The sequence below is a fragment of the Sminthopsis crassicaudata genome, chromosome 3 (assembly GCF_048593235.1).
Source record: "Sminthopsis crassicaudata isolate SCR6 chromosome 3, ASM4859323v1, whole genome shotgun sequence".
NCBI classification, from domain to species: Eukaryota; Metazoa; Chordata; class Mammalia; order Dasyuromorphia; family Dasyuridae; genus Sminthopsis; species Sminthopsis crassicaudata.
This window is the reverse complement of record NC_133619.1, coordinates 453,518,797-453,662,975: the sequence shown is the minus strand read 5'-3', so window position 1 is coordinate 453,662,975 and position 144,179 is coordinate 453,518,797. Positions and strand designations below refer to the sequence as shown.

Sequence of the window (144,179 nt, the reverse complement as noted above, 5' to 3'; positions counted from 1 at the left end):
ATAAAGATAAAACATTATATAAATTGAGGATTATCTCAGAGAAAAAAACTCTAAAATTAAGGATGGGAAAAGATTTTTGTACAAAATGGAAATTTAGTTGAGACTGAAAGGGAGCTAGAAAAACCTAGAGATAGAGATGAGGAGGGAAAACATTATATATATGAAGAACAACTAGAGAAAATGCTCAGTTAAGAGAGATAGTCACATATGTAAGACTTGTCTTCTCAGTGAAGAGGGAAAGGAGTGAGAGAGGAAGAAAATTCATAACTCAAAATTTTTTAAACTGAATGTTAATTTTTTTACATGTAACTGAAAAATAAAATATTTTAAAGATCAGTGTCATTAGAACAGAACGTATGGATGGATGTAAAGTTTAAGAATATTGTAAAAATAGCAGCGGTCAGGTTATGTAAGACTAAAAATTCAAGGGTTTGATTTTGAAGGTAATGGGAGCCACTAGAGCTTTTGAATGGAGGGAGGGGTGATAAGAAAAGGCCTGCATTTTAAGATCTTGACAGCTGGAGTACATATTGGAATAGGCAGAGATTTAAGGCAGAAAAATCAACAAGCAAGCTATCATGATAATCAGGCATGGTTATGAAGGTCTAAAAACAGATTTTTTTTTCCCAGAGGAGAGAAGGCGGTGAACACAAGAAATGTTACAAAGGTAGAAATGGTAGGACTTGGCTAATGATTGGATATGGGATGGAGAGATGAGAGAGAGTCAAGAATGACATCTATTTTTCAAACCTGGGACTCAGTCAACAGGATTTTATGATTTTTTTTCAGCTTCATTCAGCAATATATGAGTAGATATCAAAGCAGTGAATAGTGAGGGTAATTCAAGGCTGGGCAAATTCTTCAATAAGGATAGAAGGTTTGAGGGTACAGTCAAATTGAGGAATGGAAGCAAGTGCAGGCAGGGCAGGGTTGATAGTCTGGGAAGAAATGAGGGGTAGAGAAATTGGTGCTCATGTGAGGATGAACAGGCTTTCAAGCTGCTAGGCAGAGGAAAAGATGGAATGAAACAGATGATTAGATAAAGGTATTTAGACTTCATGAATATTTTTGGGGAATTATTGTGGCGATGGCAAGATCAAGGGTATGGCCATCTCTGGGTAGCTGAATAGGTCATGAGCAATGAATAAATTGAGGAACTGTGAAGTAAATGTGATAACTTGGATAAGTCAAAAGATTGATAATTTCATCAGCCTGTGTGATTCTTCCAATGAACTTGGTGAATATCAAGACCGAAAAAATAACCATGTGGCCAACCATTTGATGATATTCCATTAATTTAGGTATTTTAGGCAACAAGCAAACAAGCAATCCTTTCTCAGAATCCAACCTGAAGGTGTTCATTGTGGTAGGCCTCCTAAGAATTTGTGATTGGCTGCCATGGCTTTGATGAACCCAGGGTGGCCTCCAAGAACCATTAGAATGACACATGGATGTACTGCAGTGAGAAAAATCTATATGACCCTCAATTATTTTAGTAAGTTTGTGACATAACAAGAATTGGGAAGTGATTTTCTAATATACTTTGGATGTTGTGGCCTGAATCATTAAATACTTTGGGGACCCACAATTTTGTAGACATAGAAAAAATTGGAGAAAATAAATTGGGAATGAATTGTTTTATGGAGAAAGAGTCAGGGAATTAAGGTTTTGAGATTATTCAAAATAAATTGAAGGGAGAATCATTGAGGACACACAGCCCTTCAAGAGCCTCAGCATGTGTTTAAGGTGTTGAGTGAGTCATTTCAGTTGTGTCCAATTCTTTGTGACCCCATTGGAGTTTTCTCATTTTCTTCTCCAGCTCATTTTACAGATGAGGAAATTGAGCCAAATAGAGTTAAGTGATTTTACCTGGTTCAAATATCGAGTAAGTATCTCAGGTTAGATTTCCCAATTCTAAGCCCACTGCTCTATCCACTGTGCCACCTAGCTGTCCAAGGTGAAAAGTTCTTAATGAAGGCACTCTGTGCCCAGAAATTAAACATTAAAACATTACCTAATAATAATATTTTAATTATTGTGATGACCTTTTAGAGTATCTTTTAAAATGTGCTGTAGTTTATTTTTATAACTTAAGAATTAGTAATGAGACCCAAGTGCAGCTATTCATTTTTTCCCAGTAAAACTTGAAGATAGCTTACCAGATACTTTTGTGAGAAGTATCAGTTTTATGGATTAGTAAAGTGAGGACTAGCCTTACCCTATATCAATTTCCTTTTGCTGTTGCATTTTATGAGCTTTTAATTAGGATATCGATCAGTCAATACTAATTAAATTATCAATTCATTCAGAGCACCTCAAAGTGACTTGTTCTCTTCTTTTTAAAAAATAATATAAATGCATTGTTTATGTTTATCAGAATAATCATATGGTTTAGAGATCATAGGGAATATTTGTTATCCCTATTTCTTTATGAAATCAATGTGCTAAGACTATATTAGGATTGAGATGTGTGGTTTTTTAAATAGATAATATGCAACTATTTTAGGAATTGACTTTAAAATATATGAATATATTTGCCATTGTTGATAAATACTTATTCTCTATAATAAATTTTCCTAAGTTAAAATATAAAATACTTAAATTATCTAGTATTTTTTCTCAGATTTCCTCCCAACTTTTATTGGGATCTGGAAATGCATGGTCCAAAAAGATCTATGCCAGAAAAAAAAAATTATTGTTGGTGATTTTCTCCAGTCCCCTATCTTGTATTTATAAAGCAGAGATTTTCCAAGAGCATAAAATGCTTTATAATCATTGGATCATCATCTGTGAGGAAATTTGCAGCATGATACTCTAGATGCAAAAATAAGTATAGGAAGCCTAAATAAGAAGCCTCCTTAGGAAGAGAATCAAGGTTTCCTAAACCTTAAATCATGACTGATCAGTGGGTTTATGTGATTATGTGAGGCTGGGATAAAAAGAGAAAGAATGAACATTGAAAATCAGAAAGTGAAAGCTTAAAAGGGGGATGCTTTGGCATTTCCCAGATTTGGCTGTGGGGAGTGGAATTACAATCTCTGGGGAAAAAAATCAGTGCAGTTGAGAAGCTAAGATGTGAAGAAGAGGTAGGAACTCACCTGAACTCTCCCCAATTCACCTCAAAACAATTTTTAAATAATGCCTCAAATTAATTTCTAGAATGGTAGAACCAACAAAAAGTTGGAGTGAAACAATTTTTCAGCCTACAAACAACTTAGTAGAAAGACAGGGAAGTTCTGTTACACACAGGTGGTGATTGGTCCCAGAGTACTGGCCTTGGCTTTAGGGCCAGCAGGAAGTGCTGGGGGTGGCTGCAGCAGCAGAAGTAGCAGCTGTGGGAGTTCTCAGCTCACACACAGTAAGAAGCTTAGACTAGTGGCTCAACCCCCTATTACATACTATATGTGTAGAAGGCCAGAACTCTGGAGAAGAATACTTGAAACAAGGTTAACTCAGTGGAATTGATGAGATAGTGGTTCCCTAGTTCACATATATACTTAGTACTTAGTATGGTGATGTAATGGTTTTCTAGTTCACACATATTCAGTATGCTGTAATGATGTAATTGTAATAGGATATTTAAGGGCTGAGAAAGACTGGAAAAGCGACATTCCATTTTTGACCATCCTCCTGGTGGCTCTCCTGCCTCCTTCACTCCTCCATTAAGATCAAGACTAGGCCAGAAATAAAGACTTAGACTCTATTCCTGACCATTCTCTTGGTGTTTATCCTGCTGAGACCAAGGCCTGTCCAAAGGACCTCCAGAAAGCTATCCCAACATTATATATATGAAGTCCTGGGTCCCAGCAAAGAGGAGCACTTAGCACTTGCAGTCACAGGAAAGCAAAAACCCTGGTTACTGTTCTAGGACCAGGAGGAGTACTAGCAATTGTATCTATAAGGGAATAATATTCCTTCCTGGGTAAAAATGAAAGCACAGGCCAGGAGAGCAGAGACTACACTTCTAATCAGATCAGGCTACTTTGGAAACACTGAAAATTTATAGATCCTCAAAGCCAGCTCCGAAAACAGCAGCCCAAAAAACTTGAAGACTGGGACAGTGCCCAAGGTCAAAGATAATTTTTTTTAATTTTTGGAGTAAAACAAAGATATCTATAATATAGTACACTAAAAAGATGATTGTAAATGGAACTGTAAATCTATTATGTACAACATGTTATTCATTTTTAAATATATAACAAAATTATCATGTACATCTTTCCTTCCCCTTTTTTTTCTTATTCCTTCCCCTTATTTTCTATAAGGAAAAAATATTGCAAGCAGCTAAAAGAAAACAATTCAAATATTGCAGTCAAAGTCAGGATGACACACTGTAGCTACTTCTACACTAAAAGATCAGAGGAAATTGAATATGATATTCTGGAAGGCTAGGATCACACCCAACAATCACCTATCTAGCAAAACTATCATCCTTTAGAGAGAAAAATATTTAATGAAATAGAGCACTTTCAACTATTCTTAATGAAAAAGACCAAAGTTGAATAGAAAATAGGACTCTCAAATAAAAGACTCAAGAGAAGGAAAAATTAACAAACAAATAAACAGAAAAGATCAATCATAAAGAATTTATCAGAGTTAAAGTGTTTACATTCCTATATGAGAAGATGATATTTGTAACTCCTCAGAAATTTATCATTCTTAGGGCAATTAGAAGTTGTATAGCATAGATGTAAGTTGATTATGATAGGATGATTAAAAAAATAAAACTTAAGATGTGAAAAAGATATATAATGGGAAAAAGGGAGAGAGGAAGAATGGGGAAAATTATCTTACATAAAAGAGACATGAAAAAAAGAGCTTTTACAAAGGAGGGGGAAATGATGTAGGGTGTCAGTCAATGCTTGAAACTTATTGTTATTGGAATTGGGTCAAAGGAGAGAATAATATACATACTCAATTGGGTGGGAAAGGAAATGAATAAGAGAAAAGGGGACTGACAGAAGGGAGGAATGATTAAGGGAGACAGTGGTCAGAACCAAAAAAAGACTTTTTCAGAGAAACAAGGGAAAAAGAGAGAAACAGAGAGAGACACACAGAGAGACAAAAGACAGAGACAGAGACAGAGAGGGATAAATGGAGAAAAAACTAAGATGGAGGGAAATACATAGTAATCATAACTGAATGTAAATGAGATGAAAATGGAAGTGGATAGCAGAATAAATTAAAAACTAGAATCCAACAATATGTTGTTTATAAGAAATATACTTGAAACATACACAAAGTTAAAAATTAAGGAGTTGAAGCAAAGTTGATTATGATTCAGTTGAAGTTAAAAAAAAAAAGCAGGAATAACAACCATAATCTCAAGAAAAGGAAAAGCGAAAATAAAAGAGATAAGCAAGGAAATTACATTTTGACAAACATGTCAATATTTAGACAATAAAATAATGTCAATACTAAATATATATGCCCCAGATTGCATAGTATCCAAATTCCTAAAGAAAAAGTTAAATGACTTACAGAAGAAAGTACATAGCAAAATTATATGAATAGGGGACCTCGACTTTCCCTTCTTAGAACTAGATAAGTTTTACCATAAAATAAACAAGAAATAAATTAAGGAGATGAATAGAGTTTTAGCAAAGATAGATAGGAGAGACTTCTGTAGGAAATTAATGGAAATATAAAGGAATACACCTTTTCCTTTGCTATATATGGCACCCTCACATGTTTATTAAGGCATAAAAAACTTACAATGTAATGCAGAAAAGCAGAAATATTAAATGTTTCCCTTTCAGATCATGATGCCATAAAAATTACATTCAATAAATTATGGTATATGAATGTTATGGAATATTATTGTTCTGTATGAAATGATCACCAGGATGATTTCAGAGAGACCTGGAAAGACTTGCATAAACTGATGCTAAGTGAAATAAGGAGAACATTGTACACGGCAGCAAGACTATATGATGATCAATTTTGATGGATGCGGCTCTCTTCAATAATGGCATGATTCAAACCAGTGCCAATTGTTCAGGGATGAGGAGAGCCATCTACATCCAGAGAGAACTGTGGGAACAGTGTGGAACACAATATAGCATTCTCACTCTGTTGTTGTTTGCTTGCATTTTGCTTTCTTTCTCAGTTTTTTTTTCTTCTTCTTGATCTGATTTTTCTTGTGCAGTAAGATAACAGTATAAATATGTATACATATATTGGATTTAACATATATTTTAACATATTTCACATGTATTGGACTACCTGCCAACTAAGGGAGGGGGTGGGGAGAAGAAGGGAAAAATTTGAAACAGAAAAAAATCCTAAAGCCAGATGGATTCACAAATTAATACTATTAAATATTTTAATAGTTTATAATTTTTTCCAAAGACATGCAAAGATAGATGCAACATTCATTTTGGAAAATCTTGTGTTTCAAATTTTTCTCCCTCCTTCCTACTCATCCCCTTCCATAGACAGCAAGCAATACAATATAGAATGTGCAATACTTTTAAACATATTTCCATATTTGTCATGCTGCACACAAAAAAATCAGATCAAAATGTGAAAAAAAAAGCATGAAGAAAAAAAAGCAAACAAAAAAGGTGAAAATACTATATTTTAATCCACATTCATTCTCCACAATTATCTCTCTGGATGAGGATGGCTCCATCACAAATCTATTGGAATTTGCTTGAATCACCTCATTGCTGAAAAGAGCCAAGTCCCTCACAGTTAATCATCACATAATGTTGCTGTGTATATTTTCTTGATTCTACTCACTTCACTTCGCTTCACTCACTTCACTTAGCATCAGTTCATGTAATCCTTTCCAGGCTTTTCTGAGATCGTCCTGCTCATCATTTCTTTTAGAACAATAATATTCAATTATATTCATATACCATAATGCAGCTATCCACCAACTGATGGGTATCCACTCAATTTCCAGTTCCTTGCCACTACAAAAAGGGTTATAACAACCATTTTTGCATATGTGGATACTTTTTCTTTTTTAATGATCTCTTTGGGATATAGACTTAGATACTAAATATTTTTAAAATAATTCCAATTCTGTATATGTTATTTGAGAAAATAGACAAAGAATTCCTTTTACAACACAAATACTGCACTACCTAAACCAGGAAGAGCAAAAATGAAGAAGAAACACAAAAGACCAATTTCCCTAATGAATATTGAAACAAAAATTTTAAATAAAATATTAGCAAGGACATTACATCAATATATCACAAAGAACATACTTCTTGACCAGTTGAGATTTATACCAGGAATATAGAACTGGTCCAATATTAGGAAAACTAACAAATTAATCATATTAATAAAAGAGAAAGAAAAATTGCATGATTATCTCAATAAGTGTTATCAAGCAAATTTCTTTCTTAAAATTTATTTATTTTATTTTAATTTATGGAATAAAACAGGTATTTTCATAACAGTATGATAAAAAAAGATAATTTCACATGAAACTACAAATCTAACATGTACAACTTATTTTTAAAAAATATATAATGAAGTTATCATGCTAATTTCTTTTTTCTTTTTTTCCCTATATTTCTTCCCTCTCCCCTTCCATGAGAAAAAAGCTTTTGACAAGCTAAAAATAGTCATTCCTATTAAAAACACTAGAAAGTATGAGACTAAATAGAGTTTTCCTTAAAAGCATAATAATATCTATCTAAAGCCATCAGGAAGCATTATCTGTAATACACACAAACTAGAACTCTTCACAGTAAGATCAGGGGTGAAAACAAGGATGCAAATGCTAGGTAAAACAATAAGAGAAGAAAAAGAAATTGAAGGAATTAAAAAATGCAATGATGAAACAAAACTATCACACTTTAAAAGTTATATGATGTTATACATAGATTATCTTAGAATATCAATTGGAAAAATTAGCTGAAACACCAACTTTAGCAAGGCAGGATAGAAAAATAAACCCACAGAAATTATCAGTATTTATATATGTAAATATATATATATATATATACATATATATATATTACAAACAATGTCCAGCAGCAAAAGACAGATAAATTTCATTTTAAAAGACAGCAGATAATATAAAATACTTGTGTATCTACCTGCCAGGACAAACTCAAGAACTATGTTATTTGTCCTTCATTTTCAAAGAAGATAAAGAATATCACAGGATGATTAATTGGTTTTAAGTGAGGAAGCACTACGAAAGTTATCATCCTCACTCTTTCTTTCAAACTCATCAAAGTCCAATGACTAGAGAAAAGTTAAGATGTTAATGTCCTAGAATGCAATATATATAGTATATAGTGTGTACACAAACACACACACACACACACACACACACATATGGTGTTCAGGGAGGATTAGCACTTTTGGTGAGAGGGCTTGGCAAGTCCTTTTCCAATTTGCATATCTACTTTCGGTGTTCAACTGTCATCCAAATCTCACCTGTGGCTCCAAAAAAGTTATAGTATTTGTAGTGGCCACACCCTAATAAAACCATTTCAGCAGATGGACTAAACAAGGTTGAGGGTAACTGACAGACCTAGAAACTAAATGAACACAATTACAAAATATTTTTCATACAAATAAAGTCAGATTTAAATAACTGGAGAAATATTGTTCATGAGTAAGTCAATCCATCATATTAAAATGGCAATACTAATAAATTTACTTAATACCATACCAAATTACAAAAAAAATTATTTTAGAGCTAGAAAAAAATTAATAAAATTGATCTGGAAGGACAAAAGTTCAGGAATATTGAGGAAATTCATGAAAAAAATTTGTGAAGAAAGGTAGACTAGCCGAACCAGATCTCAAAATGTATTACAAGGCAGTAATTATCCAAAGAATCTGGTACTAAAAAATAGTGGAATGTATTAGAGCAATAGGTTAGGTACACAACACACAGTAATAAATGTTTATAGTAAAATCCAAAGATCCAAGCTTTTGGGATAAATATTCACTATTTAACAAAAAGGCTGGAAAGCAGTTTGGCAGAAATGCGATACAGGCCATCTCACATCATATATAACGATAAGAACAAAATAGGTACATAATTTAGACATAAAAATTACATAAGAAAATTATGGATGCATGGAAAAATTTTTTACTTGTCAGATCTATGGATGAGGAAAGAATGTATTACTGAGAAATTGATAAAAGATCACTATGGGATGCAATATGAGTAATTTTCATTAGATTAAATTAAATTTTTTTGTCCAAACAAAACCAATGCAGCCAAGATTAGAAAGAAATCAAGAAACTAGCAAAGGTGGGAGGGGAAGGAAGGAAAGGATTTTATAGCAAGTTTCTCAGATCAATTCTTATTTCTCAAATTTATAGAAAACTGATCAAATTTGTAGGAATATGATTCATTCCCCAACTGATAAATGGTCAAAGAATATGCAATTTTGAGACGAAGTAATCAAATCTATCTAAATCATATAAAAATGTTCTGAATCACCAAATCAGTTCCATTTGTTCAATAATAAATAGAACCAGCTACATCCAGAGAAAGAACTCTGGGAAATGAGTGTAAACCACTACATAGCATTTCTACTCCCTCTGTTTTTGTCTGCTTGCATTTTTATCTCCTTCACAGGTGAACTGTACATTATTTCAAAGTCCAATTCTTCTTGTGCAGCAAGACAACTGTATGTATATGTGTGTGTGCATATATATATATGTGTGTGTGTGTGTATATGTATTTAACATATATTTTAACATATTTAACACATATTCATCTACCTGCCTTCTAGGTGAGGGAGTGGGGGGGAAGAAAGGGAAAAATTGGAACAAAAAGTTTTGCAATTCTCAATGCTGAAAAATTACCCATGCAAATATCATGTAAATAAAAAGCTATAATAAAAAATGCTCTGAATCACAATAGATTAGGGAATTGCAAATTAAAACAACTCTGAAGTACCTACCAGTCAGATTGGCTAATATGACAGAAAAGGAATATGACAAATATTGGAGGAGATGTAGAAAAATTGGGACAGTAATACACTGTTTATGGAGTTGTGGATGGATCCAAACAAATTGGAGATCAATTTGGAACTATGCTGCGCAGACCTTTTGATTTAGCAATACAACTATTAGATCTGTACCCTAAAGAGACCACAGAAAAAGGGAAAGAAACAATATGTACAAAAATATTTATAGCAGTTCTTTCTTTTGGTGGCAAAGAATGGGAAATTGAGGAGAGGCCCATCAATTAGAGAATGGCTAAACATATTTATGGTGTATGATTGTGGTGGAAAACCATTATGATATGAGAAATGAGAGGCTTTCAAACAAACTGGGTTAAGACATATGAATTGATGCAAAGTGAAGTGACTAGAACCAGAGGATTGTACACAGTAACAGCAGCATTGTGCAATGATCAACTATGATAGGCTTAGCTCTTCTCAGCAGTACAATGATCCAAGACTATTGCAAAGGACTTAAGAAGAAAAATTTCTCCTCCAAAGAACTGATGGAGTCTGAATATAGACAAGCATATTGCTACTACTTCCCTCCCTCCCTCCCTCCCTCCCTCTCTCCCTCCCTCCTTCCCTCCCTTCCTTCCTTCCTTCCTTCCTTCCTTCCTTCCTTCCTTCCTTCCTTCCTTCCTTCCTTCCTTCCTTCCTTCCTTCCTTCCTTCCTTCCTTCCTTCCTTCCTTCCTTCCTTCTTCCCTTCCTTTCTCTCTTCCTTCTTTCCTTCCTTCTTCCTTTTTATTCTTCTTTTTTTTCCTGAGGCAATCGAAGTTAAGTGACTTGTCCAGAGTCACACAGCTAGGAAGTGTTTAAGTGTCTGAGGCCAGATTTGAATTTAGATCTTCCTGACTTCAGGGCTAGTGGTCTATCCACTGCTGCACCTAGATCCTAGATGCCCTACTTCCTCCTCCTCCTCCTTTTCCTTCTTCTTCTTCTTCTTCTTCTTCTTCTTCTTCTTCTTCTTCTTCTTCTTCTTCTTCTTCTTCTTCTTCTTCTTCTTCTTCTTCTTCTTCTTCTTCTTCTTCTTCTTCTTCTTCTTCTTCTTCTTCTTCTCCTTCTCCTTCTTCTTCTTCTTCTCCTTCTCCTTCTCCTTCTCCTTCTCCTTCTCCTTCTCCTTCTCCTTCTCCTTCTCCTTCTCCTTCTCCTTCTCCTTCTCCTTCTCCTTCTCCTTCTCCTTCTCCTTCTCCTTCTCCTTCTCCTTCTTCTTTCTTCCAAAATTGAAGAAAAAATAAAATGAAGGAAAAAAGAATTTGCCAATAGTTTATGGAAAACAAGTTCTCACAGTAAATGTACTCTTTAAAAAAGCAGTGTATTAACATTTGCTTGTTCTTCCTTTCCTGATTCTAACATTGCTCAAAGAGTTACTTTAGCTGGGAAATAGGTACTTTAAAATCCCAGTGCTAATCTCTGTATCAGACGTTGATGTGAGTATGGCCAAAAGATTAAGGGGGATTTGTCATTTATAGTTAGTCAATTAATTCTGAGTTGGAAAATTGGAACTGACTCTTGAATTGAATTTTCTCCATGTCTGTACCAAAAGATGAAATGTGTTGGATAATCTTACAGTCTGACAAAGGTACAATTACATCATGCCACAAACTAAAAGCAGGGCAGAAATTGGAAAGGGCCCCAGAACAGGAGAGTTTTGTGACTTGAAACCTTTAAAACCCCATTATTCCATGTTTAGTGTAGCCCATTTTTCTGTTCTTTCTAAAAAAAGAAATTCAAGTGCCTCACTTGGTTTCCTCAGTGACAAAAATAACAGTTAACTCACTCAACTAGTTAACTTCTGAACCCTCTTGACTGAGGATGAGTAAGGAAAGAATATATAAAGAAGCCACAGTGTATTATACTTATTAGTTTTGAGGACTGGAGGGGTGGGGCTGGCATATAGTATATCTGAAAGGTAAAAAATTTTACCCTTGGAATTTTGCTTTACAAAACTCCACAAATTAGAAAGGATTCTGAGTCATTCTAAACCTGATCATTGGAAAATTCTATCAGATATCATTCAGCAACCAATATATGGAAAGTGAAAGCAAAAACAAAAATAAAAAATAGCTGATTGCTGAACAAAATAGCACCAATTTTGTATTAAGCACATAATCCTAAACACTGACTAATATCTCTTTTTAGCCTCATTTTATAGTTGAAAAGATTGAAGTACACAGAAGTTAAATAATTTAAAATGATTTACCTAAGATTAAACAACTAAATGTTTGCAGTCTAGATTTAAACTCAACTCTTCCTGACGCAAGACCCAGCCTTCTTTCCACTGAACCACCAGCTGTCTCTAGTAATAGACAGTTAATACATACTAATAACACTGATGAAGTTACAAAAGAATAATATGTTAAATTATAAATAATATTTAGTACAAAAATTACTTTTTTCTTATCTACAATCATGATGTACTTTAATTTTTTGATTGTCACAAATTCTATATGGTGGAGTTCCTATTTCTCATTTTTTTTTTCATTCTGTTGCATGCATTCTTCCTTTTAGGTATCTCTGGTGAATTATTTTTATTTTACCCACCACAATTCGGAGTTAGACCTTTATCAGCCTGCATGTGAATTAGCATAAGGGCCCGCTCTAGGACAAGCTCTCCAATTTCTCCCTCCCTTTAATCCATCCTATAAATTCCTGTGGAAATATTCTCTTGAATTTTTCCTTGTATAACTTCCCTCCTGAAAAACCTACAGTGACTTCTTATCTGCCAAATATACTGTAAACTCCTTAATATGTTGTCTATGTTTTCCACCTGATCCTTATACCAGGCGTATCTACCATTCTTCCCCAGTAAGGCATCTGTTTAACCCCAATTCTTCCCCCTCCTTTCCTTCTGAACTGACACACCATATTTATGATTACTTTGATTCCACAGAATTCTATGGAATCAAAGTAACCATGAGCATGGTTCCCTCTTTCTCCTTCCTTGTTCCTTCCCCAGATCAAAAAGCATTCTCTCCTCTGCCTATTCCAATTTCAACTACTCTTTAAAGCCCATTTCTTCCACAAAAATTTCCCCAATCAATCTGATCTCTTCCATCTCTGATAAGTAGTCTGTACCACACAATTGACATGATGTTTTATATTTTTGTGTAATTCATATTTCCTTAAAAAAATTTTATAAATTCCCCAGGGTCACAAACTTCTCTTTTTATCCTTTATTTGCCTAGCATAGCTCTAGGCATATGACCAACATTTTATAATGATCTCTTTTTTTGCCTTGACTTATTTCAATAAGTATGTATTAAATGTTTATTATGTTCAGACTATTATACCAGATATTAGGAAGAGGATAAAAAGAGTTTGCCCTATAAAAATTTATAATTTTCTTGTAGATAGCATGGGAATAAAGGAAAAAAAGGAAGGAAGGAAGGAAGAAAAAATAAAGGAAAGGAGGGAGGGAAGGAAGGGAAGAAAGAAGGAAGGAAGGAAGGAAGGAAGGAAGGAAGGAAGGAAGGAAGGAAGGAAGGAAGGAAGGAAGGAAGGAAGGAAGGAAGGAAGGAAGGAAGGAAGGAAGGAAGGAAGGAAGGAAGGAAGGAAGGAAGGAGAAAGGAAGGAGAAAGGGAAGAAGGAAGGAGGAAGGAAAGGAGGAAGGAGAAAGGGAAGAAGGAAGAGTGGGAAGAGAGAGAGAGAGGAAGGGCAGGAGTGAGGAAGAGAGAAAAGAAGGAATGATATGGTAGACAAGATTTGTAGTGAAAAAAGCATTTCTTCTTCAACCAGGGATACGTTCTCCCAGAAACATTCAACGAGTACTGGAGAGAGGAAGAATAAACTCTCTTAAAGTTCAGTTGATAGGGAAGTTATATAAGTGGGGAACACAGGTTCTGCAGGTTTCTCTGAAGGTCTTTAGACATTCTTTGGAAGGTTTGCTATAAATGATAGATAAGTTTTCCTGATGTTCAGGTGAATTCTTTGAAGGACACAGTGTCTCTGTGGGACTAGTGGCTCAACTGGATTTCCCCTTTCTTACACTTCTATCTTAGTTCTTCTTGTAAAGCTCATGAAATATTTCATGTTTTCAAATTTAGATATTCCATGAGATGGTAGAATGGATAGAATATTGGAGCTAGAATTAGGAAGACCTAAGTATAGATATAGCTTCAAATAATTACTAGCTTATGTGACCCTGGATAAGTTATTTAGCCTGTCTACCTAACCTGTCTATAAAATGGCAATAATGATAGCATCTATCTCTCAGGATAAAATGAGAAAATATTTATAAAGAACCTTGTGTATCCTAATACATATATATATTTAACAATGGTATTTTCTATGCTTTGAGTGCATTGACAAAAAGGCAATTTAATTGACAATAGTGAGAGAAGTGAATTCAGGCAAAGGATTCAGTTTTTGAGTGCAAAATTTGTAAGATTTTCTAATGTAAAACTTGTTGTTTGTCTGGATTCAGACCATGAAATGATCTGGCTATCAAAATACATTTTTAAAAACTTTGTGGTTTTGTGTCCCATTCCCAATGTATCTTGTTAGTGAATTGGTCATAAACTCCTGAATCATTTCCTTTGTGGAATTGTTAGTGAATTGGTCATAAACTCCTGAATCATTTCCTTTGTGGCGTAAGAGCTTATACATTAGAATAGAGGATTATTTGAAAATTGCAAATTCTCATGAAATTATTGTCTTTTGGTGCTATTTCCTTTCTTAACATTTCACTTAGTTTTAAAATTAAATTTTATTTTAAAAACTTATTACTGAACATCAATACAATGAGCTAAACTTTTTCAGTAACTATTTAAATTTTAATTAATTAGTATGAATAAAGTGTCATTGCTTTTTGGCATTTTAATAATGTTTCTTCTTCCTAGTTCTTATGTATTTGATTCTTCAAGTTCTGCTTTTTATTTTTTTTTATATTGCATTGTTTCATAAAGGTCTTTGAGGTTTTTTGGATACTCTTTCTATTTGACAATTTTGATGGAATTACAGTATGGCATTACATTAATACACTGAGATATAATCAATGAATCCCTATTGTTGGATCTTAGGTTGCTTCCAGGTTTTTTCAATTACATAAAATAATTTTATGAAAATCTTTGGATAGAATGTTTTTTTTTTTAAATAACATTTTCAGGCTATATCCCCAATTACATAATTAGTGCGTCAAAAGATGCAATTGGTTTTGCAAATTTTATAGTCTAGTGACAGATTGATTTTCAAAACATTTTATCAGAAAGAGTTCACTTCTTTCTTTATAACCACCCTATATAAACCAAAGTACATGCCAATCTGGGCCCAAGTTTGAAATAAGAATTTAGGAAAGTATTTAATAGTGGTGGATAATCCAGGTTTATTGTAATGATAAATCGGAACAGATTTCATACAGCAGCCTGCTCTGTAGTAAATATAATTCAAAGCAGAGCCAAATAGCCACATACCATCCCAGATGCCAGATTTCTGTTTCTGGAGGTATAGTGGACTACATATCTAAAATCTATTAGACATGTACTCTGGCAGTTCAAAGCACCATGTCTCTAAGCCTAAACTGTCTGGTATCCACAGGAGGGAGGCCTTTATGTATCTTAGAAGCTAGCAGAAAAGTATCTGGTCTTTTCATTAAAGCCAGTTCCCACAGGATAGAATATAGCCATGTCTATGTGGTTTAGTTTGCTGCTTTACCACTTTTTCAAGGTTTTCTTAGCTGGATTTGTACATATATGTGCAAATAAATTAACATGAAGAATGGGTCTAAAGTGAGGGATACATAATCTTACTTGAAACTAGATGGGGAAACCAAGAACCAACTGATTTCTAGAGTTTGGAAGATAAGCAGAAAAGCAAAACAGAAAAGGAATGTCTGTCATGTGAAATATGGAGTCAGTGCAGGCTCAAGATCTTTCAAAACATTACACAGCTTAACAATACATTGTGGTCCACCACAACCTGCCATTACTGAGTTGGTTTTAATTCACAAGATTAATCATAGACCTTGAGCTGGAAAAGACTTCAGAAGCGATATTTGAACCTAGCTTTTCTGACTCCAATGAGGGCTCTTTGCATACCAGCAATTTATTGATGATTTGTTGGATGTGATGATATCTCAAAATTGTTTTATTTAAATCCTTTTTATTAGTGAAGCAGAATATTTTGCCATGTATCAAACTGATTATGAATGAAAATCTTTGAAAAATAAGCATGATTAATCAATAACATTTCAAATGTCCATCATTTTGCAACTAAGAAATTCTTCCTGACAATGTAGATTGTAATTATTCTTAAAAGATAGCACTGAACCTCTAGAATTAGTTGAAGAGGATAAGTTAATTTTTAACTTAAAAATTGTGGAAGAACTAATTCAGCACCTTCTCTTTGATGCTTATTTCCAATTTGTCATGTCTATAGATTGTACATAAGTGGTTGTATGTTGTTTACCCCATTAGACTGAGCAACTTGAAAGGAAGGAGTGTCTCTTTCCTTTCTTTAAATTTTAGACCAGTGTTTGGTATGTAAGAAGGTGCTTAATAAAGTCAGGTAGGTTGTATAGTGGATAGAGCACTGGATATCGAATCAGAGGACTTGAGTTTAAATCCTGCCTTAGATATTTGGAGGTTTTGTGACTCTGAGCAAATCATTTAATCCTCTGCCTCAGTTTCCTCATCTGGGAAATAAGATGGAGAAGGAAATAAACCACCATTTTAATATCTTTGAAAAAAGTGGAATCATGAAGAGTCAGATATGACTGAAAGAACTTTAACAATAAAGATGCTTAATTATCTTTTGACTGACCAAAAAAAAAAAAAAAAGATAGCACTGAATTGATTTGAAGAAAAAAAATTGGGACAACTTTCTAACAAGGAATTCTCCAAGTATATTTAGGTTTATCCTTTAAAATCACTGGCATATACTCCATCAACAAACTTTTACTCAGGTCCTTCACCAAAGTATTACTCTAATACCTTTGATCTTATTCTTTGGCCAACATAGGTTCCAGGTTAAGCCCCAGATGGTCATTATTTAGGCCCTAATTGACTCAGAGTGAATATAAATAACAATTGTTACTATTTTGGTCAGAAAGTCAGAGGATCTTCATCTCCCAAGTTGGATTTCTTTTTGTGACTTTTCAATTTGTGACTCAATTTCTACCTAGCCTTAATCACTGATTGAGCATTGTCTCAAAGTGAAACCTAATAAAGATTTTATTTTAAAAGGTTATAAAGTCTCTCACTGCATCTGGTATCATCTCTTTTCACTGTAATCTATCTTTCCACTGGACCTAGATGGTTCTGGTAGAGAAAGTAAGGCTGGTAATTTTGCACAGTCCACCCTCACTTAAATCCAAATCACTTCCATGACATGGTCCTCTTCAAGAACAAAAGACAAACAACTCCAGTACCTAAATGGAGGAATGGAAGGAAACTTTGGGTCTCAATACAAAAGTTGTGGCAAATCCTGGTCAAGTAATAATATCTTCTTTTATGGGACCTCAAGGGAACAATAAAAATTCATCTAGCAATTAACAGATATAAAGAATGTTAGTATACATTATTTATTGGTAACATTTATTAAACAACATTTTTTTTCTGCTGAAAGGTACCAGAGCACATTTGAAAACAAAATAAAACAGAATATTGCTTATTTATTCATTTATTTCTTTATTTGACAAACATTAAATGCATGAAAAGCATTAGAGAAGACACAAAGATACAGGACTAGTCTTTGTAGAACATAAAATCTCTCAGAGGAAAAGATGTTTCAAGCAGAGATAATCACATCAATTAATCAATCAACAAGCACTCATTAATCAATCATGTACCAAAAGCTACTAGATGCTAGGGATGGCTAGACTCGGAATGAAAAAAATCTAGCCAGTCAAAAATTTTACCTTCTAATTATAAATAATGTGATATATGTATATATATGTTTGTTGAATAAAAAAAAAGTATGTATACAAAGCACTAGCCAAGCCTTAGCTCTGGGTCCCTTCCACTCACCTCCCTCGTAAATACTCTCAAGGTTTCTCTTAAGGGCTTCAGAATTAATTGCATGATATGGGACATTTGCACAGGACTAGCATGGCATGTCCTTATCAGAGATGGTACTGTGCTCTTTGAGCAAAGCATATAGTGACATCACTTTGGTCCTCTTTGAGAGTGAAGGACAACAACCAACCAACTGGTGTTGGCTAGATGGGGGTGAAAGTGAATGCTGCTATAGCCAGATTCTCCTAGTCAACAGAGAGTAAATTAAAGTAGTAAGACCAAATCTTACCTGAGATATGGGGAGCATTTGGAGCAGGAATGGTTATTATCACAAAAATTCTGGGGAAAGCAATATATTATAATAGAGTTTTGGACCATGAGTTAAGTGAAGCTTTGAATCTCATTTCCAATCATTGGACGATGATTGGAATCTCTCGGGCGATTTTCTCGACTATGAAATGAATATGATACCTACAGTACATGACTGCTTCATGATGCTATTGTAAAGGTGAAGTGAAATAATGCATGTAAAGTACTTCCTAAGCCTAAAAGTATTTTAATGAGTGTCACTTTAAGTGACTTTAACATAATCTTTGTTACTGAAAGAAGAGACGCAAAGAAAGCTTTCTGGAGAAAGTGGTTTTTGACTTACATTGTAACAGTTGAGTAAAAATACAATAGGTAAAAAAAAGAGTATTGGGAATAGCACAAGTAAGGCAGAGGAAGAAAAACAAATGTATAATTAAGGCCTGAAAATAATAGTCCAGTTTGTCTTGCTATATAGAAGGAAGCAATGAGTTTAGGCTGAAAATAATTTTTTTGCTACTTTCTTTTTTGGGTTGCATACTAGGGAGAGGACTTTTACTTTACACACACACACACACACACACACACACATATATGAATGAAAGATTTTTCTGGCCATGGCATGAAGGATAGATGGGAGAATAGCCGGAATTGAAACGGGAATACTTGTTAGGAAGCTATTGCAATAAAAAATCCATGAAGGTGGAAATGAGGGTATGTAATAGGGTGAAAGCACATCAATCTTGAGACCAGGGGTTAGAAATGAGACTCAGGGGTAGCAAAGAAGGCAAATATTACACATGAAAGATGATGGAAGACACATAAGACATAATGGGAGAAAAGTTAAAAAGGACCCCAAGTTTGTGAGTATAGGAATCTAGTAGTCCACAGAGAGAAATAAAGCAGTGCGAATATAGAAATAATACAATAATATAGAACATAGGGGAGGAAAGTAATGAGTTCAACTTTGGACATATTGAGTTTGAGGTACCAATGGGATCCCAAATATGGCTTGGAGGCAGGTCTAAAACTTGAGAGGTAGGTGAAAGATATAGATGAGTGACATCTGCATGACTTCCATAAACTTCCAGTACATAGAATAAGGTGATCGTTGAAGTCAAGGAAATAAAGAATCTATAATCTAGTTGATAAAATATAAAATAGACAAATACACAAACTATTTTAAGGCATGTAAGAGGATAAAATATGTACAATGTGTAATAAACATCCACATAAGGAAGTTACTACTTCTGGTCAAAGAAGGTTTCATGGAAAAAGGTGACATTTCACCAAGGCTTCCAAAGATAGATAGAATTTTTAAAAGCAGAGAATATGGGACAGGCTGAGATCAGACTTGGACATTAGGGAGACTAATTTGAGTAGGACAGGCTGAATGGGAAATTGACTGGAAGTGGGGAAAGCTATTAAAAAGCTATTTCTGTAGACAGTAAAAAGATAATAAGGGGCTGAGCTACACTAAATCGAGTAATACAGAAAGGGAGAGAATAAGATGCCAAATCATAGGATCAAAGGTTTAAAGCTGAAAGATGCAATGTCCTTTGATTTGGTTTTCTTGGGGTCTTTGGAGGTAGCTTTTGTTTCAGTACAATAATCACCACAAGTGCAGCCAGGGGTTAAAGTCCAAAACCTTTATTGTCTCTTTCAAAGTCTTGTCCCCTTTCCTGGGGCCAGGTTAGCTTTCTTCGAGGCGTTTTGGAGTCCTGGTTTCAGTGGAGAAACTGAGGAGGAGAGCCTGCCACCAGGAGCCTGACCAAAGATGGAATGAACCTCCACTCCTTGCTGGCTGTTATATACTCCATTATCATAGGTGTGAATCTTGTAGAACTCTATTAAGTACTAAGTACACGTACTGAACTAGAGAACTATTAACCACCATGCTAAACTAGATAACCATTGTCTCATCAATTCTACTGACTTAACACCTTTTAAGAATCCTTGTTTCAGAGTTCTGGCCCATAACAGAAAGAGACATTAGATTCCATGGATTCCAACCCCTAAATTTTACAGATGGGGAAACTGAATCATAAAGAGGTGATTTATTTGCCCAGAATCATTCATTTAGCAAATTAATAACTTAGGCAGGATATTTATTGTATAGGTGAATTCAGTAGGATTTAAATAAGAGAATCAAAGATGATTTCAAGATCTCAATATAAGCAAATGGGAGAATATTGTTGGAAGATGAGAGTAAAACATACATACAAACACATTCCCCCCCAAAAAAAAAGATCAAAAGTAAACAGAACAAAATTATAAAGGTTAAGTACGATTGAAATGAAGAAATATGAGAAGATACCCCCAAACCACCCTTTCATTGAAGTGGAAACATAGGAGTTACATACACAATGCACATTTTTGGGGTTTTTTTAAATGTATCATTCAGTTGCACTGATTTTTTTCCCTTTTTAAAAAAATACTATTTGCGATGGCTCAAGACAGTTTTGAAGGACTCATGATGAACATTCTTATCTACCTCCAAAGGGAATTGATGAACTTTATTTTTCTTGTTTTTTCTTTTTGTTTTTCTCTTTGCAACATGGGAATATAGAAATGTTTTGCATGGTTTCATATGCTTAATGGGAATCATATTGCTGGCCTTATGAGTAGTTGGAGGAAGGGCTGGAGGAAGCAAAAGAAATTTAGAACTCATTTCAGAACATGCAAAAGAATATATAATTTAAAAAAAAATCTTTAAAAATACTGTTCCCTCTCTGGGAGAGCAATGGGAGGATTCTGGGGATAACAACAATGTTGTAAAGCATCAAAATATCAATAAAAACTCTTTTTTTTTTTAACAAAAAAAAGAGATTGATAAGTAAGAAGAAAGATGTGTTCAGTTTCAAATAGTGTTGAACTTGGGTCGCCTACAAGACTTCTACAAGGATATGTCAAGGAAGCAATTATGAAATACGACCTGGTGCTCAGACAAGAGTTGTTCTGTAGATGAAGATTTGGCAATCTTCATATTGTGGTATTTTTTGAAGCCATGGGAGTTGGTGTTATTACGAGTCAGAAATATTACTTCATTTTACACATGAGTAAGTTAGGCTTAGAGATGTTCTGTCTTAAGGTCCCACTACTAGCTAGAGGTGAATTTGGATTCAAAGCTCGGGTCTTCTGCTGGACTTTCCCACCAGACTCATTCTCCTTCCATTCCCTACCTGCCTCCTACCAGAGGAATAAGCTTCTTTATATGATGCTAAGCACATTTAGAAAGTGTTTGGATTGCAATTTAATAGCACCAGTAAATATCCCTCTCCCAAGGAATATTTCTGTTTCTTGACATTAAGAACTCTAATATAGAAACCAGTGAATCTGGTTTATAATAGGATTTTGCAAAGTATAAACTAACAGCATTCTACTATGTACAAATTTCATCTTCAAAGGAGATTTTTTTGAAGACTAATTAATATCATGCAAGAAAAGGATTTTGACATATTAGATAGCAACCATCTAAAAATTTAAAGAACTGCAAATCTCCATCTGGCTTTTATTATTATTCTTTTAAAAAATAATTGATAACTTGAAAACAATATGAAGCATGGAGTTCAAAAACATATCAAAAACAGTGTCAAACCACAAGCATTTATTAACTAAGTCCCAATTAGCATGAACAAATCAATTCCTTGAAGTGGTAACGTTAATCAAATTTATACTATTTCCACTGGGCTAGAATTAATTACTATAGTTTACATACTTAAAATGTGACTAGTGCAAATTCAAAAACATGGACTACTTGATATTTGAGTACTGTCTTGAAGATTAATGTTTTTCCATTATTACTGGCTAGATCAACAAAAGAGTCATTACAAATTCTGGTGGAGGAAAAAAAATTAAAATTCAGAGAATTCCTTATTCTTAAGTAGTCAAAACACTGATGAATTCTGGGCCAGGTGCTAGGTTAAGTACTGGAGATACAAAGTCAAAAAGTGAAACAGTTCACTACCTTCAAGGAATTATCAGCCTGGTTGGAGGAGACAGCATATACATACATCAGTATTTACCAAAGAGATTTCTTTAAATGGGTATGGGGAGGTGCTAAACTGGCAGTAAAGCTTTGGCAAAGAAGTTTGGTTAAGTTGAGGAAGGAGTGAATTCCGGGCACAAGAAACAACCTATATAAAAACATGTAGATGAAATATGGAATATCCCATGAGAACCAGAAAGGCTAGTTTAACTCTGTGTGAAGATGGGTATTGTGTAAAAAAAATAATAATAATAAATAAATAAACAAAAAAATAACCTAGAAAGGTAAGTTGGGATGACGTTTTATAAGGGCTTTATATGCACCAAAAAGATGAGTTTTTGAACTCTTTACCATTTGATATATGACTACTTTTTTGAAGTTTAATTATTTTACATTGGCTAGTTCAACAAAACAATCATTACAAGTATCGGTGTAGGAAAAGCAATTTGTGTAATTAAAATGTTTGCAAAACTCATACAATTAATTATGGATGCTGAATAAGACTCCCTCCTGTGATAGAATAAACATCTGAATGGCTACAATATGTAACGGCTCAATCCAGTGGTTATTACTCCTTTTGTAGATCACAATTTCTTTTCACAGCATATAAACTCTTTCTCAGAAAAAAAGAATGTTTTAAAATATTAACATTTAGGATTTCAAAGGACACTAATCATGTTGAAATGTCATTATCAATATTTTAAAAAATATTCCTAAATCCCATATTTTGTCTACAGTTCATTTTTACTATTTTTTTTTTCTTTTCTGAGGCTGGAGTTAAGTGACTTGCCCAGGGTCACACAGCTAGGAAGTGTTAAGTGTCTGAGACCAGATTTGAACTCTGGTCCTCCTGAATTCAAAGCTGGTGCTCTATCCACTGCGCCACCTAGCTGCCCACATTAAAAGTAAAAATGTTCCTTATAAATTCCTCTAGTTTCTTGGGCAGGCATCTAGCTTCTAGATAGATAGAACGATTTGAAAACAAGTCCCTGAGAATAGGCAACAAAGTAAAGGTATAGTCAATCAAAAATGCAAGAAGAAAAATGTACACAAATGGTACATGTTTATTAGATATTAAGGAGTTATTTTCTTTGCTGTAACTTACACTGGAATGATATGGCTCTGCTATTAAAAATAAAACAAAAATCTGAGATACTCATTCATGCATACTTCCAACTAAGTTCTTACCAATCACCCAACCAGTATTCTATTAAAGATCTACTATGTGTTAGGCACAGTGCTAGGTTTTTATGGCAACAAAAACAATTTCTACTCTCTAGTAACTTCTGTTTTAAAGCAGTGGTTTATTAACATATTTAGGATCATGGACCTTTTTGGCAGTGTAGTGAAGCCAATGGATCTCTTCTCAGAAAATTTTAAACTGCATAATCACATAGGATTACAAAGGAAATTGTTACATTGAAATGTCAGTCACTATCAATTTTCATTTTTAGGCACCATTACATATAAAAGCTTAGAAGATTTGAAACATGTATCTTGAGATTTTGTAAAGGAAAAATGATTTTTGATTTGAAAAAAATTATTGGGAAACCTAAATTTTAAAAATCTGATTTTTATCGATGTTTCAAAAATTCATACAACTCAGCATGCTTTGGGTATTTTTATATAAAAGCAGCTATGAGGTGCAATGGTTAGCACACTGGACTTGGGATCAGGAAAATTCAGCTTCCATGAGTTCAAATCTGGCCTTAGACATTTTTATGAGACCAGAGGAAGTAACTTAATTCTGCATGTCTCAATTCATCATTTGTAAAAAGAGCTGGAGAAGGAAATGGCAAAACACTCGAGTCTTTTTGCCAAGAAAATTCCAAATGGAGCCAACAAAGTCATATACAACAGAAACAAGTAAACAACAAATTCTTGTAGAATTTCCAGATGCCACTTGAAGAGAGTTCTATTTTCTCTGTAATCTGTAGTTCTTTAGAGGCATTTTTTGGTTTGGTTTGATTTTGTTTTGGGGAGGGGAGAGAAGACAATAGATTAATTTGTCCTTTTAACATTTCATATTATGACCCTTAAGTGATTCCTATCCATCCAGATCTAGATATCATTTAAAAAATGAAAATAGTATGGTACTAATTAAATTTAACTTAATATCTCTAAAATGAAGTAGAGGAGAAGGAAAAATCTTCAATAAGTAACCAAAATGTCTCTTCTTGATAATCAGGAGAGAATAGTACTTTTTTTTTTTTTAGACAATTGGGGTTAAATGACTTGCCCAGGAAATGTTAAGTGTTCGAGACCACATTTGAACTCATATCCTCCTGACTTTAGGACTGGTGCTCTGAGAATAGTACTCTTGTAGCAAATCAGCTGAAGGAATTTAGTAATTATTCTTCCTTGATAAAGACTGATTATGGTTCCTGTTTCTCACATTTTTGGGGAAAAGGGAGAAGTGTCAAAGACGAACAATATCTTTGCTGTAAAAATTAGCAGAGATGAAGAATTGAAAGTCGGAAATAAGTAATAACAATGACTGATGGATAGAATATCTTATTTATTTAAGTTCTGATTAAATAGGACTTGTCTTTTTCATTTCTTTTTCTTCTGAGTTCCTGTATTTTTTGGTAATTTTCCTGTCAATTGTCATGACTCTCCTAGAGAATACTAGGGTAGTGAGCTTTAAATGAAATGAAATAAAATTTTTTTAAAAATTTTAAATAATATCTTATCTTTCCAAATACATACAAAGATAGTTTTCAACATTCATCTTTGCAAAAACAATTTTTCTCTCTCCTTCTTCTTCCCACTTCCCAAGACAGCAAGCGATCTGATATAAGTTAAACAAGTGAAATTCTTCTAAACATATTTTCATATTCATCATGCTGCACAAGGAAAATTAGATCAAAGGGGAAAAACACAAGAAGGGAAAAAAACAAGCAAACAAATAACAATTGTGAAAATACTATACTTTGATCCACATTCAGTCTTCATACTTCTCTTTCTGGATGAAGATGGCTCTTTCCATCCCAACTCTATTGGAATTGCCTTGAGTCTTTGTTGTTGCTATGCATAATGTTCTCTTCATTTTGCTCACTTTACTTAGCATCAGTTCATATAACTCTTTCCAGGCTTTTCTGAAATCAGACTGACCATTTCTTATAGATCAATATTCCATTACATTCATATACCACAATTTATTCAGTCAATCCACAACTGAAGGTATTCCACTCAATTTCCAGTTGTTTGCCACTACAAAAAAAGGCTGCTAGTTCCTCTTTTATGATAGCCCTTTGAGCATAGTTCCAAGTTGCTCTTCAGAATTAGATCAGTTCAAAACTCTAATAATAATGTATTAGTATCCCAGTTTTCCCACATCCTCTCCAATATTTATCATTATCTTTCCTGTCATTTTAGCCAATCTAAGAGGTATGAAACAATTCCTCAGAGTTGTCATAATTTGTATTTCTCTAATCAATAATGATTTAGAGCATATAAATTTGAATCAATTCTCTCTATATATCAGAAATGCTGACTGTAAAAATTGTTTCCTAATTTTGTTTTCTTTCTAAAATTATCTACATTGGCTTTTAAATTTAAGACCTTTTAAATTTAATGTAATTAAAATTATACATTTTGTATTTCATAACATTCTTTAGTTCTTTTTTGGCCATAAATTCCCTCTTTTTCCACAGATCTGAGAGATAGAAGACCCCTTGTTCTCCTAATTTTTTTATGTTTAAATCATGAATAGAATAGTGGATTTTAAACCTAGCCTACTACAGTTTTCTCAGCATTGTATGATGATAGCTATATTAATCAAATATGGTTTTAGGGATTTTTTATATCTTCCCACTAATAACATCTGATATACTAATTTATTACTAGTTAATAATAAACTAAAAAAATTAAAATTAAAAGTTAAAACTAAAAGCAATCTGATTTAGATTAAACATGTACAATTCTAAACATATTTCCATATTTGTCATAATGCACAAAAAAAATCAGATCAAAAGGGAAAAAACAAAAAAAGGAGAGAAAAAAACACCAAGCAAACAAACAACAGCAGCAAAAAAGGTGAAAATACTATGCTTCATAGTTCTCTCTCTCTGGATGTGGATGGCACTTTCTATAACCTCATTGAAATTGCCTTGAATCACATCATTGTTGAAAAAAAGCTCAAAATGATTTAAAGAAATATTTTCATTCATTCTATTAGTGCTCTGGTGCAATTATTGTAAAAATATTACTAAGGTATTCTTGGTAAAAATATAAAGTTCAAAATTTAGATCATATTAAATCTATATTAATCTTCATCACTAAACATCCAATGTTCTGGATAGTCAAGCTTTCGAAACATTATAGGCAATTCCACCCACTTTTTGTATTGTTTCTTTTGGGAATCATTTTGAAAAGCCACCACGAAATTTTTTATTTTGAGACAAGGTAAATCTAAACCTTTGTTCACCATCATAGTTCCCCAGGACTGGAAAGAAAAGAAAAAAAAGAAAAGATATAAATTATATTCATGTATGTGAAGTCTGATTGTTGGCTGACAATATTAAAAACAACAGGCTTACCTGTCCACATTGACTGCAAATAATCTCACCATTTGTTTGATAGTCTGCAAATTTCTTTTGTAGTGTTTTCTTTTCTCTTACAATGTAGAGTTTCCTAAAATGTGACAATAGATAATCAATCAAATACTTTTGTATTTAATAGACTAAATTGGTATTAAGGACTTTGGACTGCCAAGCCAAATATCAGGCTATACGTAATATCCCAGATATTCTTCTTCAATCAAGAAACACAACTTCATGTTCCTTACTATGTATGATCTTTATTTTTCCAACATTTACTCAAGTTCTTCTGAATCTTTCAAAAGACCGTTTTTCTCCATTCTGCCAAAAGACACCCCTTTAATCTTAAAAGCATTGCTCAAATTTCCTAAATGTTTTCTTTGATCAGTTTTAATGCTCATTTCACCAACAGCAGTGTATAGTCACACACTGGCCTTGAATTAACTTCACTAGGAATTTACTAGCTTGCACTAGAAAATAATGGTAATAATAGTTGACATTTATATGGTACTTTTGTAGCTTTTCACTTGTTTCAATTATGTCCAATACTTTGTGATGTCTTTTGGGGTTTTCTTGGCAAAGATACTGATAGTACTTTCTTCCTTTTTTTATATCAAAGCTTTTTATTTTTCAAAATATATGTGTGGACAATTCTTCAATATTAGTCCTTGCAAAACTTTATGTTCTAATTTACACACACACACACACACACACACACACACACACACACACACACACACACACACACACCATCCCCTAGTGGGTAAGTAGTTCAATACATGTTACACATGATATAAATATATGTTAAATCCAATATATGCATACATATTTATACAATTATTGTGCCGCACAAGAAAAATCCAATCAAACCAAAGTTTGAAAAAAAAGGAGAAGCAAAAAAAAATGCAAGAGAACAACAACAGAAGGAGTGAAAATGCTAATGTGGTCCACACTCAGTTCCCATAGTTATCTCTCTGGGTATAGATGACTCTCTCCATCACTGAACAGTTGGAGGCCGTTTGAATCATCTCATTGTTGAAGAGAGCCATGTCCATCAGAAATGATCATCACATAATCTTGTTTGTTGCCATGTATAATCTGATCGTACTTTATATAATTTCATGCAAACCTCACAATTTTGTGAAGTAGATAACATAGATATTTTTCTTTTCACTTTACATTTGAGGAAATTGAGACTAGAAGATTGTGCCTTTCCTCCTGTCACACAGCAATTCATCCAAGTCTCCCTGACTCCAAGATTTTCCACCATCCTACATCAATTTCCAAGATCTTTTCACTTCTAAAATTCAATTCATAATTCTAAGACCATGTTCAATTTGTAATCTTCCACATTTGATTATGAATCTATCTGAAGCAATCATATATAACATATAATATAAATTTATAGTATCCATTCTAGTGGTCATATACCAAGGAATCTTATTAGATTCTCAATATCAAATTTTAGATGCTTTGTGCAATCTACATGTCTGTCGTTTTCAAAGCCATTTAGCTTGGTTTAGATTAAAGGGTGGACAATTATTTTTTGGGTCATGTCCAAAAAAAATCTATTTTTGCTATTTTGTTGTTAAGTGATTCCATGAAATTAGGATAGCAACTAAAGTGATTTCTAATATAATTCTAAAAAATAGGCAAAGATATCCTAAAGATATGGTGAGTTAAGAAGATACCTCAGCCTTTTTTTTGGGGGGGAGAAAGGGAGAGCACTGCACTGCTATAATGACTACATCAGTTAGGCATTCACTTATAGAGAAAAAGGGGTGTTTGATTTTTTTTTATTTTAAAGAGAAGTTCATAGAATTTACACTCTTTCTGTTGTTTGCTTGCATTTTTTGTTTTCTCTTCACAAGTTATTTTTACCTGCTTTCTAAATCTGATCTTTCTTGTGCAGGAAGATAACTATAAAAATATGTATGCATATATTGTATTTAACATATACTTTAGCATATTTAACATGTATGGCACTACCTGCCATCTAGAGGAAGGAGTGAAGGGAAGGAGGGGAAAAGCTGAAACAAGTTTTTGCAAAGGTCAATGTTGAAAAATTACCCATTAAAAACCTATAATAAAAAAAGTAAAAAAAAAAAAGAAAAAGAAAAAAAAAAAGAAATTGTTCTTTAAAAGGGAGGATGGGAGTAATAGAATAGCAAAATTTTGCAATCAACACAAGCTGAATAAATTTTCAAAATATCTACAATTAAAACTACAATATGTCTTTAAAGAAAAGCCTTAAATATTAATTGTGATAAACTTACTTAAATTCCTGTGACATATTGACATGATGCATGTTCTCAATTACTTGGATGTTTTCTCCAGAACAGGCCAGCATATTACAGTTTTTACAGAAGAAGGTTACTAATGATGGATTGTCTTTTAATTGCTTTGCAAGACTCTTCTTAGTTTTCATTTTCTTTTCCATTATACTTTGCATCTGTAACGCCAAAATCTGCACACACACAAAAATAGAATTTAAAGTTGGATTTTTTAAATCCTGGAATACTTCAAAACTTTTAGACTTTGGGTTACAAAAATGCTAATGATAATACTGACTATCTGTCTTTGCTCTGATGATTGTAAAACTTTATAACAATAATAAAACTCATTATAAAAAATATGCGTTAGAATATTCTGTACAGTAGGTGCTTCATTAATAAATACTGAAGTTGTTGAACTGAATCTGTAACCAATAACCAGGAATTCTGTGAGGCTCAAATAAGATGATGGATATAAAACACTTTGCAAACCTTAAAGTGAAATGTAAGTATCAGTCATTATTAGTCTCTAGTCCCCAACCCTCCAGACTGATTACATTCCCCTAGGCTCCTACTGTGATCCTACCTGGACCATATAACAATATAGGGATGTGTAGGTAAATATTTAACAATTGGACCCTGGGGGGAAGGGGGGAATGTATACATACACTTTTCTTAGTTTAATTTCTATTGTTAATATTTTCATATGTCTAGACCATTGACAGTATCATTTATCAAGCCCAGGTTTGTAGCAATTGCCTATTTCTGAAGTGTAAATATTCATACTGAAAATTTAACAATCAATGAGCTGGCTCCAGTTGTCTATAACTAAAAATGGTCAATCAATAGGCTTAAGCCAGCTAGACACAGTGGGAGAATTACAGGACTAGAAGTCAGGGAGTCAATAAGTATGTATTTTCTATTATTTCTATTATATGACAGGTACCATGTTTGATGTGGGTAAATACTAAGAGAAAAATGGAAAAATCCCTGACCTTAACAGGGTTATATTAGGGGAAATCCTATGTACACATACACACACCCCCCCCCCCCACTCTCTCTCTCTCTCTCTCTCTCTCTCTCTCTCTCTCTCTCCATATACACTCTAGAGACACAGAAAAAATTTTGAGGAAGAATTCCTAATTTGGTAGGAGAGATCCTCTGAATCTCCCTAAGATATTGATTTTTAATAATGATTTCTTACAAAGGTGAATCTTCCAAGACAGTGGTTCTTAATACATTCTTGTGCTATGCACTCATTTAGCAGAGTAGGAAAACCTATGGAGCCAAGAATAAGGATTCATAATAAAAGTCTCAGAATGTTTTAATATGCATAAAATATAATATATAAAATTACAAAGGAAACAAATAATATTAATTATACTTAGCAAGAATATGCTTGTAAATATAAGTTTGCACACCTCAAGTTAGAAATGCTTGTTTTTGGAGAAGGAAAATTGTACTACATATCGTAGTCCACAAATACCTCATAACATTTGTGTTCTCCAGGCATAGCCTGCCCACTGGAATTTTGAATTTGAATCTGTTCTATTGCCAGTGAAGACTTTGAGCTTTCAAGTCAGGATAATAAGGGAAGACTTTTCATAAAATCATTCAATTCAACTCATAAAAACCATTCCTAGTTATTACAAGGCACTAAAGAAACAAACAACAACAACAAAACTGATCCTACCTTTAAGATAGCTCTAAGTTTGAAGAGTTTACAGGAGAAATCCAATAGTATATAAATTGAGTAATTTTATCATAGTTTGAGGGGGGACATTAACCAGGAGTCTAGTGGAAAAATTCAACTAAGGATTTTTTTTAATGGAATTGAATCTTGATGCAAGATAAAGATTCTGAAAGATTGGAATGAAGAAGAAGTGTCTTTTAGGCTTAGGGGATAACTAATAAAAATGTAGAAAAGAAAGCGATGGAAAGTTGACCTTACAGAACAGTTATTAAATTATCCAGTTTGTTTAGGACAAAGAGTGCATGAAGGGGAATAATGCAAAACCTATTAGAAAAGTAGATGAGACCAGCAGGAGGAATACAGAGAGGCTTGGAGAGACTTACATGAACTGATGCTGAGTGAAATGAATAGAACCAGAAGATCACTGTACACTTCAATACTGTATGAGGATGTATTCTGATGGAAGTGGATATCTTCAACATAAAGAAGATCCAACTCACTTCCAGTTGATCAATGATGGACAGAAACAACTACATTCAGAGAAGGAACACTGGGAAGTGAATGTAAATTGTTAGCACTACTGTCTATCTACCCAGGTTACTTATACCTTCGGAATCTAATACTTAATGTGCAACAAGAAAATGGTATTTACACACATATATTGTACTAGGTTATATTGTAACACATGTAAAATGTATGGGATTGCCTGTCATCGGCGGGAGGGAGTGGAGGGAGGGAGGGGATAATTTGGAAAAATGAATACAAGGGATAATGTTATAAAAAATTACTCATGCATATATACTGTCAAAAAAAATTTATAAATAAAATTTAAAAAAAAAGAAAAAGAAAAGAAAAGTAGATGATATTCATATTGTGAAAAGTTTTAAAGGCTCTAAACTGAAGTTTTTATTCTAATTGAGAGACAGTAATCTGTCAATGAAGTCTTTTGACCAGGAAAGTGCAATGATCAGACTTGTGCACTACAAAGGTAATTTTGGCAATGGGGTGAGGGAATTGAGATCTGAAGCAGTCGGCATTTGATTAGAGGTAAGATAAGGGCAAGAGATATTGAGGCAGAATCAATAGGATTTGGCAACTGATTCACTCAAACAGTGTAAGACGGAAGAGTCAAGGATGACTCAGAAATTATCAACTTAGGTGAGCAGGAAAATAGTGGTGCCTTCAACTAAAGTGGGGGAGTTGGGAAGTTTGGGGAGAATGATGATAAATTCTACTGTATGCCTTGTTAACATTCCCAAATAAACATGTCTTCAGGAGAACTTATCAACATTCTTGCCAAACTTCTAAACTTTCCTAGTTCTAGAAGCTTATTAGTGAAAAAGGAAGATAAATTTAAGATATGAAATAGTATGAAAATGTAGAAAGTGAGTCTTTTTTAAGGATGGAGGCCTGAGTATATTTATAGGAAGGATCTAATAAATACAGAGAGACTGAAGATATATGAGAGAGACAGACAGACAGACAGAGATAGAGCCAAAAGAGACTGGGGTGAGGAAGGGAGAGAGAGAAAGAGTGAGCAATGAGAGTTGGATACAATGACACAAATACAGGAGTTAACCTTGGTTAATTGTTAGTACTCTTATTCTCTTTAAACTACTTGAATTACATTGAATATATTTCATGTTGACTTGTCTCTGTACATATTGAATCTTTCCAGCAGAATGTAAGCCCTTTGAGGGTTAGACTATTGAGTTTTTGTTTTTATATACAGAACACCAAATACAGTGCCTGGAACATAGTAGGCACTTAATAAATGTTTGTTGAATTGAATTGAATTCGCAAAGAATTAATTGGCCATGGGGATTTCAATTTTCTGTCACTGAATTATGTATATATTTTTTAAACTCTCATTGTGCCTCTTCCTGGTGTGTTATGCCCTGGATAGTTGTCCAACTTTGCCTCCCTAGCTATATGAAAGAATATGATTACACAGTAAAACTGAATCCATAGGTGGGAGGGGTTTTATAATATTTATAATGTGTTCTTTAAATTGTGCTTTTGCTTTTGGATTATTTCTAGTTTAATGTGTGTATATATATATATAGACATTTCTATCATCATAGACCGCGTACATATTGTTTATGACTTTTTTCAATTCAATGGACATCTGTTTTTTTTGACAAGTGCCACTTCTTTGAGAGTTTCCCTGATCCATCTACACAGGAATGCCCCTACTTATCTTTGAATGCTCATTGTACCTTGCACCTCACCTCTTTAAAGGTTTATTATCCATATTATAAAGTGCTGAGTTAAATAACATCTTATTCCCTTTGTTGGACTGTAAGTACTTTTAAGGTATTAATCACGTTTCACTCTTCCTTGTATTGCCTCACACTATCTACACACACACACACTCACACACTCACTCACACACACCACACAATGTATATCTGTCTGTGTACATGTATGCAGATATACAGGTAGATAGATATTCAATATATTTGTTAAACTAAACTGAATTACAGAGGAACTCTAAGCATGTACTGATCACACACTATTGTAACAACAATGGGACACATGGATCCTGGACCTATATTGTCAATAAGCCGGTCAACAAACATTTATTAAGAACCTACTATGTGGGGCAGCTAAGTGGCGCAGTGGATAGAGCATCAGCCCTGAATTCAGGAGGACCTGAGTTCAAATCTGGCCTCAGACACTCAATACTTCCTGACTGTGTGACCCTGGGGGCAAGTCACTTAACCCCAATTGTCTCAAAAAAAAAAAAAAAAAAAAAAAAAAAGAACCTACTATGTGTCAGGCACTGTGCTATGCTTTGAGGATACAAAGAAAGGTAAAAAACGATCCTCATTTTCTATGAGCTTACAGTCATATTTTAATAAGCAAATTTTATCTTTCAAAAAAAAAAAGTTTTTTAACTAAGTTGTTATATAAGTCCCTCTTTTCCATCATGCTATGAGTGTTTTGTCATCCTGTTGACTGGTACTTATGGAATGTTGTTAAATATCCTTCTAAATACCCAAGCTTTAAACATAATTTTCTGCATATATGGGCTACCTTGCATTCCTGACAATTATATTATGCCTGGAGGCTATGGATGACAAAGTTAAATTTTAGACGAGTGCAGAGAATCAAAAGAAAAAAATAAACTCCAAAGCACCATATGCACATCATAAGGCTACATGACACTGGCTTAATCAATCAAGTATAAATAACTTTTATACATAAGACAAAATAATATGAAGAACTGAAGTATTATGTTCACTAGGATGTTAGCTGGGCTGGTCATGCTAGAAGTGAATATCAAGACATTTACAGTTCAATGAGCTGAAGAGAGGAGGCATTCTAGCATAGCATCATGTTCATGTGGGCGCTTATGAAGTACTATGTGATGAATCACACACAGTAGGCAGAAGAAACTTTTAGGAATACTCTCAGACTATGTAAGATTTACATAAGAAGCTGAAAGAACAGCCCAGAAATATCAAAGGGTATAAAAATGAGAACAATAGGGTAATACTCAATGTGATGAAATGGTGATGATGATGATGACAATGATAATGATGACGACAATGAAGATGATGATAATAATGATAATGGTGGTGGTGGGCATTGTTACAATCAGATTTAAGTAAAGAGAAACTATAAAAATCAAGTGGAAGATTCTGGGTGGATTGCAGGGAGAAGGAGTAGAATAGCATCCCTTGTCCCTAGAAATTTGGTTTGATCTAGTAAGTTTAAAGTCAAGAACAGAATTGACTAAGTGCCTCAGAGAAACCAGATGGATGCTACTGGATCAATTCTGTATCCACTTTCTAGATTGAGGTTTGGGCCAGGGAAGGCCTGAAGAGTTTGGGTTTGACCTAGAAGTTAGTTGCTTCTCTAGAGTTAATTTGAATAACTCAAGTGTTTAGTTATGATTTTTTTTCACTTCTCATTAAGAACCCAGTTTCTTAATTGTTAATGAACTAGATTATAAAGTCCATAAAGGCAGGGGTCATCCCTTATCTAAACTTTTTCTTCTTCCCATATCTATCACAGGATCCTGCACACAGTAGAAATATAATAAATATTTATTAAATATCAGTACATATTGATTGAAATAATAATTTTCAAATGGAATTACTAGTCCTAGGTCTAACTAAGTGATGTAGTAGGTAGAATACTGGGCTTGCAATCATGAAGACTTATCTTCATGAGTTCAAATCTAGCTTCAGACATTTACTAGCTCTGTGACCCTGGACAAGTCACTTTATCCTGTTTGCCTTAGTTTCTTCATCTGTAAATTGAGCTGGAGAAGAAAATGGTAAATTCTTCCATCATCTTTGCCAAGAAAACTTCAGATGGGGTCAGAGAGTTGGGCAAGACTGAAACCACTGAGCAATAACAACACTCAGTCCATAAATATTGAATAGGCCCTCTGATCTGACTATGGGAAATTGAGAGGTTTAAAAAGCATATTGTAGGGTAGCACTGTCTTTGAAGTTAGAAGACTTCTAAAATCCCACTTTAGCTATGGAGTACCCATGGATATACCCTCTAATATATTTCTGTTTGAAATAGCAAGTAATATAAGACTTCCTGAATCCAAATTCACACACAAATATATTTTCAAATTCTGTAAAATGCAAGAAATCTCAAATGAATAGTGTTGACCATATTGTACCAATTATGGGCCTCCACTATATCAGTTACTGCTAACCCTGACCTAGGAAGGGTAGCGTAGCTCATCAGTGCAACTAATATTTGTAGTACTAGAGTGAACCAACTTCTATGTGAAATGACAGCATCTTCACATTCCAACATATTGTCATTTAAGGTAGAGGTAGTACTAAAATGAAAGACTGATGTACTTAATCCCTTAATGCCATTTGGTTTCACCAATCTATAAATGAGAGAGTTGGAATAAAATATCTCCAAGATTCCTTACATTTTTAAATCCTCACTCCAGGTCACCACCCTGGGCAAGTGCCCTAAATTCTCAGTATTCTAAGCAACTGAGACTCAAATTGAAAAGAAAATATTGATCTTTATGGTAAAAGAGAATTTCTGCATCAGGGCATTCCCAGTATTGATGGAAATAGGGCCACACTCTTGTTCTACTCCTATGACACTTAAATGAGACTGATGTTTGATTAAGCAGGTTTGGATAAAAAGAAAAGGTTATCTCCATCAGACAATCTGTACCAACTTGAAATTCACAAAATATTATTCAGGTTAGTCCCAGATTCCATTTTAAATTTTAAATAAAATGATATCCTAACACTTTGGTTAATGAGTCCCAAAATACTGATTTGCTATTATGTAAACATATATATATTTTAATGTAGATGTAGCTTTAAATTCTCTGAAGTGAATTTCCTTAAATTCTCCTGCAACAGTACATCAATCTTTCATTTTAGTACTACCTCTACCTTAAATGACAATATATTGGAATGTGAAGATGCTGTCATTTCACATAGAAGTTGGTTCACTCTAGTACTACAAATATTAGTTGCACTGATGAGCTACGCTACCCTTCTTAGGTCAGGGTTAGCAGTAACTGATATAGTGGAGGCCCATAATTGGCACAATATGGTCAACATGATTCATTTGAGATTTCTTGCATTTTACAGAATTTGAAAATATATTTGTGTGTGAATTTGGATTCAGGAAGTCTTATATTACTTGCTATTTCCAAAAGAAATATATCTTTTCTCCTCCAATCATAGAAATAGGTATCACAGCCACATATGTGTAATTTTTCCTTTTATTTTATTATTTATAACTGGTTAACTGGTTCTCCTTTACTCACTCAGGTTATTAATGGGCACAATGCTATTCACTATTGATTGGTACACAACTTTTGACCTCCTCTGTTTTCAATCTAGGCTGATTTTGACGCTATTTAAATAGCCTAGTGGCCCCCAACTTACATCACATTGCTGCAATTTGTATAAGCTCCAATTGATAGAGCAGCCTCAGCCTTCCCTAGTATCAGGGATTGTCAAGGTCCGGGCTAGCTCCTCTGAAGGGCTCAGAATAACTCCTTGTCAGGATAAGCAAAAGTCCTTGCCCCACATTGTGGGCGCCAAATTGTAAAGATCCTATGCTCTAAATTGTAATCATTCTCTGGGAGGAGATTTCTTTAGCTTTTTACTTTCTTTAGTTTTCTTTTTAAGACTTAGCACTTAGTAAGAACCTAACAAGGGATTACAAAGCCAATACCATGCCTAGTGAGAGTTCTTTTAAAAGGAAAAGGATATTGTAAAGAGAAAGATTCATGTACAGGTACAGATTAGACTAGAGATCCTTACCAATTTAGATTCCATGATGTTCTATGAAAACTATTGCAAAATAAAGATGGCCACTAGCAATACCTTCTGAGCATACTCCTCTGGCTTCATATTCTGAACCCGGTCAATAGCTTTATGCATCATCTTCTCACGATACAAATTAACACTTTCACGTTCAACAACTCCTGAGCCCCCACCTGCCACCAATACATAAGTACTTTCGTCAGCTCGAGCTCGACCTCGGGCCTATAAAACATCAAAGAAAACAATTACTTATGAAAAATCCTGGCTCTACCCACCTCCTTTTAAAATGAAATATGGGATGATAGTATTATTTGTCCCATGATTATTATGCTAAAAGCAAAATGCAATAAAAACAACAGAAGTCAAGTGGGCTACTGCATTTATTCAACAATCTGACACACTATTAAGTACTGAGTATAGAGCTGTAGGCTAGGGAAAGACCTAAAAAATTTAAAAAGGCAGTGGTTGCTTTGATATAGCTTAATTTCTAGTAGGGAACTAAGACACATGTTCAAAAAACTAGAATTTAAATTTGGGCCATCTAGAAAGTCTCCATGCATTTCATTATTTGCCTCTTTGAATTCACATTTATTTAAAAACACCATCAATACAAAATACAATGAAACTAGTCTCTTTAGAGTTACTTGCCGGATTTTCTTTTTCTTTTCTTTTTTTTTTAATTTCAAACATTTAGATTTATTTGTTGTTGTTAATGCTGCCCAGCCCATACGGATGTATGTTACTGATCCCCCTTCCTTCTTTTCATATTGAGGTTTTTTATTTTCAAAACATATGCAAGGATAATTTTTCAGCATTGAAAAACTTTGTGTTCCAATTTCCTCCCTCTTCTCTCCACTTCTTCCCCTAGATGGCAAATAATCCAATATATGTTAAACATAGTAAAAATATGTTAAATCCAATATAGGCATACATATTTATACCATTATCTTGCTGCACAAGAAAAATCAGATCAAAAAAGAAAAAAATGAGAAATAAAATTCAAGCAAGTCCCAGCAAAAAGTAAAAACGCTAACTTACAGGATTTTCTTAGCAATGATTTTGTACTTTAATTTTTTATACCTTTTTGTATTTTATATTTTTATACTCTGTTACATTACTTTATTTTATAGATTTGGTAGATATTTTTCTTATCAGGTCTTGGTTTGTTGAAAATGCTAGCATCAAACATTTTTATTTATGTGAAATTAAATTTTCAGAAAGGAAGAAGGTACATGTTGCATGCCAAAAATATTGATGATTTAGGATTACCAACAAAAAGCATAATTTAGCAGTGGCATATGTGTTTTGTCTTATCTGTAAGGGTTCTTTCATAAAATTTAAAATTTAATATATATTCAGATAAAACACTTAAACTAACAAATTGGTCTTTTTACAATGTAAGAGAAGAATAAAGAAGAGGGAAAACTGGATAAAAATCAGTAATACAAATCCTGATGACTTTAAAGTAGATGATTCTACTAATCCAGTCTAAGTTATGTTTTAATTTAGAAATCCTTCAGTGTCCTAGAAAAGAAAGCTGAGTCAATGGCCAAGAAAAGAGATAGTGTAGATATCTTAAGAATGAAATGGCCTATTTCCACCTTTGCAAAAGAACAAAATATTATTGTTTAAAGTTTTATAGTAAACAAAGACAAAAAGGATTCAAGTATCATATGCTCTAAAAACTGGACTGAAGCTTTTAATATGGTACCTATATTAAACAAAAATAAAGTTATTAGTCTATGCTTCCTCATCAGAAAAACAAAGTAAAACAATTGTTGAAACCATTATCCCAGAGGATCTCATGAGCTCCCAACTGTTCGTTCACTGATCACCCCAAAGCAGTTAGATTTCAGGTCTATTTTTCTCCTCAATTCCAGTCTCACATCACTAATTTTCTATTATATCCATCTCCAGATAGATGTCTTGTAAGCATTTCAAACTTAACATATTCCAAATAGAATCCATTCTGTCTTCTCCTGACATCTTTATTTCTGTTAAAGATATTCGGTTAAAAAATTCTCACTATCACCCAAAATGTCAATTTGGACCATCCGATCAGCTGCCTAGTCTTGTCAATGTTACTTCCATAACATATCTTACTTCTGTCTTCTCTGTACTCAACATCTTAGTTCGTCATCCATTGTTTGAACTTTAGAAAGAGCCTTCTTGTCTCTAGCTTCTCCCCTGTCCAATTTATCATCCATATTTCTGATTTCCTCAGACCATAAGCCTGACCAGTTTAGTATGGCTAGGAAAAACTGGTGTCAAGGCTAGAAAGATTTGGGTTAAATCAAGTGCTTCTTAAGACATACTATGAATGACCCTGGGCAAATCACTTAACCTTTCACTTTTCAGTACTCTCTGAATTATTCTCTCTCTCTCTCTCTCTCTCTCTCTCTCTCTCTCTCTCTCTCTCTCTCTCTCTCTCTCTCTCTCTCTATATATATATATATATATATATATATATATATATATATATATATATATATATATATATATATATATATATATATATATATATGTATGTATGTATATATGTATGTATATATATATATATATATATATATATATACACACACTTTTTGTTCTAACATTTCTCTTCCTTCCCCCCATCCCTCCCCAAGATGGCAGGTAGACCAATACATGTTAAATCTGTTAAAGTATATGTTAAATATAATATATGTTTACATATCTATAGAGTTATTTTCCTGCACAAGAAAAATCGGACTTAGAAATAAGGTAAAAATAACCTGATAAGGAAATAAAAAATGCAAGCAGACAAAAACAAAGGGAGTGGAAATGCTATGTGTGGTTCACACTCATTTCCCAGAGTTCTTTTGCTGGGTGTCGCTGGTTCTCTTCATTACTGAACAAATGGAATTGATTTGGTTCATCTCATTGTTGAAGAGAGCAACGTCCATCAGAATTGATGATCATATAGTATTGTTGTTGAAGTATATGATGATCACTCTGAGCTATTCCTTAAGATTGCAAGTTGCTGGAAAAGTGCCAACCCTTATTGGCATAGCACATTCCTCATGTGGGAGTTTATTAGGCTGATAGAGTACAGGTTTGCTCCTACTTTCCATCTCTATTGATCAAGGTAACAATTTTTGATATGCTAATTTATTGCCTACATTGGGTTAAAACACTTAACCTTTCTAGGTTTGAGGTTGCTTCATTAGTAAAATGAAAATATCTATATAAATTCTAAGGTAGCTTTCAGCTCTCATGATCTATTCTTCTATAAATATTTTGTACTGTTTGAAGACAAATAACAAAGTAAAATAGACAAAAGGAAAAATGAATAGAGTATGAAAGAAATTAATTTAAATATACCTGTAACATGGCAATTTCATTGGTGACAAGACCATAACGGATAACAATATTACACTCTTTTATATCCAAGCCTTCTTCAGCTACTGTGGTAGCAATAAGTAGATTTATTTTTCCAGTACGAAAATTATTAATTACTTCCTTTTGTTCATTCTGCAGAAAGAGTTCAAAAAGTTAATTTTATGTTGTTGAGTATACTAAATATTTTCCTCATTGGAAGCATTATCATAAATTGAAGCTTGGTATAAATCAAATGCTATTACTAGTTTTGAGCTTTGAGCAAATTAACATCTGATTTTCATTTTGATTATATGATACATTAAAAGCATTTCCAATTTTTAATCTAGAAACTGAAAGACTAATTTTAAGCTATGAAGATGAAATGGTAGATAAATTGGGGGATGGAAAAAAGTTCTTTTCAATGTGACTATTAGATAATTAGTAAAATCACTAAAAAAATTGTCAAGGAAATTTACACTGAATTAATTTCAGAATCTTGAACTTACAAAAATCCAGAATATAGTGGGAAAATATTGGTGTAATTTAAATTTCTTTTTGGTGCTGATATTTACGTTCTGGAGCTCTCAAACTTTCTTCTAGTTTCCTTTCCATACCTTCCACAGATTTCCAGTGCCTTCAAATTCCAAGGTAGGGTACTACAGTGCCCTATCCAAGCCTTTAAGGATTATACTCCACTTCTTGCCATCACTTTACATATACCAAAATTTCCCTTTTTAAGTATTCTATCCATTCAAGAAATGTTCTTTTTTTAGCTGGAAGCCATTTTAATAAAAATTTCAGGATAAATATTTAAAAAATGATGTGAGAGCATATTCTCCTGATTTTGTCTGGGAACAAAAGCTCACTTCCTTATACTTTCAAAAGAGACAATGAGGAAAGAGATGACAAGAATAGGTCATATTTATATTACACTTTTCAGTTTATGGTATTTTAATCTAAAAACATTTTTATTATAAAGTACTGATGAGATAATATAGATAAGAAAAATGAAGTGTCAGAAAGTCTCCTGACTTATTCAAACACATACTTAAAGTAACTGAGAAAGCTGGGGTTCCAACCTACTTTTATTTCAGATTGTAGGTTCTGTGCCTTGATACTTTTCTAGGAGTAGAAAAATCTATGTACATATGGTTGCTTTTTTTCTTTTTGGCTAAACACAGCTATGCTACTTTAGCTCCTTGAGGTCAGAGAGACATTTCATTTTTGTTTTTGTGTCTCCACTGCCTACACCCAGCCAGATTTCAAGACCAAAATTCAAAGAAAAAAAAAAACAAAACACAAATAACTCACATAGAAATACAATTACAGTAAAGTTTTAGTATAGTTAATATACTCAGCAGGATACCTGTGTCATAGGTTTAAATTCACTGCAATTTCCAGCCCCAATCAGATGGTGAGCTTTTACTCCAACTTCTGCAAATTTTTCAATGTCTTTAATCCATTGAGAGAGAGCAAATGCACTTTGCCGAGTCTTTGTGAAGATTATTCCTCGGGCAACAGATCCATCTGTTTTAGTAAACTCTTCTAGTATGGTATTTCGTAATTTGGTCAGTTTTTCATTTTCATGATCTGGAGTCAAGGCCAGTGTTTTCAATTTTTTCTTATTTTCTTTAAGAAGCAATGAGAAGAAAAAGATCAATGCATTGTACAAAAGTAACCAAATAATTCCTGGAATTAGGAACTGAAAATTGTCTTGAGTACACACGGATATAAGGTCCAATTAGTGTAATTTGGATGGGAAAGAAACTCCAGTCAAAATGATCCTGCTTAAAAACAGTCAGTAGCAAATCCCATGGTAGAAATTTTAGTCATACTATTAAAAAAAAAGGCTAAAATCCAAGGAGCTCCCTATATTACTTTTCTCTCTATGATTCTTTGAAGAATCCAAGATAAACATGAATATGCAAAGAATTTGTGATTTTTATCAGGATGTGGAATTCTCAGAACCTAGGATTTAGTTAATAAATTATAGAAAAGCTTTTCATGAAACAAGAAGATAGTACTATAAAGCTAGCTGAGTTTTAGAGGTAAGATTGAATACTATATAAACTACTCAAAAGTAGATTCTTCTTACCAAAGAGACAAGCATGTGTGAATCAAGCATGAATTCAAATTCAACAAACATTTATTATATATTATTATATGCAGTGTAGGGCAGCTAGGTGGCAGAGCAGATAGAGAACTGGGTATGAAATCAGGAATCTTATTGCATTCAAATCTGGCCTCAAGATACTAGCTGTGTGACCCTAGACAAGATACTTAACTCTGTTTGCTTCAGTTCCTCATCTTTAAAATGAGCTAGAGAAGTAAATAGCAAACCACGCCACTATTTTGAAAAGAAAATCCCAAAAGATGAATTGGACATGACTTAAATAGACTGAGCAACAACATATGCAATGTATTGTGCTAGGCATTAGGAATATGAAGATAAAAAATGGAGCTTACAAACATAGGGAAATATAATAATATGTGTATGTTCATAAATATTATACAAGGTAGAGTTTGATAAAGGCAAAGAAAAGATTCAAGGTAGAAAATTTAAGGAGAAATAACACTTTCAGTTTGGGTGATTAAAGAAAGGTTTTAAGGGGAAAGTGGCAGCTGATCTAAGAAAGATTTCAGTAAACAGAGCTGCAGAGTGTGCTCCAGGAATAGAGGAACAGCTTGAATGACTGCTCAGAGACAACAAAGTATAGGAAAAGATTGGAAAACAGAAAAAAAGTTTCTTGCAGTTAGAAATTGAGAATGTGTCAAAAGTGATCAGGTTTTGAACTCATGTATATCATTATATGGAGCTATACTATTGGTTAGAGGAAGATTTTTAAAGTTAATGTTAATTTTTTTAAAAAAAAATTAATTTAATGTTAATTTATAATTGGATTTGAATTGGAATTGACTTCAGAGGTCATGTATTCTAAACTACACTTGCCTCATCTTCCTTCTACAACTTCTTCAACCTAGCCTTCAATGGAAAACATCAAATGAAGAAGGAAAACACCATGATTTCCTAAAATAGCCCATTCCATTTTTGATCATTTTAATTGTTAAGAATGTTTTTCTTACAACAAATTTAATTCAACTTCTCTCCAATAAAAACAAAAATTGACTCTTACCATAAAATAACTCTAAAAGAAACATATCTGTTTCATCAAATTTCAATTGTTTCCTTTTATTGTCATCCTCCTCTTCCTCCTCTTCACTGTCATTTTCTTGGGCAGCATTCTTCTTTTCCCTTTCATCATTATAGAAACTTTTGAGATGGTGATATGCATCGATCATTCGGATTGTGTCATTGATTTGTAAGGCCTCATTGTATTTCCTCAAGTGCTCTGCACAAACACGCTCTTTGCGATTCCCTTCTTTTGCAGCTTTAAAAAGAAAGTGACATAAAAGAAATTATTTCCTAGAGCCAAATATGTTATACACATACCATTAAAAAATGCTAGCTCTTCCCCAAATATGTTCCGCTTTGTGGTCAATCCCTCTTGCAGCCACATCTGATATAACTAGTTGAAATTTTCTAGACTCTGTAGGTGCTTTGAAAGCATGTCAGGGAAGCACAAAGCACAAATGTGTATTAGTAATGTTTCCAAATCAGTACTAGGCATGGCCTATGGAAAGGGGCGGGGTCTGACATTTCTAAAGTCTGACAGAATCGGAGGCTATCATCACTCCCAAATAGACTTTCTCTGCCAATATGTGTCTCATATATATCACAATATATATGTACACAATATCGCGTAACTAGTTAGCATGCCAGAGTCACATATTGGGGGGTCGCGTAACTAGTTAGCATGCACAGAGACACAAGGAACAACGCTCTTGAGCTGCTTACTAATGAGGTTGGTGTGCCAGTAAGATACCTGGTGACCAAAGATGGCCACACAGCTGTGAGCCTTGCCTAGCGACAACCCCCTCTACCACCTTCTCCCTCTGCTTTCCCAATAGAATTCTCTACAACTAAGGCTTTTAAAAAGCAGCTCGCACATATACAAAAATGATTTTCCAACTTATATACATATACATACATATATATATGTTTATGTGGGGTATATACATGTATTTATACAGTTCACATATAGGCAATGCATATAATTGAGCTATAGGTACATTATATACATATTTGTGTCTACATGCACATATAATTCTGCTACATATGTGCATGTAAATATTTATTATACTTAGGTATATACTACATATAGTATATACCAGGGGTTTTCAAACTACGCCTGTGGGCCAGATGCGTCCTGCTGAGAACGTTTATGCAGCCTACCAGGTTATGGCAAATGGGCTGAGGGGTGGAGACAGAGTGTGAGGTTTTGTTTTTACTATAGTCCAGCCCTCCCACAGTCTGAGGGACAGTGAACTGGCCCCCTATTTAAAAAGTTTGAGGACCACTGGTATATACTATATAGAGTATATACTAATATACTATACTTAGTTATGTGGATACACACATACTTACACATATATTCACACAAATATGAATGCATATATATACACTGAAGCAACCATGGATATAGCTATCTCTATGTTTATATCTGTATCTAACCTATGTAGGCTGCCATATATATATAATATATATATAGTGTGTGTGTGTGTGTGTGTGTGTGTGTGTGTGTGTGTATATATATGTACACTAGCAGGAACTGCCTCTGAATGAATGGAATCATTAAGACACTTTCTTCCAGTGTTATTGGCCCAATTTGAGCTCTTCCTGATTCTATGATTCTGCTGCACTGCCTTTCCTCTTGTGCAAACATTGTGGACCCAGGAAACTATCACAGTGCTGTCTCACTCCTCTAGAAACTGTATTAGGAGGTGGCCTAGTAACATGGCAAAAGGTGGTTGATTTGGAGTCTGAGACCCCCTGCTGAGCCCGTCTCCACTTCTTCCACTTACTACCTGCATGTCATGGTCAAGTCACATCTCTTTAAGGCTCAATTTCATCTTTTGAAAAATGAGAGGATAGATGAATTCAGTTCTTCAGGATTAAAATGCCCCTAACACCTACTGAGCCCTAAGGGTTTAGTGTACTAGCTGATTCCAGAAACTGCTGTAGTAACAAGGTCTTGGGTTGCAATGTGCTTCTCCTGAAGCAGTTCAGCTACACTGCTTCAAGTAATACTTCAAGTAACACAAGAAACACTGGGGGAGATGTACTAGGTCTATTTGTTTTATTATCAACTTGTTATATTTATCTTGAAGTCTTTTAGGGAGAAGCATAACAAGATAGAGATGATAAAAAGGTCAAGATGGTGAAAAGCCTGACGCATCTTTCCTTTAACAAAACATTAAGACATATTTTTCTTTATTCTGACTTTGTTTTGCAGCTATAATGTGCAGATAAGTAAATCCTAGAAAATAATAAGTATTAAATATGAGTTTCTGAAACATTATTATAATAAATCAAATTAAAAGATAATGAGTAAAAACTCAAATTACCTCTTTTTTCCTGGTGAATAACCCAGTGTTCATAGGTTTGTGTCCCAAAATCAGATGTTGGGTTCATTTGACAAAAGGTATGAATGTTTGTCATTATTTCTATAAGTTTCTTTTTAAAGGGATTCTAAAAGTAAAATAATAAAACAATCATAACTTTTATATTGGTGACTTCCCTGTATTAAAATATCTATATTACCATGAACTTCAGTAGAAATATTTACCTAGGAAAAGAAAAGGCCACATTTCTGATGATCTGTAGTAGCAATAGTAGTAGTAGTAGTAGTCATAGTAGTAGTAGTAGTAGTAGCAGTAGTAATGGTAGTAGTAGTAGAAAACTACCATATATATATATATATATATATATTTATTTATATTTTTATATATTCATATTTATATTTATATTTATATATATAGTGCCAGATTTATGTTACAAAGGACCAGGCATTATACAAAGCACTTTATAATTAGTACCTCCTTTTTTTCCACACAACAACCCTGTGAGGAAGGTACACTCTACAGTTAAGGAAAATGAGCCAGATATCAATTAAGTGACTTGGTCACATAGCTAGAAAGTGTCTGAGCCCAGATTTGAACTTGAGTTTTCCTGACCCCTGATCCAGCTCTCTATATACTATATCAATTAGCTGTCCAATATATGTCTATGTAAATATATGTTCTTTTTCTTTTTGCATCCCTCTTATATTCTACTCTCTTTTTTCCCTCTTCGTCCTGGCTTCCCATTTTTCTGTCACACACAATATATACTGCCCCATTAGAATAAGCAATCCAATAGTTTCAAATAGTAACTAATAAATGACAAATAACTTTCATATTTGGAAGGAAATACTACATTTATACTTAAGGAAAAGATTGCTCTTTAAAGAAATGATTTCACTTTTATTTTTTAGCAACTTAAAGAATTAAAAATTAGTATAAAAACAATTTTTAACTTCTTAAAAATCAGGAAATGTACTCATACAAGTGAGAAACAGAAACTAGAATTCAATCCATCAGGGCTGGCAAATGAAACAACCAAAGGAGGGAAGAACAGTAGTGTTAATGAAATTACTATTTAAAATTAATGTATTTGATTGTTAAGATATTTTTAAAAATACTAAATAAAATATATAATGATTTTGAATAAATGACAAGAAAAAAGAAATTTCAAATGATGATTCTAAGTAGACCTGGAAACAACATAAAAACCCATTAGGTCAAATACATATTGGTCTAAGTTTTTAATCTTATGCATAAAATTATTGACTAACTATGGAATCATAATGGCCCAAACTCAAGTATGTATTTATGTCATCTCAGTGAAGTGAATTAATTGTAAATGTAATGGTTGAAGTTGACTGAATCTATCAGTTATTTACATCCAGCCCAAAGGAAGTAACTCAAGAAGATGCTACCTTATCAGATGAAGAATACCTCTACTGAATTAATCAATCAAGGACATTGGTTGAATCGATTCAATTGTTACTTGTGGTTTTCTACAAGAAAGTAAAATAAGTTAGAACCCAGCATTCCTCTGTCTAGAAGCCTAGAGCAAAGAGTAGTTCTAGCTAAGTCCTTGAGATCAAATTACTTAAAAGAAAAGCCTCTGACTCTGCCTGCCCCACCCCCAAGCTGTTTAGAGAGGGTCCTTATGAATTTTTTTTTTTTTTGAGGCTGGGGTTAAGTGACTTGCCCAGGGTCACAGCTAGGAAGTGTCAAGTGTCTGAGATCAGATTTGAACTCGGGTCCTCCTGAATTCAGGGCTGGTGCTCTATCCACTGCCCCACCTAGCTGCCACCAGGTCCTTATGAATTTGAAAGTTTGGAAGAATTAATCTTGGAAAGTTTTGGAAGAATTCTTATAGATATTCTCATATTTCCCTCAGAAAAGCCAATGGAACTGTTTGAATTTGGATTCTAAGACAAATTATACATGTGAGAACTCTACAAAGAACCCAGAAAAATCTATATCTTAGGATTATAAGGGGAATTTACAGAGGGCCCCATGAAGGAAAGAAAAAGACTTTTAACAAAATGATTTTTAGGAGTTGTAAAGTTATTCACTTTGCCAAATGTAAATTTGCCAAATTCTTGAAAGCTTACTTTCCTCTGGACTTTGTATATACTTAGAGCTCCAGTTTGGAGGGATGGCTTTATCCAACTAACTCTACTACTCTACTCTTTATTACCTTAGTTATTACCAGTTTCTAAAAGCCAATTAAGTCTGGCTGGCTAATTGATATTAATGGATAATCAACCAAAAACCCACATTGGTGAGAGCTCATGTACAGCTCTTCTGAGTTCTCTAGAGCCCCAAGGCAAAAATCAATTGATCTACCTCTGGGCACATATCCTGCCAGTGCAAATGAAGGACAAGCATAGTAGAGTTTGTGCTACACACACACACACACACACAGACACACACACACACATGCACACACAAACCCCACAAATGAATATAATTCCTTTATTTTTCACTGAGTAATGTTTTCTTCAAAAATCTAAAGAGGTTTGCAGATCACTGTATCCCAGGTAGTATAGTGCAAAAGAATACTGGGTCTGGAATAAAATACAAATCCTATCTAAGCACTTACTAATTATATGATACCTAGCAAATTTATCTGCTTCACTTTACTCAAGTGAAACAATAGCACCTCATTTCCAGGATTAGATCAAATGAAATAATAATTGTAAAGAACTTAGTATGTAGAAAATGCTATATAAATGTTATTTATTCTTATTATTATTGCTATTTTAGAATCTCTGGAAGACTAAAAATGCTTTAGCTTAATAATAACAATAACAAGGATAAAGTGAATGATTACCCTAAATTTAGTCTTGCCAATAGTCTTCGACAGTCTATTTAGCCAAAAATGAAAAAAAAGAAAAAATTTCCTATAGTTTTTCCCCCCAGCTATCAATGCATAATAGCAAAATGAATTTTTATTTTCTAATAGTTTTGGCTGATTATGTTTTTGGAGGGAAGGGTAAAACAACCTGTATAACTTTTAACCTGAAATAAGGACTATTTTCAATTTTAAAAACACCATCTGTACAAAGACAGTATAAAAATTTCTAAACCTACTTCTCTGTTGTCATCTGCAATCACAAACTTCTTATAAGGCTCCTTCACTTGTTCTTTTAAAAGGGCAGCATTTTCTTTAACAGTGATAATTGTAGATGCGTCAAGATTAGCACATATCTGTAAAAAGAAAAGTTTTCAATACTTAAATGATTACTCTTCATTCACATATTGGATTCAATTTGGCATAGGAGTTTTTCTCTTTAAGAGCTGGTCAACATTCCTTACTTGCCTTGCTTGCTTCCACGGGCTTCAGGCATTCTCTCCAGCTAAGCAAATGCCCCAACAGTTGCCTCAGCCTGAGTATATCCCCCTGCCCACTTCTTCCAGATATACACAGAGCTTGATGCTCTGGAATAATTCCATTCCTAAGCTGAATCTCTATGGGCAACAATAACCTAACTCAACTCACCCCTCAGTGATTAACATACTTTCCTCTTCATCCAAGTGATTGGGAAACTTAGATTGCCAATGTTCAAACCTTGCTATTCCTCTCACTTTTTAACCCCCTCAACCGGGATTTGGGGTGGTTGTAGGGGAGGGACCTGGAGCAAGCTCCAACCAGCTTGTGAAAACTAACTAAAATTTTCAGGGTGAGCATTTACACTTCAGAATCAGCAAATGCTCCAAATCAGAGTTTCATATTTTCTTTTTGTTAATTGTCTAGACTTAACTGATGGAGAAGTTGATAATATAGACTAAACTTAATAATATGCCATATACATATTGTGTTTTTTTTTCTCAGAAAGCAGGTTGTTATTTATTTACCAACACATTCCTACAATTTCACTCTCAGCTCCCACTTCATGGTCACATTGTGGGAGATGGAATACCCCTTGTGTGTTGCTGCCATTTTAAGGCATCCCAACTCAATAACGTCTCCTCCTTTAAAATTCTTTCAGTATACATTTAACATGCAATTAACCCCCATCATATTCCCCCTCCTTCTTCAATGGGTTCAATGCCTGGCTTTTTTCTCTACTCTCCAACTCCTACAGGATTTCAAGATCCATATTGATGTCTCTTCAAACACCTCCTAAGCAATCAGTTCAATTTATTCACTTTCTATGACCCAGTCTTCCATCCCACCATATACACATATCGAGATGGCCATATTCTCAATCTTGCTATCACCCACAAATGTACCACACTCATTTTCACAAATCTAAAATTTATCAAACCAGAATCTATTGTCATCCCCCTTCTTTTTACATGTAGCTTCAAAACCTGTCCTTCCTTACCAAGATATCTAGTTGGTTCATTAGATCTCTATCATGGATAGACTTTGAGGGAGAAAGACTTGAATTCAAATCTGGGGTCCAAGACCCTAACTAGGTATGTGATCCTGGGTAAGTCACTTCATATGTTCTCATCAGTTTCCTCAAATATAAAATGAGGTACCTACTTCCTCAGATTGTTGTGAGGAAGAAAAATGACATCATATTTATAAAAGTGCTCTGCAAACTTTTAAGTGCCATGATGGAATGCTAACTGGTATTATAATGCTCTCCAATCCTTTTTTTTGAGACTATCATTCCCTGTGCTAGCTATGTTCTCCTTCCTTCCCCATTTTGACACCATGATGAACCCTTTCAACTTTTCACTATACTCTTCCCTTGAGTCTCTTGTCCTCTTCTCCTACTGTAGATTTTGCTGTCAAGAATCAACCCTGGATGCCCCATCCTCTGCCTTTATTCTAATACATGTGAATGGAGATGGAGAAAATAATAATATTGTGTTCACTGCATCCACAAACTCTTTAAGCCACTAATAAAGATTTAAAAATCACTAATGTGTTATGGCTTTGGTTTGAGGTTTGTCACGTTGCTGGTTTAACACTATTAAAAATAACAACTTGGATAAGTGAACTAAAATACAGATATGAAAAACAGATTTGTGTTCCACTAACTTTACTATATTCAATTTATGATACAAAACTGAATCTATGCTTCCTTAACTTAGAGCCTTGTATGTAACAGATTACTGATCAGAGAAGGTCATCAGGTCTGATTTCCTCTCCATTATTTTTTTTTCCTTGCAAAACTGATAGGATAGTGCTATGGGTAGATTTTGCTTTATATCACAACACTGAAGATTGCCTCAAATAGAAAGCAAACCAGAGGAACATTGTGTTTTCAAACATTCATGTGAGTGGGGAATAATATCCTTCCAGTATAAAGTGGAAGCTTTCAGACTTAATAAAGTGTACCTTTGCTGATGAACGTTTCTATGCATGGCCATGAAGTAAGCTATGGTGGGGTGAAGAAGTAGGTCATGAGAAATGAGTAAGTTGAACTGAGAGCTTAGGGTGTTTGAGGAAATATCAGCATAGATCTTGAAGTCCCCTAGTAGGAGGGCGGGAGTTGGAGAGGAGAGAAAGACTATGAACTAGGAATTAATGTTATTAAGTTTACAAAAACATACACTTGAATAGCCTTTCACATTTTGTAAAGCACTTTCAAAGATCATTTGGGCTTCACAAAAACAATATAATCCAGGTAGGGCAGGCATTATTATCCCTTTTTTACAGAGGAGGAAGTGGCAGCTTAAAGAAATTAAGTGTTTTGCTTCAGTTCACACACAAGTAGCAGTGAAGTTGGGCCTCAAATCTCAAATCTTGCAAGTGGCAATTCTCAGATTTTAACTTGTCTTTTTATGACAAGTATAGTGCTTTTCCCAAGATACCTAAATGCTTTTCTGCTAAAAAAAAAAAAAAAAAAAAAAAAGACATTATTTTTGCCCCAGGTTATTATATATGGTAGTCTTCCATAGTCCATGTGATAATGTTCTCTTTCAAATACAAATGGGTGGGGCACCTAGGTGATGCAGTGGATAGAGCACCAGCCCTGAAGTTAGGAGGACATGAGTTCAAATGTGACCTCAGACACTTGATGCATCTTGGCTATGTGACCCAAGTCACTTAACTCCAACTGCCTCAGTAAAAAAATTAAATTAAATTTAAAAACCATATATAAACAGGTTAGTCAGTGCCTTGCAGGTTACCTATGCAAATTTTTCTGTGTATAAATATTAATTTCTCTTAAATATAAATCACTGAACACTTCCTCTATGTTCATTACATTAAACAGTAGTGAATATAAATTAAAATTTCAACCTAACATATCAGTAAAAATTAAAATTATAACTTATCTTTGAGCTGAACAGATGTCTTTAACAGGAAAGAACTGGAACAATGCAGCAAAGAAACTTCTTTTGCAATTTATAGCTTAAGAAAATTACTATGGTCAGTGAGAGACTAAGTGACTTACATGACTGACCACTATACCACCAGCCATTAGGTCAAAGGCAGTATTTGAAACCACGTCTTCCTAAAAACAAGGCCAGTTCTCAATCCATTATATGACACTGCTTCTTCTATGGTATATAATATTACTTTCACTTTAATTACTCACTTTCAAAGTCATTACTTACTTTTAAAATATGTTCTTCAGCTTTTGATTGCTTTTTGGCCCCTCCCACACCAGGTGAAGCTGTCAGTCCAAGTATTTGAGGTTGAGGTACCACTGGCTTATTTTCCTTCTTGAATCGACAATTCTTCATCTTTTGTTTCAGATAACGTGTCATTATGTTATTATAAACAGCTTCTTTGTGGGTATGATGGCATTCATCAATAATGATAAGGGAAAAATCTAGAAATAAAATTTAAATTGTTCAAATTATTCTTTCAAATGAACTTCTCTAAATCTATAGTGTCAAACTACAATTTTAAACCACATCAAAATGTTTTTAATTAATATACCTTGTGGGGGGATATTTTTGGTTTTTAATTAGAGAGTGGTGACATTTTATTTGTCACAGAATGGTAATATGATTTTTCAGGTAACAATTATTGTCTTATAGATTTCATAAGATTTAACGCTAGAAGGGACCTTATTGACCATCAACTCCAGATTACAGATGAAGATATGAGGTTTAGAAAAGTGGCTTAGGCTTGAAAAACATTCAAAACCATTTCTTCTTTTTCCCAAATCCAAAAAATGACCCAATTGTTTTATTTTCTCAAAATGTTAACATTATTATGAAAAATTAATATTTAACATCTTTTTTATAAAGTTCCATCTTGTTGCTTTAGTACAAATATTGCTTTCTCCCAACAACAGAGTAATTTGGATTCATAGATAAATCTAACAAAGGGACCTTCTATTGTGAATAAAGAAAAATGTAGCAGTCCATAAAAAAAAAAAAGATTGAAAAATGAATGGAAAGTATCATAAAATATCAACCAATTTCCTTATGACAAAGACCTCTAAACTTCTAACCAAAGTAATAAAACTCTCTTAACTAATAACTACCTGATAACTGGACACCATCATCATCTCCATTCTCTGAATTCAAAAGGGAATTCTCCAAGATTTGAGCTGTACTGATAATAACATCATTGGACATGACAACTTCTGGGAATGATATTTTCAGTTGGGAATCACCACTTACTCCAATGACGCGATACCAATTCTTCAAGAATGGTTTAAACTCTTTGCGGTAGTGCTGTTCAACTAATGGCACCTAAGTATACAGCCAAAGTAGGGGAAAAAAAAACAAAGTTAACCTGAACATCAATATATTAAAAAAAAAAAAAAAATCCAAGTTAACCTTAATATCAGCAATTACTGAGATACTACTTTGAAAACTCCCTTTGGAAGGATTCATCTTTAACAAATGCAAACTATTCTCCCTGAGAAGCTGAATAGGCATTTAACTAAAGGGGTCAAAAGATTCCTAAATGGGATAGAAAAACAAACCCAATGTAGAGTCTTCAGCAGACACACACTGTTGTCATGTTTGTTATGTCCTATAACTGAAAGATTATTATGGCCAAAAGGGGAAAAGAGTGATCATTTTAGTGGACAGGATATTTGATATCGAGGTCCAGATGATAACCACTGACTGGTCCAATTCAGGTGCCATCTTTTCCATGAATTTTTCTGTGACTCATCTCCTAGTTGATTTCTCCCTCAAACTACTCACAGCACTTTAACTGAAAATTTCTTTGTGTTTATTTCACATTCTTTTGTATTATAATTGTGCATTCCCTTCTTTCTTTTGGATTCTAAGACTCTTGAGAACAAAGCTCATGTAATATCTATCAATAGAGCCTATAAAAATAGTGTTTGATGAAGTGAATTTATTTGCATTGAAAGTTACAATGTACACAAGGCAAATAAAGGGTTCAGTAGATGTTTTGCTCTAACTTGAATAACAATGCTACCTCAAAATATACTTTTGAATGAAGCAAATGATTTAAAGACAATTAAAATCATGAATAATGATGAAATAGTACAGTGGAGCAAAAAATTGAATGGTGAAGAAACAGACTTTTGATAAAAATAGTTGTCTGGGGGATGTAGAGAGAGAGGTAAAAAAGCTTTAATGAACTTTCCTTTTGAGGGGAACATAGAAAGGAAGAAACAAAAAAGAACTAAATGGTAGAAACTATAGAATCTGGCAAAAGATGGGATTGTGCAATGAGATAATTAAGGGAAAGTAAAAACTGAGTGAGATTTTATAAAAGCATGGCTGGGCTTTTATAAAAAGCCAAATCCATAAATGAAGAAGATTTGGGATGAACAGCTTTGGATGATGTTGAGATAGATATACAGGCACCAAATTTGGGGTTCAATCATGTGAAGAATTCACAATGGCCATTCTCTTTGACAAAAGCTAAGTTTCTTTAGGGGAAGAGGTACTAGACAAAATGAAGAGATACACAGACACCAGGAATGGTAAATATGAAATAGAGTTGGGAGAGCATATAGTTAGCAAGAAAGGAGTTTTAACAATTAATGATGGAAAAGACAAATTCCCTTGTAGAACCCACAATTAACTAGGAGAAAGGGAACCCCCGAGAGGTTGGAGCATGCCCTTAGCTGGCAGACTAAATGCAGAGGAATTTATCATCGGAAGAGTTGGTTAGAATAAGGAGAAAGATTCCATGAGCCATGGTGGGGGATGAGAGGAGAGATACCTTGAAGTATGATAGGGAGATCAGAGGAGAGACACTATGGGACATGGGGGTAGGGAAGGGAAAGATACAGGAGCCAGAGTGTTGTGGTGGGCTATAATCCCAAGAGGGATTTAGTAAAGAGTTATAAGGGAAATTAACCTCAAGGGTCTGAGGTAATTTGGATTTCTTGACTGGTCACAGCAAGGTAAGGTTATATGGTTAAACTAATCCCTATCAGTGCCTTTCCTGCTTGCTTCAGGGTGCAATTCCATCAATATTTCATTCTTTCTCTGACAACCACACTCAAATTTTTCCAGACTTCATCAGATGACAAAGATGGAGAGTTCAGTTGTGTGTATGCTGAGTCAGCAATACTGCAATGCTATCTCTTTGGAATTACATTCCGCAGTGAGCAGTTGGAAATAGGGAGGGGAGTAGCGTTTGGGGATAGATATGTAGATTTAAAGGTGATTGTATCTGAAAGCAGATGAGATCATCAAAAGAGTTTGCAGAGAAAAGGAGAGAAGAGAGTCAAGGTTAGAACTTTATGGAAGGAACAGCTAGGTGGCTCAGTGGGTAGAGCCCTGAAGTCAGGAGAATCTGAGTTCAAATTTGGCCTCAGACACTTAACACTTCCTGGCTGTGTGACCCTGAGCAAGTCACTTAATCCCAATTGCTCAGGGGAAAAAAAAAAAAAAAAAAAAGCTTTAAGGAAAATAGTCAGGAAAGGAGATGGATAAAGAAAAGGAAATGATGAGTAAATAATAACTATCAAGGAAAAAACTGAAAAAAGTACTATGTCATTGTAAACATCATAATCACCAAGGAAGAGGAAAGCTAGATTCTTGCAAAAAGCATTTAGACAAAAGACAGATAGGATCCACTGAGGTTCACTTATGCTCTGTACTTGGTTATATTCTGTTTTATACCTTACTCAGCTTAAGACATGTTTACTAACTCTATGACTAATAAAAAGCTAAAAAGAAGCCATATTACAAAAATCAAGATTGTAATCCTAGATCTAACACAGCCCCTGGCACATAACACATAATTAATAAATGCCAGGTGCTTGACAATAGCAGGAATGATAATTTTTTAAAAAACATGATAAATGTAAAGTCTTGCATATTAATTCACCTTCCCATCCACACCCACACACAAAGTACTAAATAAGCATAGGATAAAGAAAACCTAGCTTAGTAGTTATTAATAACAACTTATAGATTTTGTTGAGTATAAAGTCCCTGTGAATGTGATAGGGCAGTCAAAGAAAGCATAGTCTTAAAATGCTTAGAGAAACCAAAGGAGTTAATACTCATCTTCTGCATCAGTTTTTAGGGTGGGGGAGGAAGGGAAAAAAAAAAAAGAAATTTACGTAACTTTTTAATATTTAAAAAAAAATAGTAAATTGTGCATAGTAGATTTGCAATTGCATATACAATCATCTTTGTTATTGTACTGCTATGGAAATGCTTGTGGCATTCTACAAATTACACATAAGATAAATTACTTGGAAAAATGTTATCATCATTAGGGTAGTTTGAAAGATGTATGATAAAAGGGTTACTGAATATGATGGAATAATGCTAAAAAATAAAATTGGGAGAGGTAAAATGTAGTAATAACCTCATACAAAAGAAGCATGAATGGAAGAACTGTTACAGAGAAGGGCAGGAGGAGAGGAGGAATGGTAGTGCTAGAACCTTATGCTTATCAGAACTAGGTTAAATAGGGAATGATATATACATCTAGAATGGTTTTAAAATCCCTGCTTAACTTAAAGAGAAATAGAAGAGAAAAGGGATAGGATAAGGGAAGGAGCCTTACAAGGACATACAGATTAATAAGTAATATGATAAAGGAATTAAGATAAAAGAAAGATTCTTAGAAAGGTGAGCAGATCAAGAAATTGAAAGGTCAGGGAGATTATATGGGAGGGATTCTTAGAAGGAGTGCAGATTAAGTAGGCAAACAAATTAGACATCTAGGGAAGCATAGAGTAAAGAGAGAGAGGAAGAGAGAGAGATAACAATAAGGAAAAAAACAAGGTGGAGGGAAATACACAATTAATAATTACAACTTTGAATGTAAATGGGACAGATTTACTCATAAAATAAGAAAAAGATAGCAGAATGAATTAAAAAATAGAATCCAATAATGTATTATTTACAAGAAACATTTTTAAATGAAAGCTATATATAGAATAAAAACAAAGGACTAGAGTAGAATTTATTATGCTTTAGCTGATTCAAAAAGAGTTGGGATAGCAATCATGATCTCAAAGTTAAAGCTAAAATAGATTTAAAGAGATAAGTAAAGAATATACATTATGATAAAAGGTACTACAGATAATGAAATAATATCAATATAAAACTTTTATGCATCAAATGCTATAGCATCCAAATTTTTAAAGATAAAGTTAAATGAATCAAGACAAATAGATAACAGAACTATAATGGTGGGAGAATTCAACCTTCTAATTCTCAGAATTAAATAAATATAACCAAAAAAAAATAAATGTAACAAAATCAAGGAGATGAATAGCATCTTATAAATAAGCTAGATATGGTAGATATCTGCAGAGAACTGAATGGGATTAGAAAGGAATATACTATTTTCTCAGTGGCATATGGCACTTTTACAAAAACTGACCATATATTATCAGGATGTTAACATTTTATAGTTAAATGCAGTAAAGCAAAAAGATTAAATACATTATTTTTAGATCATTGTACAATAAAAAAATTATATTTAATACAGGATCATGAAAACAAAGATGAAAATTAATTGGAGGATAAATAACCAATTCTTAAAGAATGAGTGAGTTAAAAAAAGTCACATAAGCAATAAATATTTTTATTTAAAAGTATAATTATAAGATTATATACCAAAACCTATGGGATGCAACAAAAATGCATCAATAAAATAGAGAAAAAGCAGACTAATGATTTGAGTATGCAACTTCAAAAAATAACCATAAAAAGAACAAATTTTAAATCCCCAATTAAACACCAAATTAAAAATTGTAAAAATTAAGAGTGAGCTTAATAAAATTGAATATAAGAGGGGCAGCTAGGTGGAAATTTGACCTCAGACACTTAATACGTCCTAGCTGTGTGACCCTGGGCAAGTCACTTGACCCCAATCGCCTCAGCAAAAATAAATAAAAAAATAAATTGAATATAAGAAAAGCATTGAATTAACAAATAAAACTAGGAGTTAGTTTTATGAAAAAAAAAAAAAACAATAACATAGATAAATAATTGGTTAATATTTCTTTAAAAAGAGAGAAAATAAGCAAATCACTAGTATCAAAAAATTAAAAGAATGAATATGCCATTAAAGGAGATAAAATCAAAGTAATTATTAGGAGTTATTTTGCCCAATTATATGATAATAAATTTAACAACTTAAACAAAATGAAAGAATACTTTAAAATATGTGCCTAGATTAACAGAAGATGAAATAGAATATCTAAATAAAATTATTTTAGAAGTTGAAAAGACCATATTTGAACTTCCCATGAAAAGAACATCAGAATCAGAAGATTTACAAGTGAATTCTACAAAACATTTAAAGATCAATTAATTTTAATCCTTAATAAATTATTTGGAATATTAGGTAAAGAAGGAATCCTATCAAATTCCTCTTATGAAATGGTGCTGATATCTAAAACAAGAAAAGCAAACACAGAGAAAGAAAATTATAGACCAATATCACTAATGAATGTGGATGTAAAAATCCTAAATAAATCACTAGCTAGGAAACTACAAAAATAAATTACAAAGATTATACATTGTGACCAAGTGAGATTTATACCAGAAATGCAGGGATAGTTTAACAGGAAAATTATTAGCATAATTGATAATATGAACAAAAAGAGTAACAAAAATCAAATTATTATCTCAATAGATACAGAAAAAAACTTTGGACCAAATTCAGCACAAATTCCTTTTTAAAAACACTTAAAAGTATAGGTATAAATGGAATTTTTCTCAAAATCATAAGTATCAATCCAAAGTCAGAGTAAGCAATATTTGTAATAGGAATAAGCCTTCCCAAAAAGATTAGGAATGAACCAAAGATGTCTATTATTAATAATATTGTTTAGTATTTTATTAGAAATGCTAGTAATAGCAATGAGAGAAAAAAAAGAAATTGGAGGAATCACAATAGGCAAGAAGATAATAAAACTATCTGTTTTTGCAGATGATATGATATACTTGAAAAATCTTGGAGATTCAACTAAAAAAGCTTGCTGAAACAATAAATAATTTTAAAAGAAAAGGAAGAGGGGCAGCTAGGTGGCACAGTAGATAGAGCACCAGCCTTAAATTCAGGAGGACCCAAGTTCGAATCTGGTCTCAGCCACTTAACACTTCCTAGCTGTGTGACCCTGGGCAAGTCACTTAACCCCAGCCTCAGGGGGAGGGGGGAAGGAAGAAATGAGGGAGGGGGATTTTATAGACATTTCTAAGATAAAGGTCTCATATCTCTGAGAACTTTGCCAAATTTTTTGAGACTATGAGTCATTTCCCAAGGATAAGAACAGTTTTTTGATGAAGAAATCAAAACTATATATATAGTACCAAATTATTATTGATTTGATACATGCATATTTAAACAATTTTGAGATGTAATTTTAACAGCTATCAGATTGGCTAAAATGATAGAAAGGGGAAATGAGGAATGTTGGAAGGGATGTGGAAAAATTGGAACCCTAATAAATACCCTGTTGGTGGAACCGTGAACTAATCCAAACATTTTGGAAAGACATATGAAATTGTGCCCAAAGAATTGTAAAACTATATACCTTTTGATCCAGCAATACTATGATTAGGTCTATTTCCCAAGATAATCAGAGAAAAAGGAAAAGAACCTATATGTTCTAAATTATTTATAGCAGCTCTCTTTGTGATGGTGAAGAACTGGAAACTGAGGGGATGCTCATCAATTGGGGAGTGGCTGAAAATGCTTTCATATATAATTGTGATGGGAAACTACTGTGCTGTAAAAATGATGAGCTGGTTGATTTTAGAAAAAATATAGCTTGACTTGCACAGAATAATGAAGAGTAAAATGAGGAGTACCAAGAAAACATTGAATACAGTATTAGCAATGTTTTTTTGAAAAATAGCTAAGTTATTCTGAGTAAGAGAAATATCAACTTAAGTCAACTACAAAGGACCTATGAAGGAAGATATTCATTTCCAGAGAAAAACTGATAAACATAACTATGAACAATATGATTTTACATTTATGCCTATCTATGTTAAATGGTAGCCTTCTTTAGTGTGGGGTGGGAAGGGAGGGAAGAAGGTAATTTGGAACTTAAAATGTGACAAAAAATTAAATTTTAAAAAAGAAAATGATGCAGTCTAATTTAAATAGAATGTAGCTTTATTTTCAATGATGTCATGTTGACAGAGTCTGCAGCTTAGCACTACCAAAATATCTCAAAGTAATAGTTTAAATTTTAGTTATCTTTTAGCTTTTTTTTAGGTCACAGACTGCACTTTTTGCCCTTCTTATGGTCATTAATCACAAAAGGAACCAAATGAGAAATAGTAGGCAGAGTAACACAAAAGTGCCACTCTTATTGGGAGAAAAACAAAAGCAAAAATAAAAATCAAACCATATATCCATATGATTCTTTATACAAAGAACTCTGTAAAAAGAAGATATGTACAAAATACACTGTGAGCTACATAATGGAAAAACATAAAAATTTGGGTTTTAGCTACATTTTGGGGGACATATGTTTACTTCAGAATTGCAAAGTATTTCTCACGTTAAAGTTTTAATTGCAGTAGCAATTATTTAAAAGGTTATATGACATTTTTATGTAAGGAAAATGTTGATGCTATATTTCACAGATATATCTTTTTAGTAATCTCATAGAATGGATAGAAAAATTATATTACTTGCAAAAATGCTTCATTTTACATTGGGAATGTAAATGAATTACATTGTGCCTTTGGGAATTAGAACAGTATTTTTAATGACCTCAAGTGGCTCCCTGACAGAAAGAACCATCTTTTTAACACCAATATTCTACCGAGAATACAATATGGTGGTATCATATGGTTGTGGATAACAGAACACCACAATTTCCAAAGAATTAATATTCTAAGACACTGGAGATACACACATAGTTGGCATGAACAAGTTGACTTTAACATATTACCAATGAGGCATAGAAGAATAAAAAATATACAAGGAATAGCTGATCAAAAGAACAAGGTGAATCAGTTCCTTAGTGAGAACAAGGCATAACATATGGTTGATCTAAGTGCTGCCCCGGTAACTGCAATCCTAAAAGACCTAGAGGAAGGAGCTCACAATACTGGAAAACTCCTTTAAGGAAAGCAAGATAGAAAGGCACTGATGAGAACTATATAGTCCCCCATACTGTGTTCTCTGTGAGATCATGGAGCCAACTGAAATACTGATGTCAATATAATATAAGCATCTCCAGTTTACAGAATGCAAAAAAGTCCAATACTGAGAATCTTTGAATTGCTGAATCTAAGATTTGGGAGGGGCCTTGGAAATTACCTAGTCCTGTGGTATCACACTCAAAATAGAAACAGATTCTGTGTACTGCATATATGACTTAGAAAACCACAAATTTACATTTTCTCTATGTTGCCATGCAATTTTATTTATTTTGTTAAACACCTCCCAATGATAATTTAATCTAGTTTGGGCCACACTCAGGAGTTTTTTGCACGCTCCAGATTTGATATCTTTGACAGTCTAGTCCTTTGAGGAAGGCAATAAATTCCAATTTATCCAATAGACATTTCTTTAATATATTTTAATGGATATCCTTTTTGCCTTCTGAATTATAAAATTATTCAATCTGTAGTTAACCAGTTCAGTTAGCCAGCACACTCTATTCCCAAGTTATTGCTTATAAATAGGACTTTTCTATAAACATTGGGCCCAAGGGTACACAGTTAATCATTTATCCAAAAAAAAAAAAAAAAAAAAAAGCATCTAATTCCAGATTTTTGTTTTCCCCATTGGGATCATCTGATAATATGTTATGATAACTTTGACTAGCACAAATTAACCTTAAGTAGTTTCAAGGAAAATACAATGTACATTCATAAGTCATAACTATTAAAATGTGAGATTTTGACATTAGGAGAAATTTTTTAGAAGAAAAGTTAGCTGTTAGTAAAATAATTATATAACTATAGTTGATAGCTGTTATAGAGATGAGGGGAGGAATGAATGATAATATCCCTTTAATTAAATTATTCTTGTGTAATTTATTGTTACAACAATTGTTGTGAGGTTGAAAAATGTTAGAATAACAAAACAAAAAAGAAAAAACAGAATTTAGATGAGACAAATACCTTATTCACAAGGACCATAACTTTTCCAGGCTCTGATGCTTTTTTCTTCTTATCTAAATGGTCCTTGGCAATGTAAACAGCTACTCTTGTTTTCCCACTTCCTGTAGGGAGGCATATAATAATATTCTTCCCTTCTAAAGCTGGTTTGGCCACTTCCATTTGATAAGATCTGAGGACCAATTCTGGCTCAGGAGATGCTCTTTTCTTCTCATCATCTTGGTCTGAAGTTAAATTGGGGAAGGGCAGAGAAGGAAGAGAAAAAGAGAAGGGTCAAATGAGGTATACCACTAAACACTGAATTAGATATGGGCCATGTTTCCCATATTCCTTTTATGTACAAATCCTTTCTTTCTCTACCATACAGATGGAGTTTCTGCTCTCAGTTTGCATTTATAAGATGGGGTAAAAAAGGAGCTTTGGGTCAAAAAATTATTTCAATGTCAATCATTCCCTTAAGAAAGTTCTAAAGATCATCTTAGTTGAACAATTATTAATATTGAATCTATGTAGGTACTAATTCTCAAAGAAAATAATAGCTTCATTGAGATCAAATTAATGATACTCCAAGTAAAATGAAAACCCATTTAAAATTTTATGAAATCTCTGGAGAAAAATGAAATTTTGGGATGTAATCAGTATTACATTACATATGCAATAAGCACTCTCTTTCTACTATCAATGATTCCAATAAAACCAAAAAGAATCCATTAGGCTAAAATAAATAAATAAATAAATAAAGTTGCTGATGGTTCCATTTCTAAATGTATTTTAACTTATTTTGATAATACTATTTGAACGGTAGGAAAATTCACACCAAACAGTGCTTAGTAATAGTCATCTACTAACCCTGCAGGAAGTTTGCCTTCTGTATGAATGAATACAAACAGATGCATTACATTTAAACTAACATTGGATCATCTGTCTGATTCATTTAATTTCAGTATCATCAAATTCTCATTCTAGCCCACCAGACTTTAAAATGCTATATTTTGAGTTCTTTTTATGCTTATTTTACAGTTAGTTAACAATTATTAATAATTCATTTAAATTATTTACTTTAAGGTGAACCCTTATCCAAGAACACCATTACTTCTTCAAAAAAGACTCTTTATAGATCACTAAAATACTAACATTTCACTTATTTTAACTACATTCATCACTTTTTAAAAATACTTTTTGCATAAGAACTAGTACATTTGTAAGAGAAGATATATTTTAAGCAGTGTTTAACTTCAAGATCAGTGTATTTACTTTTGCTAATTTGCTGTTTGAGCTAGACAGTTTGTTAAAAGGTATCAACAAGATCAGTTCTCTTTTGTTTTATTTCAATCTGCATACATTTTTGCACAGATTAAAAAAATGCTGCTTCCATCAAAATAGTTACATGTATTTTAAAATTTATTTATAAAATTGTTCCTCCTGTTGTCTTCCACTCTTCCTACCCAACTCATGCTACCCTATCTGTGGATATTAAGATTCAGAGAAAGACACAGTGACTTTAAAAGTCTTTTTTCCCAGAAGGGAGCATAGATCATATTGATATAGAATATGAATGGGGAGATTAGAACGTGGAGAGCCTTAAGTTCACACATATATATTTTATAAATTAAATTTGGTCTCTAATAAAATTATGTTACATTACTTGCCCAACTTTAATTTCTAAGGTCCTTTTCTAATTTTAACATCATATGATTCTTTTTTTATTATAGATTTTATAAGCCAGTAAAAGTCGATTTTTTTATTGCTGAAGTAGTCAGGTCTAAGTGTCACATATGATTTTATATAATTTTTTCATTTATTACAATTCCTTTGAAGACTATGAAACTTGATAGAAAAGTGCAAGTAGAAGACACAGGGATAGAAAACCCCAATAAAAAGCACTTTTTACCTAGAAATTACAAACTGGTCATCTTGATTCTTATATTTTGTTTCCTTATATGTATAAGAAAGAATCTCTCTATATAATCAAGTGGAAGAGTTTTCATCTCTCTGTGGTTAGAAGTAGAGAATTGAGATGATTTTCATTTAACCTACCAACTAGTTTCCTTTAAAAAAAAAAAACAGTTTGAATTTTGGGGGATTTTTTTTTGTGGGTATTTTTAAAATTTCATTTGATTCCCTTCAGGGAAGTGAAATCCATTAATGAAAATGGCCTTTTAAATGGACAAAGATTTTGAAAATATCCACCTACTATAACAAATATTAAATTTGAAAATGTAAAAATCATCTTTCTTTTTAGAATTATATAGTTTGTAAATGTCCAAATTAAAATAAAATATTCTTTAAATAATAATATGCGACTGGAACCACACCATGTGGCAAATTTCAGCCTCAAGTTGATTTTGACAGCTGAGTTATTCTTGAAGAAAAAAGGTCTGTCACTGCATGTGTTAGAAATCCAAAAAGCATAAAACTCCACCTAAAATAAGTAATGATGGAAAAGTACACCATTCCAGCTGGTCAAGCTGAAATGCATTATCTATAAATCTATGGGGAATAATAGCTACACATTAAGCAAATATTTAATGCTAAAAATATTAACATTTTGTGAGAAGCATTTTAATCCAATATGGATGAGTCAGAAAAAAATTGTTTTGTGTGACTATAAATCTTTGACTTACATTTTACAAAAGAGCAACTGGTTATACAGTTCTGAGATATAATACACATAGATATGAATAGGCCCTTACTAAGTCCCGCTCTGAAATCTCATCCTGAGGATGAACTAGGGTTCTCAAAGGTTTCTCAAGAAGTCAAAAGTCTGGCAGCTTCTACCATGTTAGAAAGTCTTTGAGCACAGTCCCAGCAACAAATTGAGTCTACTTTTCAAGGTCCATTCCAACTTAAATATGAAAGACCCATAACCAGTAGAGCTAACATTTGGTGATGAAATGTTCTGACCTTGAACAACCTATGAAACAAAAATATAGCTGAGTACTATATGTCTAACCTTCTGCTTTTTGTAGAAAGTGAGAAAGGATGCTTAAAATCCCATTGTATTTATATTATCTAATCTTCTTCCTTCTATGCTGATATTCTAAATGTCATATGCGAAGAATGCTGGCACATTTGGGGAAGAAGAAGGGACATGAGAATGCTCTCTCAGAGTATGACAGAATTTAGTGAAGGAACTAAATTGCACTAATCTTTATAATAGCTATGAAATAAACCAGAAGGGAAAAAAAATGGCAGTTAAATGGAAGTGTGGTTTGTGCTTTCTCTTTGGATAGGCAAATAAAGGAATTAGTAAAATTATTTTACTCTGCATTTAAATACTGTGTGTGTGTGTGTGTGTGTGTGTGTGTGTGTGTGTGTATGTATATATATATATATATATATATATATATATATATGTTTCATAGGACATTTAGTCATCTCATATTGATGAGCATATGATAAAAAAAATTATATTATTTAAGGTTTATAAAGAACTTTACAAATATCTCATTTGATCCTCACAACAATCCACAAAATAGGTGCTATTATTATCCCAAATTACAGATGAAGAAATTGAAATTTGGAAAAGTTATTTGACTTCCTTAGGGTTACAAAATTTGAACTCATGTCTTCTTGACTCCAAGGGCAGTACTCTGTCATTTATGCCACCTAGCTTACTTGTTTATGCAAAGTATTTTTTTTTAAATTCACCAACATTGGCTTCAGAAGATGAGGGTATATCAAATTTATAAGAAAGAGCTTAATAAGATGTTTTAAATGATTTCAATATATAATCTGATGCTCAGCAATTTTAATATAAACATAGGAATAATCAGATGATGTAAAATATATTGGAAAATAGAGATAAAAATAAAGAATTAAAGAAGTCTAATTCTTGTAGAAGCCTAATTCCCTGAATATCTTCTTCAAGACAGAATCAGTAGGCACTAGATATAGCAAGCATCAATCAAACTGAAAAAAAAAAAAAAAAAGATTATATTTTAAGATACAAAAGCTAATTGATATTGGGGTCATTATTGAATCAACTATGTGTATAATTAAACACCAAATTCTTTTGAAAAAAATCAAAATTAGTACAAAGATGAAAGAAAATATAAAAATTAGGGGGAAAAAGATGTGGTGTATAACCAAAACAAATCAGTCCAGATGTATTCAAACTAAATGGGATATTGGGAAAAGGATATGAACATAGAGAATGATATTGTATCTCATATTGCATTTTAAACAATGAAACTGCAAATACCATAAAAATAAAAAAGACCTAAAATTATCTTTATCACCATTAAATATTTCACTTCTCAAGAAGATATGACTACCATAGAAAATATAGGTTAATAATACAAATTCATTCATAAAATTTCATAAAGATGACAGATTATGAACATCATTACTTAATAAAATGAAGAGAAACAGCAAAGGGTAAAACCAATTTGAAGCAACAGATCCAACTAAGAAAAGTCATCCAAAGAAAGTTAAGAATGAAAATGTAATGACAATAACCAACAGAAGAAAAATGGAAAAGATCTGTAAATATTTTTATAACAAACCTTTTTTTAACCATCTAGAACAAGTGAGCCAACAAACAGAGTTTTTAACATTATAGTACTTGACATGCTTGAAGAGGAGGTAGAAATGATACAAATGGAAGAAATGATAGGGGAAAAGCCCTACAAATATAGGAAAAACACTTATATATATGTATATATAAGAGATTCCTTCTTAAGGCAATATAATTGTGATGATATTAAGAGATTACTTCCCAAGATATCTAAAAGAGGGGAAGATACTGAAAAACATAAAAAAAAAAAAATTTCAGATAATATTAATGCAAAAATGCGACTAAAAGAACAATTATTACTGTACTAAAAGTCTACTTTTTATAACTGTTTTCTAATTGATACATAATTTTTCTCAAAATATATCAAGGACTTCCTCAGTGCAGATATTATGGGGGCAGATACACATCCATACAATATTCCATTATATGCCTTATCTTTACAATTTGAAACTGAATAGATGGTGCCTAAGATATAAGATTTCACTGTACCACTTTTTGCTAATTAAAAAAGCATTTTATCCAATACAAAAAAATGGTCTTAAAATTTTTTTTCTAACAAGTTCTGTTAGCACATTAAAATTATTCAAGTGGATAGAGCACCAGCCTTGAATTCAGGAGGACCGGAGTTCGAATGTGATCTCAGACACTTAACACTTCCTAGCTGTGTGACCCTGGGCAAGTCACCTGACCCCAGCCTCAGGGGGGGGGAGAAATTATTCAAGATTTCTTGAAAGTCAGAGATAAACTTATTTAATGACTGAGTGTAGATATTAAGCTATTAAAAAAAACCAAAGAGATTTATGCCTGCCAAACATATTTGTCCCTAAAGCTACTTGCAGTCCAGTGTTCATGTTGAAAAGAGTTTCCTTCTGGACAATGAGGTCTCCAAAATTTTCTTGTTTATAGATAACATTGCTTTTTGTATCAAGCCCTGGAACACTCTAAAGACCGATAATTACTAAAAGTTTAGCCTTATCCATTACATAGAAAAAGTCAAGGGATGATGAAGTCTATTGTTTAGATGATGACATGCAATTAGGTGAACTATAGAGATAATCCATCAGTGTTAAATATTTTAGATAAATAGTAAAGTGGATGAATAATAATTAAATTCAGAATAAAAATTAGAGGAGAAAGGGATAGTTTCTTAGTAAACTGCAAAGTTCCTTTCATCATCTCAAGCTTCTCCCCTAGATTAAGACCCATTTTTAAAAAAGCAATATTTTACCAGGTTGCTGTTTGAAATGAAATTTCTAGCTCATGAAATTCTAGGATTCCTTAAAAGTTACTTAAGAATATGCATTACCCAGTAGTCAATGGAGAAGTACATGATATGTATAAGCAGGCTGCCACATGTAACAAACAAGAAACTCTGAAAATGAACAATAGTCAAGTATTTCACCAAGGAAACATATGCTTGAAAAATAAAGTAGGCTGGGAATGGGACAAATTATTTCTAAAGTTCCTTCTCATTCTAAATCTATGATTCTGTCATCTAAATAAAGACTAAAGTACAATACCTATGAATGTGTCTCTACTGAATTGGCTAAAAACTAAACCTCAATTCATATTTGAAATAAAGTTGGGGGGGGGGGAAATATCAAATGTAAGAACTTGCAGCTTGTTCTTTCCCAATTCCCACACTTAGACTGTAATCTTCTTTAGAACAGCGACTGTTTTTGCCTTTCTTTGTATCCCCAATAGCACAGTGCCTAGCACATAGTAAGTATTTAACAAATGATTATTTGACTAATTTGCATTTACAATTATATTTATGATTGGATTTAACAAGTCTTGTACATCAGAACAAAAAGATTGACAAACACTTCTTAATATCTCTTAAGTCATTTAAGAGACTATCCTGAATACTATAAATGCATAGTAAATATTTGTTGAATAAATACAGGAATGTTGTCAAGAGTCCTCACCTTAGATAAATAATGAACTTAAGAATTAAAAACCTAATGAAAGTCACTATCTGCAAAGGTATTTAATATCCTTCTCTGTGAAATCCAGTTGGAAATTAACTTGTAAAATATGAATAGCATTTAATAACAGGACTGCTTCCTAGTTAGAAAAGTTTACAGGGGCCCATGTTCTAACTGTTGCTCTTCATCCCTAAAAAACATGCATATTCTACCTCCCAGTGAGCTACTTCCTTTACCTTTGTGAATAATCTAACTGACTTAGATATTATCATACTCTAATGAGGGGAGTCCCAAAATCATAGTACAGCTTAAATAGCTTTAAATAGTTGAATTTTGCTTTAAATAGTTGAAATCTTTAAATAGTTGAAATCTGCAGAATCCAAAAATTATAGTACAGTTTAAATAGCTTTAATAGTTGAAATCTGCAGAAGTTCAGGATACCCTGTATACTTCTTGTACTTCTTTCCCAACTTAGTCCATCAGGAAACTTCCTCAGATCTACTCCTCATCTCACTATTTCACTTAATGATATTATTTTCCTTGAAATTATTTTCAATGGAAGTGATTCTCCCATCTCCCTTTATGCTTAAGACAAAAAAAAAAAAAAAATCTACATATTCCTTACTCCCAACTGGTAAAGCCAGAGCACTTTTGCCAAAATTACCCTTAAACTCTCCATTCTTGGAACATAACACTATCTAATTATACCACTTATTCTCTACCTACCCATTTATTTCTCACCCTCCACCTGAAATAATCTTTTATCTTTCTCTCTTTTAGCACTTTGATTTTTATTAGTAGGGTGATAGAGGAAGGACCAACATTATTTTCTGATGGTAGGTACTCAAAATATATGATTGAAATATCTAATTTCTAGGCAATTTCATTGGAATAGAGAGCCCCAAGATATGTAAACTGTTCTACCAAAGCAGGTCAGCACCTTCACTTCAACTTATTCTCTTAAAGAGTTGACTAAAGCACTAAAATACTAGTCAATTTACAAGGTCAGAGCCAATATGTATCAGAGGTGAGCTGTTCTTGGTTGTAAGATTAAATCTCCTTCTACAGCAGCATACTTTTTATTTAATATTTCTGATGTGAGGTAGGTAGTGAAAGTACTTTTATCCCCATTTTATAAATAGCAAAATTGCCCAAGTTATAAAAGTATGTATCAAGGCTTGGATTTGATTCCTTCCCAACTCCAAGTTTATTTTATTACCACACTGTCTTCCACAGGTGCATAGTAAATATAAAATTAAAAAATACTGAACTGAATTCTTTTTAATTGAAAATAAAGATTTTTTAAATTATTATATATAGTTTGATTTTCAAAATAACTTCTATTTTAGGAGCAGAACTTGACAAATGAAACATGATCAAAAGAGAATATGAATAGCCTTTTGAGATCTTTAAAAACAATTTCTAGGATGATTCTATAGTGTTGCCTCTTCAGTCCAATATTTCTGTGATTTCTCTGAAAAGGCCTTTAGTTTTGTATTTATGTGATTCTTTTGAGTGCTTGGCAGGGAACTCCCAAATATACACAGATTCTTTATTCTGTTTCTCCACCACTAGGCTATAGAACCAAAAAGAACTGAAATATTTCAAATCTATGTGGCCACTTTCCTAACTCTAAAATAGGAATAGTAGATACCAGTGGTCTTCACAGAAGCTTTTAAATTGTTTTTTCTAACACCAACTGACCAAATCATTTATAATTCCTATTTCTTTTCTAGCAATATTTATAAGAAATGAAGTTCTTTTTTCCTTTCTACACATTCTTTTTGAAAATGCATTCTTCTTATATTATTATCTACAAAGCCACATACATTTTAATTCTCATTAGCCAATTCTTTATTAATTCTTGGATTAAAAATATGCCCCTGGGCATTTGGGCACATGTACAAAAAGAAATACAGAATCCAAAAGCATTAAATTAAATTATAACAGATTTCATAAATAAAATAGCCATGACTCTATGGAATTTAGAATGTGCCAGACCAAAAAGACAGGTTCTGAATCTAAATTAGATTATTTAGTTCTGAAAGACTTTTGTAGGTTACACTTCAAAAGAAGGTATATGGCAAAGTTCCAAAACAACCTCACAGTGGAAAAGAATTGTTTCATTTCCATAAATACACTAAGTAGGGTATAAGCAGCAGCCCCCACTCTTCCTACTATATGTTGTCTTATTTCACACTTTTTAAGGTTTACACAACAGTTAAGCGGTACCTGAATCACTTCCCATGGTGCCTGAAACACTGCCCATGTTGCTGTTATGTCCAAGACTTTCATCTAAGCAGCTGACACTTCCTTCTGCCAAACTTGTGTCTGATTCTGCAAAGGAAAACATTTTAAAATATTTTTAAAATATTTCCAAGCGTAAATGTATTTTTAACTGCACACCTCTACAATACACAGTACATACAGTTCAGTGTGAGTGGTGAAGGTACACCCAAAGGAGATACTGAATAGGTAAGGTGAGAGTTTCTGGCCACCTACATTAAAAAAAATTCATCACAATGGACAAATAGCTGCTGGATGGGGAAACAAATATTGACTATCAACTACGAAATAGTGTCTTCTTAGTAAGTGCAACATAATGTGCATCCCCACAGGGAAATAGAGAAGATCTAATGTCATAATACGGGTACTTACTAGGGTTGGGAAACCTTTTCCATCTGTGCAATTTTGCCTCAAAGAGAAAATTTGGATTTGATATCATTGTTTTATCTTCCAAAAGATTATCTGGAACTTATTGTATTCTATACATATCATTTTGCAAGCTATTATTCAAGTCAATATATGTGACTATGAAAATACTATAATTAGATAATAAAGATCCAATTTCACATCATCAAAATGAAATTCTATTCACTTTTCAGTGATAAATTAGAGGACAAGTTGATTTCAAATACATACCAGAAGGAAGAATTAAGGTTGTAAATCAACCTTCCCTTTTATTAGCATCAAGCTAAATCTTAGTAAAAGAATGATGGCTCATATGAATAGCAGATTAAAGGATTTATTAGCATTACTTTAACTACCTTGATTTTCTCTTTTTGCTTCTCAAGAAAATTACTCTGGAAAACCCTTTCATCATCCTTCCTTATCCTCCCTTTATGTATTTCTCTCTAGGGATTATAGAACTCCACAAAAGAACAGTATCACTAATCAGTATCTCTTAATATACAAACAAATTTTCAGATTCCCTGGCTTCCTTCAAGGCTCTGTTAGGGCAAACATCTTCATCAGGTCTTTCCTAAAGACTTCTCATGGAGAGTATGGTCTAGAGACTTTGTAGGTGATATGCATTCATTTATCTGTGGATATTCTATAGTCCTTGTAGCATCCAAGCTCCTTGAGGGCAGAGACTGTTTTAGTTTTGCCTTTATAATCCTAGGATCTGAACGACTAGTACATAACAGGAACTTTATAATTGCTTGTTGAATGAATAAACAAAGTCAATCAACTTAAATGCTGGTATTCTGACAATAAAATGGAAATTATGTAATTTTCACTTCACTATGGAAATTTTTGATCACATGTGGTTTTGGGAGATTAAATAATTTTCCATTTTTATTTCCAGATAGCTATTATGATCTCTGGTTCTCTAGAAGGAAATATTAGCCAAAAATAAATTGATTGAAAATTAAATATAAAATGTATTTTTAAAAAGTTTCTAGATTAAAAAATATTCATAGGTTTTTTTCCTCCATTTCATTTTATTCCTTGTCTTTTCCCACTATATAGCATCTTCCTTTCGTTGGTACATCTGCCTATAAAATTCTCTTCCTTGACAACTCTATCCCACACTCTCCTCAGAGCTACTAACAAGACGTACCTCTGGGAATTGCAAAGTGCCATATTTAAAATCTCTCAGTGAGATGTATAGGTTTTCCGATGCAATCATAAGGGAGCCTTCAAATCTGAGTTTTGGAGCTAATCTGTGACAACTGATAAGCACAGTATTTTCACATTTGTGTATTTATGTTGCTCTAATATACTTAAACAATATGCATATTAGCAGAGAAATTTTCTACAAAATTCTTATCAGCTCTCTAACTTTCAAGAGATGTGATGTGCATATTATATTGAATAAGGCTAGGACTTGCCAAGTTTCATAAGCTAAAAAGAACTCATTCAATACTTGCAAAGGAAAGTTTAACTTAAATTAAATTTAAATGCCCACTATTATGGCTAGGTTCTGGGGGCACTTACCTAAAAAAGTGACACAGCTAATGCCCTTAAGGCACTTATAGTGATTCACTTACCTTCCTTATCTCTTTAGTTCAATTGCCACTTCTGTTTTCTGAAGGAAGTTTAAAAGTTATTTAGTCTAATCTCTTCATTTTATAGATATGGAAATACTTTGAAATGACTTGTTTTCTGAAGGAAGTTTAAAAGTTATTTAGTCTAATCTCTTCATTTTATAGATATGGAAATACTTTGAAATGACTTGTCTGAGATCATACAATCTAAGTTAGAATTTGAACTTAAAATTTGAGTTCTCTTCCCACTGTAGTATTTTGTTTCCCTTAGAAAGCCCCAACACTATACAACTCCTACCATGCACCTTCTCCACTTCTACATGTATGCTGCTGATGAATGGTACTAGAAGGCCATCATAAATTTATCTATTATCCATTCAATTTTATAGACCCTTACAATTGTAATGCAATCATTTTACCCTTTCCTAATTAAGTCCTCACTGTGATTGTTCCAAACCTTTTCTTCTTTGCTTAAGCTTTTCACACACTTTTCCTTTGTCCTTTCTCTCATACTTTGCTGAGAAAGAGATTCTTATTCCCTATTCTTCACATAAAACCCCTTGATATTGTTCCCCATTTTCTTCCAATGCTCTAGTCTCTGATAAATGACTCTTTTCTGTGTGAATCCTAGCCTCACTACTTATGCTTTTTATCCCCTCAAACAATCTTTTAAATTTGATTGATCCATTATGATTACCACCTTCCTCTAATCTTCAATTTCACCATATTCAATTCTTCTTTGACTCATAAGAACAGATCTCCTATTACATGAGACATTTCAAACTAAATGTTCTGTAGATATCTCAAATGCAGTATGTCTAAAAGAGAACTTGAAATCCTCACCATCACTACTAAACACACATCAAATCCATTTTGCTTCTGAATTTTCTCATTATTATTGGGGACACCACATTCTTTCAGTCCCTCAGTCTGCATCTGTAGTTCCATCCTCAGCTTCTTACTCTCACTCACCCTACATATCCAACCAGTTATTTCTGACTCTACAATATTTCTTTCATGTGTCCAGTCTCTCCACATAGCCACCATCCTGGCAATAGCTTCCTAAATGGTTTCCCTGCCTTAAGTTTCTCCTGACTCTAATCTATCTTCCATGTAGTCACAAAGTGATTTTCTCAAAATGCAAATCTGACAATCCAAAAGTTTCACAATGAAGCATGCTCTCTATTTCTAGAGAAAGAACTATTACTGTCTGAATGCAGACTGAAATATATTTCTCTCTCTTCCTTTCCTTTTTCTTTCTTTTCTTCCTTCCTTTTCTTTTTTTCCTTATTTGAGTCTTATTCTCCAAAATATCTATTAAGAAAACGTTTTATGTAATTAAACATTTATAAATTATATTGGATTGCTTGTAGTCTTGTAGGGGGGAGAAAGAGGGATAGAATTTGGAATTCAAAACTTTCTTTTACAAAGGTTAAGAATTGTTTTAATATGTAATTGACTAACATAAAATATAAAAATATGGGGGGAAAAACAAAATGCAAGGCTGTATTTGATAAACTCTGGTGGCTCCCTGTTGTTTTCAGAGTAAAATATAAACTTTGCTCTTTGACATTAAAAAAAATCTCTATATTCTGACCTTTCTTATCTTTTCTGTCTTATGCAATTATTCCCCATCTAGCATTGAGATATAGCTATACTACTTAACTCTTCAATACATGACACCATTTCCTATGCCTTTGCACTGACTCACCTGTTTCTAGAATGGCTTTTTTTTTTTTTCAATCACCCCTCCTCCAAAATCTTGATTTATTTTAAGACTCAGCTCAAGTGTCAACATAAACATGAAGCCTTTTGGTCCTTTCAGCTGTTAGTGCACTCACTCCATCACAGAACTCTGTAGTATTCTTTTTATATGCACTTTCTACACACACACACACACATTCAGAATGTAAACTTTCTAAGTTAGTGGCCTTGTATCCTCACCTTTTTAGCACTTATCAAGCACTTGAAATTGTTGATTGATTAATGGAGTAGTGTCCTTTATTTTTTCTCCCTTTCAAAGAAAAGTTGTCTATACTTCCTCTCCCCTAACTCCTCATCTCACTGAAACCTTGCTTTAGACCAAGTATGGGAAATCTTTTTCCTGCCAAGGGCCATTTGGATATTTATAACATCATTCATGGGCCATATAAAATTATCAACTTCCAGAACTCAGCCTCAAGGGAGGCTGTTGTACCTAACTTTCAGCTCATCATTGCCTTAGCAAATTATTTTGTGGACTTTATACGATCCACAGAGGTGGGGAATGTCCAGTTTGTATGCTCCACAGGCTGGACATTCCCCATCTCTGCTTTAGACTGAAAATTGCTTTTTCTAAGGTGACCAATGATCTTAAAAAATTAATTTTTATTTTTCAAGTAAGTAGTATTTTTAAAGTATCTTTTCCTGTCATTAACCACCTTCCTCAGTTGAACAAATCAAAAACAAAACAATTCCTTTGATATATATTACATAGTTTGGCAAAACAAGTTCTATTAGCCATTCTCCACAAACATACCTCTTTCTACATTTTAAGTTCATCACTTCTCTCAGGAAGTGAGAGGTATGCTTCAACTTTATGGACATTGTTCTAAATTGATTTCAAGAATGGCAGAACTATTTCATGACTCACCTAGCAGTGCACTAGATGCACTTGTTTTCCCACATCCCCACCAACATTTATCTATCATCTTTTGTCATCTTTGCCAGTTGTATAGTTGTGATTTGGATAACCTCTGACCTCTTAAATGCTATATGCTCTTCTTATGTTAAATCTTGTTGAAGCTTTGAAACTATTGCCTACCCTTTCCTTTTTTCAGTAATCTCCTCTCTGGGTTTTTAAAACACTATTCTTTCCTCTCTCCTTCCCAATTTCCTTTACTAGATCCCACCTCAGACACTTACTATCTCTGTGACTTTGGATGCATCATTTAATGTTTGCCTCAGTTTTCTTAACTGTAAAATGGGGATAATAATAGTGCCTACTCCTAAGGCTTGTTGTGAGGATCAAATTAGATAGTCATAAAGCATTTAGCACTGTGCTTGACAAATAGTAGGCACTACATACTTATTCCCTTCTCTTCATTATGCCTTAGGTTTTTCTCCTGGGTCCTTTTCTCCTTTTCCCCTAGATCCTCTGAGTGATGCCATTAGCTCCCAAGGAGTCAAGTATTTTCCCTGTACCTATTACACTCATACCTACCTATCTGTCCTATTCTCTCATCGCACAGAGCCACCATCATAGTTCAAGTACCGCCTTACAGCTGTCAATTCAATATTACTAATACATGGGCTGATCAGGCTACATCTCTGAGCAAAAATCCAGTGGCTCCATTTTACCTCTAGAATGAAATAGGAACTGCTCTAGTTGGCATGAAAGCCAGATAAGGCTCCAGCAGATATTTCCAGGATTATTGCACATTGTTATTCACAAACTTTACATTTCAGCCAAATTAGCCCACTTGCTATTTCCTAAATATGTCATTCTAGTTCCCCTATCCCCACTTTGAACAGACTGTCCCCCATGCCATTCACTTCATCCTCACTTCTGCTTTCCATTATTCCTAGCTCTCTTCAGCTCAATTGCTACCTCCTATTCAACGACTATCCTGAGCAGTCTAATCTGCCCTATCTACCACCTGGCATGTGTGTTCATGTTTCTCCCTATCATATGGAAATTCTTTGAGGAAGAAACCATTTTTGTTTTTGTCCTTGTGTCTCCATGGCTTAACAGAATGATAGGAACATAGTGGGTGCTTAATAAATTCTTACAGAATCAATAAGTAAGCGTTTATTAAATGTTTACTGTGCCCTAGTCACTCATTTTACTAAGAACTGGGCATACAAACACAAAAGTAAGTAGTCCCACTACCTGCCATCTAGGGGACAGGGTGGGGAGAAGGGGGGGGGGAATTTGGAACAGAAGTTTTGCAAGGGTTAGTGTTGAAAAATTACCCGTGCATATATGTTAAATAAAAAACTTTAATAAAAAAATTTTCTGGTCAAAGGGAACCTCTATATCTACTTTTAGATAATGCTTATTATAATGAACCTTTTATTTATGTGGGAAAAAAAAAGTAAGTAGTCCCAGTTCTCAAAGAGACATGTACATGTATAAATATATGAGAGGCTTGGTGGGCTTAGTGGATAGAGTGCCTGGCCTGGAGTCAAGAAGACCTGAGTTCACAGCCAGTCTCACATCCAACTATGGGTCCCTAGACAAATTACTTTACTCTGTCTACTTCAGTTTCCTCATCTGTAAAGTGCCCTGGAAAAGGAAATGGCAAAACACTTTAATGTCTTTGCTAATAAAATTTCAAATGAGGTCACAGTCAGATATGACTGAAAAACTAAACAACAAGGTGTGTGTGCAAAATCAAAATGTATGGACTCAGTAAGAGCCCAGGCCTTCAAAAGCATAAGCTGTCTGATCTACTGGAACCAGTTCACATGAAGGCTTGATGTGCCTTCTCAATAAGTATGTGATGTGGAATGAAAAGTTTTTATTCTCCACTTTCGATCAATCACAAGTATTCTGTGACTACTCTGGTTGCATACTGAGTGCTGAAGAAAAGCCTGTTAATTAGATGATAAATTGGAACTGGATTTATTTTTTTATTTTTATTTTTATTGTATCTCATCGTGGAGAAGATTGTAAGCTTTTAGGTCAGAAGAGAGAGATGATGCCAGTTATTTAATCCTACACACCACAGCTGATATGAACCCATGAGTATACGGTATGTTTCTGCTATTTCTGGTTGGTTTTTGTTTGGGTTTTTTGTTTGTTTGTATAAATAAACATTGGAAATAAATTGGATTGAACCACAACCTGATGGACTTTGAAAAGTTGGACAGGTCACAAGAGAGGTCTAGGAATTGGAGACTACATGAGCTTGCTAGTGGTTAAACCCGGTAAACCAATGTAGCACTAAAATCCAAACTACTCAACCCAGTCCAGCAGCAGACCAACCAGCCATCTGAAATACATGTCTTATAAGTAAAGAAATGATGTTATCCATCAGTTATGCTAACATTATGGAAGTGAACTTGGTGGAGGTGAATCCTTGGCAACTATCATATTTTCCCTGGGAGATGAGCTCATAGAAGGGCAATCAGGATGGTGAAGGTACTTAAGTCCATGTCATATGAAGAAAGGAAGGGGGATGTTTATCATAGTTTTGAATCCAGATAACAGAGGAGAATGTGTTCTGTTGGGGAATTCTTAAAGAGAATGGACTTAAATAAGTTAGATCTTGAAGAAAATTAGATCTTAACAGACTTAAAAATTTTTTTCAGACCATTTCTCTTTGATAGAATGCCCTTGGGGCAGCTAGGTGGTGCAGTGGATAGAGCACCAGCCTAGAATTCAGGAGGACCCAAGTTCAAATCTGGTCTCAGACACTTAACACTTCCTAGCTGTGTGGCTGGGCAAGTCACTTAATCCCAGTCCCAGGGGGGAAAGAAAAAAAAAGAAAAGAAAAGAATGATAGAATGCCCTTAAATATTTTCTCTCTTAAAAAGTCTAAAGGTACAATTGTCATTAAAATACAAATAATTTAAAATATTTAGAAGCATTTCTATAGCACTTTATAATCTTACCATAATCCTATCAGAAAAGTACTAGAGGTATTGAAGTTAGTGTCAAACACTAGATTCAAACATTGAACTCAAAGTCCAATGTGCTTTTTTATAACAACAGTTCAAAGATACTAGTTTAAACAGTTGTGGTTCCTTTATAGAATTACAAAATGGCATGGTTGAAAGGGCATCAGAAGACATTTAATCCAACCTGTACCTGGATAAGAATTCTCACGACAACATCCTCAGGTAGACATCCAGCCTTTGAAGATGTTTGGTGAGGAAGAACCCATTACCTCCTGAGACAGCTTATTCCAATTCTGGACAATTCTAAATAATTAGGAATTTTTTCAAGTCTAAATCTGCCTTCTGCCATTTCTTCCCATTGCTTTTCATTCTGCCTTCTAGGGCCAAGCAAAATAAGTCAAATACTTTCAAATATTTGAAGACATATATCATGTCCTGCCCTCTCCTCTCCAGTCTCCCTTTTTTATGCTAAAAATCCCCCAATCCTTCTTTATATGACAAAGACCTCCACCATGCTGATTACTCTCCTATGAGCTGATCAATATCCTTAAACTGTGACACCCAAAATCAAATATAAAATTTCAGATGTGGTATATACATAAAGCAGAGGTAAGATACTATAACTTCCTTATTTCTGGAAGCTATGCCTCTCTTCATCTGGACCAAGATTATCTATATGTATAAATATATGCATACATACATACATACATATATTGAAGGAGGAAATGGCAAACCACTCTATATCTATGCCAAAAAAAAAAAACTCCAAAACTGAGAAGACTCAGAGTGAGATATACCTGAAATGACCCAGTGACATATACATACATACTTTATATAGGTGTATACATACATAAGTGTATATGTGTATATATGACATATTTTTATGTGTGCACACATATATAATGTGTGTACTATCACATTCTGATGATTGATCTTGAGTTTGTAGTCAGCTAAAATAAAGAATACACATTCAAAGTTATTTTATACATTTTGTAGATCTTTTTCAACTTGCCATCTAACTATGCTTGCTCTGCCCTTTATTTATGAAATGAACTTTTAAAATTCAAATGTAAGATTTTTTGTTTGTACCTAATAAATTTTACTAGATTCAACCCAATGCTCTAGTCTGACCTCAAGATCTTTTGAATTCGTGAATCCAGTGGGTCATACCTTCCTCCATAGCATCATCTGAAAATCTAATAATGCACATGCCAACTGTGCCTTATATTGTACAAAGATTCTTATACTTGTCATCCTAAAGGATTTGAAATGCTTCAAAAACACAGCATCTAAGATGTCCATTTGATCTGAAACAGTTCCCAATAGATTTGACAGTATTATCTGTAAAGAAAGTGTTCTTTAAATTGATATTAAATTGATGTTGATATAAAAATTCAGTTTGACTAGTTTCAAAAAACTGATACCAGAACACTACTTTTAAAAAATGTCATTCATATATCTTTCATATTCTTAATATTTTTCAACTTATTCAATATTCTATATAAATATCTAATTCCTAATGAATGAAGACATATATGGAGAGAGAGAAGAAGAAAGACATAAGATAAAAAAGTTAACTGTCTTAATTGGATCACAACATAGTACTATAGAAATTATTTGTCAATATGGTTTTCAAATATCTCCCCAAATGGTTTTATTAAGAAATGGTTAATTTTGGCCAATCCAATGATTCTGTGTTTGCCATTTTTCATAGCCCCAAATTTCTTCTTACCACATGTTTATGGTTTCCAAGAGCAAATTAGTACTCCTACATGTTTGTGAGGCATTATTCATTAACAAAAGATGGAGAGGAGAAACTGCTCAGGAAGACACAGAATACACATTTAAAGTTATTTTATACATTTTATACAGTTGTTTTACTGAACAGAGAAATAACTAAATACAGTTTCTCTGCAAAAGCACTAAAATAGCATCAATTTATATTAATTTTTTTAACTGAGCAGATCATGTTGTATTAGATTTTTTTAAATCCAGATTTTTTACTTCATTGTCAAAGGAACTCATCCTATCAATACAAATCAGCAAATATTCTTTATCTTTTTAAAAAATCTTTATCAATTTTATTTATTCTTTTATCTTTGTTTATTGTCTTCAGCAAGACAGTAACATGCCTAGAATCATAGAGTCAGTAATGCTTGAAGTTGAACCCAGACTGTCTGGATTCCAAGATCAATTTTCTCTAACCACTACTCTGTGCTATCTTTCACTGCGCTGGAATAATAGAAATTAAACTTAATAAGAATTTCTATAATACTTAATTAAAATAATATGTTATATCACACATATGTGGCATGACTATAAAGTAATAAGACTTGTTCTACAAGCCATACATACAAAGCAACCTAATCAGTTTAGAATGATAAAAAAAAAAAAAAACATATTAAATGACAACTGACAAATTCAATGTGTGATTTAGTAATAGCTTAAAATACCATATTGATGTATTAAGCCAATTAGAGACCCGAAGTAAAATACAGTGTAGTATAGAAAGTTTTTAAACGCCAAAGTAGTTCACACACACACACACACACACACACACACACACACACACACACACACACACACGGCATGAATTAATTTTAGATTTATCTCAATGTGAAGTGTGCCCTCTGCTGTACAAAAATAAAATGACAAAATCCTATATGGCAGAGTTTCATGTTTATGTTATAATTATAAGGATCAGATATAATGTATTAAGCAGGAAATTATCAAATTTCAGCTTTCTGTTATGCCTGGCAATGTAGTCTACCGAAATATTCTGGATCAGAACATCATGTTATTTACAGAACTCTCCCAATTCTTCTTCCTTTACTCTTTTCCTTTCCTTAATCTCTTATCTCCACAAAACCTCTTTCTGCTAAGCACAAGTTTGCATTATATAAATAAATAAATTCAGGAATGAACCAGCTCTAAATGACTGGTATACAAGATGAACTTAAGCTCCAACTCCACTTAAGATTACAAAGCTGAACTACAGCCCTAAAATAATTTAATTTTTACCCTTCTGGGGAACTTATCTCCAACAAATTCTGTTGGCTGATTCATTCTTGAAATCCTGCTCACTATGTCAGATACATTTGTCTCTATTCTGGTGCTGTTCACTATCTAGGATGGACCCCTCACACCACAAGCATATGAGTTGTTCCTTTGTCCTTTGGCATATGAGAAATCTAGCTATTTTTAACAGTATAAAATTTCTTTCAAAAAAAAAACCCTGATTTTTCTGACAAACACGTTTAAATGTATTTTGGAGGATATGTATATGTACTTACATACACACACACACACACACACACACACACACACACACACACACACACACAGAGTTTGGTCTTTTACATTTTCCCCTTCTATTCCAGAGAACATGTGTTCCCTGACTGCAGAAGGGAGAAAAGCCTCCTCCACCCACCTCCCACATTCTCTCCTGGATCCAATTCAATTTTTTAAAAAAATTATCAAGTATGCAATTCTAGTAAAGGCTCTGTGCTAGGCCCCAAAGATGGAGAAGATTAAAGCAATGGAGATAAAAGAGAGATAAAAATAATTACAGTACAAAGTAAAGTGACAAGTGTATAGTCTTAAGTAAAGGGACTTCCAACTGAGATACTGGAGAAGATTTTATGGAGGAAACTACCTGAGCTGTCCCATCGATGGTATTTCAAAGGAAAGAAATTAATGGGTATGGGGAAGAGGAAGAACAAAAAAGGATCAGGATACAATCAACTTAAAGCAGAAAGTGACTCTGAATATCATCTAATAAATCCATTCATATTACAAACAAAAAAAAAAAGTAAAGGAGCTCTAAAGAACAGTGGACCAGTCAACTAGCATTTATTAAGAATCTACTATGTGGCAGGCACTGTGTTAAATGCTGGGGATTCGAAGAAATTCAAAAAGCTCAAAGTCTAAAGGGAAGGACAGAGAGGCAGAAGACACCAGGATGAATTGATGGAAAAGTGAGTTAAGTCATCTGGGATTCTGGGTATGTAAAGGCAGCTGGAGGCAGAGTGTGACAGGTCTTGAATACTTCCTGTTCAACAGATTTGGATTTTATTTTATCCAATGACAAGCATTCATAGCTTTTTATTTTTTAAAGCAGAGAACTGACACTGAAAATAGTGTAAGATGAGTTAGTGTTGGGAAAATGGAAACAGAAAACAAGAAACTATGTTAATTTGTAGATGCATTTGAGTCTATCTCCTGCCCCTTATTCACATTTTCAGCTACCTATTGGAAAGCTCCAAGTAGATATCCTAGATATCAACTTAAATTAAGTGTTTAGAATAGTATTAACATCCTATCTATATAAGTAATTCCTAATAATGATCTATGTACTTCTTTTGATGATATCACTATCTACAAAATCATCAGTGTTCAAGTCATCACTCCCATCCTCTTATCAGTCTAACCCTACAATATTTCTCAGCCATCTCCTCAGTTCTAGACTCTGACACAAGCCTCCAATTTCTCGTCCCTGTAATATATCCTTCAAACCACTGCAATGTCTGATCATTCTAAAGGATCCTTCAATGGCTTATCTGTCAAATACAGCCTAAGATTCTTAGTCTAGAATTCAAGGCCTACCTGATGTATCCAAACTTATTTTATACTGTTCCTTCCATGTATGCTATGTTCTACCCAAATTATACTACATTCGGTGCTAGGCACATGCTCACTATTTTCCCATGTCTATGCCTTTGTTCATACTTTTCCCTTTGCCTAGAATGCTCTGCTTGCTGAAAACCTACTCATTCTTAATTTCCTGCCTCCTTCAGGAATCCTTTCCAGATCTCCACCAACAGAAATAGCTTTTTCTTTCTCTAATGTAATACAGTACTTTAACTAATTCTGTGCTTTTATTATATTCTATTCTAAATTATGCTTGCACTTTGTATAATTATTTTATCTCTGTATGTCATATACTCTTTTTAGATCACTTGTTATCTATCTAATGCACACAGTAGGTATTTAGTAAATGGTTGTTGAATGAATGTGTACAATTCAAAAGATAACAGGGTCTGAAAGAAGGTGGAAACAATGTGAGTAAAAAGACAAGAATGGGTGTGTTAAATATTATGAGGGTAAAAACCACAGATCTTGAAATACTTGATTGAACTTCCTTTCTTTCTTTCTCCCTTCCTAGTAACTTTCCTTCCTCTCCTACTTCTTTCCCTCTGTCCACATAGGGAATCATACGCTTACTTGCAGGTGGCTCTGCCCAACTATAAATTTGGATTGCTAAAAACTATAAAATCTTGGGGTTTATGGGCTATTTGTCTTTCTGAAGCCCAAATTACTATGGCTCTCATTGAGTTGCCTGCAAAAGGTCCCAGGTCCAAGACTTGAGCTTAAAAAGGCCAATGTCTCCCACTGCATCCAGGCAGGGCCATCTTCAGTTGTCCTGATCTATATCTTGCCACTGACCCAGATGACTCCAGAGGAGGAAGTGTGTCTGGTGACATTATACAGTCTTTCCTCACTTAAAGCCAATTCACTTGAAAGTCATAGTATCACCCCTTGATTTCATGGTTTTTATCAAAGATGAAAAACAAACAACTTTTTATCCCAAGATATTATGGATTATGACAGATCAGAAGAGCTTTGGAAAAAAACTAAACAGTCATTAAGAATAAGGGTACAAGATAAGAAAGAATGAGACAGAATGTTTCCTTTGCCCAGGACCTGAGATGTGGGGAGATTAAGCTTTGGAAAGTTGGCTAAGGGAATCTGGGTTCAAATTTCACTTCAACCATGCTTTTTAGCATAGTGATATTGGGCAATAAGTCCCATAAGTTTTTTAGGCTTCAGTTTTCTTATGTATAAAATAATGGGATTTTGACTGGATTACTTCTAAGGTATCTTCCAACTCTGAATCTATGATCTTATTAAAAGTACATGCCTACATTTATTATCATCATTAGAAAATAAAATATGTGAAAAGTTATGGAACATATCTACATTAATTTGGTATTTAATTATTCAAACGATACAATCTACCTTGCACCAATTTTACCTTAAAATCTACTATTTAAAGCTTAAATTTTAAAGCTATGCTTCCATAACTGATCATTTCAAAGTTGGCCACCAAATAAAAATTTTAAATGAAACATTAACTTTTTCTTATAGGATTTGAAGAACATTAAAATTCAACTGAATTCAATTCAACTCACATTTCTTCAGAGCTACCATGTACAGTGAGTACATGTTAATAGATAACTATTATTTAAAATGAAAAAAACTGGAGGATTTGACCTCAAGGAGTTTGCAATTTTAGTAGAAGGAAAAGGCATGTACACAAATAATTATAAGTCATAATGTACTAAGTGTGTAGGAGGGTTAGAGAGCTAGTGAATAGCAGCTGCTGGAATTTAAGGTGCTATCCTTCAATGTTGCTTTTGATTTTTTTTTGGTAGTTCGTGAGATATGCTGTCCACATTTTCTGGATAAAATAGGCTAAGGGGGAGAGAAAAAGAAGGATTGGTAAACTAGGTGATGATTTATAGCTGGATGAGAAAAAAATTTGGTTTGGAAGGGATAAGGGAGATTTATCCAGAAATAAATACAGACCAGACCCAAGATTGGACTTTGATATATAAAAAATGCAAGGAAAAATGCTACAACAGATGGGGGAGGGGGAAGGTATTTCCATAAAGGTCAATTTTTAAACTCCTCCTACAGAACACGATCTACTCTTTGCAAAATATATCTACGATAACTCCCAGAACATAATGTCACCAGATAAACCTTAGGAATGGAACATATGGGGAAATATGAAAAAGAAGGTAGTGAAGTCTGAAAACAAGCAGGTTGGTGAGCTCATTAGCTGGGGTGGAATTTAAAAATCTTCACGTGAAAGAATATATAAATCAAAATAGACACACGTATTCAGATGCATGCGCACTGGGCATTCACACATACCACTCTCATAAAAAACTTAACTTTCTATCACTGCTGAATTATAATGGCTGTTACAATGGAGTTTCACTATGTGTATGTCTTTGTAAATGCAAAAGCACCCTCTGGTGGAAAATGCAGGGTATTTGTTACAGTGAGAAACTAAAGCAACCATTAACTTCCAGAGACAAAAACAGGGAATTTTTGCTTCACTTCAAAAATGTAAAAAAGATTTTTATTCTAAATCCAAATTTATATTTTTAACTGACTTGACTTTACACTTATTTTATTAAGCTACATTAACCAATCCACAGCAAAGCACAAAAAAATTTAAAACTAAGTAGTTTTTTTTGTAAGTAGTCATTTGTTTCAACAAATTTAAGCAGAATTTTTCAGTTTCTTAGATACGTAGATCTTAAATTTATTGTAGCAAATGGCTACTTAGTTTTAAATATCCTAGTATAAAGCATTTGTGTAGTATAGCCCATGGTGAGGCTAGACTTGGAGTAAAAATGACTGCAGTTCAGAACCTGCCTCTAATACAATGTCTACAAGTAACTAATTTAACCTGAGCCTCAATTTCCTCATCTGTAAAAAGGGAAAAATACTATTAGAAACATTCTCTGTAAACCTTTAAAAAATTTTTTTTCCTGCTCCCTTCAAGTGAGATAGGATACTAGGTAAGAGATTTGTTCTTAGAGTTGATAAGAACTAGATTCAACTACAAAGTCTCATGTAATTTCGGTTTCTCGTCTATAAATGGTCATGATCATATCCTCTATTTCTTTCCTTACATCTGTTGTGAAACTCAAATGAAATGACAGAGGTAAGACATAAATTCTGTAACAATAATTATTAACATAGAAAATGTAGATGGGTTATTCTTGTGTTTCCTCTGAAGGTGACCAGGAATTTAAAAAAAGTAATAGATCTTAGATTTCTTACTATAATTTCTGAGGGGGGAATTTCCTTAAAAATTACTTTGGATTTTCTCACTAGATATCTGGGGGGAAATTCCAAGATGTCCTTTACCACTGTTTTGATGTTCAGTCTCACATCTCAATTGCCTATTGGACATCTTGAACTGGATGTTTTTTAGAACATCTCCATACTACCCAATCTACAGCTGAGCTCAGTATCCTTCCCCATCAAACCTGCCCTCTTCCTAAATTTTTTATTACTATTAGTGCCACGGCTTTCCCAGTTCTTCAGACTCACAATTCTCTTGCTATCTCTGACCACTCACTACTTTTCACCTTTTATGTGCAATCTGTTGCCAAGGCCTGTCAATTTCACCTTTACATCTCTTGAATATGCCCCCTTCTTTCCTCTGACATACCCTGCTGCAGATCCTCATGCTGGGGCTGTTGTAATAGCCAGCTAACTGGTCTACCAGCTTCAAGTCTCTCCCTAATCCAGTCATTCTTCACTCAGTTGCCAAATGGATTTTTCTGAAGCACAGGTCTAACTGCATTTTTCTCTTACTCTATATACTCCAGTGACTCCCTATCACCTCCAGAATCAAATAAGAAGTCTTCCATTTGGCTTGTAAAGTTTTTTATAATCTTGTCTCTTCTGTCCTTTTTTTAGCCTTTTAACATTTTAATCCCCTGCAGATAATCTGTGATCTACTGACTGGCCTCCTTGCTTTACTCTATCTTCTGACTCTAGGCATTTTCACTGGCTATTCCCCCATAACTGCAGTATTCCCTTTCCACAGCTCTACCTCTCAGGTTCCTAGACCTCAAGTTTCAGCTTCAATTGTAACTTCTCCCAGAGGTTCCTCTGTCTCCCTGAATCCTAGTGCCTTTTCTCCCTTGATTATTTCCAATTTATCCTGTATATAATTTATTAAACAGATTTTTCATGTTTGCGATTAAACAATACTTCTTAAAAGCAGAGGCTCTCTTTTGTCTTTCTTTATATCCCTAGAATTTAGTACTATACCTGACACATTGTACAAGCTTTTAATAAAAACTTACTTACTGACTGATGTGCAAACCAATAAAGACTTTTGTACCATGTTGCCAACCTTTGTATTAACATTCCAAATAATGGTTCACATTTACTTTTAATGTGAATTGGAAATGCCGTCCTAATCCAGTACAACAATAGCACACAATGCCTTCACAAAGATAAATATATGTTCAGATTTTTAAATGGGTTCAAAAATAAATATTAGGTAGTCCTAAATCTGAAATTGCAGGTCATTTTCATAAATTTTGCCAATCCCAGTTTTGTCTTTCTGCAAGTGAATTTAGCACATGTAAATATGCCAGATTGATGATTCTAAAAACTGAGGTCTTCTGTCTACTTACAGAATGGGTGCAGCTTGAGTAACAAGTTTTTTTTTATGCTACTTTGCTTTTACTGTTCGTAAAATCTTCATAAAATACATTAGAATCTAAAATGAGGCTTATTCAGTATTGAGAAAATACCTAAGGCAATAAGCAGGCAACAATGCACAGTAGAGATTTGGGAGAGTGTGGTGTAATGGAGCTTTGCAGTAGAGATACAAGTTTGAATCCAGTTATATGATTATGATTTACCCAAGAGAAATTTACCCAGAGAAATACTTGATTTCTCTAAGCCTCAGTTTCCTTACCTTAAAATGAAGATAAAAATACTTTCATTGCCCATTTTCTATGATTTTCATTGGAAAACCTTTAAGCATTATATATCATGAAGTAGTTTTTTACTCATGACTGTCCAATTCTAAGAATTTTTATATAGGCAAAACTTCCTGTAGTGAAATTGTTACAACAAAAAACTCCATGACAAATGGTTTGCCAACTACTACCAAGGGCTTGCTTATTTTAAGTAAATTTGGCACTATAAAATTTTAGTACTATACAACAACAAAAAATATTTTCAGTTCCTTTAGAGGATTATTTTTGTGAATATGTTCAAATGTGTGTTTGTGAGCATAATCACATATGTTTTTTTCCTCCAATGAAATTAGAGTACAGCCTCTTATGTAGCCATGCTAAATCATAAGATGAATGGATCAAACATACAATAAAAGCAGGCACACTTTGCACCTGCTCTGGAAAAAGCCAGAGTTTACCTTTGCCTTGAATATATAATTGGACTCTATACAAACATTCTCAAGATGCTTCATAGTTAGAATGGCCAAAACCATTCTAGAATGGATGGTATCCTCAGATAACTCAGAAAATTAAGAAATGGTAGATGCTATTTCTGAGCCATTGGTCAAAAATCTTGGAAAAACCAAGGATAATGGGAAGGGTTAGGGCTAGAGATGGACAAATGCTGGCCTAATTTTCAGAAAAGGGAAGATGGTGAAATTTGGAAAAGAAAAAATGCTAGTGAGCATGATGTTGATTCATTGGATTGTTTTAGAATTTGTTATGCTAAAAAGCTGTTAAACTTTGATTAACTGCAGCAATCAACTTCATTTCAAAAAAACAGATAATGAACTCACCAACTCTTTGATAAAAATAGAGGACTCTAAGTGCAGAATATTATTATCAAATCATCACAATCACTGTCAGTTTTGCTTAAATGATTTTCTTTGTTATGAGGAAAAATTCTATGGGAGAGAGGTATTTTGGTAAATAATTTGTGCAAAAAAAATAAAATAAACCAATAAAAATTGTTTTTTAAAAATTTGGTTAAAATTTTTGGAGGAAGATTTTCATTCAATTGCTCAAGGTCATATAGAAAAAGAAAAAAATAAGATCAAATGAATTTTTTGAAAAGATCTTAAATTTGAGGCAGCTGGGTGGCACAGTGGATAGAGCATCAGCCCTGAAATCAGGAGGACTTGGATTCAAATGTGACGTAGGTCAAAACACTTCCTAGTTGTGTGAACTCGGGCAAGTCCTCAATTGCCTCAACAAAAGAAAAAATATATATCTTAATTTTTTTCAAAAGAAATTTTAATTCTGAGAGCTATCATTTGACTATTTTTAATCTGCTAATGGCATAATAAAGAGACTGCTGGGCCTGGAGTCAGGAAGACCAGAGTTCAATCCAGCCTCAGACACTTACTTCCTCAACTGAAAAATGCAAACAATAATACCACCTACTTCTAAAGGTTGTGATGGTTGAATGAGATTATATTTGCAACAAGTTTTTAGCATATTACCCGATAAATAATAGGTGCTATATAAATGCTTATTCCCTTATTTCCCCTATCTTTGTAAACTGTATTTGGATTATTCATCTAACTACTATATGCTTATTTATAAATCTATCAGCAAGTGCTATCTGGTCATGATTTAACATCTAGTACATGGAGGATCTTTAAAATAGGGATGTTTATGTCAAAGGATTGTTGAGAGGATCAAATGGGACAACACATATAAAGTTCTTTGCAAAACTTAAAATTCTATAAAAATTTAGATTTGTTATTCATTGTTGTGATTAAATTTGATGGTTCAAATAATCAATCCTTTAATTAAAAAAAAATCATACAAATAGTTCCCAAAACAATTCATAAAAATTATCAAAGGATCCTGAAAGGAAATTCAAGTTAATTGACAATTGGTTCTCTGAGGCCTCAGGCTCTCCCCACAAAAGTTCTAGAAATCACTTCTATAAATTCTTCTTGTCCAAAGGGCCCACAGCTGGATTGTAAATCAATACAACGAGGTCAAACCACTCCAGGTCTGCTTCTCCATTCATAACAGTCCTAGCTAGTGCTGAGGGGAAGGGGGGGTTACTATATATCTGCCCAATTCCACCAGTATCCTGGTCAGCAATACTCCACCCACTGGTCCCAGCCTGTCAATATCAAAGGTGGCCAAAACAGCTTCATAGCCCAACTCATTCTTCATTTTTATAGCAATGCTGAGAGGGCACCATTAAAATTGTAAAATGCGTCCCACTCCTATGCTGGTCCACTTAGCTGCTAAGAGCTGCCGACAGCAGCTGCCAAAGGCCCACCTGGCCATTTGAAATCTCAGAAATAAGAGAAGGGTTTATAAAGCAGACTGAATATATAGACCAGGATGAGAGGGTGGGCTTGTTCTCAAAAGCTGAGATTTGTCACCTATATTTTTGGTGGCTAGGAGTAAAAAAATGTGGAGTGGCCTTGATGTTAGAACTGGGGAGAACTGAGCTAACATTCACATATACCCGATACACACCCACATACCTCTGTGAGACCCCAGAAAACCTCCTGCCAATAATTTTCAATTTCCTTAACAATGATGTTTACTTCCTTTTACTTTATCAAAATGCCTTGGGAACAGCTTTTATCAGGGGTTATTAATGTATAATTTTATTAAAGGCAATAATGATTTACCTTTTTAAAATCTCTCTGATCCTGAATGATCCTTTGCACCAGATACAAACTGTAATAGGAATCCCACGAAATAGTATTTTCTAAGTCTGTCATGTCTAATGCTCAGATTTGGCAAAGATACTAATGTGGCTTACTATTTTCTCCAGGTCATTTTCCAGATTAAAGAATTGAGACAAAGGGGGCAGCTAGATGGTGCAGTGGATAGAGCATCAACTCTGAAATCAGCAGGATCTGAGTTCAAATTTGACCTCAGATCTTTAATACATTCTAGCTGTGTGACCCTGGGCAAGTCACTTAACCCCAGTTGTCTAGGTAGGGGGAAGAATGGAAACAAACAGGGTAAGTGACTTACCCATGACCATATAGCTAATATTTATCTGAGGCCAGATTTGAATTTTGATTCCAAGCTCAGTACTCTACTCATTCTGCAACCTAACTGCACAGGCTCTGTTATCCAATGTTAGTTATCCCTTCCCCATTAATGTCATCTGTAAATCTGATAAGAATGACAGCATACTATCTGAGCTGTCATTCAATTTATTAATAAAAATGTTGAACAGGATGGGAACAAAGTATTCCTGAATAGTTCTTCAAGTTGGCAATGATACATAAATGATTATTCTTTTAGTCTGGTCACTTGGTCAATTCTAAATTCAGTTCACTACACTATTGGTATGTAGGTATCATATAATTTATAATCAATCAACTATAATTTTATCCAATAAGAACATCTAACATTTCAATATAATTCTCTTTTAGTTATGATGATGACTTAATCTTTATTTAGCTTTTAATAGTTTTTTGAGTGAATAAATTATAAATAAATAATATAACACAAATATGCAATTATCTGCTAAGACTGTTGTGCCCAATTCCCCTACATGCATTTATTTTGTATAGAATACCATGCACATTATGATTTACTACAGTTATTTTCAAAATGTTATTTCAAATGAATCAAAATTCATTTGATTTGAATCATCAAATGAATGACATTCATAGATAATGAATTGTAAATTTTAAAACACAAATTAGTGTTACAAACAGCTTCATAATTACTAATTTTTCTTTATCAAAAATTACCAAATTAAATAGTTTAAAAAATCTTCAAATGTCCCCAAACTTTTTAAAAATAATTTAAGATAAAACAGATTAATGCTCAGAAAAAATAAAGTTTTTTTTCATTCCTTTAAAGCAGTGGACTTCAAATCAAAAAGAGAGAAAGATTGACAGCTAAAAAGTGCATAAGGACCCTTACAAGCCATAGATTGATTTAGAATATTACATATTTTAATGGTATTTTATTTTTCCAAATACATATTAAAACAGCTTTCAACATTCACTTCAGTAAAACCTTGTGTTCCAAATGTTTCACCCTCCCTGCCTTATTTTCCCTCCCAAGACAGTAAGCAATCTGACAAAGATTAAATATGTACAATCCTTTTAAACATATTTTCATATTTGTCATGTTGTAGAACACTACATATTGACACTATGCTCTATTGCATTATTTATTTTAAAAAATATTTCTCAATTACATTTTAATCTGATCCTAATCACACTAAAGTGTTATCACTGCTTTAAAGTACTACTTTATTTTATTTTTTAATGTTCAGAAAACTATGTATCTTTTTTGATTGATTCTTGATTTGCTCTATTCCTAATAAAATGGTTATTACTCATTGTACAAGATTAGACTCTTTAAAGTATTCATTTACTATGTTACCTGAAACCACAGAAGAATCTGCAAAAGATGATTCTAATTCATCACTTTCAACAATTATGCTATCATTTTCTTGTTCATATTGATCCGATAAAGAAATATGCTTTTCAATGTCGTGATCGTCATCATCCTTTGGGGATAACTTCTCGGTTCCATTTTCCTTAATCTCTGTTTTTTGAACAAAAAAATTAAAAATACAAATGATATTTTAAGTAAGTTACTTTTTGCAAACACCATATAAATTTATATCTCGGGGCAGCTAGGTGGCACAGTGGATAGAGTGCCAGCCTTGAATTCAGGAGAACCCGGAGTTCAAATCTGGTCTCAGACATTTAACACTTCCTAGCTGTGTGACCCTGGGCAAGTCACTTAACCCCAGCCTCAGGGGGGAAAAATTTTATATCTCTTTGTAATAGAAACATTTCTATTGACATTTCTAGTTAAACTAAGATAACTCACTTCACAAAGTTCCACTGTACTAGAAGTGGAAATTCTGAAAATGCTGGGAAAATGAATTCTCAAAAGAATATAGGAGAGGATTCCAAAGGCTTGCAAAAAAAAAAAAAAAAAATCAAACCCTATTCTTATTCCCCAAAAAGATGACTAAAGAAATCTTAATCATCAACCCATATGATTGAGAAATCTATATGAGCATCAAGTACATCCCAGGTAAAGATATAATATTAAGATAAAGTCATGGATATAAATATTCAAACTTTTTCACATGTTAATCTACAGCAGATCACATCTTGCTACAATTCACTGTAAAATATGGATAAAACAAGTCCCAACATTTGCTATTTACTAGAAAAGAAAATTTACTTTAATAGAACAAAATGCTGTCTTAAAATGGCTCTTCAACAAATTATCATTTACTAAGCACCTACTTACTACAATTAGTAACTAGGCACTGTGTTAGTTGCTAGAGATATCAAAAAAAATTAAAGAAGTCACTCCCCTCAGGCAGCTTAATAACTACAGGGGGAGGAAAAAATAATACAACAAATTAAAGGTAGTAAAATTCAAGTTAATTTAACTACCTTTAATTTGTTGAATTTATTTTGTATTTTTTTCTCCCCCCAGTTAGTCACCCTAACAAGAGTGACTTCCTTCATTTTTATCTGTTAGATTCCAGATAAATACAAAGTAGCTAGGGAAGGAGGGTGTGAACAAATAAGAGGGTTCAGGAAAGGCTTTTTTGGTAGGCTGTTATATTTGAGCTGAACCTTAAAGGAGGGGGATTCTGTTAAACAGAATGAGGAGGAAATATATTTTAGGCATGGGAGACAGTCAGTGAGAAGGAGATGGGAATTCCATGTGTGAGAAACAAAGACTACTTTGGCTGGACCTTATTGAGTGGGAAGGGGTATATATTTAAAGAGACCAGAAAGATAGATTGGAGCCAAGCTAAAAAGTATTTTAAAAGCCAAATAGCATAGTTTGTATTTTATCTAATAGATAACATAGAACTATTAAAACTGACTGATTATGGGAGTCATATGATTGGATCTGTGTTTAAAGAAAATCACTCTGTGGCAAGGAACTGGAAATTGGGTGGGTGCCCCATCCATTGGGGAATGACTGAATAAAGTTATAGTATATGAATAGTGTTCTATAAGAAATGATAAGCAAGATGATTTCAGAAAAGACTAGAAAGCCTGAACTGATGCTAAGTGATGTGAACAGAATCAAAAAAACATTGTGCACAGAAACAAAATTACATGATGATCAACTGTGATGGACTTTTCAACAGTGAGGTGATTCAAGCCAATTCCAATAGATTTGTGATGGGACAGAGCCATCTGCATCCAGAAAGAGAACTATGAAGCACAGTATTTTCACTTTGTTTTGTTTTGTTTGCTTTTTTGTTCTTGTGGCTTTTTGTCCCCTTGTTGATATGTCCAGAGTAGCTCTGGAGGATCTCAGTACCAGCCCAAGTCCTTGGTCTTAGAAGAGGAGTGAAGAGGCTGGACTCACATAGAAGGTCAAACATGGGGTCTGTTTATTCCAAATTCTCTCAGTCTTATCTACCCTAATGCCCTTACATAACCAAAGCAACAATGTGCATGTTCTAACTATATACTGCACAGGTGGAACCACATAAGCAACTTGCTATTGTATGTAGATGATTCTGCCACTTGGTATCACTGCTTTAATTAATATACAGGTTGTTACAGCCCCCTGACTTCTCAGGAAGGCTGAGAGCTCTTAGGGGATATGGAGAGCTGAACCTGTCAGCAGGTTCCCTCTGGGCTGAAAGGTCTTACATCTCACCCAGAGATCCCCCATTATCTGCAGCCCTCTACATTTTTTAGTCTGATTTATTTTTGCACAACATGTCAATAGACCTAGGAAAATTTGATAAAAGAGTAGATATGGGTGTGAAAGATAATGAATTTTATTTGATGTCATTAGCACAATAGCAGCTGAAAACAAGAGAATCAAAATGAGTTTGAGATGTTGCCAGGACATCCAGTTAGAAATATCAAGCCAGAGAAGTGAAGAATGGCTGATCTTCTAAGCTTTGAGTTGCAATAGTTGCAATAATTAGGTGTTTGGGTTACCTAAGGAGGGTCAAATAGTGCTAAGGTTGGAAACAGAACAGGTCAACGCTACCTTGTAATCAGTGGTGGTCTTGGGCCTCAGAATAGACCTTGAACTTTCTACCTGGATGGGATGGAAGACCCAGTCTGAAGTTTGAGGGGGGAGAAGGGGAGTGTTTAAGGGAAATATACCTAGGTAGTTTGTGAGGCAATATCTAAGTTTAGGAGAGAGACTAGCAACTCATATTTGTGAGTTATCTGAAAAGAGCAAATAAATAAAGCTGCAGTAGTTAGTTGATAAGATCATCAAGAGAAAGAATGTAAATAGGAAAATGAAGAGGGCCTAGGACTGATCAAGATATGAGAAACCAGCAATGAAGACTGAGAAGAAGCAAGTAGGCAGCTAGAAGATATGGCACAAAATTCCAAGAGAAGATATGGTAAGAGAGAACAAGAAACTATTCTCACAAATGTAGAGGTCAGGAAAGATAAGAACTTAGTGAACATTCAATCAGGCAAATAAGAGATCATGGCTCTTTAGAGGAATTTGTTTCAATTTTGCAATGGGTGTGAGATGACTACAAAGATGTCTCTTGTGACTATAAAATTATATAACATTCCTTGAATTATTTAAGAGCTCTAATAGTGAAAATGTCCACCCTTATAAATTTTTTTCCTTTAGAGAAGAATAAAGTAATAAGGCAAGGCAATGAGCATTTATCAATCTCTACTACAATGTGGCAAAGATTATACTTTGTTCTTGGAGGGAACAAGTTTTTTTTAAGCATAATAAAAATTGCTTGGAAAGATCTACCCTGAATAATAGAACCTGTATTTACTTTATAGTAAATGGCTACTTACTGTTCATTGAATATAATATGTTTTTACCCAAATCTGTTTTACTAATGAAGCTTTTGGAGTATTTTGTAATAGTGAAAATTAACTTTAAAAATGAGACCTTGAGAATTTGAAAAATTATGAAGTAAGCAATCAATCAGCTCATATCTAAATGAAGTAAAAAATGTCAAACACTGAGAAATGAAAGACACTAACAACTAACAACTAACACTAAACTCTAACAAATGAAAATAATAAATGTGTAGGTTTATCATTAAATAATGTTTGATTCATCAATTTGAGTTTCCAATAAAATATAACATATACATGCTTTAAAAAATAGAATTAAACAACTGTTTGTTAAAAAAAAAACTCAGATATGAATATCAAGCACAATATGAATGGAGAAATAGATATTCATCGGAAATTTTTGTCATTGCTATCAAGGTTATCAGAAGTTTAACCTAAAGAAAAGTGGGATTCCTTATAGATGTAGAGATCCTTTTATTTTCAGTTGATTTTGTACTGACAGCACCAAGATTCACAAGACTGCAGGGTTGCAGAGCCTCCTAAATGACTTCACAATCACTCAAGACAATTGGTCTAGCCATTTATACAGGAAAAACCCAAGTGGATAAAAGGAAACTTTTGCCCTGACTAGAAAATGCAACTGAACAGACAATGCACAGACTTGGTCCACCAATACAACATCTTAAAAAAACTATAAATGAAAAAATAATTTGAAATAGATTAAAAATTGTTGGTCTCTCAAAAGATAATAGACAACAATAGATTAAAAATAATAATAGAGTTAACTGAAACATTTAACCAATAAAAAACTATAGAAGAGAACTGCAAAGGACACCATCAGAAAGATGTTTAACAGAAAATGAGGTGTTTATAGATCAAGATCCAGACATACTTAAATGAAAAGCTAATCTGACCTAATAGTATCCATGCAATGTCAAATGATCTGAAGAAAGATGTCCCAATATATTGAGTAGTCCATCTGTGGAAGATCTAAGAAAGAAAATGGACAGAATGCAAGTAGTATATAAAATTGTGGTTGGGTTGCTACTTGTTCTGTTGGAAGGAGCATGCATATCAATGCACAAATTTATCCAAGTATATAAGTAACAGTAGGATTCCCTTCATTAATGTCTTATTTCACTGTCTCATTATGATAATCTATTTCCTGTGTTCTTAAAGGTATGGCAAACCTCTAGTTCTTGTCTTTTCAAGTCTTATCAAGATGGTAAGGCTTCAAAATTCTGGTGAGGAAGAAAAGGAGGAAAAGTGAGAAAAAAGTATAATTTGGGAAAAATAGGATGGTGGGAAATACAGAGTTAATGATTTTAATTGTGAAGATGAATAGGATGAACTCTCCCAAAAAATGGAAGCAAACAGCAGACTGGATTAAAAGCCAGAATCCTACAATATGCTATTTGTTTGTTTTTGTTTTTTTTCTTTCTTTCTTTCTTTCTTTTTTTTTTTCCTGAGGCTGGGGTTAAGTGACTTGCCCAGGGTCACACAGCTAAGAAGTGTTAAGTGTCTGAGACCAGATTTGAACTCGGGTTGGTGCTCTATCCACTGCGCCACCTAACTGCCCCTAATATGCTATTTGTAAGAAACACATTTGAAGAGAGATACATAAAGAGTAAAGGTAAAAGGCTAGAGCAGACTCTATTATGCTTTAGCTGAAGTAAAAAAAAAAAAAAAGAAAAAAAAAAGAAAAAAAGCAATGGTAGCGATCCTGATTTCAGACCTAGCAAAAGTAAAAATAGATCTAATTGAAAGAGGTAAGGAAAGAAACTACATCTTGCTAAAGGGTACCATAGATAATGAAGTAATATCAATACTAAACATATATGCACCAAGTGGTAGAGCATCCAGATTCTCAGAGTTTGAAAAGTTAAATGAGTTGCAAGAAGAAATAGAAACAAAACCACTAGTGGAGGATTTCAACTTCCTTCTATCACAAATTAGATAAATCTAACCATAAAATAAACACGAAAGTGAAGAAGGTGAATAGAATTTTTTAAAACTTAGATATGATTGATCTTTGGAGAAAACCAAGTAGAGAGAGAAAGAAATATATAGTTTTCTCAATGATATATGGCACCTACACAAAATATTGACCATGCATTAGGGTACAAAAACATTACAATGAAATGCAGAAAGGTAGAAATAGTAAATTCATCCTTTTCAGATCATGATGCAATAAAAATTACATGTGATAAAGGGACATGAAAAAAACAGACCAAAAATTAATTAGAAACTAATCTAATCCTAAAGAATAAGTGGGTCAAAAAACAAATCAAACAAACAATAATGAGACATTATGGGATGCAGCCAAAGCACTTCTTAGGGAATATTTTATATCTCTAGATGCTTACATGAATAAAACACACAAAGAGATCAATAAATCAGACAAGCAATTAAAGATACTAAAAAAAAGAACAAATTAAAACCCTCCAATTAAATACCAAATTAGAAATTCTGAAAAGCAGAGATTAAGAAATTAATTGAAAATTAAGAAATTAAGAAAATTTTAATTGAAATAAAAAACCAACTGCATTAATAAATAAAACTACAAGTTGATTTTATAAAACAATAACAACAAAATAGATAAACTTAATTTCATTAGAAAAAGGAAAGAAGAAACCCAAATTATCAGCATCAAAAATATATAAGGAGAACTTAATATGAATGGAATGAAGATGAAATTAAAGCAATAATCAGCAGCTACTTTGGCCAATTGTATGCCAATAAATCTGATAATCTAAATACAATGGAAGAATATTTACAAAAACATAGATTTTCCTGATGAGGAAATAAAATACTTAGTCCCAATTTTAGAAAAAAGAGATTGAATAATCCATTAATGAACTCCCTAAGAAAAAATCTCCAGAGTTAGATGGATTTACAAATGAATTCTATGAAACATTTAAAAAACAATTCCAATGCTATATTTAAAAAATAGGGGAAGGAGTACTACACCAAATTCTTTTTTATGACACAAAAATGGTGCTGATACCTATACCAGAAAGAAAATTATAGACTAGTTTCCCTAATGCATATTGACGCCAAAATCTTAACTAAAATATTAGCAAAAAGATAACAACTTGTCACCAGAGCAATATATTATGAACAAGTTGGATGTATACCAGGAATGTAGGGTAATTCAATAAAAGGAAAATAAGTATAATTGATTAATTAATAACAAAACTAACAAATCATATGATTATCTCAAGAGATGTGGAAAAAGCATTTGATAAAATATAATGCCCATTCCTAAGAAAAACATTAGAAAGCATAAGAATAAATGGAGTTCTTCTTAAAATGATAAATACAACTATCTAAAAACATCAGCAATTATTATATGTAATGGGGATAAGCAAGAAGCATTACTAGTAAAATGATGGGGGAAACAAGGCTGCCTATTATCACCACAATTGTTCAATATTTTACTAGAAATGTTAGCGTTAGCAAGAAGAGAAGAAAAAGAAATGGAAGAAACAGTAGGTTATAAGGAAACAGATGACATTATATTTAGAGAATCAACTAAAAAAAACTATTAGAAACAATTAACAACTTTAAAAAAGTTTCAGAACATAAAATAAACCCACACAAATAATTGGCATTTCTATATGTTACCAATAAGGTCCTGCAGCAAGAGATAGAAAGAGAAATCCCATTTAAAATAACCATGCCAATCAAACTGCCAAGAAATTACTTTATAGAGCTAGAAAAAATAATAATAAAATTAATCTGAAAGAACAAGGAAATAATTGAGAAGAAAAACGCAAAGGAAGGTATCCTAGCCATAGCAAACCTAAAACAGTATTATAAAGTAACAGTCATCAAAATCATTTGGTATTGGCGAAGAAATACAGTGGTGGATCAATGGAATAGGTTAGGTTCACAAGACACAATAGTCAACAAGTATAATAATGTAGTGTTTGATAAACTCACAGACTCCAGTTTCTGGAGCAATTTTGCAAAAATTGCTGGGAAAACTAGAAAATAGTATGGCATTAGCTTACAACTAACACCTAATATATACCAAGATAAGGTCAAAATGGGTTCATGATTTAGCCATAAAGGATAACTATAAACAAATTAAGTGAACAGGGTAGGAAACGAGATATTCTACCTCTCAGATCTGTGGAGAAGAAAATAATTTATGATTAAAGAAGAACTAGAGAATATTATGAAATGCAAAATTGATAATTTTGATACATTAAATTAAAAAGGTTTTACAAAAACAAAACCAATGCAGCCAAGATTGAAAGTGAAGCAGAAAGCTGGTGTTACAGCCAGTGTTTCTGAAAAAGGTCTCTCTTCTAAAGTATATAGAGAATTGACTCAAATCTATAAAAATAGATGCCATTCCCCAACTGACAAATAGTCAAAGGATACAATTTTCAGATGAAGAAATTAAAGTAATTTCTAATCATGTTTTTTAAAAAGTTCTCTAAATCATTATTGATTAGAGAAATGAAAATTAAGACACCTCTCAAATTGGCAAAGGTTACAGGAAAAGATAATGATAAATGTTGGAGAGAATGTAATACATTGTTGGTGGAGTTGTGACTTGATCCAATCATTTTCCAGGACAATGTGGTACAATGCCTAAAAAGCTTTTATAAAACTCTCTGATCCAGCAGTGTTTATAATGGGCCTGCATTACAAAGAGATCATAAAAGAGAAAAATGGACCCACATCATCTTTATCCATTTTTGTTTTGTTTTGTCTTTTTTACTAGATCAATTTCTCTTAATATAACTAACTGAAAAGGGCCTGTAGTGTTCTATAGTAAATAACACAATGTCATTCATGATAAGCAGGAGCATTCAAAGAACTTCATAACAAATAGCAAATTGCTTTTCCATGTGGAGTTTTCATAGGATATCCTCCTTGAAATACATGAATCTTTGGTAGGCCTCTTACTGCTTCCTGCCTCCTTTTATATGGATCATCTAAATATCTCTAAACAAAATTATTTGTGTGGTTTTACCTATCAAGAATTATGTATGATCACAATATGAATATGTGAAATATCTTATTGATAAACAGAGTATTCTTGAATAAAGTTATCTCCGTGTTTTCAACTTTCAAAGGAGCTTATATCATAATATCTTATATTTGAGAAACACCTTTTTGGAGGAAAGCCTTTAAGGTGACATTTTCATTACCAAGTAATACTTTTTTTATGGGATAGAGAACCAATCAGTGGTTTCATTGATAAAGGAAACTTTTGGAGGAGAAAACTCACTCAAAATGCAAAACATTCCCTTTTTTATAATTTATAGTTTTAGACATATGCCTATTCCTAGAGCACTAAGAGGTAATGTGACTTGCCTAGGGTCCCACAACTATTATATCTTAGAAACAGGTCTTGGGATTTAGGTCTCCCAAGAACCAAAGCTCTCTATCCACTATTCCTTAGCTGAAACTGCTTTTTAAAAATCAAAAAAGTACTATTTTAAACATTCTGCATCTTTCAATAAACTGTGAACTTGTGAAGTAGTATGCTATACAGTATCATTTATTAAAGTCTACCTATTATCTTCTTACTATTTTCATCTAGAATCTATTTGTGGGTCATTCTATCAAGATTTCTAGAAATGAGTAAGTAGGAAAATGAGTGAGCAGTTATAAATGGCCTTACATCACCTTTAAAAAAAAAAAAAAAAAGTAATAATAGTGTCCGATTTTTTTTCTCATTGTATATCTTTGCCTTTTGCTACAGCATTAATCTAGTGAATACCTTCAAACTTGGGCTTTCTTTATCATAGATTTGTCTTTTTTTACTCTAGTCTAGCAGCTTTTTCTGTTTTCATCTTCTAAGTCTATTTATAAAATGACAGTATTTAGATAAGAAGGAACTTTAAAGATTATCAAGTTCAATGACCTAATTTTGCATATTTAATTTGGTTGTGCTCTTAACTTAGAGGCAGGAAGACCTGAGCACAAAATTTAGCCTTAGATAATTTACTAGTTATGTGATTTCTGCCTCAGTATTCTCAATTGTAATATGGGGATTAGAAAAAACATCTACCTGGCCTAGCTGCACCAGATCTGAAACTATATTATAAAGCAACAGTCATCAAAACCATTAGGTACTGGCTAAGAAATAGAGAAGTTGATCACTGGAATAGGTTAGATTCACAGAACAAAATAGTCAATGGCTATAGCAATCTAGTATTTGACAAACCCAAAGGGTCCACTTTTTGGTTTAAGAATTCATTATTTGACAAAAACTGCTAGGAAAATTGGAAACTAGTATGGCAGAAAGTAGGCATAGACCCACACCTAACACTGTATACCAAGATAAGGTCAAAATGGATTCATGATCTAGATATAAAGAATGCTACTATAAACAAATTAGAAGAACATTGGATAGTTTACCTCTCAGATTTGTGACCAAAGAAGAACTAGAGTTCATTATTGATCATAAAATAGAAAATTTTGATTGTATTAAGTTAAAAGGTTATTTTTTTTAATAAATAAAACCAATGCAGACTAGATTAGAAGGAAAGCAATAAACTGGGAAAACATTTTTACATCCAAAGGATCTGATAAAGGCCTCATTTCTAAAATATATAAAGAACTGACTCAAATTTATAATAGTTCAAGCCATTCTCCAATTGATAAATGGTCAAAGGATATGAACAGAAATTTTCAGATGAAGAAATTGTAACTATTTTTACTCATATGAAAAGGTGTTTCAAATCACTATTGATTAGAGAAATGCAAATTAAGACAACTTTGAGATACCATCACACACCTGTCAAATTGGCTAAGATGACAGGAAAAGATAATGACGAATGTTGGAGGGGATGTGGGAAAACTGGGATACTGATACATTGTGTGTGAACTGTGAACGGATCCAACTATTCTGGAGACCAGTTTGGAACTATGCTCAAAAAGTTATCAAACTGTGCATACCCCAAAGGATATATTACCCTTTCAGGATAATAAGAGGGGAATAGGACACAGGAAGGGGGGAGAGTGATTAAAGAAAGGGCATGCTGTAGGAAGAAGTGAGCAGTAGCAAAACTCTTTTGAAGATGGACAGGGTGAAAGGAGAGAAAGAATAAATGGGGAGAAACAGCAATAATTTCAAAAATAATTTTGAAGTAAGTTTGTGATAAGGCCTCATTTCTCAAACAGAAGAAATCAAATTTATAAAAAATAAAAGTTATGTCCCAAATGATAAAAAGATATGCTCTAATTCCAAAGACCTAATAATTTATGCATATCCTTTGACCTAACAATACCACTACTAAGTATGAACACTAAAAGAGATTAAAAAAAAAAAAAAAAAGAAAAAGAAAAAGGACCTTTATATAAAAAAAATGGTTATAGCAGCTCTCTTCTCAGGATAAAAAAGAAAATGAAAATTAGGGAATGACCCTCAATTGAGGAAGGATTGAATAAATTGTGGATTGTGATTATAATAAATGTTATTGTTTTATGGGAAATGATGAGCAGGATGCTCTCAGAAAAAACCTGGAAAGTCCTCCATGAACTCAAACAAAGCAAAGTATGAAAAGTAATAGCAATGTTCTGGGATGATCAATTGTAAAAGACTTTACTATTCTCAGCAGTACAATGGGATCCATAACTACTCTGAAGAATTTATAATGAAAAATCTTATCCATACTCAGAGAAGGAACTGATTGGGTCTGAATACAAATTGAAGCATGCTTTTTCTTTCTATCTTTTTAAATTTTTTTTTGAGGATTTTTTTTCATTAGGGTGAGAGATCTATGTTTTCTTTTACAACGTGACTTTTATGGAACTGTTTTTGCATAACTTCACCTTTGACTTATAAATTGAGAATAAGGATGGGAAAAAGGAGAAAACATGGAACTCAAAAGGTTTTTTAAAAAAACATGTAAAAATATTTTTAGTATAACTGGAGGAAAATATTAAATAATTTTTAAGGACTGAAAAAATGTGTATATCCTTTGATGCAGTTATACCACAGAGGAAAAAAAAAAAAAAAAAAAAGGAAAAGGAATGCAATTGTACAAAAATATTTACAATTCTTTTTTGAGATGGCAAAAAAATTGTAAATTGAGGTGATTTCCATCAATTGAGGAACTACTATTGTTCTGTAAAAACTGAGGAGGAAGAGGAAATATGAAGGGGAAGAGGAAGAAGAAAGGGAGAGGAGAAAAAAAGAAAAAGGATAGGAGGAGGGTGGGTGGGAGGAGAAAATAGCAGCATTCCCCAACTTCTGCATAAATTGTCAATCTGTATACCCAGAAAGCAGCTACTACTAGATAACATGAAAACATGCTAAAGACATGTTCTCTTCAAATTCTCTTCAAATATTCTCTTAGGTGATTCAGTCCAATTCAATAGACTTGTGATGGAGAGAGCCATCTGTATCTAGAAAGAGGTATGAGGACTGAACATGGATTATAACATAATATTTTCACCTTTTTTTGTTGTTTACTTGCTTTTTCTTTCTCATTTTTTTCTTTATAATCTGATTTTTCTTGTGCAGCATGATAAATGTGGAAATATGTTTAGAAGAATTGCATATGCTCAACCTATATTGAATCACTGGCTATTTAGGGGAAGGGGTGAGGGTAAAGGAGGGAGAAAAAGTTATAACACAAGGTTTGCTAGGGTGAAAGTAGAAAACTATCTTTGCATGTATTTTTGAAAATAAAAAGCTATTAACAGGGGCAGCTAGGTGGGCAGTAGATAAAACACCTGAATTCAGGAGGACCTGAGTTCAAACCTGGTCTCAGACACTTAACACTTCCTAGCTGTATGACCCTGAGCAAGTCATTTAACCCCAATTGCCTCAGAAAAAAAAACAAAAAAACAACCCCCTCCTCCCCCAAAAAAGCTATTAACAATATTTTTAAATTCTCTAAAAAACTGGTTCAGTCCTTCCAACAAATTTACACAGCATCCATGGAAAAAATCATCTTAAATTTAGATTATAATAATACTTAAGGCATTCACATAAGAAATGTATGACAAAGATTTCACTCACACCTTTTCTGAAAGTCCTTCTCTCTCTATAGAGATCTCATGCAGAAATTTTTAATTAATTTATTTGTAAACTAAGATTATTATTTACTTTTCCTCCTTTAAGATAAAAATGTTTTGAAAATAAATTATTTTATATTGAATTTACTTTTCATATTCTATAAAAGTTTTATTAACTTACACAATATATTTCATGTATCATTGTTTATGTTGTATTTTGTATGATTATATTTTATAATACATATTTATATGATTATACTTATAACATTTCCATTTTACATCACATTATATTATATTTATATTGCTTTTTGGTTTTTGCATTATGATCATTTGTCTACAAAATATTCCTCCATAATATCTTGCATAGAGGTTATTTAGCCTACTTGCTTCATTTAAAAGATGAAGCTGAAATCCAGGGAGATTAAGTGGTGGTATCTGAAATTCTTCAAGTCCTCAAAGACTACTATTGTAATATTACATATATCTGGCACATGTAAAGACAAATTTGATTAAATGTGAAATGTTTTGGTAAGGCATTCAAATTTGTTTTCTTTTGGCAGCAGAAGAAAAAGGAAAAAAAAAGAAATAACCTTCATTGTCTTTCAAGCAGTTGAAGCCTGTGAGGTCTTCAACAAGTTGAACATAATCAGTTTCACGAAGAATATTTAGAAATTTAGAAAACCAATCTTCTTTTTGTACTATTCTACTCAGCAGTTCTCTGACAGCACGTTCATTTCCATCATTTTCATTAAGATGAGCAACCTACAAAAAGAAAAGTAGAATTAAAGAATCTAATCCAAAATGATATTAATACATATCAGAAAAAATCTATAATTAGTCACAAATGTAAATAATCTCAGATTAGGACAAAGAAACTAGGAATGTTCCTACCAAAGAGACTGCTCTCACTGTCAAAAGCAATTTCCAAACTTTATGGAGCAACACTCTTTCTTTTTAAATAAACAAATGAAAGAAGAAATATAATAAATAAGTGAAATCACTTATTTTTCTTAAAATAACTTATGTAAATATTTCCTTAGTTCATATTTTGCTTAAAAATTAATAATGTATTGAAATTTTATAATACAAATGACATACAATAAAACACATAATTTCTGCAACCCACTTATTGTAATATGACCAAAGATTTAGAAAGAAAAGGGACCTTTGAGATCATCTAATTGAACTCCCTCATTGTACTGTTAACTCAGTTGAGGTAGACAGTAGGACACAGAGCCAAGTTTTGAACTAGGGTCTCTTTTGTCCAAGTCTCGAATGTTTTCTGATGTAACATGCTGCATGATGCTTCTTTTCTATGTTACTAACTCCCTCAACCTCTCTCTATAAATTCCTTGTCCCCTTGTATTTATGTTACATGTATTACTCTCAACTGCATTAAGAAACAATTGATAAAGATGTTAAATATGACTGAATTGTACATTTTCTTTTAACCCAAGACATTCCAATTTAATAATACTACCTTTTAATCAGTTTTGAAGCTTTCTGAAGAACTCATATACAAGTTAATCAAAAAGTATTTCTCTAAAAATAATGAAGAATTATAATGAATATTTTATTAAAAGTTTAGGTACACTATTACTACTACTTTTCATTCTACTATTAATCTGCCAATTTGATTTTTAAAAACATTTGTGCTTTCTTTTTTGTGATTCTTTTGTCTTCCCTGAATTCAGGCAGATTAAGCGTCAAAATACTAGTATTCCTTAAGGTTTAAAAAAAAATTCATGTGAAATCCTTCAATGTATTTGTATAATGGGCAGTCTAATCAATATTTTGGTAAATAAATCCTGTACTTTCATTGTTAGGAAACATCAAATCCTTGGAAATTAATAGTTTTACATAATTATCTATTGCAAAAGGGCCTAAAGAGACCCAGTTTTCATATATATTCATTTATACATACACATGTGTCTGTATAATTTGTCACTAACTCCTGACAAGTCATTGAAATCTGAAAAAAAAGCAAAAAACAAACAAAAAAATTTACAAGTATAGTCAAAGGAACAAGGTCAAAGCAGGTAGTTTTCAAAAAAAGAAATATCTAGCAAGCTACCAACAACCATCAGAAAGAAGCCTCAAACCACTATTTTGAAGATAAACACAAATTAAAATGAATATACAGTTTTGCCTCACAACTAGCAACCTAGAAGAAAAAAGGTGAAAATTATCAATACTGGAGTTTGATTTTATGAGTTTCTAGGAACACTAAAAAAAAAGAAAAGAAAAAAAAAAAAAGAAAAAAAAGAAAAGGAAAAAAAAAAAACTTTCATATGGTGTTCAAATGTGGGGGTAATGAGTTTTTCCATAATTAGCTAGGCTGGTCCTCAATTAATAAGGACTCAGTCCTTTTTAGGATCTATACAAAGCTTCTCTAGGAGATCTTGCCCTAATGCCCCATGCTAACTAATCTAACATCACTTCCATACCACGTTGAGACCTTGAAGTAAGACTTCTATGAAAGAGGCATGGCTAATGACAAATAACTATAAAACTTTGGCATTTATCAGGATCAAAATTAAGGAAAATTTAAGCAAGTTTATTTAGCTACAGTTGGGAAAGAATATTCAACAGGGTTACAATACAGCATGTATTTAGCTGGGCACAGCCTCCCTTGCCTCTCTGTTGGCCATCTTGACACTCCCAATTATTCTCCTAAAGTTTTGCAGAGATGGGTTGCTGCTTAATATCTGGATTGCCTTTTTTCATTAATAATCTGTGATAGCTTTTAAAATGTCTGCCTCATTTCTTTTGTCTAGCTTGGAAACTGATTCCTTAATGACCATAACACTGTATCCCCTCCAGGTCTTGTATTATTCCAGGTGGGTTTTCTTTATGTCAGCACAGTGGGAAGGGGACTGTGATGATAAACAAATAAATGTAGTGATTTTCTTTGTTGTCCTTCCAGTTTTATCCTTTAATGGCTAAAGCTTAATTAGGTATTTTGCCAAACTTGTTATAAACTAGGGAACACTTAAAGGATCAGAGTATCATAGAGTTAAGACAAGAAGGAAGCTCAGAAGTCATCTAATAGTCTCTTTTTTACTAATAAGGAAAGTAAGGCCCAAATTACTTATAGATATAGAAAATGAATGTCCAAGGCATAATTTGTACTCAGGTTCTCTGACTCCAGTCTTTCAGCTATTGTTTGCTTTTTCTATCCAGTGCATCTCATTGTTTTATGATGCAATGCTGCTTATAATATTTCACTTTTATTTTCCATCAGATTTTAAAGATGAGATTACATTCTAAAATGGCATTGCCTACTATGTCTGTGCTTGGTTAGAAGTTCCTTGAGGTCCTCAATTTTTTCTTTATCTTCAACAAAAGGATGTTGCCTTAGAGAAATTATTTCTCTTGTATTTAATGTTTTGTTTCAATGTGTTTTGTATTGCTTTTCTGTTTTGTTTTTTTTTGTTTTGTTTTGTTTTGTTTTGTTTTTTGCTTATTGTTGCTTCAAATAAAATAAATTTGGGAGGCAAAAATAGATTTAGAACTGAAATGGACCATCATTCATTTAAAGATGAGAATACCAAAGTTAGCAAGAAAAATTTGTAAGTTGTCCAATGTGAGTAGCAGAAAACCTGAGATCAGGATCTAGATATATTCAATCTAAGTTCAATGCTCTTTCAAATTGCTCACTATCAACTCACTTGTGGCTCGAACAGAATCTGACATTTAGGTTACCAATAATTAAACTCATGCTTCTAGAATAGTACAAAAACTGTCATTTCTTAACACCATTATGCCACTCTTGTTGAAGAAGCAGAATGAAGACTAATAATAGGACTGGTGAACAATATTTCCCCTATTGATTGCTATGGCTAAGGCATTTAGCATATTTAGTCAGCTTACTAATCAGCTTATTAGTGAACAGCCTCTCCATGTGTAGTTAGGATGGCCCTCCAAAAGTAGATTCAATCTATCATTGTGAATGTATTCATAGCTGCCTTTGCCATGTGGTAGAATTTATCAGAGCAGAATTTTGCCAGCAGAGATCTCAAAAGCCAGGGTTACTTTTATACCATAATGAGACCCTGAAGCAAGACTTTTGTGGATACAGTACATTTTAACTTAAGAAAATCCTACTTTATTTAACTTAATTTAACTAATTTAAATTAAGTTATTTAATTTAACTTAAAAAATCATAGACCTTTCACAACAAAATAAATTGGGTGGTTTATATAAGTAAAATGTTGCTGGCAAATTAGTTCAACAGTTTACCCATTATTATCTTTTTAAGCCAAAGTGATGATTTTCTTTTTGAATCATTCAGAAAGATACAAGGAATCTGTAAAGATTCAAAATTCAACAAAAGTGGTTTATCTAAATTTTAAGCCAATTGAAAAGTATCTGCATCTTAATCTTTTTTAAAAGGTGCCCGGCCTAAAAAGTTTTGCCTTTAGTAAATTTAAAATTCACTGATAGTTATAAAGGCTAATTAATATGTAGTCCTTTAGATTCCCCTAATAATGTCAACCAAACCCTTCAGTAGAACTAAAAATATATTATAATGGGCAAAGTTACTTGCTTCAGAAAAATTCCAAAAACTCACATGGAAACTTACCTTCTTCAGAGAGTTTAGGAGATAATAGCTCTTCATTAGTTATGGTCCCTCTCTTTGGAAAGTTTTATTTGGATGAGATCATGGTTTGTGAGTCACTCTGGCCTTGAATGCCATCTACACCCAATTGCCACCTAACTGGATACTGCCTTTGTGTCAGTCCCCTTGCGTTATTCCCAGCTGTCCTAGGGCTTGCCAGGAATCAGATCTTGGATGAAATCTCACTGGCAGAAATTCAACCCAGGCAAGACAAAAGTGATGCTGATAGGCAGAAGTATTTAGAGTAAATAATGAGAAGTGCCACTTCACTGGCAATTGGAAGAGTATACCCAGCAAATATAAACAACTTTGTGGTGTTACTGGACTCTGTTGCTTCTGGACTCCCTAACAGCTACCGTGGCTGGAAATGCCATCTTCCATCTCCAGCTGGCTTGAAGGCTGTGTACTTTCTTCCAAAATAAGATTCTGCCACAGTGATGTACACATTTGTCATATCCAGCTGGACTACTATAATGTGATCTTTCTGGTTTTCAATACACAAAACAACGTGAAGATTACAGAGGAGTAGAATTAAATAATTTAGTTAAACTGGGCCATCAAATCTATATCTTGGCTTCAGTCTTTGCCAAAACTATAAAAAGTTAAGACTAAACATGATTCATAAGATGACCAAACTGAATTGAGTTGTTACAATGATTAATATATTCCCTGTATCTCAATGGCAGTGATGGTCCAAAAAATTAATTTGCTATTAAAAATTACTGAATTACTGCATATCTTCGAGACATGACCTCTGATTTAGGTCATAAAACACATTGCTTAACATACTCTCAGAACAAGATTTTGCCTCTTAGGATTAATTTTTTTTTATTAAAGCTTTTTATTTTCAAAATATATGCATGGATAATTTTTCAACATTGACCCTTGCAAAACCTTGTGTCCCACTCCCTTCCCTAGATGGCAAGTAATCCAATATATGTTAAACACATGAAATTTTTCTATACATATTTCTATAGTTATCAACTGCACAAGAAAAATCAAATCAAAGCAGAAAAAATGAGAAAAAACAAAATCCAAACAAACAACAACAAAAAGAATTGTTGTTATCCACACTCAGTCCCCACAGATCTCTCTCTGAGTACAGATGGCTCTCTCCATCATAAGACCATTGGAACTGATCTAAATCACCCTATTGTTGAAAAAAGCAACTCTTTTACCTGTCAAAATATCCACCGTAGGTAAAGATTCTTAATTTTTTTTTTTACATAGATCCCTTTGGTAGTTTGAAGAAATGTATAACCCCTTTTCTTGGAATAATGCTTTTAAATGAACAAAATAAAATACACAGCTACAAAGGAAACTAAATAAATGAAAACATCCTCCAATTTGATAAACTTCAGTGACTATCACTTCCAGAATCAAGTAAAAAATCTTCCCTTTGCTTTTTAAAATTTTTTTATACCTGGTCCTTTTTGGCCTTTCCATACTTTTTTTTTTTTAATTTAGAATTTTTTTCCCACAGTATATATTCATGAGTAATTTTTTAAATTATATTATCCCTTGTATTCATTTTTCCAAATTATCCCCCCTCCCTCCACTCCCTCCCCCCATGACAGGTAATCCCATACATTTTACATGTGTTACAATATAACCTAGATACAATATATGTGTGTAAATACCATTTTCTTGTTGCACATTAAGTATTAGATTCCGAAGGTATAAGTAACCTGGGTAGATAGACAGTAGTGCTAACAATTTACATGCACTTCCCAGTGTTCCTTCTCTGGGTGTAGTTATTTCTGTCCATCATTGATCAACTCTTTCCATACTTTTTAACATTTTAGTCCCCTCCACATAATCTGTGATCTAGTGATACAGACTTCCTTGCTGTTCTTCAAACAAGTTACTCCATTTCTTCACTCCAGGCATTTTCGCTGACTAAACCCCCATCAACTAAAATATTCCCTTTCCTCATCTCTACCTCCTTCCTAGTCTCAATGGCTCCAAGTTTCAAACAAAATTGCACCTTTTACAAAAGAACTTCCCTGATTCTGCCTTAATTCTAGTGTTTTCCCTCTTATTTCCCATTTATCCTGTATATAGTTTGTTTATACATAGCTGTTTGCATGCTGAGCTCCTTAAAAGTAGGCACTGTCTTTTGCCTTTCTTTGTATCCTTAGCATTTGGCAGTTCCTGACACAGTAAAAAAAAAAAAAAAAAAAAAATTAGGAACATTTGGGAAATGGCTAAATAATCTTTGTGATACAAATATAATGGAATATTATTATGATATAAGAAATGATGGATGTGGTGAATGTAAAGCATATGGCAAGATTTACATGAACATGATACAAAGTCAAGTATATGAAAATATACACAATTATGACAAGGTAAATGGACAGAACCACAAAATAACTGAAAATTAATGTTGTAAGACTACAAAGAGTAAGATTGGTTCCAAAGAAGTATTTAAAAAAAAAAAAAAAAACTCCTTTTACTCCTTTGCAAAGATGGGAGAAAGATTTACAGGTATGAAGTATTGAATATATTATCAAGTTTTTTTAAAATGTCATTGATCAGTTTTCTTGATAATTTTTCTTCGAAAATTTTTCCCTTTCTTTCTCAATGGGTTCAATACATAGCTAAATTTTAAAATTCATTTTTTAAAAGTTTAAGTTCTAAGTTTTCTCCCTCTCTCCCTTTCCTCTTCCCTGAGAGGGTAAGCAATTTGATATAGTTATACATGTGCAATTATATCAAATATATTTCCATCTTAGTTATGTTGTGAAAGAAAACACAGACTCTCCCCCTCAAAAAAATCAAAAAAAATACACAAAAAAAAAAAATAAAGTGAAAGTAGAGTATGCTTTTATTTGCACTCATATTCTATCAAATTTTTCTCTGGCGATGGATGGCATTTTTCCTCTTGAACCCTTTGGGATTGTCTCGGATCACTGTATTTTTGAGAATAGTTATTTACAATGGATCATTATGCATATTGCAGTTACTCTGTCCAGAGATCTCCTGGTTCTGCTCCCTTCACTTCGCATCAGTTCATGTAAGTCTTTCCCGGTTTTTCTGAAATCATCCTGCTTGTCCTTGTTCATAGCACAACAGCATTTCACTGTAATATTAAATCACAATCTATTCAGTCATTCCTCAATTTCTTCCTTTTTAAAATTGTTATATAAATTGGAGGGGAAGGATCGGGCAAGATATAGGAGTAAATTTAAGCAACATAAAAATAAAATATAAGTTTAAAACTAGTGTATAAAATAACACAGGCCATTGTTTCCATTCCACACTAAGAAAAGAGGTCAAGTTCTTACCCAAGAGTATGCCAGGAGCGTGTATGACATCTTTGCCCTAAAAGGCACTCTAATTCCTGCAATACAGGAACCTCTTCCTTTCAGCTTTTAAAACACCATCCTCAACTAAAATTTTTATACTGTATAAAACTTTCATGAGGGAAGCAGAAGTCTAAACACTATTAGGACAGAAAGATGGGGCTGATTGAGTCCACAAAGATTGTGAAACCTAACAGTAAATTCCCTGAAACATGCCCCCACTCTTAAAAATAGTCTGTCCTTAATAGCCCTGTACGTCCAATCAATATTTATTTGGCAGGAGGGAGGAGGGGTTGGGAAGAACTAAGCGATTAGCCTTCTCCAGTCAGGCTGCGCATTTCTGAGTCTGAGATCAAAGTTCACAGACATCTCAGAAGCTATCCTGTCCAACTCTCCTTTTAAAGAAAACTGGTCTAGTGTGTGTGCCAGAATGTTTGTGGCAGCGCTTTTTGTAATGGCCAGAAACTGGAAAACGAATGGATGCCCATCCATTGGAGAATGGTTGGGTAAATTATGGTATATGAAGGTTATGGACTATTATTGTTCTGTAAGAAATGACCAGCAGGATGAATACAGAGAGGCTTGGAGAGACTTACATGAACTGACGCTGAGTGAAATGAGCAGAACCAGGAGATTATTATACACTTCAACAACGATACTGTATGAAGATGTATTCTGATGGAAGTGGATTTCTTCAACAAAGAGAAGATCTAATTCAATTCCAACTGATCAATGATGGGCAGAATCAGCTACATCCAGAGAAGGAACACTGGGAAACGAGTGTAAACTCTTTGCACTTTTGTCTTTCTACCCAGGTTACCTATACCTTATGAATCCAGTTCTTCCTGTGCAACAAGAAATTACGTTCTAGACACACATATATTGTATCTAGGATATGCTATAACACATTTAACATGTATGGGACTGCCTGTCATCTAGGGGAGGGAGTGGAGGGAGGGAGGGGAAAATTCAGAAAAGAAGGGATAATGTTTAAAAAAAAAATTGCCCATGCATATGTACTGTCAAAAAAAATTTATAATTAGGGGCAGCTAGGTGGCTCAGTGGATAGAGCACCAGCCCTGAATTCAGGAGGACCCCAGTTCAAATCAGGCCTCAGACACTTAACACTTCCTAGCTGTGTGACCCTGGGCAAGTCACTTAACCCCAGCCTTAGGGGGAAAAAAAATTATAATTATAAAATTAATTAAAAAAAAAAAAAGAAAGAAAGAAAAAGAAACCAGGTCTGGAGAGATTAGGTATGTGCCCAAAGTCATGGAATGGAGGTAAACAGGGTTTTAGAATCCGGGTTCTCCAATTCTTCAACTTCTCTTTTCACCTTATCAAGCGAGCTACATGTTCTCAAAGAACAATTCGGTCAAATACACCCCACAAGAACGCTTGGAACGGAATACATACGTGAGCGCACACACAAGTTCAAGCAGCATTTACATTCGTACACTACAAACCAAGGAGGGAAAAGGGCTGTCTGAAGAGGCACCTACCCGGTTTCTATCTTCCTTGGTCAGCAGAGCCTTCTCCAAGCATTTGTCCACAACATCAGTAACCAGAAGCTTATCCACCAGGGTGGGCTGCAACATGTCCAGCAGCTGGACGCACTGGTCGTAAGAGGCCTCTAGCGATGGAGAGGGCAAGTCAGCGAGGTCCGGGCTCACGTAGCGGGCAGCTAAGGTGCAGCCCCCATTCGTAAGCCCCATAAGGAACTCCTGGGTCCAGCCAGGTCCCCAGCTCCCTTTCTCTAAGGTGCTGAGCAGTATCTCTGCCGCTGCCGTGTTTCCCTTAGTAACAGCGGCGTGCTGAATCCGTTCTTTCTCAGCTCTCCCCAAGAAGGTCAGGTAGTCCAACACGGACTCCACCCGGACGTACTGTTTCAGCCTGGGCCTGAAGCACTGGATCAGACTAAGGAAAGTCTTCTCCGGGGAGTACTCACTCGACATCTCTGCGTTCTCGCCCCGGCACCCCCGGCCTTTAAAAAGTCTCAAAGTCCGCCCAAGGAGCTCCCAGCTCTACCTGCCAGCAGGGCGCAGAAGCCCTTCTTTCCCGGCCCTCCAAAGACTCCGCGCGGATAGAGACAGGTAACTGGGCTTCCCCCTCACTCCGCGGAACGGGACCCGTGTGTGACTCTGCGCTGCGCTCCGAGCCCAACTTTCTGCTCCTTTAGTCCCCAGGTTTCTGCCCGTCACCCTGCAGTGAAGTCACAGTTCTCAGAGTTTCAACCCGGACAGTTTCTGTTTCGATTCCTCGCTCGTAGAGTTTCCTTCGGTAAAAAGCAACGGGCGGGGATGGGCTGCTCTTGGAAGGAGTTCTCGGTCCGAAGCCAAATAAACTAGGGCTTTATTGTGCAAATAAACAAAGGAGAATCTGCGCTGCAGGGGTTCTCATTCATTCATTCACTTTTCTGTAAAATGCCGGAGTTAGACTAAACGACCTCCAAGGACCCTTCCAAGTGTACTTTGGTAAAACATGAGAGAATTAACTTCATTTGCTCGCTTTAGAGAAGGCTTCAGGTTTGTGGAAGATGCATAATCAGCTGTTCTGCTCCCAAATAGATGCTGTAATAGATTCGGGGTAATTTTAAGGACCGCTTTCTGACAATGAAAGTTTGTAAAGACTACACAGTAGTTATCAGAAGTAAGTGGAGAATTTCGTGTGTGTATGTAAAAGAAACTCGTATTTTCTTTTTAGACTTCAAGCTTGTCAAGAGACGTTTTATTCATGTATATGGTGGTACAGCGGAGAGACTTATTGGATTTGGGTCAGGAAGGCCTGTGTTCAAATCCAGCCTCAGACACTTAGTAGCTATGTGACATCAGTTTCCTTATTCATAAAAACGAGGATAAAAATACTTCCCTCATCAGGTTGTCATGTGACAAATTGGGTAACACACACATATCTAAAGTACTTTGCAAACTTCCAAGCACCTTATAAATGTTAGCTATTATATGTCCAGATACTATCTCCTTCCCCAGGCAAGGTCTTTACACATTTTATAGTTTTCAGAAATAAAGACAAAATTCTACAGGCAAGATTAAACAAAAGTTCAAAATTAGATAGCACTCAGATTTGTCAAATTCAATGAGATAACAGCATTCAATTCCTCTATAACCACTGCCAGTAAGCATTCTCTTTTACTCATGATTAAATGAAATGAATGAATGAAAACCATTTATTAAAACTCATAGTATAAAAAGCACTGAGTCAGGGCTAGGGACATAAATAGAAAATTAAGACAGTTCTAGCTTTCAAGGAGCTCATATTCTAATGGGAGCTCACATTCTAATCACATATCTAATGAGAACCCGTAGATATAATCTACGGGTTCTCATGCAACTCAAATAGAAAAGTCCTTAGATTGCAATGGTGAAGTATATGGTAACATCATATTCGATGTAATTTTCATGGCTTAATTCATTATCAATTTGTGATACTGACCAATTTAACATTGTCAAAGACTTCTATTTTAGAAGCAATCATTTTCTTTTGTTGATTTTCAGTAGCTGTGGCTGTAGCACCCACAGAAGCAGTTGCCATACCTCCAGGAGAGGGGGAGAGAGAAGGGGTTCTTGGAATGATGGAGTTGAGTCTGTGCTGAAAACAAGACTGGTAGTATGAGGATCTTGCCATTCCTAGGGTTCTCGGGCTTACATACTCAAAAGTGGCAGATGATCAGTTGGTGAATGTAGCAGATATTTATTAATTAAATTAATAAAAAAAATTTCCTTCACATAAATATAATTACTTCAAAGAGTCCTTCCTTGATTGATCATACAACTTTCTTTAGAAATTAGTTGGGTTTTTAATAAAAAAATTATTAAAAGATTTCAGTCTAGAACATCATTTCAGAATGAACACAAAGAAATATTGATCCTCTTTGTGATGGCCAGAAACTAGAAACTATGTGGATGCTCATCTGGAGATTGGCTGAATAAAGTGTGGTATATGAATATTATGGAATATTGTTGTTCTGTAAGAAATGACCAACAGCATGGTTTCAGAAAGGCCTGGAGAGATTTACATGAACTGATGCTGAGTGAAATGAGCAGGACCAGGAGATCATTATAAATGTCAACAACAATACTATATGATGATCAATTCTGATGGATGTGGCCATTTTCGACAATGAGATGAACCAAATCAGTTCCAATAGAGCAGTAATGAATTGAACCAGCTACACCCAGAGAAAACTCTGGGAGATGACTATGAACCACTATATAGAATTCCCAATCCCTCTAATTTTTGTCCACCTGCATTTTTTATTTCCTTCATAGGCTAATTGTACACTATTTCAAAGTCCAATTTTTTTTGTACAGCAAAATAACTGTATGGACATGTATACATATATTGTATTTAATTTATGCTTTAACATATTTAACATGTATTGGTCAACCTGCCATCTGGGGGAAGGGGTGGGGGGAAGGAGGGGAAAAATTGGAACAAAATGTTTGGCAATTGTCAATATTGTAAAATTACCCATGCATATATCTGGTAAATAAAAACTATTAATAAAAAAAAGAAATATTGCTAAAACTTTCACATATGTTCCTAATATATAACCTAAAGGTGGCAAGTGAGGAGCATAGAAAGTTCATAGAAACTTTACGCATAAATAGAATAGATTCCCTACCAACTGAAATATTTCAGGTAAAGACTACTTTATGGAGTAGGCTTCTCTGCTTGTAGTCTCTCCCCAATCCCACAATCTCACACAAATTATTCCAATTAAAATCTTTTTAAACATTAAAACATTTTTAAACATCATTCAAATAATTTCAGTGACAGTCCACTGACAAAATTTCAAATCCTTAGCCTTGTTTTCAAAGGTCATCATAATCTGACCTCTATCGCTACAATCTTAATGGTTTAATACTAACTCAATGGGTCAATTCATTTTTTGCCCTTTAACAGGCTGTCTCTTCCTATTTTTGTTCAATCAGATGATTGAATGGACTTGAATTTCTAAAATACTTCCTACATTTTTTTTTCCCCAAGTCCCATCCTTTCTTCAAGACCCAGATCAAATACTGCTTCCTCTTTGAAGATTCAATCCTTACCTTTTGGAGATCAGTGATTGTCTTCTCTTCCAGATTTCTGAAGCATTCATTATTTGTACTACTCTGGCGTTTATGCTATTTAACATTACTTATTATTTTCTGTATTACATGTTAGAGGGAATTTTCAAATTTTCAGAAGTCAATTTGAGCTTTCTGATCAGTTCAATGAGTATTCAGGGCAAGAGTCTTTGTTTAGGAATCAGAAAGCCATCTCCTTAAAAAGAAAATATTGACTTTAAAAAAATAAGAAAGAAAAAAAGATTTAAAAAATGAAAAAATAAGACAGAGACTTCTAGTTACTAGAGATCATGGGCTGATGGGAAATTAAGGGAACAAAGTCTTAATAGAAAACTTGCATATCTTCTCATGGTCTACAAAAATCAACTGAGAGATTAAGTTTGGGTTATTTTGTTTGGTTTTTTTACTATTCTTTTTGTCTTTTGGTCTCTTCCCTGTTAGAAGACAGAGCTCTTCACAGCAGATTAGGCTTAGTGTGGAGAGGGAGCATGTCATTTTATCTACTAACCTCCCCTCCGGAGGGGCTGTCTAGAGTAGGAGCACTACTTGTGCTTGTCTACAACTTTCTGCACACAAGTTGTAGACTAGCAACCTGATAATTTTCACAGCCCAAGAAAAAGCATCCCCTAAGATGATTAAGTTCCTACAGGAACACATAAGGTTGATGTGATTAGACCTTTCAGCTCACAAAGAAAATTGGGCAATGCTCATGGACCCCAATGACCTAAATCAATTTGCTGAGGGTGAAATTAAGATATTTCAAGTAGCAAAAACCTGGGATCTTGCTTCCTATCCAGAGAAATGAGACTTCTCAATTAATTCTTGGTTGCTTCAAGGGAAGTCCAACTTCAAGAGTTCCCAAGTTCAAGAGAAACCAGGTCTTCCAGAGATAATTTTCTCTGGTAACATTGCCTTTTGGAAAAATAAAAGCCCACATGAACACTGAGATTAGAAAGGCAGCCAGTTAAAGGGACCAGTGACTTGAAGAAACAAGGGATTGTACTTTGCCACTTCACATTTATAGTAATTCAGGTAATACTCAGCAGAGAAAAAGGGTTACTTATGCAGCATCACCCAAATGACATCACCTTCTGTGAGATGCCTATGGATGTGATTTGTGTATTTTCTGTATTTGTTTCTGGGCTCCTGTGTATCCTTTACATTGTCTATACTTTCTGTGGGGGTGAAATATCTGTTTATTATATTGATTTTGTAGATAGAACCTGGGGATCTCCATATTTAGAGAAAACTACATAAAAATTATATCTTTAAGAAAACTTTTCTAAAGTAACTCCAGATGGAAGTAATAAGCCCCCAATAGAAAATTATTCTTCTGAATCAGCCCCCGGGATTAACACCTATGTGCCTACTTTCCCCCTCTTATAAATGAACTCAAGAGAATTTAGGGAGCATGGGCTATGGCTTATATCTTAGATACTCATTTTGAATCTGAGGAGTTGAATTTCAGTTAATTTTAAATATTCAACTTCACTTTAGATAATCCACATATATTGAGCACTCATCTATCTTTTTAGATCATTTTAGCTTACTTTGCTTTCTCATGGGATGAGTGAGGAAAACTCATCTGGATCTACATTTTAGATTGTCTTATGAACTCCAGAGATCTATTGGATAAATTTTTGTCTGGAATCTCCAATTACTATATGTGTGGCAGAAATCCATCAGAGAAATTGATTTTTTTTCAACTGAGGGTAAATCCTCAGAAGGATTGACAACTTCCAGTCAATCTCAGTTTACAAAACCCTTTTAGGGAGAGTCTTATACATTTTGGGAGCTCATCATATTTTATTTGGGATTTAGTTTTTTTTTTTTTTAAGTCAGATTATTTGTCTTAGAAACTACATGTTACAGAAAACGTGGACTGTTCTCTGAGAATAACAATTAGAAAACTTAAGGGAGACTCACTAATTACATCTTTGAGGTTCACCTGAGATTCTTTTGAAAAGAGTAGGTTAGTCTTTTCTTAGCATTTTCCTCATTTTTCCTTACTACTTATTATTACTTGTTTTAATTTTATTTTCTAATTGGTTTGGATCAGGACCCCATCACCACCAAGGGAAGGTATGAGCTATAGTTCTTTAATATATTTTTGTTAATTGAATGCATTTAAGTGCTGGTATAATTTCTAAACTGGATAGCAATGGATTTGGGCTTTTACAAAAGATTTTTAATTTAGAGAGAGTGTAAGAACTTTGTTTGATGGACATGCTTAGTTCATAACCGCAGTTCTCAAAGTAAACTGGAGATCTTTTCGGGGGTCTGTGAGATCAAAACTATTTTTATTATAATAATAATAATTATTAGATTTTAATTTTTAAAACATTAAATATAAATCAGTATTCTCAAATTCAGATAGAAAAAGGGGCCACTAAACTGTACATAAGGATCCCAGTTGGCAACATTGATTTAGAAAACAAATTAACATTATTATTATTTATGTTCTATTATATTTTAACTTTATTTTATTAAACATTTCTTTGTTATATTTTAATCTGGTTCTGATTGCATTGAAGAACATTGAGGCCTGTAATATAGCCAGCTGGCCAGATGTTTGATACCTCTTCTGTGGATATAATCCATCTAAGAAAAGCACCTTGGGAGTCCTCAATAATTTTTAAAATTGTAAAGGGGTACTTTGAACAAAAAGTTTGGAACTGTTAAAACTGTTTTAGGGAAAACAAGATGACAGGCAAGTCTTGGAATTTCCACAAGTCTCAGAGAACCATTCAGAATAAGGATATGGATCAGTCAAGGTACACAAAGGCACATCAATTTTGTTGATAAGGACACAAAATATTTAGCTGGAGAAAACAGTAGAAGGGTAGCTGGTCTATAGAGTCCCTGAACCATTTAAATGCCCTGATAAATTTGAAGAGTTTACAGGAGACCTCTCTCTACAGTCTATGAAAGCAAGCTAACAGGCCCTTTTGGCTACTTACCTTTTCTATCTGTAATCAGAAGACAGACCAATGTATGTGATTTGGTAGACAAGAAGATAGCATGTATGTAGATTTCTACAATTTTTTTCCAGTCAATAATCAATAATACTTGCAGTAGAGTGGAAATAATACTTTATATGGGTGTGAGGGATGTAGAAGACCCTTACCCAAAATGACTATTCAGAGATCACTCAGTAGGAAACAGAAAAGTTGTTTACTGAAAACCTCTGGAGGATGACCCTCCCATCATGATAAGAAAGACAAAGCTCACAGTAGGAGGAATAAAGAAGTAGTAGAGACACATACTTTTATACAAGAGATTACATCACAAGGAAGAGAGCATTGAGAAGGAGAGGGGGAGGCATCTAATTGGTTGTTGCTATTTGGAGAGATTGGAATGGGAGGTTTCTGTTACAAAAGATTACATCATAGGTTGGAGAACATTAAGAAATAGATACCAAAAGCAAATTAGAACAGAACATTTTCAGTTTCCCTGATTCTGAGAGGAATCATCCATCGGACCTTCAGACTTCGATACTGAGCTGACAGCATTTAATAATCTAAATATTGATAACATTGAACAAAGATAAATGTCATCATCTCTGGTTGAGTAAATGTATCTAAAGTTTAAGTAAATAGTGGCTAGCACACACCATATTTATGTAGGTCACAGTAGAAATAATAAAAAATACAGAAAAAGAATTTAAACATTCCTGTAAGTTCTTCACTTTATCTCTCCATTCCACACATGGATTCAAAGGGTTTGAGTTGAATATCGGGCATATACAAAAAGTACTAAAAAATGTGAATGAAGAAAATAACTCATTAAAAATCAGGAACTGAACAAATAGAAATGAATGATTCATTGAGAACCCAAGAATCAGTCAAACAAAACAAAAAAAACAAAAAAAAAAAAAAAAAAAAATGAAAAGCTGGAGAATAATGTCAAATACTTACTAGGAAAATCTATAGACCTGGAAAATAGATCTAGGAGAGATAATCTGAGGATCATTGGACTTCCCGAAAATTATGATCAAAAAAAGAGCCTAGATTCTATTTTACAGGAAATCATCAAAGAGAACTGTCCAGAGATAATAGAAACAGAAGGGAAAATAGGCATTGAAAGAATTCATCAAACACCTTTTGAAAAAGACCCTAAAAAAAGAACTCCACGGAACATTGTGGCTAAGCTGCAGAACTACCAAACAAAGGAAAAAATATTTCAAACAGCTAGAAAAAAACAATTCAAATATCAAGGTGCCACAATAAGGGTCACTCAAGATCTGGCTGCTTCCACATTAAAAGATTTAAGGGCCTGGAACCTGATATTCCAAAAGGCAAAAGATCAAGGATTGCAACCAAGAATAAACTACCCAGCTAAGTTTAGCATATTCTTCCATGGAAAAAGATGGTCATTTAATGAAACAGAGGAATTCCATTTGTTTCTAAGAAAAAAACAAGACTTAAACAAAAAATTTGATCTACATCCACAAGACTGAAGAGAAACAGAAAAAGGTAAAAAGAACTCTTGAGAACTGTATCTCTGTTGTGGATATACAGAAAGTCCACATGGATAATTTGATTTTACTGATATTAAAAAAAAAGGGGGGGAGTAGTAAAGGGAAGGGGTAGTATCAGAAAAAGGGGAAGGAGAGATAAAAAGAGGGAAACTACGCCCCAGGAAGAGGCATAGAAAATATACCACATCTGAGGGAATTTAGAGAGGGGGAGAAACATTGTGTGAATCTTACTCTCATCAGAGTAGGCTGAAAGAGTAAATGATTGATATATTTGTTTTTCAGAGAATTCTCTCTCACCTCATTAAAAGGGGGAGAGGAAAAGGAAAAAGGAAAAGGGAAATAAGGGAAGGATACAAGAAAAGGGAAGGGACTTGGAAGGAGGGGGGAGGGATACTAAAAAGGGAGGGCTGAGCATCACAAGTGGGGTCTATAAATTAAATATTGGGAAGGAGTTCAGGGGGGTCAAGGGAAAAAGCATAATCTGGGGATAATATGATGGCAGGAAATACAGAATTAGTAATTTTAACTGTAAATGTGAATGGGATGAACTCTCCCATCAAACGGAGATGGATAGCAGACTGGATCAAAAGTCAGAACCCTACAATATGTTGTTTACAGGAAACACACTTAAAGCAGGGAGATACATACAGAATAAAGGTAAAAGGTTGGAGCAGAATCTATTATGCTTCAGGTAAAGCCAAAAAAGCAGGGGTAGCCATCCTTATTTCAGATCAAGCAAAAGCAGAAATTGATCTAATTAAAAGAGTTGAATATTGGCTCTGCTACTTATAACACATAACCTCAGATAAGGGGAAACTAAGTGATCCAGTGGAAAGAATGCATACACACATACACACATACACACACACACACACACACACACACACACACACACATCCCATTTAATAAACTCCTCTGTATATATTTTTTAAATTCTTTATAACCTGGCTCCTTATACTACAGCTATGTCAATGCTGTGGGGTTTATTTATGTTGTACCCTTAAAAATATTTTTTCTTTCAACATGGGAAATTGAGGTTCCCCATTAACTAATTCTCAAGTTATTTTTTGTAAACCATTAGATGACTTAATAATATCTAACCTCTATGTAATATGTTGAGCTTTGCAAACCATTTTGTGAATAATATTTTATTTGATCTTCATAACAATGCTGTAAAAAAGGTACTTTTATTATCCCCATTTTGCAGATGAGGGAACTGAGGCTGAGAGATAAAGAAGTATCTGAAGCAGGATTCAAGCTCTGAAGGCTGCTCATTCACCTGTGGTGGTCACCTGTCACCCAATTCTTACCTGTGGCTCCAAGAAGTTGTAGCATGAACAAAGGCTATAACCCCAGTCAAACTATCTCTGCAAATGAGCTAAAACAGGTTGAGAATAGCCAATAGGCCTCAAACCCATTGCTGAGTTAACATCCCCAAGCATGTAAACACTTCCTCCTTCCCCAGGAATGGGTGGACGAGAACAATTTGTTCCCATGACCATGAAGGCAGCTGAAGCAGGTGCTGAGGAGTACTTAGAGCTTAGTCAGACATCAAAGACCCCACAGTCATCCATTGCATTCAGGGCCATCACCGATTGTACCTATTTTTGTCTTCCCACTGGATTTTGAGGACTCTGGAAGAGAGGGTAAGGTTGACAATTTTGTACAACTTTACCTCACTTAAATCCCATTCAAGTATGAGTCAAGACATCACCCTGGGATGTCATCGGACCTCTTGGAAAAATGAAGGATGAAAAACAGATTCCGAGTCCTTTATGAAAAGGTCCTAAACTCCTCCATGAACCAATTTGTCCTCTAGAAGTAAGATATTGTAATGGATATATTTTAGTGTGAATTTGAAGCGTTATAATCTCACATCACAAAATCAGTGAGAGAAAGAGATAGAATTGAAATGGACTTTAAAGTCATCTAATCCAACTTCCTCCTTTTATAAATTGAAAATTAATGCCCATGATGGTTTAATGAACTATCAAGTCATTTAAGTAGTATTCCAAGTAGGATTAGAAATATGGTGCTCTGACTCCAGATCCAGTGTTCTTTCCATTGTGCTATTGCTGTTCAATCTCCTCAGTTATGTCCAACTCTTCCTGACTGCATTTGGAGTTTTCTTGGCAGAGATATTGGCCTGGTTTGTCATCTCCTTCTCCAGCTTGCTTTACATATGAGGAAACTGAGGTAAACAAGGTTAAGTAACTTGCCCAGGGTCACACAGCTAGTGTCTCAGGAAAGATTCCAGCCATAATAGTGAAACTTGACTTCAGGCCCATCTCTATCTATTGCACTATCCAGCTACTCTCTTTCACTGTAAGAAATGTCAATTCATACAGCTTTTCCTTGACCCTTGATGGCAAAAAAAGGGTACTTCTTCCCTTTATTTGCATAGGGACTTTCAAGTACAAACCTAACAAGGGTAAAGTTGTTTTATGTTTATCAGGAATCCAAATGGGAAGGATTCCTGTCTCCTAGCATGTAGGTTCCCAGTTCTCTTTAATATACAACTTTTCTTTTTTTAAATTTTATTTTTGATAAAGCTGCCATTCTTTTCTTGGATTCAATACAACAAATTTTGGCTGAAACGACTAGCAACTTAATTAGCAACTAATGTACCAACTTGTAGTAAACATCAACATTTGTCTGTGTCATAAGGGAAAAAAGACACCCACATCAAGAAAATGGCAGCTATATTACAATATAAAACCCACATGAAAAGAAATTCCTGAAGCTGTTAGCTACTAACCAAGACTTGCAAAAATCACTGATTAGTACTGATAGCATTACTGTTGCATCATTTCACTTGTGCCCCACTCTTTATGACCTCATTGGAGGTTTTCTTGTAAGAGATACTAGAGTAATTTATCTTTCCTTCTCTAGATAATTTTTATAGATGAACTGAGGCAAACAGAGCAAATTGACTTACCCAGGATCACTGCTACTATTATAATTAGAATCACAAAGTTCAGCTTCACAGGAAGGAGTTATCCTGAGGTTAGAGACCCACCCAGGAACTAGACAGAATGATGAGCAAAAAGATCAGTCAATAAATAGTACATACTGAGTGTATACGTTAAGTAAAGCACTACATTTAAAATCAAGACAGACATATATAAAATATGTCCTCTGTTCTTGAGGATTACTACTTAGGGGACTATGGAAAGGGAACAAGTATTAAATTATGTATCAAATAAATATGACAGTTATAAGAAGAGATAAAAAAAAAATGCCTTAGAATACTCAGAGGGAGGTTCTCAGGGGAGGGGAAGAGGAAGAGGGGAAAGGTAGTTTATAGTGATCTTTCCAGGTGGTTAATATTTATATGGGAAAAGAAGAGATAGAATTCTAAGAACTCTTCACCTTTGGGGGGGGAGAGAGAGAAAAAGAGAGAGAGAGAGAGAGAGAGAGAGAGAGAGAGAGAGAGAGAGAGAGAGAGAGAGAGAGAGAGAGAGAAAGACAAAGAAGAGAGAGACAAAGAGAGACAAAGAAGAGAGAGACAGAGAGAAGAAAGAGAGAAAGAGAGAGACAGAGGAGAGAGAGAGAAGAGAGAGAGAGAGAGACAGAGAGAAGAGAGAGAGAAAGACAAACAGAGACAAACAGACAGACAAAGAAGAGAGAGAGAAAGAGAGAGAAGAGAGAAAGAGAGAGACAGACAGAGAGAGATAGAAGAGAGAGAGAAAAGAGAGAAAGAGAGAGACAGAGAGAAGAGAGAGAGACAGACAGACAGACAGACAGACAGACAAAGAAGAGAGAGACAGAGAGAAGAGAGAGAGAAGAGAGAGAGAGAGAGGAAGAGAAGAGAGACAGAGAGACAGAGAGAAGAGAGAGAGACAGAGAGAAGAGAGAGAGAAGAGAGAAAGAGAGAGAGAGAGAGAGACAGACAGACAGACAGACAAAGAAGAGAGACAGAGAAGAGAGAAAGAGAGACAGAGAGAAGAGAGAGAGACAGACAAACAGAGAAGAGAGAGAGAAGAGAGACAGAGAGAGAGAGAGAGAGAGAGAGAGAGAGAGAGAGAGAGAGAGAGAGAGAGAGAGAGAGAGAAGTGTGTTTGTGTATGTGTCTTTGTGTCTTAGCTCTCTTTGGCCATCTAAAGCCTATATATCTCTTCTTAAATAATGTTTTTAAATTGTAAAATAAAATACAGAGGACTATGGCATAAATAGGGCAGATAGGTGGCACAATGTATAGAGTCAGGAAGACCTGAACTTAAATCTGACCTCAGACACTAGCTGTGTGACCTGTGCAAGGCACTTAACCCTATTCGCCTCAGTTTCCTCATCTGTAAAAAGAGCTGGAGAATGAAATGGCAAATCACTCCAGTATCTTTGCCAAGAAAACTCTAAATGAGATCACAAAGAATTAGACATGATTGAACAATAAAAAATCAAACCAATTTTATTGAAATGCAATTGTTGTTCTGAACAGAGTTTGATAAAATGAAAGCCCTCTCCAGCTCAAGATAGACTGAAAAAACTTTAAAAAGGTCAGTCTGACTGGGTGAAAAGGGTATTGAGCCCAGCTCAGACAGACTCTAGGAAAGCCTATGAGAGGATCTTAATTATAGCAAATCAGCAACGAAGGACCTCAGTTCTGGCTCAGTAGAGGAGCAAGTCAGTCCCAGCTCAGAAGGCAAACTCTGGGAAACGAGGCTGTTTCAACAACAACAGGCAAAGCTACCCCCTATAAACACAAGGGGCCCCTGTGCTCAAGGCCAAGGCTCAGAGCTGCAAAGAAAGCTGGGAATAAAGTCCCTTTTACTCAGGAGCAGAGGTCCACTTTAAAAGTAAAAAAAAGAGGAAAAAAGAAAAGGAAAGAAAATGAATAAGAAACAGAAAAGAATCTTGACATAGAAAGCTACTATGTGGCAGGAGACCACAAACTTAACCCAGAACAGAATGTCCACAGAGAAAATCCCCAAAAGTGAGATAAATTGGTCTCAAGCTCAAAGAGGCTTCTTGAAAATAATGCTCATAAAAAGACTTCAGAAGGCAAATAAGAGAGATAGAAGCAAAAATGAAAAAAGAGATAAGAGGTATGTATGAGAGAGTCAATAGTTTGGAAAAGGAAGGAAAAAATTGTCTGAAGAAAACAATTCCTTAAACAGTAGAATAAACAAATGGAAAAAGATACAAAAGCTAACTTAAGAAAATCACACATTGAAAGCTAGAACAGAGCAAATGAAAGATAATAACTTTATGAGAGAGCAAGAATCAGTCAAACAAACTAAAAAGAATGAAAAAATGGAATAAAATGGGAAATGCCTCATCAACCAAACAGCAGATCTGCAAAATAGATCCGGAAGAGACAATTTAAAAATTAATGGTCTACCTGAAGGCCATGACCATAACAAGAGCCTGGATATCATTGTATAAGAGGTCATTAAGGAAAACTGACCCAATATTCTAGAAACAGAGGGGGAAATACTCATTGAAAGAATCCATAGATCACCTGTAGAAAAACCCCAAGAAACATTGTTGTAATACACCAAAATTCTAATCTCAAGGAAAAAATACTGAAGGTGCCAGACAACAGCAATTCAAATATCAAGAAGCAACAGTCTGGCAGTTTCTACAATAAAGAATCAGAGGGCCTGTACTTACCTGGGATTACAACCAAGAATTAACTACCCAGTGAAATGCAGTAACATCTTCCAGGGGGAGATGGAACTTCAATGAAGTAAGAGACTTTCAATCATTTCTATTGAAAAAACCAGAACTAAACAGAAAATTTAATCTACAAACAGGGCTCAAGACAACTATAGAAAGGCAAAATAGGGGGAAAATGTACATTTAAAGGTTAAACTGTTTATATCCCTAGGTGGGAAAATAATATCTGTAATTCTTGAGAACTGAACGTATCATTGGGACAGAAAGGGATTGAGAATGTGGTTGTGAAAGATCCCTGATGTGATGACATCAAAGAAAAAGACATTAAGGAGTGGAAAATGTCTGTAGTAAAAGAGGAAAGGGAAGGTATAATGGGACAATTTGTTCACACCAAGAGGCTGAAAAGACCTATTATAATCCAGGGGGAAAAGGGAGAGGGATGAGCATTGTTTGAATCTTGATCTCATCAGTTTTGGCTCTAAGAGGGAATAACTTAATTGGGTTGGTTACAGTTAAGTATAGACATTTATCTAACCCTATAAAGAAGTAAGAAGAAAAGAAAAGGAAGGGACAGGATGGAAGAGAAGGCAGAAACATTAGGAAAAAAAGTAAGAAAAGGAGGGAAGGTGTGATAATACACAGATACAAGATAAGGAAGTGGCACTACTAAGAGAAAGGGGTAGAGGTGATAAAGAGATTAAGGTAGTAGTGGAGTGGGTAAAAAAACACAATCAAGTTCAGACTGGAAAGAGAGAACAAAAGTATATACAGGGGAGAAAATAGGATGGAGGGAAATACAGAGTTGATAATCATAACTGTTAATGTGAATGGCATGAACTCTGCCAAAAAATGGAATTAAATAGCAGAGTGAATTAAAAAACAGAATCCTGAAAAAGAGAGAAATCAAAGATATTTTTTAAAAGTTCTTAGAATACATCTTGTTCTAAGTGAGTAAAACCTTATTGATCAGAGAAATGTAAAGTAAGACAACTCTGAGATACCACTACACACCTGTCAGATTGGCTAAGATGACAGGAAACAATAATGACAAATGTTGGAGGGGCTGTGGGAAAACTGGGACACTGATGCATTGTTGGTGGAGTTGTGAAAGAATCCGGCCATTCTGGAGAGCAATCTGGAACTATACCCAAAGAGTTATCACATTGTGCATATTCTTTGATCCAGTAGTGTTTTTACTGGGCTTATATCCCAAAAAGATCATAAAGGAGGGAAAGGGACTCACATGTGCCAAAATATTTGTGGCAGCCCTTTTCATAGTGGCTAGAAACTGGAAGATGAATGGATGTCCATCAATTGGAGAATGGTTGGGTAAATTATGGTATATGAAGGTTATGGAATATTATTGTTCTGTAAGAAATGACCAACAGGAGGAATACAGAGGGGCTTGGAGAGACTTACATCAACTGCTGCTAAGTGAAATAAGCAGAACAAGGAGATTATTGTACATGTCAACAACAAGATTATACTATGATCAATTTTGAGCCTGCTTTTTTGATCTCCAAAAACATCATTCTGCAAGATGAATTCTACTCTATAATTTACACATCCTGATATAATTTCCCAGCAGGATTTATGACCCTGAGTAAGTTCTCCTTACCCCCAATTCTCAGTTTCTTTTTATGTGTTGTTTTTCCCTTCCATTGTGAGCTTCTTGATGGAAGGGAATGTCTTATGCTTTTCTTTGTATTTCCAGCTTTTAGCACAGTATCTGGTACATAATAGTGCTTTATAAATGTTTATTTACTCTGATGGACTCTGAATATTAAAAGATACTAAGCTAGAAAGCCTTCAAATACAAGTCTCCTAATAGATTATTATATGTTTGTCACTCAATTGTCAACAAAATTAAATTCTGAGTGTCTCATCACATAGCTGACCAAAGAATGATGACATTTTCAATCATATTAACTGTTTAAAAAAATTCACTAAAAAAGAGTTGCAATGTGCTTTGGTGAAGGAAATATCTATGCCACTAAACCTTCTTGAAAATTAATTCAGTACTTTAAATAATCAGGCTGGAATGTGCAAGACATATTGGAAAGATCAAAGATTGAAGGCAGTTCAACCTGTGTTCACTCTCACCTCCCACTCCTTTATCACCACCCTTCCTCACATCCACAACCTCCTTGAAACATCATGAGCTTCTATATAGGCAGCTAGGATGAAGGCAAGATAATTGTATAAATATGTATACATATATTGTATTTAACATATATTTTAATATGCTTTAACATATATTGGATTACTTGCCATTTAGGGGAGGGGATAGGGGAAGGAGGGAGAAATTTGGAACACAAGGTTTTGTAAGGGTCAACGTTGAAAAATTATCCATGCATATATTTAGAATTGTTTAGGTGGTGCAGAACTGAAGTGAAATGCAGAATCCTTATTCAGTTAGGACCACAGAATGATTTATGTTTCAGAAGGATTATAAGTAGGATTATAAATTAAATTACTTAAATCTTATTTTAAGTCTTTTCATCATTGCCCTTTGTGGATTTGCTATGTCCTTTTGCATTTCTTTTGTGTTCCAGACATGTTGCTTAATATACATTGGATAAGTTTTCCATTTCTCTCTTTTGGGGAGTTTTAGATATGACTCAGCAATTAAACTTGAAACAAGTTTTTCCTAGGGCTTTGAAGTGAAGGCTTAAAATCCCAAAGTACATGAGAAAAGGGAACCTAACTGATGGGGTATGGGAGTACAGAAGTGCTGAATTCCCAAAACATATTGAGGTTCTATTACCCTCCCCAAACTAGCCACTAAAGGTTAGGGAGATAGGGTAGAACCCCAAAAATTAATTAGGGTTTTGGGCCTGTAGACTTAGACCATCTCCAAATTAAACAAAAATTTTCCTATTATTTTACCATTGAATGGTGGGCTAAAATCCCATAAGGAAGGCTGAGTTCCCTAATAGAATTTGACAAGAGAGAAAACACCATAACAAGGAGAAAGATATCCTAAGTCAGGCAAAGTTCCTGATGAACTCGATGTTATGAAGTGGGAAGTTCCTAAAAGGAATTAGCTATTATGCCACTTAAAAATCAGGCTAACCATACAAGGAGTTAGCAAGAATTATGCCATTGACTAATGGGGGCTAATTTCCCCAAAAGAGATTATTAGAGGAGTGAAATACAAGTAGATTCTTTTGTAGGAGAAAAATAACCTCAGGGATTGATGTCTATAGCTTGACCTTCTGATAGGATACAGTAACTGTGGGGGTCATGATAATTTTTGTCAATGAAAGGAATCAGCACTTGTACAATTTAAAGCTGGGAAGGACCTCTGAATGAGTCCAAATTTCTCATTTTATATAAGAGGTCTAGTAACAGTGTGTGACTTGAGTCATACAACTGATAAGCAGTTGTATGGTTGAACCCAAGCCTTCTGAATTTGCATTCTCTCTCATTGCTTGTTGGTGAAAATTATATTTTTCATATTCCTTTGTCTTTGTATCGAAGATCAAAAGGGTCTTTCAGATCCATGAAAGAAGTGCTGTCTTATCTGGGTACTTAAATGATACGAAGAATTTATATAAGGAAAGAAAAGAACAATTTTAAAAAATAGAAATAAGTACTTCCTGTTTTTTGTTAGTTTGTTTTTTAATTTTGGCATTTAATTAGATATATTCACTCTGGTAAGGCTAGGTGGCATAGTAAATAGAGTGCTGGGCCTAGAGTCAGGATGAATTCAAATCTGGACCCAGATACTTATTAGCTGTATGACCCTGGGGCAAAGGTAAAATGAACCAAAACAAAAACCAAAAACCAAAACAAAAAAAACACCAATGTGGTATCTTTGTCAAGAAAACCCCAAATGAGTTGCGAAAGAATCCAGCCATTCTGGAGAGCAATCTGGAATTATGCCCAAAAAGTTATCAAACTGTGCATACCCTTTGACCCAGCATTGCTGCTATTGGGCTTATATCCCAAAGAAATACTAAAGAGGGGAAAGGGACCTGTATGTGCCAAAATGTTTGTGGCAGCTCTTTTTGTTGTAGCTAGAAACTGGAAGATGAATGGATGTCCCTCAGTTGGAGAATGGTTGGGTAAACTATGGTATATGAAGGTTATGGAATATTATTGCTCTGTAAGAAATGACCAGCAGGAGGAATACAGAGAGGCTTGGAGAGACTTAAATCAACTGATGCTGAGTGAAATGAGCAGAACCAGAAGATCACTGTACACTTCAACAACAATATTGTATGAGGATGTATTCTGATGGAAGTGGAAATCTTCAACATAAAGAAGATCCAACTCACTTCCAGTTGATCAATGGTGGACAGAAATAACTACACCCAGAGAAGAAACACTGGGAGGGGAATGTAAATTGTTAGCACTAATATCTGTCTGCCCAGGTTGCATGTACCTTCGGATTCTAATGTTTATTGTGCAACAAGAAAATGATATTCACACACATGTATTGTACCTAGACTATATTGTAACACATGTAAAATGTATGGGATTGCCTGTCGTCGGGGGGAGGGAATAGAGGGAGGGGGGGTAATTTGGAAAAATGAATACAAGGGATAACATTATAAAAAATATATATATAATAAAAAAATTAAAAAAAAAAAAAAAAGAAAACCCCAAATGGATTCATGAAACGTTTTGAATACAACTAAACCACAAAAATTTATTTTGGTAATTCATTGAATATTATATTTTCTTGTCCTCCAATTGTGATGTATTTAAGACTTGTGTCCTCCCACTTCTCCTCTTTTATCTTCCCTCTTCCTTTTCTCTCTCCTTGGGAGTGTGACTTGCTCTTTTTTTTTTTTTTTTTTATCTTCATAGCATCTGTGTCAGGCAGAGTCATGGTGAATGGAGTTGTGGTCCCTTTAAGAAACTAATCCTTTCAGATGGATTTTATTCCTTTCTGATTCCCAGCCCCTCCTGACTGATGTATTATCAGTTCAAGAAGCTAGGACCTTTGATTCACAAATCCTGGTCAAAAGCACTCTTTTGAATTCCAATAGGAGATCTGGGCCTGTCCCAGCACCCACCTGATCTAAACTAACTTGGGACTTCACCCACAGGCCCCTTTACCTAAATCTCTCATTATAAAAGAGCCAACCTGGAGTCCTCTCTTTGTAGAGGTTCCAAACGTTCCAGCCTTATATATACCAAGGGTTTCTGCCCACTGGAATACTGTTTCTGGTGGCCTCTTATCTCTACCTTCACCTATTTCCTTAAGTAGAGTTGAACCTTATTTCCAATTCCCATAATAAGTCTCTTTTATCAATCTAGATTTTCAGGTCTGTAAATTCCTTTACAAGGGACTCTTGCACCACTACTAGACCTCATTTAACTCCCTTGTGCTGAATCCTGAGAGGTTGCAGGGGAGCTCCATTTGACCCCCTGAACCCTGAACCTGCCACTAGACTTCATTTTCATTTGGATACCCCAACTCTAAACCTCATCAATGGGCTGGGAATTTCTGAACCTGAAATAAACAACATAAAAAGTTCCATCAGGTTGTCAGAAGAGAGAGACCCCCATACTGACCCATAAATAGAAAGAGGGATGTTAGAAGGCCTTTCCTGGGTAAGTTTTCCACTCCTGTCATTACCCCAGGAAGTAGTTAAAATAAACTATGGTCATTAACTAGGTGCTTAGATCTATGAAGCTATTACTTGAAGGATAGAGGGGCTAGTAGTGACCTTTTCAGTAAACAATAGAGACTGAAAGAACTAAATGAAGACATTTTGTTGTTGGAAAAAACTGGGAATTTTCTGATTTAGTTCAGTTTTATAGAAGAAGAAACTGAGATCCCAAAAAGGAGAAATTCATAGAGGAAGTTTATTCAATTTTTACTGAAAATGAAACTGAATTTAGGGAGAGTCAAATACAGCTAAATTTCAAAAGTTACAGAGCTGATAATACCCAGGTCAAACCCTTCATTTTCAGAGGAAACAGAGTTGGGCTCAGGGTAGGAATACCAGTTTTCTAATTCCCTTTCCCTAGTTCTCCTGGGCATAGAATTATGCAGATGTGGCTTCCTTCAGGGACACCAGAGCTTCCAGAGTGGTAATCCTTGATCTCATGACTCGGGAAGAGCCGAAGAGTGTTTCCAAATTTACCATCCCATCCCCTACCCCCCATCTTGTCCTAATAACAGTATGAGAGGCTTGAGAGGGAATATCTTAGAAGGAAAGAAAAAGGTTCCCAGAATGGGAGAGCAGGAAGATACAGTCTTTCAGTAGAAATTGAAGGTCTTCCTCTCTTCCTGAGCTTTATTCTGTCAGAGTTAGCCTCAGGCTTCACCATTCCACTTTGCCCTCTATACTGTGTTGAAATGTGTGGGCTGATCATGGGTTTGCTCTTTCCATCCATGGGCTTCCTGAAGGCCTTTTTTGCAGAGGAGAAAGGGAAGAGATTATGCATAACATATAGGGTTAAGGTAAATGTAAAACTCTGAAGAAATGCCCCATCCTGATTATTCTGCCACTAGTTCTTTACCAGCTTTCTCTCTTAAGAAAAGTAAATGCTGTTAATGGCATTTCAAATATTTGAGCTCATAGCAAAGCCCAAGGGTTCTTGCAGGAAATCTAATACTATGTTGGACAACACATAGGCAGTCAATAAAACTGATTTGAACTGACTCTGTGGTCTGATTGATGGAACTGATCTACTCCCATCCCCTGGGTGTCGTCATATAACGCCAGTATATCTAGCCTTTGATATTTACCACATTATGTTGCCTTAGTAACCAGGTGTCTCAGAACTCATGCTTTGATCAGACTGTCAAATGATCTCTCTTCCAAAATAATTATAAATTCTTGATTTCTTTTTCACTTTTTATTGTTTGTACTCTGGTTATGTTGCTTTGGATTAAAGTGAGGAAGTCAAGTCCAAGAGACAAAATTAATTTAAATCACTATTTTATTCTCTAGTATGAGAATAATGGGGAATGGAATTGTAATGCCAGAGAAATTGAGGCAAGATAGAGATTAGAGAATTTTTAAATACTTTATTAATTGGAGAGTTTAATTGACTGGACAGGACTTTCATCTCAAAGTATCCAGTAATGAATGGAGGAATGATAAACACTTTTATAGCTTTTCAGACAAAGGAAAGGAAGAAGAGCGGGAAAATTTAGAAGCCTTGGTTCTGTCAGGATGGGGGGAAGCTGTAAATTTTTACTAAAAGCCAGAGTCAGAATGTTTGAATAACAGAAGTAAAGATGTCAAATATTAGTCTTGTTTTTTAGAATATTTTAGAGGGGTAGTGTCATAAATTCTTGGGGGCAGAAGGAGCTAGGAGCCAGGATGTCTGATCTGCTCCTCCTCTCCCATTGACAATTTATAACCTTAGAGCAAATGGTCCTCAGCCTTAATGAACCAGAGAGGTTTTACCACTTAAGGGACTGAGGCAGAACAGTTAAGGAAACTGAGATAGAACAATTCAGGGAAACTCAGTCAGAACAATGAGGGAAACTAGTGCAGGGAAGCTGAGGTAGAACAGCTCAAGGAGACTGTAGCATAACAGAATGGAATCCTGAACAAATTTTGGATTGATAGTTTACTTCAAGGAAATATCTGCTCTGATGAGAGAGGTCAAAACACAATAGTTCAAAAGATAGACTTTGTTTTGCTTTTGTAAATTGTATTTAGCCAAGCAGTTCTCTGGATTCAGGTTATTTACCTAGCATGCAATGGGTTTTTTATAGTTATTTAGTCATTTCAGTTTGTATATATTTTCTTAGCATTTATGAGTAAATAAGAATATAATATAATTCATTTTGATGATTAAGTGCCTATTATGTTTTAGGTACTATGCTAGAGATGGAAAGACAAAAATGAAAACAGTCTCTATCCTCCAGAAACTTACAATATATTGATGAATGAAAACTGATTTGATGAGTATAGCCCAGCCCCTGAGGATATATGTATGCAAAGAATGAGACTGAGAATTATTTCTGTGCCACTCCAACCCTGTATCTTTTTTCTTTCTTTTCTTCTTTCCTTCCTCCTTCCTTCCTTTTTTCTTCTTTTTTTTCTTTCTTCTCTTCCTCCCTCTCTTCTTTCCTCCCTCTTTCTCACTCTTTTTTTCTTTCTTTCTATCATCCATCATCTCTCACCTATTTATTATTATCTATTAGTTTTGGTATGACAATACTTATAGTTATCTTTTTTACTTAGTTCTAATAAATTTTGTGGCCAATAAAAAATCAGTCATCTGGGTCTTATGAATGAGCCTGATTGAAAGCAAATGTCCCAGCTACAAGGTATGAAGAAGCAAAATCAAGACTTCATAATATTTTAATATTAAAGAGTATTTCATTTCTTTTACCTTAGGCTAAATTTTAAATCCAACTAATAATACCATTACACCTTTCTCAGAGGTGGTCATGGGAGGAGGGGACTATAGTTTTAAGAGTTTGCAGTTGAGCATTCTTCAGTGAGTAGTAGAAATATATAGCCACTGAGAGCACATAGATAAGAGAAAACCAAATGGTAGGTGACTTAAATATGGTACTATCTAGTAGTAAACTATATATTATATTCCTAGATGTAGAATTATTTAACTTGACCTATTTATCTATAGATTGTAAAAAACAACAATAAAGGTAGATCCAGAGTGTCATTTTTGCTGTGTTACCAGCAAATGTACATTTGACTCTTATCAATTATAATATATACAAAATGATTTGGGGTGGGAGATTGGGGGTGCTAACAATTGGAGAAATCAAGAGAAGCCTTGTGTAGAAGGTGGTATTTGAGTAATCTTGAATGAGTCCAGGGATTCCAAAAGGCAAAGGTAAACAGGGAGAAGCATGTCATGGCCTGGATAAGGGCTGTCCTATTCATTTAGCTGTAAGCTATTTTGGCTTCAATGTAAAGTAAATGAAGGAGAGGAATGTGGGATAAACCTAGGGAAAAAATCTGCTGGGAAGTAGATTTTAAAGGGCTTTAAATATGAAACAGAAGAGTTTGTATTATTTCAGAGGCAACAGGGAGTCCATGAAGTTTATTGAGCATGTAGAAATGTGCTTTAGGAATATTTGGTAGATCTGTGAAGAATAGAGCAGAAGAGAGAGAGACTAGTAGTAGGGAGACTAATTAAGAGGCTACTACAAGGACTCTAAGGCAAGAGGAGATAGAGGCCTGAACTAAGGTGGCAAGGGGGAATACAAAGAAAGAGATTTATTGAAGAGATACATCAGAACTAAGATGAACAAAGTTTAGCAAATGTTTGGATATAGGAAATGAGGTCAAGGGGAAGAATGGAGCTGGACTCCAAGATTATGTATGAACTTAGGTGACTGCAAGGAAGATGAGCCCTTGACAAAGAGAGAGAGAGAGAGAGAGAGAGAGAGAGAGAGAGAGAGAGAGAGAGAGAGAGAGAGAGAGAGAGAGAGAGAGAGTTAGGAAGAAATATCTATTTAGGGAGACAAATAATAAATTCTGTTTTAGACTGCAATTTGATTTGCACTTGGAGATGTCCAGTAGACAGCTGGACTGTAGTACTGGAGGTCATTAGAGAGATAGGGCCATTTAGTAGACTTGGAAGGCTTCTACATAGTGATGATGATTAAATCCATGAAGATGATAAGGTTGTTGAAAGAGATAAAAGGATGATGGAAGAAAGTTTAGAGCCTTAAAATACACTCACATATAGAACACAAGATTTACTTTGTTGTTGTTATTCAGTTGTTTCCGTCATGTCCCATTCTTTGTTGCTTGTTTGGGGTTTTCTTGGCAATGATACTGCAATGATTTGCTATTTCCTTTTCTAACTCATTTTCATAGATTACTAGGTTAAGTGAAGGGATCCCACAGCTAACAAGTATCTGAGGCCAGATTGGAACTCAGGAAAATGGATCTTTCTGACTCAGGCTTCTGCTCTATCCATGGCACTCTAGCCACTTAGCTAGCTAGCCAAGTATCTCTTACCGACTCTTCAAAGAGTATGTCACTCTGGCTAGATGGAGAGAAAGGTAGGGTTAGGATGTATAGGGAGTATAGGAAAAATAAGGATGCTGTCTTTTAGAAGGTTCCCAAGCATAATAGCATTATGTTAGAATCTCTCAAATTTTTATTTTGTCCATCTTACTGTTTTGCATAATGATTATCTGCATTTTCCTTTTTGTCTTCTAGGGGATTGTTCAATTTAGTTTCAGTTTCCTTTCTCTGGTATGAAGTTTTCTTCTAATTACTTTCATTTTCATCTTTTCTTCCCTTTAAGAAATGTTTTCTTTCCAAGTCTCCTGCTTTATCTTTTAGGTAGAGAAAGCAAATCCTGCTGATTGAATTCTCTTTTTCAAACTTTACCTATTCTTAGAGCCCAAAAGGAGAATTTTATTCTTAATATGTTTCAAAGGCCACCACCACAAACATTTTGTTCTTTTAAATACCCATAGAGGGAGACAGAAAGCACTCATAGGATACTGCTGTTAACTGACCTTTTATTCTCCATAGAGCTTTCCACATTTAAAAAACAGAATAGCTTGCAGCTATTATGGCTTTGATGAGATATAACTACTAGCTAAAAACTATTCTTTGAAATGATATAGCCCATTTAGGCAGTAACAACTTATTCAATTGAAACTACAGTAAATTTAGATTAATACAAATAACTTCCAGATTTTCTCTTTCAGTAGGAAACTAGAATTACTCTACACTTATTCTTATGACAAATGTCACAGTTAACACCTCAGTTTGTAGCATGTTTTATATCATATCTGCCAGACAGCCTGTCCAGCAACAGAATGCTCCCAAACTAGAAATTGGCATATTAATCCTGTTTTGTAGATATAATTGTTTTCCTGTTATTTAGTTACTAGTTATTTAATTTCATGGATTTTCTATGCTTTTTCTTTTTCTGTTATTGTTCAGGGACTGACTGATAAGGGATAAAGAGTTCTCCAGTAACATTTGATAGGCTAAGGTTTGTTGCCAAATCTGGATAAGGCTTTGATTGGAAAGGAAGGTAAAGTTACTGTAAGAATAATAATCCTAGATTCAAGTAATATAACATTTTACAATTTCAAAGTTTGGAGAAAGAGCCATCCACATCCCCACTATCACTGTAGACAATAAGCCTAAGGGTTGTGGGAGTTGCAATGCCACTCCCTACCACCATTTCCTCCTACTTTTAAACCAAAACCTGCAACTATATTCCAGTAAGAAAACACCCAAGGAGATACAACCTAGCAACTAAATGTTGTTCAGCTGCTGCAGCCACAGCTATCAAAGCCCCAGAAAGAACAGTTCTTGCTACCGAAGTCCTTGGAACTTTTAAATAGCTTATCATAAACTGATATTATTTTAGTAGTAGAATTGTGATATTATAATGTTAATTTGAAGTGAGATATTATGATATGTTTTTTTCCCTTGATTCTGAGGATGATGAAACTTATCCATCTATTTAACTAGAAGCAGAAACCTATCTGTGCTGTTTCCCTATTAGAAAATGAGCTACTTGGGAGCAGGGCACTTTTCTATTCTCTCATGTATTTTTCTATCCCTGATCTAGTATTTAACATAGATGTTTGCAAATAGTTAAGTATTTAATAAATTGTATTTATTCAAAGGGCTGTAAGTTCATGATTTTTTTTTAATGTCATCCTTCTTGACCACATTTGGATTTTTGCCATTCCCCCCCCCCTTTTTTTTTTTCAGTTTCTGATACTCCTTACTCTAGTATTAAAGGCCCTCTGGAAGCTGACCACAATTTATATTTTTAATTTTATCTCTTGCTCTTTTCTTACTTGAACTGTCTGTTCTAAGTAGACTGGTTTATCTGTCATATTTGGTATTGTTTCTAAAAAACATGTTGGAGGACCAACAAAAAGCACAGCAGAAGGGGAAATAGCCTATAGGCACAGAAGACAAAAATTCTCTTGCTGGTCAAGGGTATTATATTCTACTAGGAGAAGACTGTTGGGTGTGGTAGCCCCTTGATATTCCTTGTTTGATATCCAACTTCCTTTGGGACTTGGACCTTTGGATACAAGATCTGGTCAAATTAGTTTGGGCTCTCTGAGCTGGCTGGGGTTTTACAGCCCCCATTCTAATCTGCTCAGATAGACCATACCAGCAGGAAATTCCTTTTTGGGAAGAGACTTCTTCTGTCCCCAAAAGATAACAAGAGAATCCTTATCTTATTTACATCACTCTCAGGAACCTCCTTACATCACTGCATCTGAATGATTGTGCTCTTGTATAAAACAGAGTCCTCAAAAATCTATTCTTTGCAAAATTGGCCTTGTACCATGCAGCCAATTTGCCCAGCGGCTCTCTGGTGTTTCCATTCTAATCAATAAAGACTATGTTTCCATACAGCATTAAGTAGCAAATTCCTTTGCTGCCGACTCAGCCCTTGGTTACTTTGGGGAAGGAAGGAGAGAGAGAAAAGGAACGGACCCATCTCGGTTTAGACCTCAGTTTATTCCACATCAAAGACTATAAAGTGCATACTAATAAGTATAGTATATGGTAATGTGAAAACAGGAGAACTAATAAATGGGATGGAAGACATCAGGGAATACTTCCAGAGGAGTTCAGTTGTGTCTAATCTTTTATGACCTCACTTGGGATTTTCTTATCAGAGATATTGGAGTGGTTTACCCTTTCCTTCTCCAGCTCCTTTTATAGATGAGTAATTGAGGCAAATAGGATTAAGTGCCTTATCCAACATCACACAGGTCGTAAGTGTTTGAAGCTAGATTTGAACTCAGGTGTTCCTGATTTAAGATCAGCACTCTATTCACTGTATCACTTAGCTGCTCCAGAGGAAGATGAGTAAAAGATTGCCTCTATTATATAAATAAATGGAGGTGAGTTCAGAGAATAGCTAGTAGTGTGGTTAATAAAGGGAAGAAGTATGAAATGAAGCTGGAGAGGTAGGGGTTATACTCTCGAAGCTAAACTCAGTGGGGGCTTTCCAACATTCTCCACAATAATTAGGTTTCTTTGAATTGTACAGGGAAATATTTGTGGCAAATCCATTGGGCTTGAGGTAGCAGATGTTTTTCTGAGATAGCAAGGCCTTGATTTGGTGTCTATAGAAAAATCAACTTTATTCTTGTATTTTCTGTTTTCTTCATCAAAATGAATCTTTCACTGCCAAATTTTCATGATATCACAACTGGAAAAGCCAGAGTGAGTACTGGGGACAGCAAACATTATTCTTCTTTTCTGTTTACTCTCATATCTCCTCATATTTTGGCATTCTTCAATAGAAAGGTCATCATTATCCCTATATTAATGAAGCTTTTTGCTTTGCTCTTCTGTAGCCATGGAGAATGTACAATTATTTTAAAAAGAATCAAACTTATTTGTAGAATATTGGGTCAAGAATCTATTGGATTCAATAAATATTTTGTTGTAGATGATAGTGGCAAAGGACTTTCAAAACTCCAGACAACAAGGTGACAAAAGGAACTGACCATTTCATAGTAAAGTGATCTTTTTGACAAAATAAACTTCAAAGATGGATTATAAAAGGGATTAACTAAGTGAACACCTCTCATGGGAATATAATATTGAACTGTACCCTAATTGTGACTTGAAAAGTTACAATAACAAGTTGAGCTATAGTTAAAAAGCTTCAAATGTTCCATTGTCTTGGATGAATGTTTCCCTCCTGTTACCCCCACCTTTAATTAGTATTTAAGTACTTGATGGGTAAAGAGTTTGTTATTTATTAGTATCCTTTTGTTTTGGAGAGAGATTTCCGTGTTTATTGTGTGAGCCTGGATTCCCTTAGACAAAGGGTGGGGGCACTTCAGGGAAGTTAAGGGCTTCTGCTTTTAGGGTCTGTATTTTGCAGTTTGCACTTCTCTACTGACACTTTGTTGGGAGTTGCCCTTTCTCATAAGAGCCTAATAAATGCTCTTTTTTCTTTTTAGCTTGAAAGTCTTTGATTTTTATTTAGGTAAGGGATACTGTCCCACACGCTTTTGGGGGCTTGTTCCAGGATACTTCCTGTTTGTGAGGGGTCTCTCTCCTACTGAATCCTTGGGCAGGTGTTCTCCATGGAGTTCTCCCGAGGTCCTTGGACCAGGCTCGTGATGGTCCTGCTCTGGTTGGGCGAATTGCCAAAGAGAGACAATCAGAGAAAGCAAAAACAGAAGTGGACTAACAAAAATAGAAGAATAATTTGGCTCAGGGGATAAGCCAGCTGAGAAAAGTTTGAAAAGAGAAGATACTGGGAACCTTGTATGTGGGACAGGTGCTAAGCCCCCTCACCCGAACTGACTATTCAGAGGCATCTTCAGATACAAACAGGAAGCATTTATTTGGTCCTTGTAGAGAGGTCCAAACACACCAACTGAGCAGCCCAGCCTGGTGTGTGGCGGAGAGCCAGAAATGGTGAATTGATTAAATAGCAAAAGACTTGGTTCACTAGGTTTCATTCCTGAAAAGGCAATAACCATGGACCAATGGTCAACAAGGTTGTTTACTTCCTGTGGGACATGTAACTTCCTGAAACTAAGACCTAGGATCTGACCTTTTCTGCCCAACTGAGAATCTGGCCTCTGAGAATCAGGATTGAAGTACCACCCCAACATTTAAACTAACCCTTGCCTAGCCCTGGGAGTTTAGATAATTTAAAATACAGCAAAACCCCTGGAGCCTGAAAGGAGAACTGCTATTTCACCATAACCCCAATGTAGGCCGTTCTTTAGTGTTAGGATTACTGGGTGAGAACTCAGGTTTTCTGGACGGTTACAAGGTGAGAACTCAGGTTGACTTGATAGAGGGGGCAAGCTCATTGGCTGGGGTGGTTCTTCCCAGAAGCCCTTGCATTATCCCACGCCCATTCTCTGGGAGGATAAAGAGGACAGCACTCCAGGAGAAGAAGAAGACTCTGAATTGCATCAGGCCTGACGGGGCTCTCTGCAGGAAGGGAAGTCACTTCTAAGGACAAGAGTTAACAGCAACTGCCTGGAGACAACGGTTCGTTACAGGAAGAAGAATCTGTCGGAGAGATTTGAGTAGACACAGCAGATCTCTTCCCAGAGAGCGATCAAGCAGCTTCTAGAGACGACAGCTCACTACATTTGGCGCCCAACGTGGGGCAAGGACATTTGCTTATCCTGACAAGAAGAGCTAGACCAGACCTTCGCATTTTGGCGCCCGAACAGGGACAGACACGGTCCTGATTCCAGTGGAAAAGCTTCCGATCTAGATCTCAGTCTCTCTGACCCAGAACCATGAGTAACGAGGAAACTTTGTTAAAGATTAAGTGAGCGTGCTAATAGATAAATAAGGAACTTAACTTGTTAAGGGCTAAACCAGGAATCTCTTATAGCTGAAATGGGGCAGATGTTAGCTATATTCAATCCCTGGACCTCAGCCGACTCAACCTCAGCCCCAGACGCAACCTCAGCTCCATTCAGGAGTAGTACTATAGAGAGTATAATCAAGATAATTGAGGAGCAGAGTTTACTTGTAACCTGGGTACAGATTGCTAAACTCTTGGCTGCATTAAGACGTACATCCCCTTGGTTCTTAGAGGAAGAAAAGATAGATGTAGATAAATGGAAGCTAGTGGGATATGAAATGAAAGAATTTCAAGCAAAAAATGGGCCTCGTTCAATTTCTGTAGAAGTATTTTATATCTACAACATAGTTCAATTAGCCTTAAACTATCAAGCAAGTTGTAGGAGAAGGAAAAGTTCTAAAAATGAACAGAGGAGGAAGTGTGAGGAAAAAAGGAAAGATCAAGATCTTTCCCTAGAGCAAGAGGATTTAAATGAGGAATTATGGTATGATTCTCTTGAAGAAGCTTCAACCCTGCCTAGAGAACAGATTATTGACAGGCCCACATCAACCCCAACTTCAGAGATGGAGGAAGAAAGAGGGGAAGAGGCAGAAACACAAACAGAATTGCCTGTGAAGCAGCCTAAGCCTATGACAAGATTAGAAAAAGCACTGGTTAAAGCTAAGAGAGAAGGACAGGATATAAGTGATTTTATACATGCATATCCTGTGATTGAAAATACTGACTCTGTAGGTAAAAAAAGGAGAAGATATGCACCTTTAGATTTGAATAAAATTAAGGATTTGAAAAAAGGTTGTACCCTTTATGGGGCTACATCAGCTTATGTCAAAATGTTACTAGATGGTTTGTCTTATGAAGTCCTAACCCCGAATGATTGGAAATCCATAGCAAGGACATGTCTGGAACCTGGAGAAAATTTATTATGGCTTGCGGAATTTCATGAATTATGTAAAATTCAAGTCAGATGCAATTTGGAAATAGGAGTTAACACACA

At 34.2% G+C, this 144,179-nt stretch overlaps 1 protein-coding gene and 1 long non-coding RNA gene across 3 annotated transcripts; both read right to left on the bottom strand.

Annotated features, from left to right (window-relative positions):
* Positions 1 to 24,682: 24,682 nt before the first annotated feature.
* Positions 24,683 to 114,979, bottom strand: IFIH1 (interferon induced with helicase C domain 1). 2 transcript variants are annotated; one of them, XM_074303269.1, is made up of 16 exons: positions 114,244 to 114,979; positions 105,403 to 105,574; positions 92,415 to 92,579; positions 70,859 to 70,963; positions 62,183 to 62,403; positions 53,167 to 53,377; positions 52,286 to 52,503; positions 48,857 to 48,973; positions 45,776 to 45,899; positions 43,444 to 43,698; positions 41,676 to 41,938; positions 40,313 to 40,462; positions 37,031 to 37,192; positions 29,000 to 29,190; positions 26,724 to 26,817; positions 24,683 to 26,629 (listed from the first exon to the last, which is right to left on the bottom strand). In XM_074303269.1, the coding sequence occupies exons 1-16, from the start codon at positions 114,694 to 114,696 to the stop codon at positions 26,450 to 26,452; spliced, it is 3,081 nt and encodes a 1,026-aa protein (XP_074159370.1). In that variant the 5' UTR covers positions 114,697 to 114,979; the 3' UTR covers positions 24,683 to 26,449. The 2 variants fall into 2 exon arrangements, with proteins under 2 accessions (XP_074159370.1, XP_074159371.1); XM_074303270.1 differs by lacking the exon at positions 92,415 to 92,579.
* Positions 112,246 to 113,903, bottom strand: LOC141562930 (uncharacterized). Its single transcript, XR_012488286.1, has 2 exons — positions 112,724 to 113,903; positions 112,246 to 112,518 (listed from the first exon to the last, which is right to left on the bottom strand). It is a non-coding gene; the product is annotated as an uncharacterized LOC141562930 (long non-coding RNA).
* Positions 114,980 to 144,179: the final 29,200 nt, after the last annotated feature.

What these genes read in the sequence shown, in the direction of transcription:
- IFIH1 (XM_074303269.1), bottom strand. Translation starts at nt 114,696, where the DNA reads ATGTCGAGTGAGTACTCCCCGGAGAAGACTTTCCTTAGTCTGATCCAG. An exon ending in TCTTTTAGAGTTATTTTATG is followed by an intron (nt 41,939 to 43,443) that starts GTAAGAGTCAAT and finishes TGCTTCTTAAAG; the next exon opens with AAAATAAGAAAAAATTGAAA. An exon ending in AATTTAAACCTATGACACAG is followed by an intron (nt 40,463 to 41,675) that starts GTATCCTGCTGA and finishes CTCTTTCTGCAG; the next exon opens with AATGAACAAAAGGAAGTAAT.